General features: G+C 58.8%; 9 protein-coding genes across 21 annotated transcripts in view; 5 read left to right on the top strand and 4 right to left on the bottom strand.

The window, feature by feature from the left end:
- Positions 1-4636: 4636 nt before the first annotated feature.
- Positions 4637-6693, bottom strand: RPS18 (ribosomal protein S18). Its single transcript, XM_006271684.4, has 6 exons — positions 6584-6693; positions 6262-6360; positions 6041-6127; positions 5800-5901; positions 4856-4947; positions 4637-4748 (listed from the first exon to the last, which is right to left on the bottom strand). The coding sequence occupies exons 1-6, from the start codon at positions 6584-6586 to the stop codon at positions 4673-4675; spliced, it is 459 nt and encodes a 152-aa protein (XP_006271746.1). The 5' UTR covers positions 6587-6693; the 3' UTR covers positions 4637-4672.
- Positions 6694-6798: 105 nt separating this feature from the next.
- On the top strand, positions 6799-14148 carry VPS52 (VPS52 subunit of GARP complex). 4 transcript variants are annotated; one of them, XR_002091859.2, is made up of 21 exons: positions 6799-7051; positions 7136-7220; positions 7300-7352; positions 7432-7507; positions 7797-7864; positions 8277-8452; positions 8536-8686; positions 8905-9005; positions 9113-9245; positions 9473-9530; positions 9631-9764; positions 9868-10023; positions 10138-10256; positions 10651-10774; positions 10954-11049; positions 11231-11338; positions 11509-11574; positions 11696-11807; positions 12172-12290; positions 12422-12620; positions 13683-14148. XR_002091859.2 is itself a non-coding variant. In XM_014597672.3 (20 exons), the coding sequence occupies exons 1-20, from the start codon at positions 6983-6985 to the stop codon at positions 12566-12568; spliced, it is 2145 nt and encodes a 714-aa protein (XP_014453158.2). In that variant the 5' UTR covers positions 6799-6982; the 3' UTR covers positions 12569-12767. The 4 variants fall into 4 exon arrangements, 3 of the variants coding, with proteins under 3 accessions (XP_014453158.2, XP_014453152.2, XP_059571306.1); XM_014597672.3 differs by lacking the exon at positions 13683-14148 and having other exon boundaries at positions 9631-9758; positions 12422-12767; XM_014597666.3 differs by lacking the exon at positions 13683-14148 and having other exon boundaries at positions 12422-12767.
- A 5626-nt stretch (positions 14149-19774) lies between these two features.
- Positions 19775-25025, bottom strand: RING1 (ring finger protein 1). The gene is made up of 7 exons (XM_059715324.1): positions 24920-25025; positions 24706-24807; positions 24437-24597; positions 23939-24154; positions 22967-23272; positions 22490-22658; positions 19775-22350 (listed from the first exon to the last, which is right to left on the bottom strand). Exons 2-7 carry the CDS (start codon positions 24781-24783, stop codon positions 22249-22251), a joined length of 1032 nt encoding a protein of 343 aa, XP_059571307.1. The 5' UTR covers positions 24784-24807; positions 24920-25025; the 3' UTR covers positions 19775-22248.
- A 4225-nt stretch (positions 25026-29250) lies between these two features.
- Positions 29251-32432, bottom strand: HSD17B8 (hydroxysteroid 17-beta dehydrogenase 8). 3 transcript variants are annotated; one of them, XM_059715320.1, is made up of 9 exons: positions 32198-32432; positions 31885-32087; positions 30578-30740; positions 30409-30504; positions 30145-30230; positions 29973-30057; positions 29835-29877; positions 29576-29650; positions 29251-29498 (listed from the first exon to the last, which is right to left on the bottom strand). In XM_059715320.1, the coding sequence occupies exons 1-9, from the start codon at positions 32417-32419 to the stop codon at positions 29482-29484; spliced, it is 990 nt and encodes a 329-aa protein (XP_059571303.1). In that variant the 5' UTR covers positions 32420-32432; the 3' UTR covers positions 29251-29481. The 3 variants fall into 3 exon arrangements, with proteins under 3 accessions (XP_059571303.1, XP_059571305.1, XP_059571304.1); XM_059715322.1 differs by having other exon boundaries at positions 30578-30694; positions 32198-32313; XM_059715321.1 differs by lacking the exon at positions 29835-29877.
- SLC39A7 (solute carrier family 39 member 7) lies at positions 32401-37140 on the bottom strand. The gene is made up of 8 exons (XM_006271714.4): positions 37032-37140; positions 35652-36261; positions 35388-35556; positions 35227-35304; positions 34988-35125; positions 34530-34679; positions 34224-34420; positions 32401-33330 (listed from the first exon to the last, which is right to left on the bottom strand). Exons 2-8 carry the CDS (start codon positions 36246-36248, stop codon positions 33079-33081), a joined length of 1581 nt encoding a protein of 526 aa, XP_006271776.3. The 5' UTR covers positions 36249-36261; positions 37032-37140; the 3' UTR covers positions 32401-33078.
- Positions 37141-37378: 238 nt separating this feature from the next.
- RXRB (retinoid X receptor beta) lies at positions 37379-43301 on the top strand. Of its 2 annotated transcripts, none has more exons than XM_059715319.1 (10): positions 37379-37519; positions 37920-38143; positions 38800-38953; positions 39536-39715; positions 40288-40451; positions 40637-40766; positions 41008-41140; positions 41270-41361; positions 42123-42228; positions 42384-43301. In XM_059715319.1, the coding sequence occupies exons 1-10, from the start codon at positions 37480-37482 to the stop codon at positions 42529-42531; spliced, it is 1371 nt and encodes a 456-aa protein (XP_059571302.1). In that variant the 5' UTR covers positions 37379-37479; the 3' UTR covers positions 42532-43301. The 2 variants fall into 2 exon arrangements, with proteins under 2 accessions (XP_059571302.1, XP_059571301.1); XM_059715318.1 differs by lacking the exon at positions 37379-37519 and adding an exon at positions 37689-37798.
- Positions 43302-44645: 1344 nt separating this feature from the next.
- COL11A2 (collagen type XI alpha 2 chain) lies at positions 44646-81234 on the top strand. 7 transcript variants are annotated; one of them, XM_059715314.1, is made up of 68 exons: positions 44646-44790; positions 49051-49218; positions 49990-50200; positions 50931-51093; positions 52187-52327; positions 52999-53103; positions 53845-54195; positions 55511-55663; positions 56546-56737; positions 58230-58289; positions 59189-59230; positions 59351-59413; positions 59685-59759; positions 60536-60622; positions 61097-61153; positions 61274-61327; positions 61598-61651; positions 61753-61806; positions 61926-61979; positions 62400-62453; positions 62562-62606; positions 62911-62964; positions 63063-63107; positions 63240-63293; positions 63653-63697; positions 63813-63866; positions 64778-64822; positions 65032-65085; positions 65525-65569; positions 65756-65809; positions 66281-66388; positions 66556-66609; positions 66702-66755; positions 67359-67403; positions 67707-67760; positions 68572-68616; positions 68831-68884; positions 68968-69021; positions 70076-70129; positions 70233-70340; positions 70720-70809; positions 70904-70957; positions 71037-71144; positions 71651-71758; positions 71836-71889; positions 71983-72036; positions 72198-72305; positions 72685-72738; positions 72817-72870; positions 72966-73019; positions 73117-73170; positions 73451-73558; positions 73810-73863; positions 73951-74004; positions 75461-75514; positions 75605-75658; positions 75931-76038; positions 76465-76518; positions 76610-76663; positions 76756-76863; positions 77055-77108; positions 77186-77221; positions 77335-77388; positions 77465-77753; positions 78469-78581; positions 78765-78833; positions 79116-79349; positions 80158-81234. In XM_059715314.1, exons 1-68 carry the CDS (start codon positions 44718-44720, stop codon positions 80302-80304), a joined length of 5772 nt encoding a protein of 1923 aa, XP_059571297.1. In that variant the 5' UTR covers positions 44646-44717; the 3' UTR covers positions 80305-81234. The 7 variants fall into 7 exon arrangements, with proteins under 7 accessions (XP_059571297.1, XP_019353910.2, XP_014459985.2 ...); XM_019498365.2 differs by lacking the exon at positions 52999-53103; XM_014604499.3 differs by lacking the exon at positions 53845-54195.
- Positions 81235-84272: 3038 nt separating this feature from the next.
- Positions 84273-86750, top strand: LOC132243766 (antigen-presenting glycoprotein CD1d2-like). Its single transcript, XM_059714156.1, has 5 exons — positions 84273-84276; positions 84537-84845; positions 85199-85480; positions 85707-86012; positions 86344-86750. Exons 1-5 carry the CDS (start codon positions 84273-84275, stop codon positions 86463-86465), a joined length of 1023 nt encoding a protein of 340 aa, XP_059570139.1. The 3' UTR covers positions 86466-86750.
- A 31341-nt stretch (positions 86751-118091) lies between these two features.
- Positions 118092-118852, top strand: part of LOC132243912 (antigen-presenting glycoprotein CD1d-like) — a 2271-nt gene continuing 1510 nt past the window's right edge. The window contains exons 1-2 of the mRNA XM_059714403.1: positions 118092-118149; positions 118270-118575. Coding sequence (XP_059570386.1) covers positions 118092-118149; positions 118270-118575 — 364 coding nt within the window. The remainder of the gene's footprint in view (positions 118150-118269; positions 118576-118852) is intronic.

The following is a 118852-nucleotide window of genomic DNA, read 5'->3' as shown; positions in this document are numbered from 1 at the left end:
GGGGTTGGGAGGGCACAGCATCATTGACTTTGCTGCTGGCAGTGCAGCAGCTTTTATTTTTTCACTTCCTGCCCCAGGGGTCCCAGTCCTTCATTCTGTTGCTGCACTGCCAAATTTCTGGACCAGTGGGAGCCCCACAGCATGGATGAGGTGGCTCTGCAGGCCAGACCTGGCCCATGGGGTTCAGAGTTGAGCACCCCTGAGTCTATAAGGGGCATCTCTACCCTGCCTTCTGCCTGACTTCAGACTGACACAGCTAGCTACTTCTCTCAGTCCAGATCAGTGGTGATCAAGATGCCTTCTCAAGGGTTTTTAAACCTGAAAGCTTGCTAAGAGAGTTTTTTCCAACTATTTGAGTTGGCCTAATAAAAGATATCAGATTTACCTGAAGGACCTTGTCTGCCTATGAGACTCAAGGCATTTTAGCATCCCCAGACTAAACACGTAACTAAAATGCCCCCATCTTTCCCCTACCTGAAACACAGATGTGTCCTGTCCCTGCAGCCTTTCCCCCTCACTCACCCCGACACAGCAGAGCAGACAGCTCCCTGCCCCAGGGCTTCTCTGGCCTGCTGGCATCTCAGGCAGCTCTGGGCTGCTCTTCTCCCTGCTCCCCAGCACTGAGCTTCCTACTTCAGGCCCCAGGGCTGTCACTGGGATCCAGGAATAGTTCTATGCTCAAGGGGAAAGTAGACAAGGTTTTCCTGGCCAGACCAGCACTGACAGCGCTGCCCCAATTTTCTGTGGGGAAACTCTCCTTCCCCTCTTGTGTGTATTTGGTCCCAGGGTCACACTGCCCAGGCCTGTAGCTCCCATCAGGCAGACCACCTCCCTGCACCATGGAAGGTCTGCCAGGGGGTGAGTAACTCTAGACAGGCTCCCTTTACTGCACCTGCTGCTTGCCACTGTGGGAGACAGAAGCCTGACCACTGATCTGACCTGCGATGGTCCAGCTTATGTCCTGGTGTCCAGGGCTATATTCCAACCAGAGGTGCAAAGGGCAGAGCCCAGAACCTGACAGTGCCAGCCCTGGGATACATGGGCTTGTACAGAGCTCCCCGCAGCCCCCGTGGGAACAGAACAGGTTTGCAGTGCGTGTCCCGAGGCACCAGCATCACCTGGCTGAGCTGGATCGCCTGACCCTGCTCAGCACAGTGAAGTGCCCAGGTCCCAAAGAGGAGGACAGTGGCTGAGAAGGTGACGATGAGGGCAGCCTCACTCACAGCATCAGACTGTCACCTGCCCCCTCATAGCCAAGGCAAACCTCACCACAGCCAGGGCTGGCACACAGCAGCAGGTGGGGCAGCAGGAGGAGGAAGTCCAGTGCTGGCCCAAGCAGCGCTGCATAACCCACATCCTTCCTCTGCATGAAGCTGAGCTCCCCATACCTCCTCACTGACTCCTGCTCCTCCCATGGCCAAGCCCAGCCTCCCGACCTCCGCCTCTCAGCAGCGTTCTTCCAAAATCTCCCACACTCCCTGCCACTTTCTACTGACAGAGAAAGCTAGTTTTGGAATAAGAAACACTCGCAGGACTGGCGTGATAGCAGAGCAGTTCAGCCAGGCCCAGTCCTTCTCTGGGTAGGGCATGGATAGGCCGATCTATGAGTGTCACAAAGCTGGTGTCAAGTCTTTCATGAAAAGTGAGGATGTCACAGCTGCCCAGGGGAGTTGGGCACAGCTTTCCTCCTCACATGCACGGGGCCTCCCACTCACTTTGGGAGTTGTGAAAGCCCCAGTCCTCCCAAAGCCTCTCCCTGCAGGATGTTGCCATTCCCTTCACCAGCTTCTCCCTGTCCTGGATCAGCAGCACCCAGTAGCTCCTGGCTGTGCAATCCTCACAGCTCTAGTGTTTTGGTTTTGCAGAGACTTACCCAGTAGCACTTGTCCCCACATAGCAACCAGTCCATGGGGCAGAGTCTGAAGCCAGAGCCCTCTGCAGAGAGATGGATATGATCGGTGGTAACAATGCAGTGGCCTGATTCCCCTTCCCTGCCTCCTGCTTTGAGGACACTGGGTTGGCTGGAGCTATTTTTAAGTCCCCTTGGGTTTTCCTGGATTTTAAGGAGGTGCATGGCTCTCCATAGCTCACTGCATAAAGTAGACCATCTTCAGAGCCCCTTGGGAAGCAGAGCTTGCTTCCAGCACAGTGGTCTTGCCATGCCCCTGGCACACTCCCTACAGTGGTGAAGGGAGGTGCAAGGAGCAGGGCTAATGCAGGGCCACACACTAGCTGGAATAGCCCCTGACACAGACAGAGGATTCACTCATTGCAAGGCCCCTTTACATGGTCACAGCAGCCTAGACAGGGCTGGAGCAACAGCAGGCAGGAGCTCAGCGTGAATGCAACAATTGGGAGAAGCGGGGAGCAGCTGAACAGAAAGGAACACGGGGACTCGAGAGCAATGTAGGGAGAGCCATGGGATGGATGTAGTGAGCTAAGATCCCGACAGCTGGGAAAAATAAGGGGGACCTGTGTGACAGTATTATCAAGGTATGCCTGTCATTCCCCCCACCCACCCCCACGGCCAGGAGAGGTCAGCCAGCGCTGGTCAGGCCCAGCTGGAGCACAGCTCTGTGCACTGCAGTGCAGGAAGGTTGGGGAGATGTTGGGAGGATCCAGAGGTGAGCGACAAAGATGTGGAAGGGGCCGGAAAGGAGCAGGAGGTGGGCGTAGTTGGGAAAAGGAGACTAAGGGATATGGGCTGGGGGGCGTGTGTGAATGTGCTGGCAGCAAGCCTCAACTCCTGGAGAGGCTGCCCTAAAGAAGAGGGAGAGCTCCAGTTCACCCTGATGCAGAGGCCAGGACAGGGAGCTGCTGGGTAGATGGCAGCAAGTCAGAGTCAAACTAAACATCAGGAGAATCGCCCTGCTCTCAGTCCATAGAAGGTGGGACGAGCTGCCAGGGAAGTCATGTTTCCTTCCTTGGGGGTTGCAAGAGGAGGCCTCAAGGGTGTCTGGCTGGAACAGCTTAGGAACTGCCCAGCCTGCATCTGTGCAGGGCTTGGAGAAGACAACCTGTGAGACCCGTCCCAGCCCCAGGACACCCCCAAAGTGTGCCCCACAGGCAGCCCCAGCAGAGGTGCAGCCATTTCTTGACTGGCACCCACAGACTGGAGGCCAGACAGGATGGGGCGGTGCATCCACATGGCTTAAGGTAACTGGGTTCCCCCAACAGGGACTCGAGAAGCAGGAGCAGCAGGTACCTGCTGAGGGCACTGGTGCTGGGTCAGGTCAGGTGGGAACCACTCCAGGCACTCGCTACACTCAGGAGTCGACATATTTTTGGTCCCAAATCTGTTGCAGTCCAGGGCTCCTGGGGTCCCTCCATTACCATGGTTGGTCTGAACTAAAGCAGAGCACAGACTAGGGGGCCCAGGCACCAGGCCCTGCTGGGACCTCAGCTGAGTCACTTTGCTCCCCACTCACCCTTGTGCCTGTTTCCCCAGAACAGACCTGATGACAGCTCCTGGCTGTAGAGGACTCTTGGTGCAAGGCCTGGGGCTGCCACCACGCACCAGACAGGACTATCCAACTCCTGACTCTGAGCAGGAGCTTGGAGAGGTTTGTTGGGGACAGTGTCCTGCAGAAACCCTAGTTCTGGTGCAGATCCCACTGATCCAGCTGCTGTCAACTCCTACAGCCTTTGGATGAGCCTTGAAAGGCCAGAGAGCATAGAAGTATTTGGGGCTAGAGCCCCTGGGAACCAGGTTAGAAGGGGGCCTTGAGCCCATCCCCAACACACAAGCCATTGTTTCAGAAAGGTATAGTAGGGCCGCGTTTTGCAGCATCTGGGCACCTAACTGAAGCAGAGATGCTCACTTCATCACTACTATGAAAGGACTAGAATGGACCAGAAGATCAAATGCAGAGTGATTTCAATACAAAAGACGGAACAGAGGAAGAGGGGGCAGGGGGCAACATTGAGAGGGGCACACAAAATAAGTGATAAACCCATGGGGGCTGCAGGGATCCGTAAATGAAGGATGAGAATTTGGAGATGGTCCTTCTAGTGGGCAATGCTACGAGCGTAGGGATTCAGAAATGATCTTGGTGTGGGGCGCAGGGCAGCAGTAGAGGCCAGGTTGAAACAGCTCCTGCAACAGGGAGACCGTAGCCCTGCCCCAGTCCCTGCCCACCCTCTACCCTGAGGGACGGGCTGTGACAGGGATTCCCTCAGGGCTGGGACCAGGTGCAGGATCAGGGGAGCCACATTGGTGTCTTCATGCAAGATCCCAGAAGTGTGTCGGTGAAAATGAAAAAATGGGACCCGTCAGTCACATTGTAAAGTGAGACCTTGCCCGCCTCCTAGTCCCGGAAAATACTCACCTGCCTGGGCCATACAGCCACCCCGTATCCATTGACAAGTGTCAGTGTAACCTTCCCCTTCTTGCACACCGAGTCCCTGCACACACCCCTGCCCCACCTCAACCTCACATAAGCACCTCCTGCCCGTGAACCCCTCAGAGCCCAGGAGACAGGGACAAAGATCAACTCTTTGGGTTGTCAGGTAGCTGCTATCATTTGTCTCACACACTTCCCTGCCCAGGATAGAAGAGAACAGCAGCCCCACGTCCTGCTTCTCCCACCAGCCCTGCCCCAGACTCATCCCTCCAGAGAGAGAAGGGAGGCAGGTCTGAGAACAGCACTTTATTACATACACAGGGAACAGGTTACTTCTTCTTTGAGACACCCACAGTGCGGCCGCGGCGGCCTGTCGTCTTTGTGTGCTGGCCTCGCACACGTAGCCTGCAGTGGAAGGAAAGAGATAACGGTCAGAGCTGAGATATCACCCGCTCTGCCCTCCACCCTGCCTCTGTGGGCAGCGCCACGCCCCATCCCCCAGCCCCACTTACCCCCAGAAGTGACGCAGACCACGATGCGCCCGGATCTTCTTCAGCCGCTCCAGGTCCTCACGCAGCTTGTTGTCAAGCCCGTTGGCCAGCACCTGTGGCAAAGAGGCAGCAGGTCAGAGATGCAGCCTAGCTGGGGCTGAGGTCAGCCAGCCCAGGCCCCACCATGTGGGAGAAGCTGAACTACACACATGTGGGCTGCTGGCAGGGGAGCACCAAGGACAGGCCCCACAGCTCCCAGAACCACAACCACGTGGGAGCTCACCTGTGTCTGGGATACCTCAGACCCTTGGTGCTCTCCCCTTGTTGGAGAGTCCTGAACCTTGCCCCCCTCCCACCCCATTTTGCGGTGCTGGGTAGGTCGCTACATCCCTCCGCACAGATCCTTAGGGCCCAGAAGCAGTTCAGTATGAATCTCAGCCGTTAGCACGCAAAAGAAGGCAGCTGTTAAGCGACAGTTTCGAGAGCAGAGATGTGGAGACCAGGGTCACACCCTGTGCGGATAAGGCGACCCCAGGAAAGAACGAGTGGCAGGCCATAACTCAGTTTCCCTGCTCCTTCAGTCAAAAGCTCAATCTCCGACAGCAATGAGCAAGACCACAGACCTGAACCGTATCCAACTCCCCCATGCCAAGCCACAGGAGTGAGAGTCTGGAACTTGCCCCCAGCCGTTAGGAGGGGATCGTGGAAGCCCGAGACCTTATCTCCCCCTGCAGCAAGTGTCTACATGTTGTCTGACACGTGTAACTGCTCTTAGCCACATTGATAACATCCCTATCAAACAACTGTTAATCAGAGGAGCTAGCTATGGCTTCTGTTGTTCTTCTCCAGATAAAATAAAAGCCCCACGAGCCATCCTGAGTGTAACGGTCCCTTCCCCTGCCAGGCTCAGCCCCCGGTCACGAGCCCTGGGGGATGGCAGGCCTGGAAGGAGCCCCGCCACTCACCTGGCTGTATTTGCCATCCTTGATGTCCTTCTGCCTGTTGAGGAACCAGTCGGGGATCTTGTACTGCCGGGGGTTCTGCATGATAGTGATAACGCGCTCCACCTGCAAGCGGGGAAAGGGGGTTTCTGTAAGCTAAGGTCAGCCGGGGCTCCCCACCCCCCACAGCAGACCTCCCCAGCACCACTCCCTGCAGCCAAACCCCACAGCACCCTGCACCGCACCCTCACCCCGGCCTCCTCACCTCATCCTCCGTCAGCTCCCCGGCCCTCTTGGTCAGGTCAATGTCTGCTTTCCTGAGCACCACATGGGCATAGCGCCGGCCCACGCCCTGCAGGCGAGTGGAGAGCGTAAATACAGGCCTCAGCTCTGGAGAGGGGGTCTGCCCCAGCCCTGCCAGGATCCTGCAGGACGAGCCCCTACCCCAGGGACGGACCCGCAGCCCCCCCGCCGGGTGACCCGCACCTTGATGGCGGTGATGGCGAAGGCGATCTTGCGCCGCCCGTCGATGTTGGTGTTGAGCACGCGGAGAATGTGCTGGAACTTCTCGGGGATCACGAGCGACTGCGCGGGGCAGGAGCAGGTCAAGGGCGATCTTGCGGCCTTCTGCCCCCCGGCTCTCCACCACCCCGGCCCCCTGCGCCCTCCCCGGGGGCCCCGCCGAAAAATGGGACGCGGGGCGCGAAGCCCCAGCCCCGTCCCCCCCAAGGGCCGCCCCGCAGCCGCAGTGCCCCGCGCCCCAGCACGGATGGGCCCCGATGCGCCGCGCGCCCCCGCCCGGCCGTACCATGGTGCCCGCTCCGCTCCGCTCCAGCCCCGTCCGGAAAAGAAAGGGGAAGTGACGCAGTGCCCGGTATTCACCCCCCCAAGGGGCTCCGCGGCTTCCGGTCGGGGCTGTTCCCCTTCCGGCTGGGTGTGAATATCCGGAAGTGACTTCCTGCGGGGGTAGCAGTAAAAGGCATCCGGGTGGGAAACCTGACCCCACAGGGATCCGGAGGCTGTAAACCGTCGTTAGGGCTCCTTTCCCCCGGGTGCCGGATTCCGGCCGCCGGCCGCACTCCAGCTCGGAAAGGGCTTGAATAGTGCACTTCCGGTCAGCTCCCCGGTGCTGTCTGGGAGATGTAGTTCGGTGGAGAACCAGGCCGGAAGTGCTCCCGTGGCCGGCGCGGGGCGGGGCGGAGCAGCGATGGCGGCGCTGCGGCCAGCGGAGGAGCTGGGGCTGCGGGCGGGCGACACGGAGGAGGAGGAGGGCACGGTGAGGCCTCGGGCTGCCTGCCCCTCGCCCTGCGCCCCAGCCCCGGCCCAGGCTGAGCTGTACCCCCCCTTCCCCCCTGTGCAGCCCCCGGGGCGCGGAGAGGAGCAGCCGCTGAACCTGGGGGACCTGGACCTCACCTCGGACGAGTTCATCCTGGACGAAGTGGACAGTGCGTGGGGGCGCGGGGGGGCGCTGGGAGCGAGGGGGGTGGGGTGGGGCCAGCGCTGACTCCCGCTCCTCACCCCCAGTTCACATCCAAGCCAACCTTGAGGACGCCCTGGTGCAGGAGGCGCTGAAGACGGTAAGCTGCCACCTCCTCCCTTGCTGTTCCCTGGTTGCGGCCAGCCCCCCCGGCCTGTGTGACCCCCTCCCCTGCGCAGGGCGTGGACCTCCGGCAGTACTCCAAGCAGGTGGAGCTGGAACTGCAGCAGAATGAGCATGCCTCCATCCGGGACTGTATCCTTGGAGGAGGCGCACAGATGCCCTCAACCACCCTCTGCTGAGCCTAGCGTGAAGCGGGGAGGGGGGAGGATTCAGTTACCCCCGCCCGGGGGAGTTTGGGATGGGGTCTTCTGTGCCCCTGCCCAATCCCCAGCACTGCAGACAGGGGGCTCCACCTGGAGGGAGGGGTGTGCTCCGCTATGTCTCTGGTACCCCGCCCCCCTCCCTGTATCTTGGGGCTGGCTTTCCAGTCCCCCCCCCAACTTCCTTGTTGGTTTCCTGAACGACCCTGGTCATCCCACAGACATCAAAGAGAGCAAGAACATTGCCTCCCTGCACAACCAGATCACTGCCTGTGACACCATCTTGGAGGTGAGACACACCCCCCCCCACATACACATACAGCCCTCCATCCAGCAGACCCCCTTCAGTTCCCATCACTCTCTGCAACCCCACCCGGAAAGGGGCCTACTGCACCCACTCCTGACAGCTTCATAGGCACTGGCAGCACTGCTTCTACAGGGGTGAAACACCCCCTTTCTCTTTTTCCTCTCACAAATTGAACATTAGAGGGGGTGGCTGCAGGGGTGGGATGGGCAGGGAAGTGAGAACAGCTTACCTTCCCTTTGCTCCTGGTTGTTTTGTGCTGGGGTTGGAGACTGGCAGGACATCCGGGGTGTGTGTGTGTGTCTGCTGCGGGGAGATGGTTTCTGCCCCAGTGTGGATGGGTGGGTCACAAGGGTCTGGCCTCTCTGACACTTGCTCTTCCGACGCCCTGGCCCAGCGCATGGAGCAAATGCTGAGCACCTTCCAGTGCGACCTGAGTAGCATCAGCTCGGAGATCCAGACATTGCAGGAGCAGTCAGTGGCCATGAACCTGCGCCTCAAGAACCGCCAGGCTGTGCGCAGCCAGCTCAGCCAGCTGGTCGATGAGCTTGTTGTGCCCGCCAACATGATCAGGTGTGGGGGCCTGGGGCAATCCAGGGGCTGGGGGAGGGAAGTGTCTTCTGGGCTGCCCTTTCATGACTCTATCCCACCTCCAGTACCATCCTGGAGGCGCCGGTAACGGAGCAGGAGTTCCTAGAGCAGCTGCACGAGCTCAACAACAAGATTAACTACGTGAAGGAGCAGGCCTTCCGTGAGACAATGGCCTGTGCCGATGTGCAGCACGTGTTGGAGAAGCTCAAGGTCAAGGTGAGGGTCCATCCGCCCTCTCCCATGTGACCTAGGCTTAAAGGCCAGGGGGAACCATTCCCTGAAGGTCATGGGTCAGGGGTCTTCCCCATCCTTTTCTTGTTCATTTTTGCCTGGAGGAGATGTGGACTTTCCTCTCCTCCCTGCTTATGCAGGGGGCTCCAGCAGCCTCATGGTGCCCAATGACTCCCATGACATCTCTCTGCTTCCCTGAGCAGGCAGTGACCAAGATCCGGGAGTTCATCCTGCAGAAGATCTACTCCTTCCGCAAGCCCATGACCAACTACCAGATTCCCCAGAATGCTCTGCTCAAGTACAGGTGAGCTGGGGGTAGGGGGACCTTCCAGCATCCTCCTCAGCTTGGGGCAGCAGCTGGGCAGGCTCCTGGAGACTCACAGACACCACCCCTCGCCTCATGTCCTCCAGGTTCTTCTACCAGTTCTTGCTAGGGAACGAGCGGGCGGTGGCACAGGAGTTGCGGGAGCAGTACGTGGAGACCATGAGCAAGATCTATCTGTCCTACTTCAAGTCCTACACCAGCCGCCTCATGAAGATCCAGGTTGGGACACGATGCTGCTGGGGAGTGCAGGGCCCCCAGCCCAAGCAGGAACATGGCTGGGGGGTATGGTGGGAACTCAGTGGGATGACTGGGCCAGACTCCCCCATATTACAAGCAAGGGGCAACGGTGCAGCCCTGTGGTGGTGAACCTCCCTGGCTGCCTGTCTGTCCTGTGGGATGCGGGATGGGGCTGGGGTCCTGGTGCTGACTGTTCATCTGTGCTGCAGTATGAAGAGGTGGCTGACAAAGATGACCTGATGGGCGTGGAGGACACGGCGAAAAAGGATATCCTGCTGCCCCAGGGCACGGGGCAGGAGGCAGGGAGGTGTCGGGTGGGGGGAGGAGCAGCATCTCCCTGGTGTTCCCCTTGACTCGTGAGTCCCACGCTTCTTCTCCAAGCCATCGCTGAAGAATCGCAACACCATCTTCACACTGGGCAATCGGGGCAGTGTCATCGGGGCGGCCGAGCTGGAGGGGCCCATCATCGTGCCACACACGGCCCAGAAGAGTGATGTCCGTGTGAGCAGGGGTGGGGGAGGGCAGGGGTCACCACCAGGGGGTCCCCCAGACCCTTGGCAGGGAGGGTTCAGGGTTCACTTCCCCTGCTTCCCCCACATTGCAGTACCCCTTCGAGTCGCTGTTCCGCAGCCAGCACTACGCTCTGCTGGACAACAGCTGCCGCGAGTACCTCTTCCTCTGCGACTTCTTCATGGTGACGGGGCCCAGCGCCCAAGACCTCTTCAACACTGTCATGGGCAAGACCCTTGCCATGTTCCTGGTGTGTGTGTGGGGGGGGGGGTGTTGCAACAGGCTGGAGCTGTGGCTGGGGTCTGTTACTGGGGCAGGGGGCACGGTGCAGGGGGGCCGCATCCTCACCTGCTGCCTTCCCCAGAAACACATGGATGCCTACGTGTGCGACTGCTATGACAGCATCGCTGTCTTCCTGTGCATCCACATCGTCCTGCGCTTCAAGGCCATCATGGCCAAGCGCAACATCCCGGCTGTTGACAAGTAAGTACCTGGGGACATGTCCCACATTGCGAGCCCGCTGCTCCCAGCCCTTATTCCACCCCCTTCTCCCAGCTGCATCAGGGCACAGACACCTGGCACTGGAAGGTGCCAGCATGTATGAGCAGCAGAAAGCTCTCTCTTGCACAGCGCCTCTGCCGCACCAGGAGCGCCATCAGTAGGGATCAGAGTGAACAGGCCATGTCAAATCCTGACTTGAGGAGTCTTGGTTTCCCTTGCTCTAAACCACTAGACACTGTTCCTATTTCCAAATGAAGATGGACCCCAGTAGTCCTGGGTCCCAACCCCCCGCTGCTTTGCTTTAACTGACTGGGACCCCACCCTCATCCCTGAGCTGAGCTGGCATCTGGTGTCTGACCACCTCCCCCGCCGGTAGGTACTGGGACACGCTGCTGGAGATCCTGTGGCCGCGCTTTGAGTACATCCTGGAGCTGAACATCCAGAGCATCCAGAACATGGACCCCCAGAAGCTGGGCTTCCTTGACACACGCCCCCTCTATGTAAGGGCCTCGGGGTAGGGGCTGGGGTCCGTGCAGCCTGTGGGGTGGAAGAGGGAGGCTTTGCCTGTGGTGTATTGGGTGCACTCCCGCTGTGTAGGTGTGAGGGTCTTGAGGCTTTGCCAGGGGTGTTTGGAGGGTGCAGGGAACCCTGCAGTACTCTGACCCTGTTGCCCCTCTAGATCACGCGGCGCTACGCAGAGTTCTCCTCTGCCATCGTCAGCATCAACCAGACCTTCCCCAATGAGCGGACCCACGCCCTGCTGGGGCAGCTGCAGGTATGGGGCGGGCAGGGAGGGGTGGCAAGTACAGCACTGAGCAGAGCCTTGCAGCGGGCAGGGGAGCTGGTGGCAGGTCCCTCCTCTGCAGACAGGCTGGGCATGCCAGTGGAGGGGACTCTGGTATCTGGGGGAGGCGGGTCCTGTCCCGCTGATGCCCATGCACCTGTTCCCTACCCAGGTGGAGGTGGAGAACTTCGTGCTGCGGGTGGCGGCAGAGTTCTCGTCACGCAAGGAGCAGCTTATCTTCCTCATCAACAACTATGACATGATGCTGAGTGTCCTTATGGTAACACCCCCCACATGCTCTCGTGGGAGTGACCCCCAACCCCCTGCTCCCCATCCAAATAGACCCCTTGTCTATACAGTGCATCAGGGCTGTTCCCCTGCCTGTCCCTCCCACCCCCAGCCGGTGCCCTAGGGGTCTCAGGTCGCAGTGGATCCCTGTTCTCTTTGCAGGAGCGGGCAGTGGAGGAAAGCAAGGAGGTAGAGGGCTTTCAGCAGCTACTCTCAGCCCGGACTCAGGTGAGTCACCCTGTAGCCTGCCCCTCCCTGGGGGCATTGTGGGGCTGGGGCAACCGGGCTGTCTGTCCTCTCTGTGGGCCTCCTCAGTTCAGTGTCTCGGCACCCTGCGCCCCCCCCGCAGGAGTTCATCGAGGAGATCCTGTCACCCCCTTTTGGCGGGATGATCGCCTTCGTCAAGGAGTCAGAAGCTCTCATCGAGAAGGGGCAGCTGGACCGGCTCCGCGGGGAGGAGGGTATGGAGAAGGGACCCTGCTCCAGCCCCTCCCCGCAGCCCAACGCTCACCCCCTGCCCCTGGCATACGATGAGCCTAGAACCCCCCCACACCCCCCTGACACAGCTACACCAGCAGGTGTGGGATTTGCTGGGCTCCCTTGAGCCCTGATGCCCCCATACCTTGCATCCTGTTACTGCACAGCAAGGACAAGGGGGAGGTTAGGTGAGACCTACTCCTCCGTCAACTCACTTCCAGCCACAGCACAGTGGGCCAGGTCAGTCTGGCCTGCCCCTACCCTGGCTGTGTCTCCCGTGCAGGGGCTGTGGGGGAATCTCAGGGTGCCCCGACCTGGGCCCTGACCCCAGGTGCCATCTGCCCCCAGCCCGTGTAACCCAGCTGGTGCGGGGCTTCGCTAGCACGTGGAAGACCTCTGTGGAGTCTCTGAGCCAGGACGTCATGAGATCTTTCAGCAACTTCAAGAACGGCACTAGCATTATTCAGGTGGGGCATGAGGCAGCCTGCCTTCCCTAGTTGGAGGGCACCAGCTGCCTCTGGGTCTGGGGAGAGACTCGGAGGAAGTGGTGCGAGCCCTGTGCTGCCCTGACCCCTGTGCCTGACTTGTCTCCTTGCAGGGGGCACTCACGCAGCTGATCCAGTACTACCACCGCTTCCACAAGGTGCTGTCACAGCCTCCCCTGCGTGCCCTGCCTGCCCGTGCCGACCTCATCAACATCCACCACCTCATGGTTGAGCTGAAGAAACACAAGCCCAACTTCTAGGGCCCCTGCCCAACGCAGCACATGGAGGGTAGAGCAGCTGTTCCCAGCACAGGTGGGACCAGCTCTCTGGCAGCCCACCCCATGGCGGGGGTGGGGAGGTGCTGCAGGGATGGACTCTGTGTTGTTCCCCCACCCCATACCCTGGTGTTTGTACGTGACAGTCTGGTTTTGTCAGGTAACAATAAACTCCCTCATAGTATCAGCAACCTCCGGTGCTCTGTCTGGGGTCCGTGGGGGGCAGTGGGGCACTGAGTACAAGTGGGGGTTGGGATAGTGGTGCTGTGGACCCACCTGCTGTAGAATGAATCACTGTGGCCCCAGTTCAAACCAGGAGGGCCCCTCTCCCCTTCCCTATGCACCTGATACCCTTTCCTCCCCAAAGCTGGGGAGCCAGGACTCCAGCGTTCTTTCTCAGCTCAGAGGGGAGTGGGGGGCCAGTGCCTGCATCATGCTTTCGATTTCAGCCCTAATCCCGGCTGGGTGGGCAGTGGATACACAGGACATTAGTTCTAGGTCCACTTGAAAAGGAGCGGAAGAGTCAGATGACTTCAGCTGGGGAGAGGTGAGGGGCTTGCTCAGAGCCCCAAACCATGTCACTCGGATGTGCTGAGGCATTGCCTGGGTGCTAGGAGAAGAACTGACTATAGCAATGAGCTGTGGGGCACTGGCCTTAAGTCTGGGGGCCAGTGTGGCTGACTTGTGTTTCTGTTGAAGAACAGTCCATGCCACAAGGGAGGCAGCTGGAGTTTGACCCAACCAAAGCCAGCTCCTCCTGCCTAGGTCTCTCCCATGTTTCTTTTTTGGTTTTTGAGGCTGCTGTGGTCCCAGATAAATGGGGTCTCAGAGCAGTACTCGCACCTCTGTCTACTGCATATACCCATCCCATCCACCCTAAGATGCTGTTAGCCTGTTCCCTAGACGCGTCACTCAGGCATTTCAGCCTCATTCTGCAATCAGCCGATGTCCCAGCTCCCTCTCCTGTGCTGTCTCTAGTTTACATGTCCCCATCACTGTTGTGTAGCTGACCTCCTGTTACTGGTTCCTCAGTGCATCTGCTGTTACATCTCCCACTGTTTCCAATGCTCCATCCAACATGATCTCCATTTTTCCATAGAATGGTCCAGCCCTTTCTTATTGGCAAACCACCCCATGTAGCATCACCCATGAATCTCATGGAGGACACGTTTCATCCCAGTACCAAGGCCACCAATGAAAGTGTTAATCAGGATATGGTCCTATGATGGATCCCCAAGGAACACCAGCTCTCCAGGCTGACAGAATCAGAAAAACAGGACTGACAGGGATCACAGGTAGCCCAAGGCAGGAACAGCCCTGTCTACACTATCCCAGCTGAGGGACTGTCTAACCTGTTGTTAAAAACCTCCCACGATGGACACTGTGCAACCTAATACATCTGTGCCAACACTGAGCCACCCTTGGAGTCAGGTCTTCCCTAATACCCAGCCTAGATCACCCTTGTTGCCAGTTCAAACCATTACTTCCTGGGTCCATAGAGAACACCTCCATGCTCTTTGTTTGCAAATATCTAGTTGGTCTAATAAAAAAGATATAATTTCTTCCACCAGTTTTGATTACAAATTCTTTATGTATCTGCAGTGTTATCAAACCACCTTCAGTCTCTTCTTCTCCCAGGCTCACCATTGTAGTTCTTTCGGCCTTCCTGTGCAAGTCATGTTTTTCAGTCATTGTCGCTCTCCTGTACTCGCCCCAGTTTCCCCATGTCTCTTGTAGTGCAGTGCCCAGAACTGGACCCAATACTCCAGGTGAGGCCTCACCCATGCTGAACAGGGTGGAAGAATCAATGCAAACAACCCTCTTGTGAATACAGGCCAGGAAGCTATTGGCTTTTCTTGCAACAGGAGTATGCTACTGGCTCATGTTTAGCTTGTGGTTCACTCTACTGCCCAGATCTTTTCCTGCGGTACTGTCATTTAGCTGCTTATTCTCTTGTCTGCTCATGCACGAGGTTGTTCTGTCCTGAGTGTAGGTCTGTGTCCTTACTGATCACCTAGAGAGCCTCTTGGCCCATAGAAACAGATTCTTTTCTGATATGCTCTAGGGCCCTCCAGATGTTGGGATGAGGCTGACTGCTCTGTAATTCCCTGGTTTCTCATTATTTCCCTTTTAAAAGTTGGGCCCTTTTCCAGGCATCTGGGACCACACCCGGCCTCTGTGAATCCCCAAAAAGAATAGGCAGTGGCTCTGCAGTTATTTCAGCACACCTGTTGGGTACCCTAGGATGCATCATGTCCAGCCCTGCTGACTTGAAAATGCCCAGCTTTCAAACAACTTCCACACCTGGCCCAACTCATCAGAGGCAAATTCCTTGCTGATCAACAGACTCCAACTCACTAATAAACGCACCTCCACTGCCACCACAGTCAACACCCATCTCATCCCCCAAACCAGTCATAGGTGTAATCAGAATCCAGAAATCCCACGCGTCTATCCCAGAGCAGGGCCTCTCTCACCCAACACACCAAATGCCCTCGTGGAAGCAAAATGGAGGCAGCTAATGAAAGACTATGCCTCAAAATTAGCTCACAAAAAATAGAGGCCAGTCGCATGCACACAGGCAGGAGAACACCTTCCACAGGACACATGCCCCTTTCCTACCCTCTCGTCCTCATGCTTAAGTCACAGCATTATAACAACCAAATCTCAGCTACTCTCTCTGCGCTCCACAAGTAATAAGGACTCTTTTTCCCTCTTGGCTGCTCTTCCGTTAATTAGGTTCTCTATTCCACTGCTCTTTGATTTTGTAACTGCTCCCGATACCTCTTTGCTCCTATTTTGCAGCCACTCCTGAAGCAGACTGTTTGCATTTACATATGGACTGAAATACATGCTACCGTTCTATCTGCTGTTCAGCTCTAGCTGTGTCTGCTTCTTTCCCAGACTTGAAGGAGGGCAATCTGTGCCTGAAAGCTACCATCTCTTCCATCAAGATAGTTGGGTTCAATTAAAGGTATCACCAAAAAAAACCCTTGCCTCTCCTATGTCTTTAAACAGCTTGTTCTGAACTTCTCAGGTTTTGAAAATGCACTGCCAGGGCACTGCATAGTCTGTAACAGAGCAAACCCTATGTTCTTCCTGTTTTCACCGCAGCACCGTAATTCAAACAAACATCCATTTCCCTGGCTGCACTTTCTTCCCTGGGGGCAAGCACCAGTAGTTCAATGCCTGAGGCGGCAGCAGACCAGTCCTTAGGGAAGGCTGGAAGGATGCTTGCAGGGGGAAAAAAAGACTCCTAGCTTGTAATCCTAGATTCCCTGCCTGAGCTGAGGCCAGGCACCTCATGCCCTGGTGCCTGTTTCCCGCTTGGTCCAAAGTGGGGCTCCGCCTGTTCAGGGGTGATAGCCTGCCAGGAACAGGGAAAGGCCAAGGTCACACTGTGAGCTCAGCCCAGGGCACCTAGCAACCCACCCAAAACAGCACTGAGCCCAGAATGAACCAGGTGGTGCATTTAAGTGCTACATTCTGGGGGGGAAGGGGAGGGAAATCACTGCATAAACCCCATGGTGTAAGGCTTTTCACAAAGGCTGTAGCTGGTATCTTCCAATCCTTGTGAGTGATATTCCCCACCTTTGGTCTGTTAACAGCTAATAGCAAACAACTTTCTTTTGTAGCATTTATAGATTTGTAAACTCGATTCCTGTTTTGTGTTTTAGTCTGTATAATTCAGAAGCTGCCTGCAGGTTCATTGTTAAGTGTAGCCATCAGGTCTGGCTACAGCGCAGAGCCACCAAGTGAGCAGAGACCCCATGTGCCCAGGGAGCCCCTCTGTGGGCAGGTGCTGGGCAGCTCAGTAGATCCACACTGTGGGCTAGAGGGATCACAGCAGTTAGGGGTTTGGGAGACAGAAGACATGCAAGAGGGGAACAGGAGGCAGGCGGTAGGTCCTTAAGATCACGTTACATCCAGGTGGCTTCCCCTTCCTCCCCTAGACTGTTTCCCACCTGCTTCTGGAATGGAGGGTGCAGCATTCACCTTTTCTTACCCACAGCCTCACCTTCCCTGGTCAGCCTCTCCTTGCCCAGACCAAGAATTCAGTGGGCAGCAGGCCCCTGGTCCAGGGAGCAGTTCTCCTGTCCTGTGCCCACCTGCCCCAACAAGAGCATTTCCCAATGCAGGAGGAGGACACATCTTTCCCACAAAATAAGAGGCCTAGCCCCACTCCAGCAGGTTGGTTTGCTCCGTGACAGGGTTTTACACAAATGGGATCAAGGTCAAGTGGTTGAAGAATGGGCAGGAGCAGATGGCCGAAGTGGTGTCCACGGAGCTGATGCAGAACGGAGACTGGACCTGCCAGATCCTGGTGTTGCTGGAAATGACCCCCCAAGTGGGGACATCTACACGTGCCAGGTGGAGCACAGCAGCCTGCTGGACCCCTTTGCTGTGAGCTGGGGCAAGAGTTGGGAAGTCTAGGGCAGCCCTTGAGCCCCTCGGGAACATGGCCTGCTCCATGCAGCACGTCAAGGGCTGGCTTGGGGCAGAGGGCAGGGGTGGGAGCAAAGGACAGGGAAAATGCAGGGAGATCGGGGGGGTGCAGGGACTGTAGGGCCAGATGCCCTTGGTGGTTGGGAGGCAATGAGTGACCAACAGAGAAGGGGACCCCATCTTCAAGGGGTGCCCTTACATGCAGGCTGGGCCCATCTGTGTGCTGTAGGGGACGTTCAGGGCTTCCAGCTGGTGACCCAGTTGTTCCCTCTTTACTGTACAAGGCAGAAGTGTCAAAAAGACTGAAATGGGGCCCGCCCTGCCTGGCAACAGATGCTGCCGCCCAGCCCCGAGAGCGACAGGCCCCTCGGCTAGGGCTGCCCACTGCCCAGGGCAATGCCCTCAAGGAAGACTGCCAAGGGGTCTGGAGCTGCACCCCTCCTTTCTGTCACAGCCCTTCTTGCTGGCTCCACAAATGCCCCCGGGAGCCCTCACCCACAGCACCCCTCCCCACAGACAGCTCTTGTTTCCTTGCTGCCTGCACCGCTCTGGCCCGGGCCCGGGCTGCTGGACTTTTCCCTGTAGAAGAAGCCGTGTTTTCCCAGCAAAAAGCAGCTCCACTCACTTCCTTCTATTTTGCCCACGCCGCATTGATACGGCTCCTCATGTCCCGCTGTCCCTCTCCGCTTTCTGGCACGATGGCCCCCGAATGCTCGGACTTGCGCACACATGGCACGTGCGGGTGCCTGATGCCAGGCATTGTGCGCAAGAGCCAGGGAAAATGAGGCAGGCCGTGCTCATGTTGCCCCACGTGGAACAAGGCCTCGGGCAGGAGCCCTGCTCCTGGGGCAGGTCGGGCCAGCCTGAGCCGGCGGGGAGAACTGCACCGAGACGAGGTCGGGGGAATAGCCCACCAAGCCCGGCATCGGCGGGGCACGAGGGAGGAGGGGCGGAGAGGACCAGAGCCTGCATCGGGAGGGAGGCGGAGCGGCGGGGGCCCGGGGGACGGGGACTGCCCCTCCGGCAAGGAGAGCTGGAGCTCGCCCCAAGGCCGGGCTCCGTCGGCACGGTTTCTTCGGAGGCGGCTCTCGGGAGCGCGCGCCGGCGGAGCGGAGACGAGCTTTGTGCCAAAGCAGCCACCCAGCACCGAGCGGGGGCTCGCCCCGCTGCAGCACGGCCGCCCCCCGCCGCTGACGTCATCGGCGGGACACTGACGGGGGCACAGGCCGAGGCGGGGGGCCCCCCTCCCCGCCTGGCCCGCGGCCTTGCTCTTCTCTCGCACCTCGTGCATGTCTGCTTCGCCGCCCTCTGCCCCCTGCGGCGAGCGCGCGTCCTCCTTCCCGAGCGCTGGACACGCGAGTTCTCTCATCCCCTTCACCCCTCCGCAACCACACTCGTTGCAAAGTTGCCACCTCCTACAAGCCATGGGCACAAAGAGCCCCCCGCCCCCCGGTCTCTCTCTCCACCTAGAACAAAAAAAGTTCAGAAAATGGTGCCATCAAGCCTGCTCTGTATAGAGGGGATTTGTATCAGCTGGGCTGCACAGCGCAGGTGAAACAACGACCACCCCTCGGTCAAATGCTGCGCTTCACCAACACCCGTGCTGTTGGCACCAGTCTGCAGCGGGTTGCCCCCCCTACAGCAACCCCTGGCCCAGCACACTTGCATCCACAGACCCAGCCCCCAAGCAGACGTGATCTCTAACCAGGCCCTCAGATGCCACCACAGCACCTGCGCTGAGGAGCGTGCGCATGCTACCTCGCCAACCTGAAACCTGCCTTCATATTATAACCTGCCTAAGACCTGTCACCTCTCTATTTACCAGCCATATCTTATCACCAGGTCTGCATTCCCTCTTCCCACCTGTTTCTCACCCATTGACTGCCTCAATTTGCATTTTCACTGACTGGCATTCTCTCTCTCTGGTTTCTATGATCTCCCATCTAGGAAGAGCACAGACCAACTGCAGGCTTCCCCAGCCTGTCAAATGGTGTTTGTACCCAAAACGCTCGCAAAAAAAGAATTTGTCCAACTATTTTAGTTGTTCTAATAAAAGATAACAAAGAACCTTGCTTGCCTCTACCCAACAAAGACTCCAGCAGAGAAGCAGATTGCACCTTTGAGTGAGCTGCACAAATCCCCCTTTGGCAATAGAGACAGCCACCCCCACCCCACCAAATTGCACTGCCTTGGTTGTTACATACTGGAACCCGTGAGAAGGATCATTAGACAATTAAAACCCTTAATGGAAAAAAGATCAGACCCTGAGAGAAATATTCCCAACTCCCCGCCTTCAAGAAACCCCCAACCCTCGCCCAACTCATCCTCAGAAGCAAACTCCCCTCCATCCAACAGCCCCCAAATGCAACAGTAAATGCAAAGGCCCTGCCAGTCCATCTCCAGCACAACAGTCAGCACCTCTCCTAACAAAGCTATCAGCATCCAGGGATCCTATGCATCCCAGAACGCGCTCTCTCTCATTCAGTGTACCAGCTGCCCTCACGGAAACTATGTGGGTGTAGATAAATAGGAAGGATGCACCAGAATGAACTCCGTGCATAAAAAACCCCCAAAATAGAAAGGACAGAGATGCACAAACAGCAGTAGGAGCGCATTTTCTATTCCCTCTCTAGCCTTACAATCCTCATGCTCAAAGGGAATTTACAGATCACTCCCAGAAAATGGGCCTGGGAACAGAAATTCATCACCCTACTGGGCTGTGAAAAAAGAAAAAAGAATCAGGACTCAATACATGGTTTTATGGCCCGTGGCAGGGTAGACATACCTTATAGACACCCTAGGTAAGAAACATATGGAGCACAAGCTTTCATTAGCTCAAGTTCACTTCATCAGATGCTGATGACACTCACAAAAGCTTGCTGATTCAATGAGCTGTTCTACTGCACCTATTTTGTCTTGATAACTGCTCCAACTCCTAGCTCCCAGTCCTCCTCCATCTCTCCCTCCAAGCAGAGCATGTGGATTTGCAGGGAAGTTCCCCACCGATACAGAAAGGCAGTCGGTTGAGCTGTGTTTCTCAGACTACTTGATACCTGATGGCTCGGTCAACAGCTCCCCCAAGTACACAGCTGGCCCAGTAAGAGAGCACTAAAAATCCATGCATTGCCCAGACCAACACAGTGACATGGTATTAAAAATCCAACTCAGTGTTCATGGCACCCCTGCTGTGACAAGCCCTGGTGATCACGGACCTCTGGGCAATATGGGGAGACTGTACGATGGCATAGGCCCTTTGGCTCACAGGGACACAAAACAAACCAGTATGCACTTACTTTTTGGCTGGGATGATCTAGTTGGGGTGGACTAGATGACCTCCAGAGGTTCCTTCTAACCCTAACTTTCTATGACTTTACCTTGCAGGCACAGACAACCATCCTGCTGTGAGCTGGGGTTTTTGCAGGCCCCTGGTTCCCCTACTCCAGCACCCAAAAGCTGAAGCACAAGCCTGTGTTTGTGTGGTGGGGGACGAGCATCAGTCCCATGAGACCCATGGCACCAGCCCCTACCCATCATGCCTGTGGGATGCGGTGGGAAGCCCCAACCCTGACCTGGGGCATCTGTTCCCGTGCCCTGATGTGTCAGGGCAGAGGTCCTTCTCCAAGGGCAGCATTGGGCGAGGCGGGGGTGGGTCTGGGGTTCCTGCTAGGGCTTCCTAGCAGCACCCAGGTGCTTGGGGGGCCTCCTCCATGACACAAAGCAACCCACTACCTCTGTTCTTGCTCCCCCACAATGCATGTCCTGCCTCAGGAATGGGACTAGGGTGAGTTGTGAGTGCATGGGGGGGAAGGAGCTTGGGCTCTGCTGGGTCATGATGGGGAAGGGCTATGGGGAGATGCCCGTGTGTTGGGGCAGGGGAACACCACCTCATAGCCCCTAGGGAGTGATCCCCCCCAAGCCCTGGGGTCACAATGGGGGGGCGGGGTCCATTTCCAGCCCCTCCCCACAACTGCCATCCCTGCCTTGCAGCCACTCCCAGGACTCTGCCCCTCCCCGACTCATGATGCCACACCTGCTCTCCCCCTGTTGATTGGTTGCCTTTTCACCCCCTCGTGCCCATCCCCCTCCCTGTCTCTCTCATTCATGCCCATGCACACGCAGCCCTGCGTAGCAATTGGTGCATCCAGGGGCATCCCCCCATCAAGGGCAGGGCCCATCCCCATGGACCGCATCACCCATGTGCTGCGGTTGCCCCTGATGCCCCTGACAAACGGACCCCTAGGGTCTCAGTCAGACGCCCCCCGGTGAGAACAGCCAGGGAAGCAGGGCAGGCAGTCATGGGCCTACCCACAGAACCTGGTGCTTGTGCTGGGCAACCCCAGATGCTCTCTCTCTCCGTGCCTGGGGCTCTGCTGGTGATGCCAACAGAGATGTAGAAGCTGCAGCAGGGACTGAGGGACCTCCTAGGGTCATGGCAGGTCAGGCCAGATCCACCTGAGGCCTGGTCCAGGCTTGCGGTCAGACTGATGGCAGAGTGGTACGTGCCAGCTTGCCAGGAAAGGTGGCAGGTTCTGCTGGACACCTCGCTCTCCTCGGAGGGCAAGCTACACCTCCAGCACCGAGGAGAGGGCACAGCTGCAGTGGTGTTTAATAGACTAATGCTTTGGGGAGCAAGGGAGTGAGGACGTCCCCTTTGAGGGTGGCAGGGGTGACAGTCAGGACACCGGGGTTCTACCCCAGATGCCCCCTCTCCCCATCCCCCAACGCCCCTCTGCTTAGGGGCTCTGCTCCACACTTCCTCCAAGCAAGAAGCTCAAACTCTGCTGCTTCAAAGAGACCAAAATGCCTTAATGAATCCCACACTGTGAACAGCAAAACCACTTAGAAAAAGCCCACCCCTCTCCCTTGGTCCCTGGCAGCAGGGACCCTCTCCCAGTGCTAAGATGGGGAGGATAAAGCAGTGGGTGGCACCCGTCTGGGATGTGCTTGGGGGGGAGGGGGCGGGGTCTGTGCTCAAGTCACTGGGAGCCGAAGGCAAAGAGGGGCATCCCCTGCATGGCCCCAGTGAGGGCGGGACAGAAGTCTGTGTCCAGGGGGCAGCACCCCCTGCCCTGGGTGGGTGTTGGAGGAGGGGAGGGCTCCCCATCTCATGGGGGACCCTGCCTCTGCTCTCCCCAGCAGCTCCAGCATCTGTAGAAAAGGAGATGCAGCAGTGGGGCAGAAGCAGGACCCCCTTGCCATCCAGACTGAAGGAAACCCCCCTACTTCTGTTCCTTGGTGGGGGCATAGTACAGCTCCAGGGGCTTGCTGACCTTCCAGTACTTCTCATTCACCAGCTCCAGGGTGAGAGAGCCGTTCAGGGTCTGGGCATGAGAGAAAGTGAGGAAAGGGATGTGAGACAGGCTGGGAGGGGGTAGGGGCAGCCCCCAGTGAACACCCCTGCAGCTCAGCACCCTGTTGTGCGACACACGGCCCGGACACCCCCCAGCCATAGCTTCGTACCGTGAAGGCCCCCCCCGGGGTGGTGATGTAGATCGTGTACTGCTTCTCGCTCACGTCCTCCAGGCCAGGGGCCTCAGGCCCCGGCGCCGGTGTCTCCTCCAGCGCAATGCGCAGGGCCAGGTACTTGGAGAGGTGGTCAACAGTGGCATTGGCTGTTGTCTTCACGTACCTGCCAGGCACAGGGGTGGGCTGTCAACCACGGGCTCTCATGGGGGTAAAGCTTATAGAGGGGCTTCAGGCAGAGGATTGGGTAGAGCTGGTGGGTGAGTGTAACAGCCCCTTGCCTCCAGCATGGGGGATGAGGGCAGAGTGTGAGGGCTCTATTTCAGGGGGTGCTGCACCCTGCTCACCAGGGCTGGGAGCCAGGACGCCTGGGGTCCCCCTTCCCACACCAGCAGAGATGGGCACACTTTAGGGGAAGAGGAAGGCATATTGAAGGCCCAATTTGGGGGGCTGGGGGTGTGTCTCCCCCCTCACCTGGTCTGGGAGTATTCACCCTTCTCCACCAGCAATGGGTGGGGCCGGAAGACCAGCTCAATCTCACTGCTGCCTGGTTCAGCACCTGGCTCAGGGCTGCCGCGGCCCCCGCCCTCATGGGATGTCTCAGGGTCGGGGTCTGGCCCGGAGTCGTCAGAAGCGCGGGAGCGCTTGCGGCTGGGCCCTGCCTCCGGGTGGCTGGGGGCCGAGGCGTTGCTCAGGTGTGAGCGGCTGTCGCAGTTGTCCTCCCCGCCGCTGAATGTGGTGTTGTCTGACTCCTGGTGTAGCTTCCGCACCCGCTGGGCCCTGCGGGGTGCAATGGAGGAGGTCATGCCCAGGGCAGGGTGGAGACGGTGCCCAGGGAAGCTGCCAACCTTCCCAGGCAGGTGGGTGGGGGGGTGCAGAGAGACTCGCTGGCCAGGGGGAGCCAACCTTGAGGATCCCTCATGCCAACCTTTGCTGTGAAGGCAACGTAGAAACATCATGGCCCCAAACCAGCAGCTCTGAAAGTCTAGGGCAAGACCCCAGGAGGGGAACAGGTGGTGGGGAGGGCAGGGCACCCCAGGGACAGCCAGGTATGAAACCCTGTGAGCTGCACCCCCAGTGGTGCACAGACGACCATCCCTGCTGTCTCACAACAAGAGGGGTCCCTCATTAGCTCCTCCACTATTGCTGTCCTGCCTGCTCCCTGTCCTGCCCATGGGACCAGCTGCTCCTGTCCCTGGGACCCCAGCTGAGGCAGGGTTTGTCCCCTTGCAGGACACAGCCCTCTCTGGTGTAATGCTATGGGCACCCCCAAATCTTCCAGAGCTGTCAATAGATCCCAGGGTCGACATCTGGAAGCTTCAGCTCCATCAGGGACAGGTGAAAACTCCAGCCCTTTTAGGACAGAAAGGAGAGAACAGCAGAGGAGAAAGCTGGGCCATCCCAGGCCTGGGAAGTGTGGTGCCAGGATCACCCCCACCCCTGCACCTGTGCATGGCTTGCATCTTGAGGCCCTCCTCGATGCTGCTGCTGAGAGCCTGCTGGTTGTGCAGGCGGCTGAGCTTGGCCAGCACCCGGTCCTGATGGGCCTCGTACTCGTCCCGGCTTGGGTAGATCTTGGAAATGAGGGCGTCAAAGTTGGGGTCTGGCCGCAGCGAGCGCTTCGACACCAGCTTCTTTCGGCACGTCGGGCACTCCTTGTTCCTGCCGGGGTGGGGATCCACCGCTGGGCGGGATGCCTTACCACGCAGCCCTCCGACTGCCCCTGCCCGGGGCACTCCCCACTCCCCCCATGCTCTGCCCTGCCCCGCCCCGCCCCTCCCGCAGTGCCCCCCGTGGGGTGGACATCAACCACCGGGCAGGATGCCTCGCTCTGCACCCAGCCAACCCTTCCTGGGCAGCGGGCCTGGACCCCGCCGATGCCCCACCTGCCCCAGCGCGCCCCCCGCCCCGCCCCGCCCCGCCCCGGCCCGGGGGCCGCGGTACCCGCTGCGCAGGGCGGTGACGATGCAGTCGGAGCAGAAGCGGTGCAGACACTCCTTGGTGGTCATGGTGTTCTTCAGCATGTCCAGGCAGATGGGGCACATCAGCTCGCTGTGCAGGCTGCGCGGGGACACCGCGATCTCCGTCCCGTCCATGATCGCCTCCTGCCGGCACCGGCCGCGTCAGGGGGCCCGGCCCGGCCCGGCCCCGCCCGCTCGCCCGGCCCCGCGCCCCTCCCCGCCCGGCCCGGCCCGGCCCGGCCCGGCTCCCACCTGCGGCGTGCGGTGCAGCTCGTACAGGCTCAGCTCCCACGTCTTGCTGGCGCTCTGCGCGTTGGCCGGCGTGGCCATGGCGGGGCCGGGGCCGGGGCCGGGCTGCACGGGGCGAGGCGCGGGGGTGAGACCGGCTGCACGCGGCGCCCCCCACACCCAGGCTCCCGCCCGGCCCGGCCCGGCCCGGCCCTGGCCCCAGCCCCGGCCCGCTCACCGCGGGGCGCGCACACAGCGTGTCTCTGTTTTTTCCTCCCTTCCACTTTCTTAGTGGGGTGGGGGCAGGGAAAGGGGCAGGGCCTGCCAGCGACCGTAACGTCACTTCCTTCCCCGCCCGCCCTATGACGTCAGGCGCGGCCCCCGCCAACCCGCCGGTGACGTCACACCCAGGCCAAGCCCCCTGCACCCTTTTCTCCTCGCTGCCAGAGCGGGGCCGGGGAAGGGGGAACCCCCCCGCCATGCGTACACGTCACCCCCCTACGTCACCCCCACGTGGGATTCCCCGCCCTGAGCTGGGGCTGGGGCTGGCGCCGCGGGCCCCCAGCGGGGGCAGGGCCGGGGCTCAGGGAGCCAGGGGCCGGGGAGGGTGTCGGGCCGTGGGTCCCGGTGCGGGTGCTGGGCTGGGCCTTGGGCTGTGCCTCACGCTGGGGCATTGCCCTGGGTATTGCGGGCTGCGAGTCACAGTGCGGGCACTGCTGGGGGCTGTGGGTCATTGTTCCGGGTACTGGGGGCCGCGGGTCATGGTGGGGCATTGGGTTGGGTGCCAGGGGCTGTGAGGCACGGTGACCCCGGGGTGCTGGGTGGCGTGTCGGGCTGTGCATCACAGCAGGGCGTAGTGCTGGGTATGGGGGTGTCACAGTGTGGGCACTGGGCTGGGTACTGAAGGGCCGTAGCTCACAGTGGGCATTGCGCTGGGGAATGGGCTGTGAGTCACAGTGGGGGGCAGCGGGCTGGGCATTGGGGGTGGTGGGTGGGTGTGTGGGGGCCACCCTGGGCTAGGTATTAGAGGTTGTGGGAGCCCTGGGCTGGTTGTTGGGGGCTGAGGGAGGCACTGGATGTGGGGGAGCCCAGGCTCGGTGTTGGGGTGCCATGGGGCACAGTGGGGGGCACTAGGGGACTGTGGGTCCCCATGGGGGGCACTGGATGGCAAGGCTCAGAGCTGGATAGTGAGGGGCTTTGGGTCATGGGAGGTGACCCCACCGACCCACACCAACCATGGGTGTGGGGGCCGTGGGGTCCCAGCAGGGCAGGGGGGCTTGTGCCCGCTTCTCAACGCACCCTCCCCCCCAGTTCCTTTGCTGCTTCTCTGTGTGTGTGTAGGGGCGGGGGGGAGGGGGGGGCTGCTGCCCGGCTGCCACCGGGCCTCTGAATGGGGCCAGACCACACAGGCTGCCCCCTCCTGCCCCATTGTGCTCCCTGAAAGGGCCCAGGGGATTGTGGGGCAGGGAGGGGGGCAGCAGGGTGGGGGAGGGGCACTGTCTCGGCCTTGGCTTCCCCACCCCGCATCCGCCCCGACCCCCACTCCACGCTCGCACCTGTCATCCAATGGGGGGGGGGGGCTCTCTGCACTTGTGCCCCATCCCCAGCAGCCGGTCAGCTTTTGGGGGTACACCCCGTTACTTATGGGGAATCAGAGACCTGGGTGCCCCCCCAGCCGTCTGTCAGGGCCTATGGAGAAGAGGGGGTCAGAGGGCAGAGGTCAAGGGGGGCTGATAGTGGTAGGGTGCAGGGGTCTCCGCCGGGCGTCGGTGGGGAACGGCGGCTCCCGACGTCCACACTCAATTCTTGGGGCAGACACAAGAATTGCGTTTGGACAATCAGGACCCGGCGCTCACATATGAGGAGGCGTGCATGCACACAAGCACATGCTGCTGTCAGGCCATGCGTGTCGCACAGCATGGGTCCAGGCGGCAGTCTTGCCCACAGAGGGCAAACCCACATGGACACGGCCTGCACATGAGAGAGGAAATGCCGCTAGGCAATGAAACACATGACCCATGCATACACACACATGGCATGGGGAACCACTGCAGGTACACAGGCAAGCCCTGGCATATGCACGTGGATTCACAAATAAGTGAAGTCTTTGCACCGAGTTCAGCCATCCATTGGCTACGTGTGGGGATTGACACGTGTGAACTGGACAACACACATGACCCTGAGTCTGTGGAGTCACGTGTGTGCAGTGCACTCTCCAAAAACATGGCAACTAGTACTAATTTGCGCACACGTAACCTGGCCTGAAGCTCCAGGCATGCACAGGATGGCACGTGCAGAGGACCAAATGATACATGTGAACTTACATGCACTCTCTTTCAGGAAGCATGAACTCACAGCTGCACATGTGGATCCTGAGGCAGGACACACATGGTCACACAGACGTCAATGCCTCCCCCCACTTGCACTCACCTCACTTGTGCACAGATGCTGACTGGAGCCCATGTGAACTCACTGTCCTTGTGAGCTCACACTTGTGACACCTGATGAATGCTCGTGAGAACAAGTGGAAACAAACCAGGACATGTGTGCACATACATATACGCACACATGTGAACTTACAGGTGCATGGGGCCTTGCCACACAGCTCATGTGCACCCAAGTATGTGCATCTTGGAGGACACACTCCCCAACTCACCTGTGGCTTCCGCGCGCACGCACGCATGCATGCACACACGCACACACATATGTCTGCTAGGGACTTGGGACATGAGCTGGGAACAGCACAGAAGAGCTGGGGGCAGGGGTCCTCCGCCTGTCTGCTTCCCCCCCTCCACAACAACCCCCAGGGCAGGGGTTCCCCCCTCCCCATAGAGCAACAGGCTAGATCTGACACACAAACACATGCTAGAACACAGCAGCATGTGGCAACACCTAGGACACCTGACAACACACGCACCCATGCAAAAGAGCAGGCTAAATCGTGTGTGGTAACTCACAGACACATGTGAACACATGCTGACACATGGGATGCCCAACAATGCTAATACATCTGCAAATACTAACATACAGGTACCCACCACCCTGCCACGTGCTCCCTCGCAAGTACCCTACCCCCCACATGCTAACACAGACACCTGCAAACACATATGACACCCCCAACCTCCAGTACGGTGACACATCAGGTGCCCCAACACACCCTACTTCCTGCACACTAACACACAGGATGCCAGCATGACAGCCTAACACACACCCACACGTACGCACCTCCAACACACACCTCCAGTGTTACACACCTGGCACATGCATGAAACTGCAGCCCCCACCTCACAGGCTGACACAGACTGAGCACACAGACGTGCACAGACACATTCAGGGACACGCGTGTGCTGAACCCGCCCCCACCCCCATGCAGCCCATGCCAGCATTGCACCTCCCCCCACACACACAGAGGCAATCGCCTATGGGTTACCCCCAAGAAATGGGGGGGCACAGACATCGGGAGCCGTGGGCAGCGTAGGGCACAAAGAGCTGAGGCCTTGCAGGCATTCTGGTCTGTCTGTCCATCCAAGGCAGATGTGGGGGACAGTTTGACCCCCAGCCCCAAATCACCCCTAAATGCCTTCCTCTGAGGTAAATGGGGGTCTTTCCTGCCCCCTCCAGCCCCCTCACTCATTTCCCACCCCCCAGGCCCCATTTGCCCCCCGTTGAACCTGAGCCCCCCACCCCCAGATCAACCCCTACAGCTCTGTGGCCCCCAGCCCCACTCCCTGACATCCCCAGCGCCCCATCTCCAAAGCCAGATGGAGGGGTGCAGCCCCGGTGGGGGGCCGGGACCCCCGTCTCCAGTCGCTGGGGCCTCCGCGCTCCCTCTGTCCCAGGCGTGTGTGCAGACGGACGGATAGATGGACGGGGGACGTGTCCCGGCCACCCCCACCCTGAGGGGCCGGGCCGCTGGGCCACAATAGCATGGAGGGGGAGGGGCGGGGACCCTCCGCCGGCCTGAATAGGCCTGGGGGCCGCCCCCTCCCCCCCGTGGGGCACCGTGTGTGTCCTTCCCCTCCTCCCTGCCCCACCATGGCTGGGGGGGCCACCCAGGGAGAGGAGGGGGGCTGGGAGGAGAGTGGGGTCCCCTGGACCCTAGAAGCCGGCCCCGATCCTGGCACACGCAAGCACACACGTGTGCGGGGGCCTGCTTGGTTCCAAGGCAGCCAGCGGTGGGTGGGGGGGGGGTGGGTCCCAGTGCCCCCGGCCCCTTTGTGCGCAGCATTGCCCGTTGCCCCGAGAGATGGGGCTGTGAATGGCAGGCATCCCCCCGGCCCCCGCCCCTCTCCCGCTCCCATTATCCTGGCCCCTAATCCCCGGCCCCCCATGAACCCCCCCCTTCCCCAGCTGCCCCTCGCTGCTCATTAATGCGGCCACACGGCTGGGATTTGTCGCTGGGTGACAGCGGGGGCGGGGGGGGTGGGGAAACTGAGGCATGAAGCAGGTTGTGGGGGTGCAAAGGACCAAGACGTCTGAGTTCCCAGTGCTGGAGAAAGAACCCAGGCGTCCAGGGTGGGGGTGGGTCGATGGCGGGGAAGAGAGAGAAAAATTCAGCCTGACGCTGTCTTTCCAGGTGCGATGACCGATTTATTGTAGTGTGATGAGCCAGCAGGGCCCCCAGTGTCCCCTGCCCAGGCTGGGCTTGCGGGGGCAGGGAAGGCGGCTGCAGAGGCACTTGGGAAATGCTGGATGCGCCCCCTCAGCTCCACCGGGGGGGTGGGGGTGGAGGCAGGAGCTCAGAGCAAAGGCTTCTGGGAACTGCTGGACCTCCCAGCAGCAGGACAGGGGGCAGGTCCATCAGAGAAAGAGCCCCCCTGAAACAAGAGAGGGAGTGTGAAGCCCTGGGATGGGGCAGATAGGCCCTGCCCCCCTTTACTGGCTCCCCCCATACCTGTCACCTCCACGCTGGCCCCTGTGATGTAACGACTCTCCTCTGAGGCCAGGAAGGCGCAGACGTCAGCCACCTCTGGGCGGGGAGCAGGGTGGGGGGGTTAGAGGCAGCATCCATACACCAAGGCTGCGCTCACAGTCCCCCCAGTCTGGGTGCACAGCCCCCAGCCCTCACTCACAACCACACATGCCTCTGGCCCAAGCCACAGCCCCTCCCCCCATCCAATATTCCCCAGTGCCCGGCTCCAGGTGCCTCTGACCTTCAGGGTCTCCGAGCCGTCCCATAGGCACCAGCGCTAATAACTGAGGATGGAAAGATGGGAGTCAAAGATATGGGTGCCCCCTTCCCCCCTCCAGGGCACTGCTCACGGCAAAAGAGGGAGGGGGCCTGGGGGTACCTTCTCCATCACTTTGGGGGGCACCTGATCCGTCATGGGGGTGCGGATGAAGCCAGGCAGCACTACGTTGCAGCGGATCCCATACCTGCGCGGTGGGGGGGTATAGTGATGTGGTGGGTCTCACCCCAAGCCTCTCCCCCCACAGCCTAGCTGGGCCATCTGGCCCCCACACCTGGCCAGCTCCTTGGCAGCAGTCTTGGTCAGCCCCTCCACGCCTGCCTTGGACGCCACGTAGTTCACCTGCCCCAGGTTTCCTACCTGCCGGAGAGAGTGGGGTGGAGGGGAGGGAATAGGGTTTGAACCAAGGAACTGCTCAGAGGAAGGTTGCAGCACTGGACATCCATCCTCTCCAGGGCACTGCTGCCAGGAAGCTTGCAGCCCTGCTCTCCCCCCTCACAGCCCAGGGCACTGTCCCAGGGAAGCTCATGGCCCTCACCTTGCCCACGATGCTGCCCAGGTTGATGATGGAGCCACCAAGGGCACCGCTCTGCACCAGTGCCTGCGCCACAGCCTGCATGACCAGGAAGGTGCCCTGGGAAGAGGCGGGGGGGGCATCACTTTGGGATCCCAGCTCCCGTCTCAGCCCCCCGCACAACCATCTGTACCTTGAGGTTGACAGCAATGACTTCATCGAATGCGGCCTCTGTCTGCTTGAGTAGGAACTCGTCCCGGGTGATCCCAGCACAGTTCACGCACACATGGGGCGCGGCCGAGAACCGGGCCTGCCGGATGCCTGGGTCAGGACACCTGGGTTCCCACCAGGCGCTGCTGGGGGTGGGGGGCAGGACAGCCCGAGTCTCTCCCCAGCTCACTATGGGGGAGCTGTAGAGCAGGGAGATGCCTGGGGTCGTTCCCAGGCTAGGGGGAGGAGGCTGGCTAGGCTAGAGGCAGGGAATTAGGATCCTGGACGCCCCAGTTCCTTCCTGGCTCTGAGATGTGAGTGGGGTCTAGTGGTTCCAACGGGAGCCTGAATGCCTAGGTCCCCTGGCTCGGGAAGGGCATTGGGGTGGGTGGGTTAGTGCACGGGGCTGGCAGCCTGGACCCTGCAACTCTGAGGGCATTGGGGTGGGTGGGGTGGGAGCAGAAACCTGGCTCCCTGGCTCCGAGGGCAGCGGGGCAGGTGGGTTGGGAGCAGACGCCTGGTCCCCTGGCTCCGAGGGCAGCGGGGCAGGTGGGTTGGGAGTGTGGATGCCTGGTCCCCTGGCTCCGAGGGCAGCGGGGCGGGTGGGTTGGGAGTGCAGATGCTTGGTCCCCCAGCTCCAAGGGCAGCGGGGTGGGTGGGTTGGGAGCGCGGATGCCTGGTCCTCTGGCTCCAAGGGCAGCGGGGCAGGTGGGTTGGGAGTGCGGATGCCTGGTCCCCCAGCTCCAAGGCCAGCGGGGTGGGTGGGTTGGGAGCACAGATGCCTGGTCCCCCAGCTCCAAGGCCAGCGGGGTGGGTGGGTTGGGAGCACAGATGCTTGGTCCCCCGGCTCCGAGGGCAGCGGGGTGGGTGGGTTGGGAGCGCGGATGCCTGGTCCCCCAGCTCTAAGGGCAGCGGGGCGGGTGGGTTGGGAGCAGACGCCTGGTCCCTTTGCTCCGAGGGCAGGGGAGCAGGTGGGTTGGGAGCACAGATGCTTGGTCCCCCAGCTCCAAGGGCAGCGGGGTGGGTGGGTTGGGAGTGCGGATGCCTGGTCCCCCGGCTCTAAGGGCAGCGGGGTGGGTGGGTTGGGAGCAGACACCTGGGCCCCGGCTCCGAGGGCAGCGGGGTGGGTGGGTTGGGAGCGCGGGTGCCTGGTCCCCCGGCTCCGAGGGCAGCGGGGCGGGTGGTTAGTGCATGGGGCCGGGAGCCCGGACGCGTGGCCCCCCCCGCAGCTCTGGAAAGGCAGTGGGGTGGGCGGGCTGGCGCAGGGACGCCGGGCCCCGGCAGGGTTACCTGGACCTGGGCCAGGAGCTGGCTGACGCTGCGGGCGCAGGCGACGTCGACGCCGAAGGCCTCGTGCTCCTGGCCCGGCTCGGCCCGCGGCAGCCCCCGCGCCGTGTGCGCCGCCGCCGCCTCGTCCCGGTCCGCCACCGCCACGCGCGCGCCCTCGCGGGCCAGGCGGGCGCACACCGACGCGCCGATGCCGCCGCCCCCCCCTGCGCGGACCGGACCGGGCCGGGTCACGGGCTGCGCACAGGGGCGCGCCCCCCCCGCGGCCCTGCCCTCCGCCCGTCGCCCCCCCTCGCCCCGCCCGCCCCGCCGGCACCTGTGACGAGCGCCAGGGCGGCGCGGAGGCGCTGCGGGGCGGCCATGGCGGGGTCGGGCCCGGAAGTGCGGGGCAGCGAGACGGGGCGCCCCGCGCCGGGTCGCTCTGGCTGCCGCTCGCTGCTCGGTCCTCCGCGCTGGCGTGCGGAGCCGCGGGCAGGTCCCCCCGCCCCCCCGCGCCGGACTGGGAGCAGAGCCGGAGCGGATCCTTTAATTCGTTCATTGCTTGATTCGCACAGCGGCCACAGACCCCCCCCTTACAAAAGACGCAATCACGTACAAAACGCGCCCCCACAGCCCCCCCCCGCACACACACCGGGGGGGGGGGTACGGACCCGGGCGCCTGGGTCCACTTGTCCCCTCCCCCACAACCCCCGCCCCCTGGTCCCGAGAGGAAGGCCCCTCCACCCCCAACCCGCTCCGTGGGGGGCAAAGGAGCCTGGCATCACCCCCCCCCCAAGTGCAGTCCTGCTGCCCCCACAGCCCAGCCTAGAAGGGGGCCCCGCTGCCCCCAGGAAGCGCCTGGAGCGTGAGCTGCTTCCTGCCCCGCTAGACAAGGACCCAGGCGAGGTGGGCGCACACACCCTAACCCATGCCGCGCCTGGGTCCACCCCGGCCACAACGGCAGGGCTCTGAGTCATGCAATGCCCCCAGAGCCGCCCCAGCCTGCCCACGGCTCCAGGGCCGCGGGGGTGCACAGCACCTGCTCCGGGTGCCTGGGTCCCTGCCATGCCTCGGTGGGGGAGGGGGGGAGGTGCCCTGTGCCTGGCCCTGCCCCAAGGTCTCTAGCAGACCCCCAATACAGACACCAGTCCTCTACCCTGGGAGGCTTCAGGACAGCTGGGTCCCCTGCCTCACCCTCACTCCCCCCCAGCGCCCCGGCTACTCGTAGTGGGCGATGAGGACCATCATGGCTACACCAGCCACCAGGCCGAGGACCTGCAGCAGGGACTGGAGTGGGGCGGTGTCACGCAGCAGCTCAGGGATGACGGAGACAGTGCCCACGTAGATGAACCCGCCAGCCGTGAAGGGCAGGATCCAGGCCGTGGCTGCCTCCCCGATGCCTTCGGCCAGCAGTGAGCAGGCTGTGCCTGCCAGTGCCCCCAGTGCTGTCACCAGCTGCAGCCTCATGGCCTGTGGGACAGGAGAGTGCTCAGAGATGATGGGGGGGGGGTCTGATAAGGGACCAGGGGGCTGGGGGCAGCCCAGGACATCCCAGGGGGATAGTGGCACATGAGGGGGCAGCAGAGGAGAATGGCAGGGATCCATTGGGAGGGTGGAGGGTTACAGGGGAGAAAGGAACAGGTGGATAGGAATGGAGGGTCCTGGGGATGACCCCTGGGAAATGGGAAGGTCCTCAGGGCATGACCCGTGGGGCTGGGGGTCCTAGGGTTGGAAATGGTGTTAGGGATGTCCCCTAGGGAATTGGGGGTGTTGGGGTTGGGAGGGGTGCTGGGGAAAGTCCTGGGAGAATTCAGAGGGCACGGGGGGATGATGCCCAGGAAGTGGGGAGGGCATGGGGGATGCCCCGTTGGGGATAGGTGATCCTGGAAGCATGAGGAGGCACTGGGAAGTAACCCTTGGGGGGTACCACAGGTGTTGGGGGTGTGACTCTTGGGAACTTCGGAGGTGTTGTGAGATGAGAGAGGTGCTGGGGGTGATGCCTGGGAGATGCGGGAGGGCCTTCAGAGCATGTGGGGAGCACTGGGGAGTGACCCCTAGGGGAACTGGGTGGTTTTAGAGCTGGGAGGAGTGCTGGTGGGTGACCCTTGGGAAATGGGGGGGATCCTGGGGGCATGGAGAAGGTGGCCTTGGAAATGGGGGGGCCTCCTGGGGGATATGGGAGGTTGGGAGAAGTACTGGGAGGTAAATTCTGGGGGATTAAAGGGGTCCTGGGGTGGGGGGGGTACCCCAGGGAAACTGGGGGGTTCCAGACATGGCTGGACATCAGGATGCCCCCTAAGGGACGGAGGTCCTGGAGGGTGACTCCCAGGGGAGGGGGTGGGAAGGGAGTGGGTCCATGTTACCTTGCGCTTGCTGCAGCCAGACTGAACGAGGATGGCGAAGTCCCCGACCTCATGGGGCACCTCGTGCAGCAGAACAGTGAGCGTGGTCACAGCCCCCACGCCGGTGCCCGCCAGAAAGGAGGCCCCGATGGCCAGCCCGTCTGTGAAGTTGTGTGCCAGGTCGGCTGCCAGGTTCAGGTAGCCTGACACCCGCATCGCTGCAGTGGGGGACAGGGGTGGGGGCCAGTGAGAGCGAAGGACTCCCTATCCTGTGCCTCCCCCCTCTAGCCCCGACCTAAATCCCAGCCCCCTTGCCCCCTCTCTCACTGGACTCCAGGGTCCCCGGCTCGCGCTCCTGGCCTCTCTTCCTCTGCACTGCCATGTCGGGGACACCACTCCGGCCGGCCTTCCTCTCCCGCAGCCCTTCGACCCGGGGCCCCTCATCCTCCTCTCCGGAGCTGCTCTTTGCCTTGGGGGCTATGGAGAGACAATGGGGCATGAGATCATGTACACAAGGTTACAGGGACCCCCGCACCACCCCCCGGCCCCATCCCCTCAGGAGCCCCCTCCCCCTCCTCAGGGATTATGTATGACCCCTCTGAGAGCTACCTGCTGGGGACAGGAGCTCCCCAGCCCTTGCTAGCAGGGAGATGAAGGCTCTGCCTCACAGGCTGCGATGGCGGGTCCTAATGAAATTCCCTGAGCCCCAGCAGGGACCAGGAATGTGGCTGGAGGGAGACTGTAGGGGCCCAGGAAGAAGAGGGGTGTTCCTAGACTGCACGTACCGTGGCTTTGCCCATTGTGGCTGTGCCCATGTCCGTGTCCCCCCTTCACGTGTCGCACAAATTTCTCCACCACCAGGAAGGCAACAATCCCGGCCAGCACCCAGATCCCCACTGACATCATCTGCTCATGCTCTGGCCCTGGGGGTGGCAGGACCAGCGCAGGGGGTCAGGGTGTGGCTGCAGCTTAGCCACCCTGTACCCAACATGCTCCCCCCTCCCCTGCTCACCCCCACCTTTACCTTGGTGGGAATGTCCGTGTCCAGGCACCTGTGGGTGGGAGTGGGTGTGGCTGCCCTCTGCGTGGTGGGAATGGGGCACTGGGGAGGGAAGAGGCCAGAGAGATCAGGGATGAAGGCAGGGGCACAGCCCCTGCCCCCTCCCAAGCCAGCCTGGGACTCACCCAGGGCGTGGGGGATGAGGTGCAGGAAGGCATCTCCCAGGAGCCCTCCTGAGGCAAAGCTGAGCAGCAGCTTGAGCAGGGCCTGGTGCTGGGACGTGTTGGACTCCACAGGAATGAGGAAGAGAATGAAGTAAGGGGCAGCGCTGATCAGCAGCGTGGCACCCACGGCCTGGAGAGTGAAAGAGAGGAGAGACGTAGTCAGGCAGCCACTGGAGCCCTGGTGTGCAGCTCATGACGCCTCCATCATGCTATGCAGGAACTTACATGGGTCCACAACTGGACTGGGTCCAGCCGCTCCTGTGGCAGCTGCTGGCTGGGGGAGTCCTCTGCAGGGTGCCTAGCATCAGCCTGCCCAGGGCCATGGAGACCCTCGTGGGCATGACCCAGGTGGATGTCAACGTGCAAGTGATCATGGCCATGGTGCAGGTCATTGTGCGAATGGCCATGGTGAGCATGGCTATGGCCATGGAAGTCCTCGTGCACGTGGCCATGGCCGTGGAAGTCCTCGTGCACGTGGCCATGGCCGTGGAAGTCCTCGTGCACGTGGCCATGGTCATGGAAGTCCTCGTGCACGTGGCTATGGTGAGCGTGGCTGTGCCCGTGGGAGAAGTCTTCATGCGAGTGGCCGTGGTCGGCGTGGCTGTGGCCATGGTCCGGGTGCTTGTGCGAGTGGCCATGGCCATGGTCCTCATGCGAGTGGCCGTGGGCAGCATGGCTGTGCCCGTGGTGCAAGCCCTCGTGCGAGTGGCCATGGAAGTCCTCATGCTGGGAGGCGGTCGGTATCAACACCACGCAGGCCACCATGACTGCGAGTGGGCTGCAGAGTCCTGTTCGGCTCCGCGCTAGGCGAGGGGCTGCCATTGTACTGCCGCTGCTGGGAAGAGGGAGGGGAAATATGCCCCTCGCTGTCAGGCCCATGCTGCCCCCTGCACGTCCCGAGGAGGGAGGGGGTCAGTGCAGGGCCACAGGCTGGGGACGAAGGGATGGGGAAAGATCTGAGGGGAGGTAGAGCAAGATCATAGGGGCAAGGGAGGGGGTCCAGACACCCCCAGCCCAGCTCCAGGGAGGCAAGGGAGACACAACCCTACAGACTCATGGGGGGGGGGGGGCGGGGCGGCAGGATGCAACATAGAGTAGGAAGGAGGGGCCTAGAGTGGTGCCTGCGGAGGCGTTCGCTGAGGGTCACGTGGTTCTGCGCGTCCCAGGGAAAGCGCCACCATGGACTGGGTCATAGAGACGGACGGGAGAGCAGCTAGAGCGTCGCTGGGGGCGCCCGTCTCCTCTTGCCCACGTCCTCACATCCGGCTGGCCCTTCCGGCCCTCGCCACCCAGAGGTTTCTATGGTCCCCGCACCCAGGGCCCTTCTAGCCTCGCGGTCCACGCGCCGCCCCTCGTCTCTGTGGCCACGGGGAAGGAGGCCATGAGCTGCCGCTCCGGCCAGCCTTCGCTCTGTCCCTATGGCCCACAGAAGGGCTCCGCGGCGCTCCTCCGGCGCCGGGCGGCCCCTCTAGCTCCCGCTTGTCTCTATGGGCCCGGCCGTCCACCGCCGCGTGCCCCTGTGGGGCGCCACCCGTGCCGCTCTACGCCCCGGGGGGACCTGGCCCCTCTGCCCCTGCCCGTCTTTGTGCCCTGGGGGTTGCTCACCGTGCCTGGGATCCGCTACCTCAGGCTCGCCCTTACGTGGCACTCAGGCTCCGCCCCGCAGCATCTCGCGGGACCAGCCCTCAGCGTCGGCCCCTCCGACGCGGAAGGCGCTGCCCCTCACAAACATGGCGGCCGCCACAGGCCCGGGAAGCACCCTGTCAAGGCGGGCTTGCCCCTCACAAAAATGGCGGCCGCGCATGACCTAATCTTGCCCTCACCGACATGGCAGCCCTGCAGTGTCCGGGAGCCATCTTTGTGAGGGGCAGGGGAAGGCCGGACTAGCGACCGCCATCTTTGTTGCGGGATGATGAAGTTTCTAACCCCCCTCCCAGCCCAAGAGCGGACAGTCTGGGACGTGCCCGCCCCGGTGACTCACAAGGGGTGTGCACAGGTGCGGGACACCGCGTCCCCACGGTCACGGGAGGACTGTTTGGAATGAACTGTCTCTATGGTGCAGGGGGAGCGGGCGTGGGAGCCTCGTCTCTATGGTGCGTGTGAAGGCGGTTTGGCGGGTCGCGCGCGGGGACCGAGCGGGACGCGCCGTCTCTATGGTGACAGCGAGGGACAGCGGGCCGCGGCGCGGTGCAGGCCGGGACGACGGCGGCCGTGCAGGCGCGCGCGGGGCATGCCGGGCCGGGCCGGGGCGGGCGGCGGCGCGGTGCAGTGTGGGAGTGCGGGTCCCGCGGCGGCGGAGCAGGCCGGAGCCCGGGGGTGCGCGGCCCGGAGCCCCCGGGCGGGGCGGGGCGGGATGGGAGACAGCGACCGCGGTGAGCGCGGGGCTGTTGCCATGGCGACGGGGGGGGGTCACGTGCGGCGGGCGTGGGCGCGAGGGCGGGGTGGGGCGGGGTCGCGGGGTCAGAGGTCACAGCCCCGTGACCCCTCCCCCAGACTGCCGCAGCCCGGACAGCTCGTCGCTCAGCTCGTCGCCGCCGCCCCCGCCGGAGCCCCCGGCCCCGCTGCCGCCCTCCATGATCGGTGCGGCCATGACCTCCGCCCTGGGCTCGCCCGGCGCCAGCCTCGGCTCCCCCTTCCCCGTCATCAGCTCCTCCATGGGCTCCCCCGGCCTGCCCGCCACGCCCGCCGTCGGCTACGGGCCCGTCAGCAGCCCGCAGGTAGGGCCGCGCCGCGCCGCGCCGCCATCACGCGGGTCACCCAGGGGTCGCGGGGGGGTCACGGGGTCACCCAGGGGTGGCCGGACCTCCAAGGGGGCAGGGGGGGGGGGTCGCGGGTCACCCAGGGGTGGCTGGGCCACCAAGGGGTCGCGGGGGAGGGGGGTGGTCTTGGTTGTAGTGAGGGTATGGAGGGGATTTCGGGTGGCCTGAGGGGGTCACCAGGGGGCATCGCAGGTGACCCGAGGGGGTCCTGGTGGCCCGAGGGGGCGCAAAGGCTTTGCGGGGAGTGGGCAGGGCAGGGGCTCCCCCCAGCCTTGGCGGGTGGGCAGGGGATTAGGGGCAGGTGCTCCCCCAGTGCAGCTGGGTGGGGGCGTGTGGCTCGCTCCCCGCACTGATCCCTTCTCCCCTCCCCATAAGCAACTGGTAGACGGGGCACGTTGGGGGGGGCTGAGATTGGCCGCTGCTGGCTTGTGCGGGTGGTCGCCGCTTACCGCGTGCACCTGCCTCGCTGTCGCCAGTGGTGTCTGGATGGGCCCCGCTCGCTGCTTGCCCCCCTCCCCCACTGACGCTGCCATTTACAAATGGTGGTGCCGCCCCCCCCCCCCCAGTCTCAGGAGGCACCAGTTGTTCATGCCTCTCTGCTCTTCCCGGCACAGATCAACTCCACGGTGAACCTGTCAGGGCTGCACTCGGTGAGCAGCTCAGATGACGTGAAGCCGCCGTTGGGCATGCGGGGGGTTCCCTGCCACCCCCACGGTGGCATGATGCCTGGGAAGCGCCTCTGCGCCATCTGTGGGGACAGGTCATCAGGTACAGGGGGTGCAGAGCAGGGCAAGACACCTGGGCCTTACCTTGGGCTCCTGTCTCCTGCTGGGTTACAGTGCTAGGGGGGAGCCTGGATCCCTGGGTTCCTACCTGCTCTGGGGCGCAGCAGGGTCTGGTGGGTTAAAGCAGGGAGAGGCTGCCAGCTTGGATGTCTGGTTCTCCTGTCTCATCTCTGTCACTTAGGGGGATCTGGTGAGTTAAAGTGGGTGAGGGCTGACAGCTAGGATGCCTGGGTTTTGCTCTTCCACCTCTGGGGAGCAGTGGGGTTTGGGGCCGTGAAGAGCCCAGGCACTTGGGTTCTGTCCCAGCTTTGGGGAGAGGGGAGCAGGGGTCTGGGAGCCAGGATGCCTGGGTTTGATCACAGCTCTGAGGAGTGGTGCAGTCTTGGTGGTTGGCCAGACACCAGAAACCTGGGTTCTTCCCTAGCTCTGCTGCATCTGGTGGGTTGTAGGAAGGTGGCACCGGGCCCCAAATGCTGAGTGCTGAATCCCAGGTGCTGAGTTTTCACGCTTGGAGGTCAGGCCCTGGACACCAGGGTCCTTGCTGAGCCCCGCATCTTCTATGCAGGTAAGCACTATGGCGTGTACAGCTGTGAGGGCTGCAAGGGTTTCTTCAAACGGACGATCCGCAAGGACCTGACCTATACGTGCCGGGACAACAAGGACTGCGTGGTGGACAAGCGCCAGCGCAACCGCTGCCAGTACTGCCGCTACCAGAAGTGCTTGGCCACCGGCATGAAGCGCGAAGGTACCTGCCTGGGTACGGGGCTAGGGTCTGGGGCTGGAGCTAGCACTGCTGGGCTACTAGTATGAGGTATGAAGGGTAAAGGTATTATTCTGAGAGCAGGGTTAGCACGTAGGGAGCAGGAAGCATGTGCTACCTTGATTGGGGGTAGGGCTAGAGCCTGGGGGTGGGGCTTGCACTGTGGGACCACTAGCTTGAAGTATGAAGGTACTTGTCTTGGGGCAGGGCTATGGGCTAGGGGGTGTGGCTAGCACTGCCAGACTACTGGCAGGAAGGGTGAAGTCATTTCACCTGTGGTTAAGGCTAGGAGTGCTAGGGGTGTAGCCAACCCTGCTGGGATGGGGCCAGGGCTGATGGGAGCAGAGCAAATGTGCTGGGTGGGTGGGTGGGGCTAGGTCCCAGGGGGTGGGGCCAATGTGCTCCTCCCAGGAGGGCCTGGCTGCTGGAAGAAGGAAGATTCCCATACCCTGGGGCGGGGCTGGGGGCAAAGGGGCAGGGTTAGTGCTGCCAGAGGGGGATGGACCATGGGGTTTGGAGGGCTGTGGCTGACCTGGAGACCGCCCCCCACCCCCCAGCGGTGCAGGAGGAGCGGCAGCGGGGCAAGGAGAAGGAGGGGGACAATGAGCTGGGGGCCAGCGCCAACGAGGAAATGCCAGTGGAGAAGATCCTGGACGCTGAGCTGGCTGTGGAGCAGAAGTCGGACCAAAGCGTGGACGGGTCGGCCAGTGGCGGCAGCTCGGTCAGCAGGGGGAAGGGGCGGGTGAGGAGGGGAGAGGAGGTGTCCTGTGGGGACTGGGAAAGAGTCCTGGGGGGAGAAGAAGGCTGCAGCTCCGTGCTGGGGACGTGGGGGGAGCACGGTGGGGATCCCAGCAGCACCAGCCTCTGATTTTCCCCCCTACCCCGCTCCCCATCCCGATCCTGCAGCCCAATGACCCGGTAACCAACATCTGCCAAGCAGCCGACAAGCAGCTGTTCACGCTGGTGGAATGGGCCAAGCGCATCCCCCACTTCTCTGAGCTGCCCCTGGACGACCAGGTCATCCTGCTGCGGGCCGGTGAGTGTGGGGGGGTGGGGGGGAGGAGGAGGAGGAGTTAGACCTGCTGGCTTGGGGGAAGGGGCGGGGGGCAAGTATAGGGAGGTCAGGGGAGCCAGGATGTCTACCCCTGCCCTGCTGGTTTGGGCTCTGTTTTTTTACTGTGGGAGGGTCTGGAGATGGAAATGATGGAGGGTAGAGGGGGTTGGAGATTGCGGGGGGGCTGGCCCAGTAGTGACCAAGTTCCCCTGGCTTCTGGCAGGCTGGAACGAGCTGCTGATCGCGTCATTCTCGCACCGCTCCATCTCGGTGAAGGACGGCATCCTCCTGGCCACAGGGCTGCACGTGCATCGCAACAGTGCCCACAGCGCCGGTGTCGGTGCCATCTTTGACAGGTGGGGGGCGGGGGGGGCCGAGGGGGCTGGGGAGCCAGCACTGAGCTCCCCTCCCCTCCCCTCCCCCGGCTGGGGCAGGGTGGGGGTTCCAGCCCCCCAGCTGACGGGTTCCCCCCACCCTGTCTCCAGGGTGCTGACGGAGCTGGTGTCCAAAATGCGGGACATGCGCATGGACAAGACGGAGCTGGGCTGTCTGCGCGCCATCATCCTCTTCAACCCAGGTGCGTGGGCAGGGACCAGGCTCAGGCAGGAAAGCAGAGCTGAGCCCTGAGTTAGTGACTCAGAACCGGGGAGCGCCTGGGACCGGCATTGTCCCTGGCACTGCCATTGTCAGGGCTGCACTGTGGCTGCTGGGCGTAGCTGAGGGAGCTGGGGTTTCCTAGGCTGGGAGGCTCTGCCAGAGGGGATTTTCTTTCTCCGGCTGCTATAGGGGTCCAGCAGCGCTGGGTGGTGGCTACAGTTCAGACTGGGGCCAGTGACAGGACTGTCCCAATGCTGCTGGCGGTCACCCCCAAGGGGTCCTGCCTGGAGGGTATTGCACCTTAGCTCAGGGTCAACCTGATGCTGCCTTGGGGTCAGGAGGGAGCTTCCCCTTGCGTTGGGGAGGGGGGCAGAGGTGTTTCTTCCTTTCTGCAGCAGGGTCTGGACTCTGCTTGGCATCTCTGCCTGTGCCTTAACCTCAGGGCCTTGGGCTGAGGTTTGAGGATGCAGCCAGACCAGGACATCTGAGGGGTTGGGCTGGGGCTCGCACACTGCCTCAAGCAAGTGTTTGGTGAGCTGTGACCCCCAGAGCGCCTGGCTTGCTCTGCTTTGAGTCTAACCCAGGGAGACGTTCCCACACGCCCGTCTTCCATCCCAGCCCCTGTGACAGGCTGAGATGTCACAGGCAGGCCCAATTCCGTCCCAGGGACTCTGGCTGGGGGAGAGGGGAGCCAAGGGCCAGGTCGCGGGGCATGCTGTGACCCCCAATATTCTCCTGCAGACGCCAAGGGGCTGTCAAACCCGGGGGAGGTAGAGCTGCTGCGGGAGAAGGTGTATGCATCGCTGGAGTCCTACTGCAAGCAGAAGTACCCGGAACAGCAGGGCAGGTACGGGAGGGTGGGGGGGGGCCTGGGGGTGATGGGGGGGTGGGGGTCGGGGTTGCAGCCCTGGGGGGGTGGGGGCTTGGGACAGGGGAGCTTGGGTGGCTGTCTCATGCCACCCCCGCCCCCCTTGACCCTCCCTGCCCATGGTGCCCCCCAAGGTTTGCCAAGCTGCTGCTGCGGCTGCCAGCCCTGCGCTCCATTGGGCTGAAGTGCCTGGAGCACCTCTTCTTCTTCAAGCTCATCGGGGACACCCCCATCGACACCTTCCTTATGGAGATGCTCGAGGCCCCCCACCAGCTCTCCTGAGCCCCCGCCACCACCACTGGACTCGGAGGGGGGGCCGGAGAGGGTGCTGCACCCCGTCTTCACCCTTCTCCCTATATTGGGGGGGTTGGTATAATAGGGGACCCCCTATGGCTGGTCCTGATGCCCCCCCTCAGCCCCAGGACAGGGGTGTCTCCAGCACAGCAGCCCCCAGGAAGCGGGGGGGGGGTTGGGAGGCCCCCCCCCAGGTCAGAGTGGACCCCTGTGGGGGGGATTTGTCTGGATTTTAACTATATGGGAGGGGAAGGGGGGGGGCGGTTCCTGCCCGTTCCCACCCCCCCCAGCTCCTATCACTGGCCCATGATGGGGGGGAACACCCCTGCCTCCCCAAACCCCGATTCTCAGGCACCTGGTTCGCACTTTGCTCCAGCCCCGGCCCCTCCGCTGACTATGCAGCAGGTACCAGCCCCTCCTCCCCTCTCAACCTACAGGCTCCTCCTAAGGGGGGGCAGCACCCTGGCTTGGCCCCTGCTCCCCCCCCAGCCCCCCTGTCTATGGGGTGGGGCCTTTTTCTGGTTATGGGGTTGGGGGTAGACTTGGGGGGTCACCTCCCTGGAGACGTGGCAGCCTGCCTCCCACTCCTGACGGTTTGTACTGAGTTGCTGCGGGGGGAAAGGGGGGTATCTGGGCCCCACCCCCCTCCCCCAGGTTTTATTTGGGGTTTTATTTTATTTTATTTTATTGGCTTTTATGGACCCCCTACATCCCCCTAGCTTTGGATTTCAGTGATTAAAGTTGCTGCTTCTCAGTCAGCTCTAATGCCTCCCTCTTTGTCTCTCCTAGGCTTGGGGGGGGGCAGGGGATTGGGGGGGATGATGTGGGGGTTTGGATTATGGGGGGGTAGGGATACAGAACATATAGGATATGGGGGGGTTGGGGTGCAGGGGCAGTAGAACATGGGCACTGGGTTATGGGATGTGGGAAACAGGGTTTAGGGGACAGCTTGGGTTATTGGGGTTGTAGGATATGGGATGATAGGAGGTGGGGATTAGGGCACAGGGGCGTATGGGGTGCAGAGGACCTGGGGCCTGGGCGCTATTTGGGGGCTCCTGTGCCTCCCTTCCCGCCCCCCAGAGAGCAGCCCGGGCCTCCAGGCGCGTTCCCCCAGCCGGTGCTGGGCGGAGGGCGGGGCACCGGACCCGCCCCGTGCCCCGAGCTGACCCCGGCGGCGGCGGGGGGGGGGGGGGGGGGGGGGGGCAGGTACAAGGGCCCCTTGTCCACCCCGCGCTCAAAGCCGCCTTGTGCGCACCCGCCGCGCCGGGGCCGCCGCCGAGACCCGCGGGACCAGGATCGGGCCCCGCCGCGGCGCAGCGCCAGGATCGGGGCCGGGCGCGGACACGCGTGGGCGCGGAAACCCGCCGCCCCCCGCTGGGACCCCGACGCGCGGGCCCGCGCCCCCACCGTGCCCCGCATCCTTCCCCCGCGCCCACTCGTGCCCACGGGCGGCCCCGGCCATTACAGCCTGCAATTACCTTCGTCGCCGGGCGGGGCCCACAGTCAGCTAATTACAGAGCCGTAATTGCAGCCCCGCCCCCTCCCCTCCCACGCGTGTCCGGCTCCGCTCCGTGCGGGAGGGGCACATGGGGGCGTCCCCACGCTGCTCCCAGCCTCGCGCACACGCGTGGGAGCCCCGCCCCGCCCCGCCCCGCACGCTTGGTGCCCGCACACGGGAGTGGGGGGAGTTCCTCCCAGACGTGGGCCCACTCGTGCTCTCGAAACCTGGGGCGGGGGGTGTCACATGTGGTGTCTCGGACACGCACCCGCACACCCCCGCGCATGCCCCGCACCCACGCAAGTCCCGCATTTCCACACAGCCACGCACGCACCCCCTACCCTCACGTACACCCCCACATGCACACACCCCGTGCCCCCATAGACACCTCCACACGCACCTCTGCCCCCCCCCACGCACGCACGGGGCCGGGTGCGGTGGCTCCCGCCGGGCAGTGGGTCCGGGGGCGGGGGGCAGAGGTCAGGCTGCCCCCTTCCCCCCAGGGGCGCGGGGGGCGGCCCGGGGGCCGGGTCTGCGGGCCGCAGGGGCGGGAGGGGGCCGGGCCGGGGGGGAGCCAGGCGGGCAGGGGCAGCGGGGCGGGCCGGCCTCCCGCACACCCGCGCCGGCCGCGCCACGCTCTGGACCAGCTGCTCTCGGCTCCGGACCCGGCCCCGCGATGCCGCCGCCGCTGCTGGTCCCGCTGCTGCTGCTGCTCCTGCTCCTGCTCCTGCCCTGCCTCGCCCGGGCCGGTGAGGGGTGCGGGGACGGGCCGGGGGGCCCGGGGCTGGGTGCTGGGGTGCAGCGGGGGGCCCGGGGCTGGCACAACCCCTGCTCTCCAGTGCCCTGGATCAGTGCGGACACACGGTGCTGCCTCGGGATAAGGGGCAACTGGGAGGCTGGTGGGCTATGGACCCCCCCAGCAGCAGCAGGTGTCTGGGACCCCGGAGCTGATGTGGCAGTCGGGAGGGGTCCCTCCTTGCCCTGTCCCCACTCAGGGGTGCTGCACACACAGTGCCCCTTTGTGCACACAGCAGCCCAGTTGTGTGTGCAGGGCGGTGGGGGCAGTCTGTGGCTCCTCCTGCTGCTATTCTTAGCCCCGCGCCCGCCTGGGCTGGGGTGGGGGGGATCCCGCAGGGCTATTTATAACCCAAGGGTGGGGGCTGGGGTGTGGGGGGGGGTGTCCCTGGGGTGCTGGGGCCAGATGGGAGGGTCCCATAGGAAGGGGATGTTGAAGAACATATATGGAACATGCCTGCACATGTGTGCGTACCTGTGACACGTGTGCATGTGTGCATATGCATGTGCCATGGGCATGCCCCAGCCTATACGGGACACATGCATATCTGTGAATACATGTGCATGCCTGCGACACGCAGGTACGTATGGACACGTATTTGTGACAAGTGTGTGTCTACGTGTGTGTACTTGTGACACATGGGTGCATGCGGAGAGATATCTGTGATAAGTGTGCGTGTACCTGTGCGTGCATGTGTGTACAAGTGTCTGTGTGGGTGGTATGGGGGGGCAGACTCTCTGGGGGGCAACGTGAAAAGGGGGGGTCACTGTGTGTATGGCAGGAGGGGATTCCCCCTGGAGGGGGCAGGGGATTCCCCATGACATGGGGGGGATCCCAGAGGGACAGCTGAGGGGGCACAGGGGCAGCCAGGGAGGGCAGCCAGGAGCTGCCCCCCCCAACCCCGGGCAGTGCTGGCGTGGACTCTAATTGCTGCTTGGGTTTCCCGGGGAGCCGCCCTGGGCCTGAAATAGCCTCTGGCCCAGTGGCTCCCAGGGCAGGGAGGGATCTCGGGGGTGGGGATGGCTGCCTAGTGCTCCCCAGGCCCCCTGGGGCTGGGAGGAGACAGTGTCCCTCTGTCTGTCTGTCTGCTGGCTCCATCTGTCTTGTCCCCCCACCCCTCTGCACCTGGGGTCTGTCTGTCTGTCTCCCTTCACCTCCCATCTCTGCCCGCGTCGGTCTGTCTCTCCCAGGTCCCACCTGCTTGGGGAGGGGGCAGGAGGTGCTGGGGGGTCTCCATGCCCAGCCTTGCAGCTTGCAACGCCCAGCCCGGTCCTGTCCGGTCCCAGTCCCCATCTCCAGCTTGGGCCCTGGCAGCCAAGGGCGCTTTCCGCTGCTCCACATTCCTTGGGCTGGGATCAGGGGATCCAGCCTGAGCCACTGCCATCCCATCCCATCCCATCCCATCCCATCCCATCCCCCCAGCGCTCACCTTGGCTGGTGGCCCCTGCCCCTGGATCCTGGGTCTCTGGGCCCTGGGATGAAACCCAGGAGTCCTGAAGGGGGCTGAGGTGGGGGAGTGGGGCTCTCCTGAGAACTCAAGTCAGACAGGAACCCTCCTGCCCACCACATCCCATCTGTCTGTCTGTCTGTCTGTCTGTCCCTCGATTTTGGCTGTCCCTTGTTCCCAGCATCACTCTCTTCTCCTCTCCCTTGATCCTAATGGATCCATCCATTGGTCTGTCCTCCCATCCGCCCATCCATCCATCCGTCCGGCACCTCAGGGCATTCTGGGATAGCATAGTGGGGCAGCGTGACACCCTAGGGCATTCTGGGAAGGTTTGGGGTGTCAGTGCGGCACCCCATGGCCTTCTGGGATAGTATAGGGGGAACAGTGCGGCACCTCAGGACATTCTGGAACAGCTTGGGGGGCCAGTGCGGTGTCCCAGGGCATTCTGGGGCAGCATGGGGGAGTCAGCAGCTCTGGCGCTGGGCAGTGGGGGTACATGCGGGGGACCTGGGGTGTCAGGGCCTGGCAGTGGGGTCCGCCCACATGCCGTCATGCACTGGTGGCACACACACGTGCTGGGTTTTGGTGTGGCCCAGGCGTCTGGGGCAAATATGCTGCATCCTGGCTAAGCTGCCACGGTGCTGGCAGGAGGGGGACCCCCAGCCCCCCAAAACCCCCACTTCTGTCCCCCAGCTCTCTGCCTGCCCAGCTGAGCTGGTGATGAAGGGTGGTGGTGGGGGGCGGGCCTCTCGCGCCTTCCCCAGGGAGTTGAGCTATGCATCCGTAATGGCTTTTCCGCGCGGCTGCCTGGCAGCCAGAAGAAAGGTGTCTCTGTCTGGGCTAGGCCGCCGGCCGCGGGCTGGGCAAGAGCCAGCGCTGGGCGCCATGAGCCTGGCCCAGCCCAGCTTTGGGAGGGGGGAGTGAGGCAGCCAGGAACCGGACTCCTGTGCCCCATGGCCGTGCCCCTGGCTGGGTGCTGTGAGATTCCCCCGTGGCAGTACCCCTGGCTAATGCTGCAAGCTTACTCACAGCAGTGCCCCTGGCTTGCAGGTCTGGGGTTGCAAGCTTCCCCCATGGCAGTACCCCCCACACTCCATGAAGGGGCTGTGAGCTTCCTTGCAGCAGTGCCCCCAGCTAGTACTGTGAGCTTCCCTGCAGCAGTGCCCCCAGCCTGGGCGCTCCCGCCTGCCTCCTGCCCATCCCGTTAATCGATGCCAGATGCTGCTGGCTGCCGGGTGGGGGTGGGGGGGGGACGCGAGCCTGGGCCATCAATGAGGCTGATGAGAAATGCAGGCCGGGGCCCACAGGTTGCGGCGGGAGGGGGGGGGGGGGGCAGACAGACGGGCGGAGGTGCAGACAGATGCATTGGCAGCACCAGCAGCCCCTCCCTCTCTCCTCAGCCCGTGACCCTCTGACCCCAAGGCCACAGGTATCAACTGGGGGGGGGGGGGTCCCTCTCAATTGTCCCCCTTGCTGCAGGGTGGTACATGCATACATGTACATGTGCATTTGTACATGCATGTGGCTGTTGCACATGAACCCCGCCCTGCGCCCAGTTCTTGGCCCCTCATCTCCTATCCTCTGTCTCTCCAGCCCCCCCTCCCCACCAGCCTGGCTGTGAGCAAGGGGGAACCTAGGCCGGCGTCCAGCCCCTGCCTGAACCTGATGGCTTCTGCAGATGTGTTTGTGCCTGGAGCTGGTTGGAACATGCCAAGCACATGGAAAGCGGGAGGGGAGGGGGAACACATGTGTGCCAGGTGGGGGGAGCTGAGGAGTAGAGGGTGCACCAGCCGCCTGTGATAGTGCGTACACGCGTGCAGGACCTGTGTGAGTCAGGCTGGGTGCCATGAGAAGTGTGAGGCAGGCGTGTGCGTGGCTTTCCTCCCTCCTTCGCCCGTGTGCGAGAGAGGTGTGTGTGTGTGTGTGCGTGCGTGTGCGAAGCGTGTGCCGGTCCCTGCCGCTGCCCGCGGGGGAACAAAGACCCTGTTGATGGCTCAGGAGAAAGGCCCTTTTTTCTGCTGCCTCCCAGGAGGGGAGATTGGAATTTGGGATAGCGCCTGCCTGCGGCACCTGGGGCGGCCCCTGCTCCTCTCTGGCCTGGGCACCCCATCTCCTCTTGCCGGGCCCCCCAATCTCCCCTCACTTTCCCTTAGGGTTCCCCGGATCCCCCCCAGGGCTCCCCAGATCCCCCAGGACCCCAGATGACCCCCATGGCCCCCAGATTCCACCCAGAGCCCGCAGACTCTCCCCCAGATCCCCCAGGACTCCCTGGATTCCCCCCCAGGAGTTCCCGGATTTTCCCCCAGGGCCTGAGACTCCTCTTCAACCACCCCAGATACCCACAGGCCCCCCGGATCCCCTCCCCCAGACCCCGCAGGCTCCCCGCAACTGCTTAGATTCCCATCCGGCCTGATGGATTCCCCTCCAGGTTCCCCCAGATACCCCAGGTCTCCCAGATTCCTTCAGGACCCCTTGGATTTCTCCCCCAGATTCCTCCTCAGCCCCTTAGAATGCCTCCAGATTCCCCCAGGTTCCTCTAGGATCCCCCCCAAAATTCCCCCCATGGCCCCCAGGTTCCTCCAGGGCCCTCCAAATTCCCTCCATGGCCTTCAAATTTCCCCAGCCCCCTGCTCCTTGCAATGACTTCCCCAAGTCCTGTGCTGGGGGTGGGGACGGATAGGCCGAATCCCCATTGGTGTTGGGGTGGGGGAGTCTGTGGGGGCCCCGTGCCTGGCTCTCATCCCCCACCCCACTTTGTCCCTCCAGGGGAGCCGGTGGACGTGCTGAAGGTGCTGGAGCTGCAGGCGCTGCCAGCGGGCGTGAAGAGGACGGCTGGCTTCTGCCCGCAGCGGCGTGGGGCCCCAGGGCCCGACCAGGCTTATCGCATTTTGCGGCAGGCCCAGCTCAGCGCCCCCACCCGCCAGCTCTTCTCAGGTACCCCTGGGCCCTGTGGCCTGGCCCGTGTTCCTGTGGGACGCTCCCACGCTGCCCCCCCCAGCCCCACCACGTCGGACATCCCACTCCCCTCCCTGCTGTCACCCCAGTGCTGTCCCAGCCCTGCATGTCCCCAGTGGGATCCCCCCCTCCAACCTCAACCCATGAGAGGTCCCCAGTGGAACAACCCACTCCTCCTCCCATGTCTCCAGTGGACCATCCCACTTCCCCCCACTGTGTTCCCACCCCCCTGGGAATGTCCCCCCATGTTCCTAATGGAATGTCCCCCACGTCCCCTGCGCAATTTCCTGCCCCCCCACGTCCCCAGTGCAATTGTCCCCCTCTCTGCCCCCGTGTCCCCTTTGGCATATCTTCCCCCTGTGTTTTCAGTGGAATATTTCCCCACTTTGTGTCCCCAGTGGGATGTCCCATCTTCCCCCATATCTTGACCCCCACCCCCGTGTTCCTAGTGGAATCCCTCTCCAGTGTTCCCAGTGGAATATCCTGTCCCCTTGATGTCCCTAGTGGGATGCCTCCCCCATCCCCAGTGGAAATTTTTGTCCCTCCTGCCCCCCCCCCCCATGTCCCTAGTGGGCTGGCCCTGCCCCCAGCCCCCACTGAGCTGGGGGTCCATGTCCCTACCTCATGTCCCGAATGGTCCTGCCCCTCCCCCGCCGCCTCCCTGCTGAGGTGGGTGCTTCTCCCCACATTCCCAGTGGACTTGCCGTGCCCCCCCAGGCCCCACTGAGCTGGGCCCCCCCCCACCCCCAGGTCGGTTCCCAGAGGACTTCTCCATCATGGCACTGGTGCGGGCGCCGGCTGGGAGTCAGACCTTCCTGCTGTCTGTGTACGATGCACGCGGCACCCAGCAGCTGGGGCTGGAGCTGGGCCGCTCGCCCGTCTTCCTCTATGAGGACCAGAGTGGCCGGCCTGCACCCGAGGACTACCCACTCTTCCGGGGCATCAACACCGCCGATGGCAAGTGCGTACCTGACCCTTGACCTACCCTGCAGCACCTGGTCCCCCACCCCTCCTCTACCCCGCAGCACGACCCTCACTTCTGGGGTGTTGACATCTGACCCCGACCGACCCTGCAGCAGGACTCCTGCTTCCAGGGCATCGACATCATACCTGATCTCTGCCCCTGCCCCTTGCCTTACCCTTTAGCACAACCCCTGCTTCCAGGGCATTAGCATCATATCTGGCTGCTGGTCCTTGCCCCACCTCGCAGTATGAATGACCCTTGCTTCCAGGGCATTGACATCATACCTGACCTCAACTTCTGACCCCTGACCCACCCCTCAACACAACCCCTGCTTCCAGGGCATTAACATCATACCCAACCCCTGATCTTTGACCCTTTCCTGCTTTCAGGGCATTAGCATCAAGTCTGACCCCTGACCTACTCTGTAACATGCCCCCCTGCTTCCAGGGCATCGTCATACCTGTCCTCTTAACCCCAACCTCTGACCCTGTTGTCTACTTTGCCCTACCCCACAGTACAGCTGCTGCCTCCAGGGCATCACTATCATACCTGCTCTCTGATCCCTGACCCCTGAACCCTGCAGCACTGCCCCTGCTCTCACCAGTGCTCCCAGCTCCCTAGCATTACGGGTCAAATTTGACCTTTCCTCGGCCTCCCCAATCTGTATCCGTCTGTCCCAACTCTCTGCCCCACTGGCACGTCCATGCGTGTATCTATCTGTCTGCAGGTGGCACCGGGTGGCACTAAGTGTGAGCAAGCAGTCGGTGACACTCTTCCTAGACTGCAAGAAGAAGGTGACACGGCCGCTGCCCCGTGGTCCCCGGCCCATCATCGACACGCATGGCATCACCGTCTTTGGCACCCGCATCCTCGATGATGAGGTCTTCCAGGTACTGCCACTGCCCTGCCCATGTCTTCCACTCTGGGGAAGGGGTGGGTGGAGGGGTTGAAGCAGCCAGAGGCTGTGATTTGGGGGTACCAAATGGAGGGGGTCCCCATCTGTCTATCCATCTAGTTGTCCAGCTGCCCATCCATCCCTCTGTCCCTGTGCATGTGGTTCGTTCTTTCTTTCATTCGTTCTTTCATTCATTCTTTCTTTCTTTCCCCAAGCACGTGGTTTGACCTACCTGTGTGTCTGACTGTCTGTCCATCCGTGTCTCCACCGCTGTCTGCACATGCCTCCACCCATCCACCCCAAAGCATGTGCCTCTATCTATCTATCTATCTATCTATCTATCTATCTATCTATCTATCTATCTATCTATCTATCTATCTATCTATCTATCTATCTATCTATCTATCTATCTATCTATCTATCTATCTATCTATCTATCTATCTATCCCTGTATGCATGTCTCTGCTTATATCTATCTATATCTACCCAGCCACCCATCCATCCATCCCATCTGCCTGCCTGCTTGCCTGCTTGCCTGGCTGCTTGTCTGTTTATCCCTAAGCACATGCTTCTATCAACCTACCTACCTACCTACATATCTGTGTGTCTGTCTACCCTGAAGCACATGCATCCCTTCCCCTATCTGCTTGCTCGCTTGCTTACTCGCTTGCTCACTCACTCACTCATGCATCCATCCACTCAACCCCATACACTCCACCCTTTATTCTACCCACCCATTCACCTATTCATCCCTATACACCCTACCCACCTACCCATCCATCCACCTGTCTGCCCTTCCATCCATCCATCCATGTGCATATCCATCTGCCTGTCCATCCATTCATCCATCCACCCCCATGGACATCTCTCCATCTGTCTGTCCACCCATCCCCTGACGTGGACAACTCTCCATCCCTCCATCCCTCTGCCTGTCCTCACACACCCATCTCCATCCCTCCAGCCTTGTACCCGCCTCTTCGCTCATTGCCCCCCTCCCTCCCTCTGGGGGGTGGGGGGTGGTTTCAGGCTGGGACCTGGAGGCGCTGCTGCCCCTAACCCACTTCCCCTCCCCCCCCACCCCAACACAGGGTGACATCCAGCAGCTGCTCATCTCCTCAAACCCACGTGATGCCTATGACTATTGTGAACGCTATAGCCCTGACTGTGGTGCACCCAGCCCTGACACCCCCCAGGCCCAGGAGCCTCAGCGCCGCCCTGACAAGCCTGAGGTGAGTGACCCCCTGGGCTGGGTGGGGGAGGTTGGGGCTGACTGCGGGGAGGGGGGTGGGTGTGGCGATAGCAAAAACATCATCAAAGTACAACCCGCTGCAGGCAACTCACCTAGATGCCGGGGTTTGGACCCGTCCCACGCCAGTGTGGGGCTCTGTTTCCAGCCCAGCATGCTCTGGGTGAGCGTCCTACCTTCTCAGGCTTGTTTTTCTCCCCTGAATTTTGCATCTGTTGCAAAAGGAGGGGGAAAAAACCTGAGCCTTCAAATGCCCCTGGGTTCATCTCAGGGGGGCCTAGGATGCCCAGCTCCCTGTCCCTGGGGATCCTTCCCATCCCAAGCTCCTCTGGGGGCCCTTAACCTCCTTCCCCACCCCTTTTCCTCCTTTCTGGGGCCCCTCACTTCTCTGCCCCCCACCTCTGACCCTGGAGGGGAGATGAACCCAGTGACCCTTGCTTGGAAGCTCTGCTCCGCTCCCCAATTCCTCCTCCTTCCCTAACTTGTCCTCTCCATCCTGGGTGGGGGGCTGGGGTCCCAGGGTGCACAGAGGGGGCCTGGACAGGCTCTTGTGGGGCCCCCCAGCCCATTAGAGGGCTTTTGTTGCTATTGTTTTGCTCTCCTCCTTTTTCCTGCTCCCTCCCTCCCTCTGTCCCCCACCCCCGCTGCACCCAGTACTTTGATGAGGATGTGGAGTATTACGAGTACCCCTACTATTACGAGAATAAAGAGGAGGGCGCCCTGGCCCCTGAGATGCCAACGGGGGGTGCTGTTGAGCAGGTAATGGGGGTGCTGGCCCCCCCCCACCTGGTGTCCATCCGTTTGTCCGTCCGTCCATCCATCCGTTTGTCCTGGCACCCCCTCTTGTCTGAGTCTTGTGCTCGCATGGCAATGTCATCTGTCCGTCAGTTCCATCCATCCATCCATCCATCCATCCATCCATCCATCCATCCTAATACATGCAAACATACATCCACCCACCCCAATGCATGCATACATGCATCCATCCATCCATTGAACCTAATGCATGCATGCATACATCCACCCAACCCAGTGCATCCAGCCAGCCAGCCAGCCAGCCTAATGCATGCATGCATCCATCCATCCATCCAACCAACCCAATCCATCCATCCATCCATCTATCCATCCATCCCAATGCATGCCTGCATCCCTCCATCCCTCCATTCATTCATTCCTCCAGCCATCACCACCATGTTGCACCCAATAGCAGGAGCGTGGAAGGTACCAGGGCAGGGCTGGGGCCTGGCAGGGCCATTGGGAGTTGTGGGGTGATCCTTGGCCACTTGGGGGTGACACCCATGTGGATTGGGGCCCCCCTCTTTCCTCCTCATGCTCTCCTGGCACTCACGCCACATGTGTTGTGTTTTCTCTCTGTATCTGGATACCGGGCACCGTGTGCGCATGCGTGCGTTACTGCCACTCCAATCATCACCCTCTCCATCCTCATCACTGCCCTTCCTCCTCCTCTTCCTCCTCCTTTCACCGGTGCCGTGGTGCCAGAAACCTGCGGGGCCAGGCCACAAAGCGCCTGCCAAGGCCAAGCCGCAGAAACAGCAGCAGCTTATGAGCACCGCGCCGGCCTACGGCAAATCCCCCGGCAACGGGAAGTACACAGGCAACGGCAAATACCCCAGCAACGGGAAGTCCCCTGGCAACGGGAAATACCCTGGCAATGGGAAGTCCCCCAGCACCACCAAGCCCCCCGGCAAGGCCAAGATGGCGGCAGGGGCCAAACACCCAGCCATGAAAAATGCTGTGGGGAAATCCCAGAGCGGGGCCAAGACCCAGAATGGGGGCAGGGCCTACACCGGCACTGGAGCCCCGCGGAAACATGGCAACAGCTATCAGCAGGTAGAGCCAGAGGGAAGGATCCAGATCGGTGCCAGGTGCCTCCCCAGCCTCTCAGTCCCCTGATGGGGCTATGGCATGGGCACGATCTGAGATCTGGGGCAGGGAGCATGCTCCCATGCCCCCATGGCTCCCTTCCCCATCTCCTGTCCATTCCCATCTGTGTGTACCACTCGTGTCTGTCTGTCCATCTGTCTGTATGTATCAGGGCCATTCGGAAAATATCCCAGCAGCATAAACGGAATGACAGGTGGGAAGCATGGGGAAGGGGCCACTCAGTCCTGACTCAGAGCCAGAGCCTCCCAGCTGGGGAGAAGGGGCCTGTTTCCTCATGCCTCTTCTCTGGGTTGGTTTATCCTGCTCCCTTGGTTTTTGGGAATGGCCCTCACCCCTGCAGTGACACGGGGCCATGAGGCTGCCTCAAAGGTGGTGGGTCTCCTCTGTGATCACTTGGCCTCTGAGTGTAACCTACTAATGCATCTCTTCTTCCCTGCCTCTTGCCCCTCCAATCATCCATCTGTCCATCCATCTGCTGCCCACGCAAGTCCCTTTCTCCATGGCTGTGTCCATTCCCCACATTCCCTATATTCATCCATTGCTGAGCATGTATGTCCACCTGGTGATGTGTGTATCTGTCTGTCCATCCATCCATGAATGAGCATATCCATCCACATGTCCATTTCTGGCTATACTTGTCCACCCCCCCACTCCCCTGTTTCCATCCATCCCTGTGCATGTCCATCCATCTATCCATCCAACCATACATCCTTTGATGTGCATGTTTATTCATCCATCTGCCCATCTAATTATCCATCACTGTGCATATCCACCCCTGTGGCTACTGCTTTGTATAGCCATCCCCCTGTATTTCCATCCATCACTGTGCTTGTCTATCCATCCACTGATGGGCATATCCATCCATCCATCCATCCATCCATCCATCCATCCATCCATCGCTGTGTGTACATCCATGTTTCCATTGATGTTCATATGTGTCCGTTCATTCATCCATAAATGTACACATTTATCCATCCACTGATGTGCATGTTTATCCATCCATCCATCCATCCATCCATCCATCTGTCCATTGTTAATGTGTATGTTTGTCCATCTGTCCATTCATCCATCCATGTGTATGTCTGTTCATCCATTAGTCCATGTGCATGTTTAGCCATCCATCCATCTATCCATCCATCAAACCGTATGCATGCCTGTCCATTCATCCATCCATGCATCCATGAATGTGCATGTCCATCTGTCTGTCCATCCATGTCCTTCTCTTCCTGTGCCCATGATCTCTGTTCCCCCTCCCCCCCAGGATGTGGGGCTGTCCCCCACGGAGGAGCCCTGGGGGGCTGGCGAGTACCTGGATTACACCCCATCCCCTGACCAAGATCCTGATGGTGCCTACTGGGAGGAGGAGACGGGGCTGGTGGCGACTTCCTCTGCCCCCTTGCAGTCCTGGGCTGAGGTAACCACCCTGGGATTAGGTCATGGGGGATGGGATCCCCCCACTGCCCTGGTTGCTTCCAGGGCACAACCCAGCTGTCTAGCTCCCCACAGCCCTCCACGCTCCTACACATCATATGGGATCAGTCTCCCCTAGAGCTGCCTCTGTGTTGTTAATAGGGTGGAGGTGATGGGGACCCTGGGAAGAAGGGATCTATGAGGTAGAGATGAGGGCCAGGGTAAAGGGCAGAGAGGAGGGTAGAGACTGTGGGGCTAGATTTAGGGGCTGTGAGGAATAGGTTTCAGGGTTTAGGAGTTTGAGCCAGGATGCCTGAGTTCTATCCCCAGCTCTGGGAGGGGAATGGGTCTAGTAGGGTAGAGCAGCATGCACCAGGGCATCTGGGTCTATCCCAGCTCTGGGACAGGAGAGAAGTTGAGTGAATCAGACCTGGAGGAATGCTGGCAGTTAGGACACCTGGGTTCCGTTTTTAAATCTGGGGGGGGAATGAAACCTGCCATTATATGTAGAACATCTTTAGGGCTGGTTTGCCATTTTATGGCACCTTATCTTGGGTGAACACACACCACTTTGCCATTTATGGCATGATTAAATGGCAAATTGTCCCATAAAAGTGATGTCTTTCAGGGCCCCTCAGTTCTGTTCCTGGACTTGGAAGTAGGATATGATGAAAGGGAATACTTGAAGGGAAAAGGTGGGGTGGGGGCTGGGAACCAAGACTCCTGGGTTCTCATGGTGTATTTCAGGGGTCCAACCCTGGTCTGTCTCCTCTCTCCTGGCTATCAGTAGGTACCATACTGTATATTAACATGTTCCTGGGTTTCTCCACCTCTTCCTCCTCCTCTTCCCCTTCTCCTTGCCCCTGGCCTGTCCCTTGGGGGCCAGGAGGTGGCTGCTCCCAGCTTGCCCCCTGCCGGTCTGGGTGAGGGCGAGGTGCTTCCTGTGGAGTATGAGACGGGCGAGGACGTGGCTGGGCCTGGGCAGGAGTACGAGTACATCTATAAGGACTATCCCGAGGGAGCTGAGCCGTCGGAGCTGGGGCCTGTGCTCTCTGCAGAGACCCCTGAGAGTGGAGGCGTAAGTGGGGCACGGGGCACTTTTGCTGTCCCTTCCACCTGCTGGCACCGTGGCTTGTACTTTTGTGGATGGTCCTTTTTTGTTGGCACTTCCTGCTATATCGTGGTGTCACTTCCTTCTTGTGACCGCTTCCTGTTGTGTTGTGGTGTCACTTCCTGTTTGTCTGGACTGGGTGTCTCATGTTGCTCCCTTTCTTGTCCTTGTGGCATCATTTCTTTGCTTGTGGATGTGTGCCATGGGATTTTGTCATCACTTCCTGTCTTTATGGCGTCACTTCCATGTGCCATGTTTTCTGTTGTGTCGTATCTTTTTTCTTATGATGTCATTGTTTACTTGTTGACTTGTCACTGCTGTTGGCCTTGGTGTCACTTCCTGCGTGTTGTTGTTTGGTTTGTGACTTCTCTTCCTCTGTGTCAGAGTTCACTGCCATGTCGGACGAATTACCTCATGTTCATTGTGATGTCATGTCTTCTGTGTTGACTTGGCCTTTCCTGTTTGTTTTTATGTGATGTCATTTCCTGTTTGTTGCCATGACTTCTTGTCCCTCTGGGTGGTCTCTTCCTCTCTACAGTGGCCCCTTCTCAGACCTCCCTCATCATCATGTCAATTCTCTCAGCCACCAGTACTCTCCCTGTGATGCGTTGTCTTACGTGTGACGTCACTTCCTGCTCACGGGTGACATCATCCCCCTCTTCCTTCTCCCTCTCTCCCCAGCCTCTCCCCACAATGTATGTTCAGAGATGAGCCCACCGTGTCCTGGTGACATCACACCAACCGCCATGACTGCCGGCGCTCACGGGCTCCTCCCATGGCATCCCCTGCTGTCTGATGTCAGCTCACGGCCCTGTGATGTCATCCCCCCGTGCGGCCATCTCTGTAACCACCCCTGCCCTCCCCCTGCCCTCCCCCACAGCCCCCGAGAATGTCAGTGCTGGTGTCAATTACCGATTTGGGGGGCACAGCCCCCAAAAGGGATACGGTAATTCCCCTCCCTTCAATGCCGCCATCTCGGTGAGGGGCCGTGACCCCTGCGCTCTGTCTGGGATTTAAGCCTGGAGGCATCACTCTTTCCTGGTGATGCTGGCCCCTAAATCTCTCCCTTCCCCATCTCTGTCCCTTTCCTCAGTCCCCTTCCCCTCGGGACCTGCCTAACTCAGCGACATAACCATCTCCCTGCCCTGCCCCTTGCTCCAGCCTGGCCCTGGCTGCTGGTCTCCCTCTCCCTCACTCCTCTTCTTTTCGTGGAATCCCCATTCACACAGATGAGCCTGACTCCAGATTCTGCTCTGGGATGGTGTGAACCTGGAAGGCCCTGGCTCCCGCACCAGCAGCAGCCATGAAGGGGCCGGGAGGCTAGGGGGTGGTGATGGAGCTCCCCCCAGCCCCTTCTGCTGTTGAGCCCTGTTGGGTGTGGGGGGAGGTGAGGTATGGGGCTCTGGGTGCCTGGTTTTGACTGGTCCCGTCTTTGTGGTTACATGTGTGTTACCCCCAGGCCGTGCGCGGCGCCCGAGGCTACAAGGGAGAGAAGGGGGAGCCGGCCATCATTGAGCCGGTAGGTGCCTCTGTCCCTGGGGTGAGAGGGTGTATGGGGAAAATGGGTAGTGGGCCAGGGCACATAACCCTCTCTTGTCTCTTCCTCCCCCAGCAGGTGGGTGTCCCAGTGTGTGTGTGTGTGTGTGCGCGTGTGTGCGTCCGCATGTGTTGTAAATGTGCATCTTTGAGTGTGCATGTCTACGTATATGCACATGAACTTCTGACCTTGCATGTTTGAATGCATCCATGTTTACACATGTGTTACCATGTGCAAGTGTGCATGTGTTTGTATGCTTGTGAGTGTACATTCTGAATGTGTGCACATTTGCACACGTGTGTATTACTGCATACATGTGTGTGTGTATATTCACGTGCAATTGTGAGCCTGCATATTTGGATGCATGTTTGCAAGTCTGCATTTATTTCAGTGTGTGTGCAGTTATGAATGCACATGTGTTTGCACATGTGTATTTTAGTGTGCACATGTGTACTGGTAAACGCATGTTTGAGCACATGCGTGTTTACACATGTACATGTGTTACCATGTGCGCAGATGTGTGTTCATGGATGCACATTTTTGTATAGGTGCATGTATTCCTAGGTGCATAGGGGTGTGTGTGTGCACACATTTTTGCACAGCTGGATGTATTTCTCTGTGCACATGTATATGCAGATATGTGCACACACTGAATTGGGGGTGGGAAACCTGTGTCCACCTCTCTGGCCAGCAAGAGGGGGTTGGGAACAGCTCAGGTCCCATAGTGGGGTCAGGAACAGGCTCCTTCAGGCTCTCCTGAGCCCTCTGAGGTGTCCCCCCATGACAGTTGGGGCATCTGCCCCGGGGGCTGCCCCTCCCCTGTGCCTTAGCTGGGATCCCTTGCACGGGGGTAACCTTGCTCTTTGCCTTCTGTCCCACAGGGAATGTTGGTAGAAGGCCCCCCTGGCCCCGAAGGACCAGCGGTAAGAGCCTCCCAATCTGTCCATCAGTCTGTCTAGCCGGAGGGTTCTGGGGCTGGGGGGTGATTCCCTCCTTTCCCTGCTCTGGATTGGCATTGTGGCCTTACTGTGCATCTCCTGCAGGGCATTTCGGGACCTCCGGGCACTCAGGGGCCGCCTGGATCTCCTGGTGACCCTGGCGAGAGGGTGAGTGTGAGTTGGGCTCCTGCCATGGGGCACCTGGGTGGAGGGTGTGGGGAGGGGCTGCTGAGCATGGATGCATGGGTGTGAGGCTGGGCACAGGGGCTGGTGTACATATGCGGGTTTGCACATGCCTGGGTGTACTCTGTACATACATGTGATAGTCAGTGTGTCCCAGAGGAGAGGCTTTGTGTGTGTCCCAGGGTTCTCACCCCATGATTGTGTGTGTGTGCCTCCCAGCCCTGTTCAGTAACTCCAACATCCCTCTGTCACATAGGGCCCCCCTGGCCGCTCAGGTCTGCCTGGCTCAGATGGGACCCCTGGCCCCCCTGGCACCTCTCTGATGCTTCCGGTGAGTTGCGGGGAGGGGGAGGAAAAGGCAGGGGTTTATAACAGGGTTGTTGGAGTCTGGAGAAGAAGGAGTTAATGGAGCTGGACCAGAACCCAGACCACAGGGTGGAAGGTGCTGATAGCATGACTGAGAATCTGGGGTGCTTGGGGACCCACCCAGAGGATGTGGGTGTCTGTGGGGAAGCCAGGGTTCAGGAGAAAGGAATGAACACCTCAGCGGTGATCTAGAACAGAGGACAATACGTAGAACCTGGGCAGCTCCACACAACGCCTGGGACGGATCAGGTGGACTCGAGTGGCATTGCCCAGAAGCAGAGCACAGGCATGAGTCTAAAGTGGAAGAGAAGGTCCCGATAGGGCTGTCCTGGTGTTTAGGATTGTGCAGCAGGGCTGCGGGGTGTCTAGAGCCAGCCTGGAGGGATCTGGCGCAGTTGCTGAGGAATGTGGAATCCATGGTGGGATCCAGAATGGAAGCGAGAGCCCTTCTTGGTGTTCTGAGAACCAGGGAGCAGGAGGAGCCTAGAACAGCTATAACTGCTACTGATAACAGAAGTCCACAAGGGGCTAGAACTGAAGAGAGCTCCCTGGAGGTGTTGCCAGAACTAGGGAGGATGCAGGGAGCACAGGAATGGGTTGGGTTACCTAGAACCAGGGGGCAGCCAAGGAGTCTGGAGGTACCTAGAACAGGAAGGAGGGGGCTAAGTGGCCCCAGGAGAGCACCCCAATTCTGGGCTCTAAAAGGGCCACAATCTCAGTGATGTCTCTGTCCTTCCCCAGTTCCGTTTTGGGAGCAGTGGTGGAGACAAGGGCCCGGTGGTGTCCGCGCAGGAAGCCCAGGCCCAGGCCATTCTCCAGCAGGCTCGGGTGAGTTGGGGGCTGGGGCAGGGTGTGGGGGCATGGGACTGGAGCCCTCGCTGCTTGCCAATGCCCAGGGTCCCCTTCTTGCGCCCCTGGTGCTGTGTCCATGATCCGCAAGGTGGTGGCTGTCCTAGACCCTGCTGTGCTGCCCAGCATTGTTCCAGAACCCCAAGCTAATGCTCCAGAACCTCGATGGAGCGCTTTAGCACCCTGGAGAGCGCTCTAGACTAGAGCTACAATTCCTCCTCCCATGGATGGCTGCGCTGCCAGCCTCTCCTGCAGCCCCAGATCCCCACTGCTGCAGCCGGGGCTCCGTTCCAGCGTAGGATCTGTCTCAGGGTTGTCCCTGCTCCTTCCCCCTGACTCGGAGACCCCCACGGACTCCACCACTGTTCGGGTTTCATGCTCATTCCCTCCCATCTCTTCTGCCTGGCTGGGATGTGACTGCCTTGTCTCTTGTTTTCCTTCTTTTCCCTCCAGCTGGCCCTCCGGGGTCCCCCAGGACCCATGGGATACACCGGCCGCCCAGGACCCATGGTAGGTACCTTCACTGGGGTTTAGGGTTGCAGGGGGAGAAGATGGAGTGCTGGGGTCATGGCGTCACAGGTATTGTGACTCCCTAACCCCAGCGGTCACCACTGCACCGTGTCCTTCCAGGGCCAGCCAGGCGGCAATGGCATGAAAGGAGAATCGGGAGACTTTGGACCTCAGGTAACGGGCTTCACTTTGACCCCAACCCTTGCTCTCTTCCCCTGACTCCCTTGGCTGGGTGGCTGACCCTTGATCCCAGTGAGTGACCCCACTGAGAGGCTTGGGTCACTTGTTAACCCCTGTGCAGCTGGGAAAGGCTTTTTCTTCTGACCCCAGGGGCCCCTTTTCTAACTCTGATCTTAACTCTATGACCCCTGGAGGAGGGAGATCTCCTCCCATTGTCCTGGCTTCCGTTGCGGGAAGGATATTATTAACGCTTTCTCTCCCTAGGGACCTCGAGGGCCACAGGGCCTGTCTGGACCCCCGGGGAAGCCTGGCCGGAGGGTAAGTGCATAGGGGCAGAAGGGGATCCCCCCTTTGCCTTTAGGGCAGGGGACTGGATCCATGCCCCTCTCACCCCATCTCAATTTCTCTCTGGCTTACAGGGCCGTCCGGGAGCTGATGGAGCCCGAGGGATGCCTGGGGAATCTGGCGTGAAGGTAACGTGGTTGGGAGGGTCCAGCCTCCAGGCTGGGGACCCTGTGGGTTCCCCCAGAGGATCCCTGAATCCCACCTTGAGCATGTTGGCTCAGGGGTTGTGCTGTGTTTCTCTCCGCAGGGTGACCGTGGCTTTGATGGGCTTCCAGGGCTGCCAGGAGACAAGGGGCACCGGGTGAGTCCACAGGCTCAGGGTTGAGGTGTCCTGACCCCCTCAGGGGTGGGGGGAGCCTGGAACCTAGGTGTCCTGCCCCCCAGAAACAGCTCAAAACCCAGGGTCTTGGGGAGGTCTGGACTCCAAGCTGCACTTCTCCATGGCCGACACTCTCCGTCATGAAGGGGGAGTTGTGTTTGACCCTGCGTGCACATGACTGCCAAAACCATCATGCTTTTGGCACATGCAATGACACACCTCCCCCATGGGGCCTGGCGTGTCATCATGCAGGCACACACACCTCCTCCAGCCATGCAAGGCTCCCTCATGCACCTGTTCCCTGCCCACATGGGTGCAACACGCCTAGCACACGCCTGCCAGGCCGTGCTTATATTCCCACACAGCTGGGCCATAAGCTGATGCTGATTCTGTCCCCTCCAGGGTGAGTCTGGTTCTCAGGGCCCCCCCGGCCCCCCAGGGGAGGATGGAGAGCGGGTAAGTACTGGGGCGGGGGGGGAGATGTGGGGGTAGGTAAGATGGGGAGATGGAGGCAGTACTCGGAGATGCCCCCCTATGACTAATGCCCTTTCTCTCTTCTGCTAGGGAGATGATGGAGAAGTTGGACCTCGAGGGCTTCCTGGAGAAACGGTGCGTTGTGGACCACCCCCCTCCCCTCCCCTCCTGCCATAGGGCTGCTGGAGTGGAACTTGTCGATGTTCACTCTTAAGCCTACTGATGATAGGAGCAGTGCTGGACTGTAGTATCCCAGCATGCACTGGGGTGGGCCAGGGGTATAGCATAAGTGCCAGGATCCAGGCTGGCATGCCTCTGCTATCCCAGCATGCACCTGTGTAGGCCAGGGGTTCGGCATGGGTATTGGCACACCTCACTGCTATCCCAGGATGCACTGTCTGACTGGCTAAGGCTAATGCCCTCTCTCTCCTCCCCACAGGGCCCCCGAGGTCTCCTCGGCCCCAAGGGGCCCCCTGGCATCCCTGGTCCTCCGGTAAGTGCTGACACCGGGACCCAGATCCCCCTTCCCCACCTCCTCCATGCCCTCCAGCTCCCTCTGCTCACATCCGTCTTTTTGTCTGCTGCCCACAGGGTGTGCGTGGCATGGATGGTCCTCTTGGGCCCAAGGGAAACTTGGTGAGTCCATCTGTCTGTCTGTCTTTCCCCTCTTCCTTGGGGTGCTGCCTCCCAGCTGGGCCTCAGGCCAAGCCCCTAATCCTGTGCCTGAGGTCCGGTCCCAATCCTGACTCTGCCTCTGTCTGTCTGCAGGGGCCACAAGGGGAGCCAGGACCCCCTGGGCAGCAAGGAACTCCTGGCACCCAGGTAAGCCAACCCCACTCCTCCTGGCTTTGGGGGTGTGTCGGGGATGGAAGGCTAGGGTAAGCGGGCCTGGGAGCCCGGACACCTGGATTCTGTCTCTGTTCTGGGAAGGGAGTTGGGTCTGGTTGGGTAGAGTGGAGTTGGGATGGGAGCCTAGACACCTGGGTTCTCTCCCTAGCTCTGGGAGGGCAGTGGGGTGTAGTGAAGGGAAGTAGGCAGACATCCTGGACACCTGGGGTCTCCCTCCAGCTCTGGGAGGGCAGCGGGGTGTAGTGAAGTGGGCAGAGAGCTTGAACGCCTGGGTTCTCCCCCCAGTTTTGGGAGCGGCCAGGTGCAGCTCTCACTGTGCACCTTTGTTTCAGGGGCTGCCAGGCCCGCAAGGTGCCACGGGGCCACCTGGAGAAAAGGTGAGTGCCTGGGTCCCCCTCCTGCCCCTTGTGGCCCATGGCCAGCACCGGCCTGCATCCTTGCACTGGGGCCGACGCGATGCCAGCGCTCAGCCCCGCTCCTCTCTCCCCACAGGGTCCCAGAGGGAAGCCTGGCCTCCCCGGCATGCCTGGCTCTGACGGGCCCCCTGTGAGTACCTGACCCCTGCCCCTACCCTTGCCCTCTGCTGTGTGCTTCAGGCCACTCTGGCCCGAGGGTGACATCGTGGGAGCCATGTTTGACAGGAAGTGAGAGGTTCCATTTCCTGTCGGCTCTCTGCACCTTTGAGGTGTGGCAAGGTGCAGCTGCCATGTTTAACAGGAAGTGAGAGGGATCCATTTCCTGTCAGCTTCCCTCATTGCATCTGCTTTTGATGTGGGCTGAGGTGCGGCAGCCATGTTTAACAGGAAGCGAGATGGATCTGCTTCCTGTTTGCTTTCTGCGTGGCACCCATCCTTGGTATGGAGGGAGTTGTGCTGGCCATGTTTAACAGGAAGTGAGATGGATCCACTTCCTGTTGGCTCTCCTTGCGGCACCCACTGTTGATGTGGAGGGAGGCGTGGGAGCCATGTTTAACAGGAAGTGAGCCTGTTTCATTTCCTGTCGAGGCGTTATCATCCAATGCCGAGCCCCTCTCCTTTGGGGTGATATGTAGCAGCCATGTTAAGCAGGAAGTGAGCTGATGAGTGAGCTACCACTTCCTGTTGGCCCCCTGAATGACTCCCAGGGGCAGGAATTCAGTAGCTATGGTTCACAGAAAGTGCAGCAGTGTAATTTTTCATGGGATCCAGCTGCCACATGGAACAGGAAATGAGCCAGTGCCACTTCCTGCCTGTACGGGTACCTATGCTGCTCAGCTTGGGTGGTCAACCCCATTGAGTCCTGACCCCATCCAATGCACGGGCTGAGTCCCATTGCCCGCTTGCTCATCTCCTCATTTCAGTGCATGCCGAAACCACTTCTATGTCAAGGGCAACAGGGTTGCAGTTGCTTGGGGTTGGGGGGGATATGCGGGGTCTAACACAAGGGGCTTATGGTCTCTCACACATTCTCCCAACCAGGGACACCCAGGGAAGGAAGGTCCTCCTGGCACCAAGGGAAACCAGGTAAGGGGGCAATGGCTACCTCCAGGCCTCAATATCCCCTGCCCTTCCTAGATACCAGGGTCCCCCTCCCTGTGAGCCCCCCCACCCTTGGGGTGGTGGGTGAGGTCTGCCCCATCCTCCAGAGCCCCTCCCCATCCTCCATTCAGAGCCCCTCCCCCTGAAGTAGGTGAAACTAGAGGCAGCGACGACTAATAGTGTCTCTCTTACAGGGCCCGTCCGGCCCCCAAGGTCCAATTGGCTACCCAGGCCCACGTGGTGTGAAGGTAAGTAGCTGATTGGCCAATGGGCATGGCCTGGCTCAGAGGGCCTGGGCAGTTACCCACAATTCTCTGTTTCTGCTTCCAGGGTGCCAAGGGGCCTGTGGCCAATAGGGCTTTGGCCTGGAGGGGATGATTCTGGGTAATTGGGAAAACAAGAGGTCATGGGTACTGGTAACCAGGACGCTTGGGTTCCACCCCTGGCTCTGGGTAGGGAGGGAGGTGCACTGGGCTTGAGTTGTTGGCGAGGGCATCTGTGTTCTCTTCTCAGTCTTGGGCTAGAGTGGAGGTGCTCAGAGCAAGTTCTTTCCCTGGCTCTGGGAGAGGAGTGTTGGATCTGGGGGGTTATTGCTAGTGGGGCTGGGGAGCCCATACACCTGAGTTCCCTAAGTCTTACTCTTCCGCATGGGCTGTATGTGGCTCTGAACTCTCCCTCTCTCCCCAGGGGGTGGAAGGCATCCGAGGGCTGAAGGGGCACAAGGGCGAGAAGGTGAGTGATGCTGGTGGGACTCGTGGTTGCGGGTGGAACCCTGGGGCTGGGACCCCCCAGAACCCTGCTCTGCCTGCACAGCCCCCCAGGGGGCACTGGGCACTGCCAGGACCCACTCCCAGCACTAGCTGGGAGCACTGGGTCCAGCTCTTTGGGTCCTGACTGGGTGTCTCTGTCTCTTCACAGGGTGAGGATGGTTTCCCCGGCTTCAAGGGTGACATGGGGGTGAAAGGAGACCGGGTAAGTCTGTTCCCTGTGGTCCCCGAGCCTGTTTCCATGATGATGCTGATCTGACCCTTGACCTTCTGCACTCCTGTGGTGATGCCCATCTGAATCCCCAACCCACTCCTGGCACTTGATGACCCAGTCTGACACGTGACCCTTGGTGCTTTCTGCTCCCTTCCCAATCTCCTGCTATTCTAGGTTCCCCCATACCCCCTAACCCCCAATAACCTCAGTCTGACTGACTCCCAACCCCTGCTACCCCTCCTATCTGGGATACACCAACTTAACCCCTGCTGCTTTCTGCTGTCCTGATGACCCCAGTTTGAACCCCAGTTGTGCCTATTGCCTGGGATATACCAGTTTGACCCCTGACCCCTGGTGCCCACTCCTCCCCTGTCTATGCCGGGCTGACCCCTGGTGACCCTACTTCCTGTCCCCCCAGCCTGACCTCTGACCCCTGACCTTGTGCTCTTTCTGCCCCTGCAGGGCGAGGTTGGTGTCCCGGGCTCCCGAGGAGAGGATGGACCAGAAGGCCCCAAAGGTCGTACCGGTCCCCCTGGAGACTCTGGCCCCCTTGGCCTGGTGGGAGATAAGGTGAGTAGGCATAGGCGGGGTCCCAGTCCCCCCTGCCCTGGCCCCCAGTTGGGCTGGGCTGGGTTAGCGGGGCTGAGGGCACTTCCTGTCCCATCCCTGCTGGATTGGGCTTAGACTGAGGCCAGTGCCCCTGTAACCCTGTCTGTTTGTCTGTCTTTTTCTCCCAGGGCAAGCTGGGTGTCCCAGGGCTGCCAGGGTACCCTGGACGGCAGGGTCCCAAGGTGAGTGCTGCAGCTGGGGGTGATGCCCTCCCATACCCCAATAAACTCTTTGTACCCCAATAAACCTTGCTTCCTTTCTTCTTCCCCCATAGGGATCCCAGGGCTTCCCGGGCTTTCCAGGCACCAATGGCGAGAAGGGCACACGGGTGAGTATTGGAGCTGTTTCTGAAAGCTCTGCCTAGGACAGGGTGTGTGGAGTGGGATTCACCTGCCTGGAGGATCCTGGGCTCTGTTGCAAGTCTGCTGTGAGGGTGGGGGAAGCTTTGGGGAGGGATGTCTGGGGGATGGGGGGGAGCCTGGGTGTTGGGGTCCCTGCCATACTCCAGGTGGGGTCCTCTAGGTCAGTGTTTCTCAATCCATGGGTCGCAACCCAAAAATGGGTCACAAGAATATATGAAAGGGTCATGGACAAAGTTTAAATATAGCTCAACAAACTTTAAAAATGGATTCTCCTTTAAAGGAGAAAAACGTGGGAAGCCATGGCTTTTCCCTTGCAGGCTGGCGGAGCTCCAGCCTGTGGGGGGCTGGCTGGGGCCCCCCAAGCCCCACACACCCACTCCCTGCCCCACACACTGGGGGGCTGGGGGTGGCGGGCAGCAGGTTGGGAGTGAGAGGCGCTGGGTTGAGACTGGCAATCAATGTTTATGAATAGGTCCTGGTACAAAAAAGTTAAGAACCACTGCTCTAGGGCAGGGTGAGGCCTGGGGGACCCCCTCCCAGCCGCATCTCACTCTCTTTCTGTGTGGCAGGGCCTGTCTGGGAAAGCCGGGCCCCGGGGCGAGCGTGGCCCCACGGTGAGTACTCGTGCATGTGCATGTGCATGTGAGTGGGTGGGGTCAAGTGCTTGGGACTCGCTTCAGCCATCTCCCCTCCTCTCCTGTCTGTCTGTCTGTCTATCCTCTCATTGCTCTGTTCATCCCCCTGGTCCTCTCTTTCCATTCCTCCCTCCACCTGTGTCTCAGCTTCTACGTGGGGCTGGTGGAGTGTCGGGGGGAAGAGGTCCAACCTGTCCCTACCAGGGTCAGGGGGTTCTGCCCCCTCTCCCATGGGGCTGGGCTGGTTCTGGGCACTCACCACCATCCATTTTCTCTCTGCAGGGTCCCAGGGGCCAGCGGGGCCCACGTGGAGCCACAGGAAAGCCAGGGGCCAAGGTCAGTGCTGGGGTGGGGCATGACGGGGGCTGGGGAGGGGCTTGGGGGGGTCAGTCTGTGTGTCTGTCTCAGGGGTGGGCAGAGGGTAGTGGGGTTCAGGTCCGAGTCAGGGTTCAGCATGTTGGTCCCTACCTGCAGACTGTAGGGCATACTGTCCCAGAGGAATGAGTCATTCTGCATGTGTGCATGGGTGAGTGTATATGTGTGTACCCTGTGTGTGTGCTGGCATTCCTGTGGGCACACTTGTGAATCCATGTGTGTGGGCACAGGTAAGCATGCATACCCATGTTGCTGTGCATGCTTGAGTCACAGAGTTGTGTGTGTGTGTGGCACACTTAGGTGTGTGCACATGAATTTCTGCAGGCTTGGCCACCATTGGCATGTATGCGTAAATTCATGTGTCTGCATAGGCATGCATGCACATGTGAATCTCTGTAAGTGTGTGCCAGCATTGGCATGTGTGTGTCTGTATATGCATGTGTGTGTGTAAATCCATGTGTGCACATAGGCATGTGTGCACGAGTGAATCTCTGCAGGCATGTGCCAGCATTGGCATATGTGCACATGTGTGTGTGTGTGTAAATCTATGCACATGCATAGGCATACATGCACATATTACTTTGCAGGTGTGTGCCACCCAAGGTATGTGTGCATGCATGTGTAAATCCATGTGTGTTCATAGGCATGCATGCACACTTCAATCTCTGCAGGTGTGTGCGCACCCTGATGTGTGTGCCTGTACCCCCATGTGCCCCGGTGTGTCAGGAGTGGGGCACGCCTCCTGCTAACACTTCTTTCTCCCCCTGCCTAGGGCACCTCAGGTAGCGACGGCCCCCATGGACCCCCGGGTGAGAGGGTAGGTGTGACCCAGCTCCTGGAACCTCAGCTGCATGAAATGTGTGCTGCCCTCATCATGTCTGCATCACGCCGGCACCCTGCCAGCACGTGGCTCACGGCTTCCTGCTGGCTGGCCTGGGGTGGGGGCAGGGCTCAGCTGGCTACATCTGCCCCTTGCCCACTGCCCTCTGACACCCCCACCCTCTGACACCCTCCCCTCCCTCTCTCCACAGGGGCTCCCTGGCCCCCAAGGGCCCAATGGCTTCCCAGGACCTAAAGGCCCCCCAGTAAGTAGTGATCTTCCCCTCAATGCCCTTTGCCCCAGGCTCCCCTGCCCAGATCCCGCTGACCTCTGCCTGTCTTCCCACAGGGCCCCCCCGGCAAGGACGGGCTCCCGGGACACCCTGGACAGCGTGGAGAAGTGGTGAGTACCCCCAGCACTGGGCTGCAGGTACTCTGCGCGTGTGTGTGTGAGTGTGCATGTGTGTGTGAGTGCACATCCCTGCATTTCCTCTGAGGCACTCAGATGCCCCGTCTCACCCCCCACTGACTTTGAGGTTGCTCCAGGGTTACTTCAAAGTTGCTCCAGGATTACTCTGAGTTTGTCAGATTTACTCCAGGGTTACTCTGAGGTTACTCCAGAGTCAGTCCTGCTACTCTGAGATTACTCCAGGGTTACTCTGAAGTTTTGCTGGGGATACTCAGATTGCTCCAGGGTTACTGTAAACTGCCTTCATTTACTTTGGATTTACTCTGTCATTACACTGTGCTGCCCCTCGTATACCCCAGGCTTATTCCATGGTTACTGTACGCTTCCCTTGCTTCCTCTAGGGTTCCTCCATTGTAGCTCCCTCCTTCCTCTCATACCTGTGTCATGCCCCAAGTGCTCCTCAGTGGCTCCTGCATGGCTCTGGGGGTCACCCCTGCCTTGCACTCGGATCAGTCTCATACTGCTTCTGCATTGCTCCAGAGTCACTCTAGATTCATTCTGAGTTGCTCCTGAGTTGTTCACTTGTCTCTTGCTCCCATGTGATCCCTCTACCCCCCGCCCCACCATGAGTGCCTGGGCCAGTCCTATGCTGCTCCTCGTAGCTTCTGGGTTACACAGTGCCCCTTCCTAGCTCCATCTCCCCCCTGCATGGCTCTCAGGGTCTAGGCACCACCCAGGTTGCACCTTCCTACTGTGCTGTTACTCCTGTGTTACTCTGATAACTTCTGTGTACTTCTGTGTTTCTCTGGTTACTCCCAGGCTGCTCTTCTTACTCACATGTTTGCTCCCGTGTTACTCCTGTCTTGCTCCTGCTTTGCTCTGTTTATTCCTGTGTACTCCCACGTTACTCCCCTGTTACTTTGGTTGCTCCCATGCTGCTCCTCCAGCCTCACCATCTCTCTCTGACAGTGTTAGACTTAGGGGTGCCTAGAGCCCCTGCACCCAGCTGGGCTCGTGCTGACCCCCTTCCTGTCCCCATCTCTTCCAGGGTTTCCAAGGCAAGACAGGCCCTCCTGGTCCCCCAGGTGTTGTGGGCCCTCAGGTAAGGAGACCTCCCTTTGGGAGGATGATGATGAGGGTTGGGGTGGTCAGGTGCCAGGTCCCGTTTGCACACGGTCTCACCTCTGTCTCCCCACTCAATGCAGGGCCCTGCTGGTGAGTCAGGTCCCATGGGGGAACGTGGACACCCAGGGCCCCCCGGTCCTCCCGGTGAGCAGGGGCTGCCAGGCCCCTCTGGCAAGGAAGGAACCAAGGTAAGAGGCTGGAGGGCAGGGAGTGGGGTGGAGGGTCCAGCAGGAGGTGCCTTCACTGCCCCAGGGGGATGCTGTGGCATGGTCAGTGCTGTCTCCACGACATGTACACTGGCTCATATTGTTGCACCAGGCTGGTGCAGGACTCCTGGGGGGCAATGGGGGCACCAGTCTATAAGGGGGGGTCCAGCATGGGGTGCTCTGCCCAACTCAGGCCCTAGGAGGCACTGTGCTATGATCAGTGCTGTCTCCCTAATATTGGGCACTTGCTGGCACTGTCGCAGCCAGCCTGGGGCAGGCCTCAGGGGGGTTTGGGGAGGTGTGGGGAAGAAGGGGTGGAGCAGGGGGAGACTTGTCTAATTCTCTCTGTCCCACATTGCAGGGAGATCCCGGCCCCACTGGCTCCCCAGGCAAAGACGGCCCAGCTGGGCTGCGCGGCTTCCCTGGTGAACGGGGGCTGCCCGGCACTCCGGTAAGTGCCCCCATACCCCAAAAGACTCCCCCGGACCCTTCCCCCGCATCAGTGTTGCTGGCTCATGACATCTGCTTCTTCCCCTCGACAACAGGGCGGAACTGGACTCAAGGGCAATGAGGGGCCAGCCGGACCCCCGGGACCTGCAGTGAGTACAGCCCTCCATGACTCCCTTGACACCTAGCGACCCTGGTGACCCCAGTGACTCACCCTCTCCCCCACTCCAGGGATCCCCTGGCGAGAGAGGCGGCCCAGGGCAAGGCGGCCCCATCGGTCCCCCCGGGAGACCTGGACCCCAGGGGCCCCCAGGCCCTGCTGGAGAGAAGGGCGTTCCTGTGAGTATTGTGGGTGAGGGGCCCAGATGCCTGGGTTCCAGCCCCATTTGGGGCAGGGGTGTGGGATTTTGGTGGGTTAGAGCAGGGCACAGGGACTGGGAGCCCGGATGCCTGGGTTCAATCTCCAGCTTGGGTGGGAAGGGTGGGGTGCCGGGGTGGCTGGGAGGCCTGGGTTCTGTTCCTGGATGCTTAGGTTCTGTCTCCTGTTTGGGGAGGGGAGATGGGGGTGGTCAGGCAGTTGAAACCAGGTGGGGAATTGGGGCCCAGTCATCTGGTTTCCATTCCCAGGTGCCTGGGTTTCATCTTGCATTTTTGGGGAGCAGTAGGGGGCAACAGGGTCCAGATGGTCAAAACCTGTTGGGGTAGGGCTGGGAGCCTGGATGCCTGGGCTCTCCACTCTGTGCTGGGGGCAACATGGAGCCTGCAGGCGGCAGGGGGGCGTGCTGGCAGACTCCTGGATACCTGGGTCCCGTGCCCCTCACTCTCTGCTCCCACCTCCCATACAGGGTGAGAAAGGCCCCATTGGCCCTGCTGGCCGTGATGGCGTCCAGGGCCCTGTGGGTCTGCCTGGCCCTGCAGGGCCCCCAGGGGGTCCTGGTGAAGATGGTGACAAGGTGAGACCCCCCCCCCAACCCTTGACCTCTGACACCCGACCCCCATGACCCCTGCTAATCCTCTTCCTCCTGTGCAGGGCGAGGTTGGGGATCCAGGCCAGAAGGGCTCCAAGGGCAACAAAGGAGAGCACGTGAGTACTGCTGCCAAGGGGTCTTGTCCCCCAACCCCATGTGACCTACTGTAACCCTCAGGCCCTCTCTAACCCCCCTCTGCTTCTTTCCAGGGTCCCCCTGGCCCCCCTGGCCCAATGGGGCCCCTTGGGCAGCCTGGAGCTGCAGTGAGTAGGGGCTACAATGGGGGGTGGAGGGTGATGCTGATGGGGGGGTGGCCTGTGGAAGGGTCCTGACACTGCGGGGGTGGGGGTTCCTGGGGACATTGCTGCAGGGGGAGGGGTTCCTGGTGTTTCCCCCCATGTTGACTTCTTCTCCCCCTTGGCAGGGCGCGGACGGGGAGCCAGGTGCTAGGGGCCCCCAAGGGCACTTCGGGGCTAAGGGTGATGAGGGCACCCGTGGCTTCAATGGCCCACCCGGCCCCATCGGCTTGCAGGTGAGCTGCCCCACCCCCTTGGTTCAGCCTCCCGGGCAGCCCAGGTGTGCCCAGTGGTGAAAGCACCCCCTGCCCCCACACCCAGTTGTGTTCCATGGCCCCAGTCCCGGTCCTGGCCCCTCCTACCCCTGATTCAGCTGTGCTTGTGGCTCCATCCCCTCCCACCCCAGATCCAGTTGTGCCCCATGGCCCCAGCCTCTTGTACACCAGATCCAGCTGTGCTCATGACCCTGACCTGTCTCACCCCATATCTAGCTGTACCCTTTCCCCGTGCTCCCCCAGATCCAGCTGTGCCCTATCCTCTAAGTGGCCAGCCACTCTCCATCCAGATGTGCCTTCAGGCCAGATGTGACTCTTTCTCTTTCTCCCCCCACCCCAGGGCCTTCCTGGCCCAGCTGGTGAGAAAGGGGAGACAGGAGATGTGGGGCCCATGGTAAGTGCGCCCCTTCCCCTCCCAACCCTGCCCAATGTCCCCTGGCACCTCCTTTGACCCTCTGTTTTCTCTCTACAGGGCCCTCCTGGCCCCCCCGGCCCCCGTGGCCCAGCTGGACCCTCCGGAGCTGATGTACGTTCTCCCTCTTCCTCCCCTTTCCCCCGTTGCCCCCCAACCATACTCCCCCTCCTTCAGGGAGGCATAACCAATTCTCTCACCCCACACAGGGACCCCAAGGCCCCCCCGGAGGCATTGGGAACCTGGGACCCCCTGGAGAGAAGGTAGGTGGTGCCCGGAGACCTGGGTTCATGGCAAGGAGGAGAGGGGGTAGGTGGGAGGGGGCTGCTTGGGTGTTGAAACTGTCTCTTTTCCCCCCAGGGTGAGCCTGGAGAGTCAGGGGCCCCCGGGATCCCCGGGGAGCCAGGCATCAAGGTAAGTAACCCCCTATGACCCCTGACCTCTGATCCCCTGGCCCAGCTGAAGGACCCCCTACCCCCCAGGGGACCCTGCAGCCCTGGGGGTGGGTTTGGGTTGACCCCCACCCCAGATATGTATTTCTGGGGGGTGTCTGGGAGCCTGGATACCTTGGTTCCCTCCAGCTCAGTGTCCCCTTGGTGACCCCAGAGCTTCCCCAAACCCACCTGGGGGCATGCCTTGCCCCCATGGCACTGGGAGATACCCCAAGCCTGACCCCCCCATTTCTCACCACCAGGGTCCACGAGGGGAACGAGGTGAGAAAGGAGAAGCTGGAGCCGCTGGTGTGGCTGGACCCCCTGGTGGGAAAGGACCCCTGGGAGATGACGGGCCCAAGGGCAACCCTGTGAGTTGGGGGGGGTGCCCGGATGCCTGAGTTCCTGCTGCTTCTGGGCTGAGTGTGGGGCTGGGGGTGGGGGAGCCCGGATGCCTGGGTTCTCTCCCTGTTCTGGGTGGGGTGTGGGGTCTAGCAGATTAGGCTGGGGTTGGGGGACCCTGGATGCCTGTGTTCTCTCCCCGTGCTTGGTTGGACATGGAGTTGGGGAGCCTGGATGCCTACGTACCCTGGCTGTGCTAATGTGTCTCTGTCTGTCTCAGGGTCCTGTTGGTTTCCCTGGAGATCCGGGCCCCCCTGGTGAGATGGGCCCCCGGGTGAGTATCGCTGCCCCCCTGGGGGGGAGGGGAAGGATGGGTCAGTGCTGGGGGACCCTGCTGACCCTAGTTTCTGTGCTCCTGCAGGGCCAGGATGGTGCCAAGGGCGAACGTGGCGAGGACGGTGAGCCAGGCCAGCCAGTGAGTGTTAGAGCATGTTCCAGATCAGACCCTCCTTCTCCTGGATGTTCCACATCAGCCCTCGCCCTTGTCTCTGGTGTTTCGGTTTGGGTGCCCAACAGACCCCCCAGGAATCTGGATCAGCCCCACTGATGCTCCAGATCTAGACCCATCCTCTCCTTGGTGTTGTAGATTCAGATCACCCCCCCTCTCCTTGGTGTTCTAGATTATGAGCTGTTCCTTCTTGGTGTTCTTGATCCAGAACTGTCCTCCCCTTGGTTCTGTAAATCCAGAGTCCCATGCACCACCATTCCTCAGCTGGTGGCTCCTCCACAGAGCCATGCCACAGAGCACTTTACAGATGCGCTTCATGGATGATGCTGGCAGAGGGAGACCCTGAACATACCTACCTGGAGTGCACCAGGCTGCAGCCCTTGCACTGCTTCCTCCGGAGCCTCATATTGAGATTCTGGCTGCACTTCTCCCTGCACTTTTTTTTTTCTTCACTCCTGTCTGCACTCAAGTTCTGGGACCTCCTGGTCAACCTTCTCCTGGCCCTGGCCAAGCTGGCCATGTACATGACCAGGAAAGAGGCTTTGGCCGGGAAGGCCCCTGAGGACTGCAGGGCCACTTTCCTTTCCCTGATCTGCTCCTGTCTCTGAGCAGAGTACCACTGGGCAGTCTCCGCCAGCACCTTGGATGCATTTGGGGGCCAGTTGGCACTGTCCGGTGCACTCTGCTTGGTGTCCCCGCTCAGTGTACTCCTTCTGAACCTTTGATCTGCACTCCTGCCCCTGTATTTTCATCTATTGTCCCAAGACTTTAGTTGTCTCCTTTGTCTGTAGCCTTTCCACCTAAGGGAGGCTAGCACATAACTTGGTGGGCTGGGCCCACAATTCCAAACGTGGACAAATAGAGCTGTAAATGCAGAACTGTTCTCCCGTTGGTGTTCTGGATCCTGGACTGCCCTCTTGGGGATGTCCTAGGTCACAAACTGCCTTCTTCTTTGTGTTCTGGATCTGGAATCACCGCCTCCTTGGTGTTCTAGATCCAGTTCCACCCTCTCCTGGGTGTTCTGGGTCCATGGCTCCCTTCCTGTTGGTGTTCTGGATTGCACCCCTTTCCCCTGCGAATCTGGCTCAGGTGCCCCACTCACCCGCTGCCAGAGGTTCTAGATCAGAGCCCTTTTCTCTCTGTCATTCTGGATCAGAGCCCTGCTCTCCTTGAAGTTCTGGATCAGGCACCTTGCTCTCCTTCTTGGCATTCTGGATAAGCTCCCCCATCCCTGAGGTTCTGGATCAGCCCCCACACCTTAGGGTTCTCCCTCTATTGCTTTAGATCAGGGCCCCTGGTTCTTACCTGTTGTTTGGGCCCCTGCTACTGATAGACTCTATCCCAGACCCCCCTGTCTCCATCAGTTCTAGATCCCCTCCCACCCCCTGATCCCATTTCTGTCCACTCCTTTCCCTTTCTCCAGGGCTCTCCAGGTCCCACAGGTGAGAACGGCCCCCCTGGCCCTCTGGGAAAGCGGGTAAGTTCTGATGCAGCCCCCACATGAGACTCCCCACCTGGGGCCAGATCAGGGTGAGTGCCCCCCCATGACACAACGTCTCTCCTGTAGGGCCCTGCTGGCTCCCCAGGTCCTGAGGGACGTCAGGGTGAGAAAGGTGCAAAGGTAAGTGGCTCCTTTAGGTCCATAAGACTCAGGACACCTGGATTTTTCCCTCTGATTAGGGAGGGGAATGGGGCTGGGAGCCAAGACTCCTGGGTTCTCTCCAGGCCTGGGAGGAGAGTGGGGGCAGGGAGCTCCTGGTGATGTAGCAGCCAGAGCCCCCACACTCAGTCCAGTGATGCTCTGGGTTCAGCCAGATTGGGGGGTGGGGGCCAGCCCTGCTCTGGTCACCCCACCCCCCTGAACTCTGTGCTGTGTCTGACCCTCCCCCACAGGGTGAACCTGGACTCCTGGGGGCCCCCGGCAAGACAGGCCCTGTGGGGCCACAGGGACCTCCTGGCAAGCAGGGACCTGATGGGCTGCGTGGCCTGCCTGGCTCTGTGGTGAGTGACCCCCACCTCCCACTCTGGATGCCTGGGTCCCCTTGCTGCTCTGAACCCCCTCCTGGATGCCCAGGTCCTGTTTTTGTCCTTCCATGCATGCCTCCAAGATATCTGGGCCCCTTCACTGCCCTCAACCCCACTCCCACACACTGGGGCCCCTCACTGCTTCTTGGTGGTGGAGGGAGGAAAGAGGGACTAGAGCTGTGCAGGAGCTGAGAGCCCGGATGCCTGGGGTTCTCTGAAAGGGGAGCAGAGGTTGGGTGGTGAGATGAGGGGGTGCTGGGAGCTAGGATACCTGGGTTCTTCTCTGTAGTGAGTTGCCCATGGTGCCTAGAGGTTGGGGGGGTGGCTAGGGGGCTCTGGCTGGGGTGTCCTCAAATCCCCTCCCCAAAGCAGTCTAGCATTAACCCTTCCCATCCCTTGCAGGGAGAACAAGGCAAACCTGGTGTGACAGGCCAAGCGGGGCCCCCAGGGCCTGTGGTGAGTGCGGCTCTCCCCGTTTCTTCCCCCAGGGATTTTGACCATGACCATGACCATAACCATGACCATGACCATGTCTTCCCCCCCACAGGGTCCTCCAGGGCTGCCTGGCCTTAAGGGAGACACCGGAGCCAAGGGCGAAAAGGTGAGAGTGAGGGGGGCACAGCCACTATGCGAGGCATATGCATGTGCCTTGGCACGTCTGACATGCATGTTATATGCTGGGTCTCTTTGCAGGGCCACCCAGGACTCATTGGCCTCATTGGGCCCCCAGGAGAGCAGGGAGAGAAGGGAGACCGCGGCCTGCCCGGGCCCCAGGGCACCACGGGACAGAAGGGAGAGACCGTGAGTAGGAGGTGGAAGTGTGTGGTGGAGCGGGGAGGGCATTTCCTGGGTTGGAGCAAGGAGTCTGGGCACTTAGGTTCTCTCCAGCTCTGGGAGGGGTGGGGGGCTAGGAAGGGCTGCTGCAGGGTGCATGTTGGGGAGTCAAAGTGTGTCTCCGGTTGTCCCCATCACCTCTGCTTTCCTTCCCGCAGGGCATCCCTGGAGCCACTGGCCCCCTGGGCCCTGCCGGACCCCCTGGACTTCCCGTGAGTGACCCCTGACCCCCGACCCCTGACCTCTATGTCACCGTCCCAGGTCTGACCCTCCTGTCATTGCTTTGCAGGGACCTGCTGGGCCCAAAGGTGCCAAGGGAGCCATGGTAAGTGCCCACCCCATCCCCTTCCCCACTGGGGCCTCCCTGTGCCCCTGTTATGGCCTAACATTCCAGCTTTGTCCCTGCTGCGGCCTGACATCTCCCTCCTTTCCCTCCAGGGTCCAGCAGGACCCAAGGGTGAGCGTGGTACCCCTGGCCCCCCTGGACACCCGGTGAGTAACTTTCCCTGCCCCCCTCCAGCTGCCCCTGCCCCCCTGCCCCTGCTGACAGGGTTTCTGTCCTCTGCAGGGCCCCCCTGGGGAGGTGATCCAGCCCCTGCCCATCCAGTTGCCCAAGAAGAGCAAGCGCTCCATTGATGCCAGCCGCCTCATGGAAGAGGAGGAGAAGGAGGAGGAGGCTGAGGATGAGGCTGGGCTGGGGAGACGGGCACGGACAGCTGAGGGCATGGAGGAGGTGTTTGGCTCCCTGCATGCCATCAAGCAGGAGATCGAGCAGCTGCGGCGCCCCGATGGCACCCGTGACAGCCCTGCACGCACTTGCCAAGATCTGCAGCTCTGCCGGCCTGGCCTGCCTGACGGTGAGCTCTGCAGTGGAGAAGGGACAGGGGGGAGGGGAGGGAACGCTGTGCTGCATGCAGTGCTTTTCCCCCTGGCACTGAGCACTCCCTGGCACAATTCCTTTCCTGCAGGCAGGAGCCACTAGCGGGCACTGCGCTCTGGGGGTCCTGTGTGGGGCTCTCTGGCCAGGCAGGCAGGCTGAGGTAGGCCCTTAAGGGACGTTGTGCTGTGGTGGTGCTTGCTCCCCAGCACTGAGCACTTGCTCACACCATCCCTCTCTTGCAGGCCAGGGACACTGAGGGGTGCTACATTGCAGGGGGTCCAGCAGAGGGCGCTCTAGCTGAGCAGACAGGGCTGGGGCAGCCCCCAGGAGCACTAGGGTTTTTTGTGCTGCTGGGGGGTCCAGCAGGGACTGCTGTGGTCGAGTAGGTAGTGCTGGGACAACCCCTCCACCCCAGGTGCTGTGCTGGGGGGCACATCCAGGAGGGGGTGCTCTAGCTGAGCAGACAGGGCTGGGGCAGGCCCCCTAGGGGACGCTAGGGGTGGTGCTTGCTTCCCAGCACTGAGCACTTTCTCACATGATTCCTCTTCTGCAGACAGGGGGGCACACGGGGGTCTGTGCTGCAAGAAGGCCAGTGCGGGGGGGGGGCATTCCCTGGCCAGGTTGGGTTGGGCCCAGAGTAGGGTGGGGAGGGGCTGTGCCCTGATGCTGTCCCATTTTCCCTTGCTCCCCAGGCGAGTACTGGATTGACCCCAACCAGGGCTGCGCCCGTGATGCTTTCAAGGTTTTCTGTAACTTCACGGCTGGTGGTGAGACTTGCGTTTTCCCCTCCAAGGAGATAGAAGTGGTGAGTAGGGTCGGATGACTGGGTTCTCTGAGAGGGGAGCAGGGCTGGGGGCGGGGTGAAAGCGGATGGGGGCAGGGAACCTAGATTCTTGGGTTCTCTGGGAAGGGAGGGGATGGAGGGGACCCCCTGGCACCACTGCCCTTGCTGAGGTCATCTGTTTGTCCTTTGGGGTCTCCCCTTCAGGTCCCGATGTCAGCGTGGGAGGATGAGAAGCCTCAGACCTGGTACAGCCAGTTCCAGCAAGGCAGCAAGGTGAATACCCAGCTTGCCTCAGCACATGGTGGGGGCTGGGAGTGTGTAGGGGGCTGTCCTGAGCTCCGTCTGTCCATGCAGGATCTCCCTGTCCACAAGCCCATGTATCTTACCTTGGTTCTGCCTTGGTATGTCTACCCATCTGTTTTGGGTTTGCCCATCCATAGCTCTTCCAGTCTGTCTGGGTGCTCTGTGCTCTAGTCTGTTCGGGGTCTCCTCATCTGTCCAACTCCCAGCTCCTCCCCTGACAGTGTCTTCCCCTTTCTCTCTCCCTGCCCCAAGTTCTCGTACATGGATGCTGAGGGGCAGGCACTGGGTGTGGTGCAGCTCACCTTCCTGCGGCTGCTCAGTGTTGCTGCCCACCAGAACTTCACCTACCACTGCCACCGCTCGGTGGCCTGGCAAGGCCCTGGCACTGCTGGTTATCTCCATGCCCTGCACTTCCGTGGTGCCAATGAAGATGACCTCAGCCACGACACCAGCCCCTACATCAAAGCCCTCATGGACGGCTGTGCGGTGAGGCTAGGGGCAGGACAGGTGGATGGACAAGAGAGAGGGAGGGAGGGACAGAGGGATGGAGATGTGAGACCCAGTGCTGGGTGAGAAGGGATGGAAGAGTGAAGAGACAAGGGAAGCAGGAAGAATGGGGGGATGACTGGGTTGGTGGGTGGATGGATGTATTGGGTTTGAAGCATTGGATGGGTGGATGGGTGGGTGGATGGATGGAAACATGTATGGACAGATAGACTGACAGTCGGATAGATGTACGCACAGATAGAATGGATGGAATCATGAGTGCATGGATGTACAGACGCATGTAAAGGTATATGGACAGATGGATATATGAATGGACGGATGGATGGATGAAGATGGATGGATGGACGCAAAGACAGATGGATGGATAGGTAGATGGATGGAGAGGCAGAGGATGCAGGATGGGCAGATGATGGATGGATGGATGAGCGGGTGTTTGGGGTGGGTGGGTGGATGGATTGGAGGGTGAGTGAGTACATGGGATGGGAGGGTGGATGGATGGGGGATGATAAAGTGGGTGTGTGATGGATGGGTTGTTGGATGGATGAATGATTGGGGGTGGATTGGTACATGGGATGCATAGATGGATGGAGAGTTTATTGGTGGGTAGATGGTTGGGTGTGTGGGGGGTTGGTAGGTGAATGGTTGTGCTGCTGGATGGGTGGGTAGGTGGGTGGATGCTTACACTAGACTGGAGGGGCACTAAATAGACCACAGGAGGTCCTAGAACCCTCTGCTTCTGGGCAACCCTTCTTCACGACTCCTCACTCTTGCCTCCTCCCCATGGCAGGCACGGAAGGGGCCAGAGCGGACGGTGCTGGAAGTGCACACACCACGGGTGGAGCAGCTGCCACTTGCGGATGTGCGCGTGGTTGACTTCGGGGAGTCTGGCCAGCGCTTTGGCTTCACGCTGGGGCCTGTCTGTTTCCTCGGCTAGGACCGAATATGAACCCGACTCCAACCCCGGCCCTGGTCTCCCCTCCTAATCCACCCCCATGCCCTCCTAGAGGGGCCAACGTTACGCTCGCACCCAGAGCCAAGGAACCAAGCTGTCCACGAAGGACCTTGTGATGCAGAGAGCTGCTACTGTGAGACCTATTTCTGTCTGCCAGCCACGGCCCCCCTGCCCCTCGGACTGGGGCCTCAGAGCTGGTTGTCCTGATGCCAGGTCACATCAGCACCATGGACAGAGCCTATGGGGCAGCAGCTGGAGGGCTGGGGTGGCTTCTCCAGGCCTCCTTGCCCTGCCAGTGATCAGGCCTGAGCCCTGCTGGGGGTCGGGTAGAAACCACCCCACCTGCTTTCTCAGCCAGTGCTTCCTCCACCCCCAGCTCCCGGGTGCCACCTGTCTCCATGCCGCCAACTCATTAATGTCAGGTGCCGATCCAGTTCAGGAGCAGCTCCCCATCGCCCACCAATCATGCAAATGAGCATGGCTGCGGGTGTATGATGTCAACGTTGGACCCTCCTTCCCCCCCTGCTCCCATGGATGAAGGAAAGGACATTTGTACTGTGTTTTTTTTAATTGTTTTTAACTTAATTCTATTATTTAATGGAGTCGGTGGCTAGGATCCCTTTGGTGGGGGGTATCACTCTATGCTGGGGAAGGTGGGCAGGGGGGGCCGAGCCTGACACTCAGCGGAGGGGGGGAGGGAAGGGGAGAGGAGAAGAGTTGAAATGAGAGTAAAATAAAATAAAGTCTATTTTCTGGGGGCTGCTGGTGAAGGGGGCGGCTGCCTTGGCTGCTTGGTCTTGGGAGACGGCAGAGGCGGCAGTGCCCCAGGTGCTGGCCCGGTGGCCCGTGTAATGTTTTGTAAGTAATTTTTTAAGGCCTATTGTAATATATAATCTATAATTTTGCTCCTTCCCTTGCGGTGTCTGTTTCCCACTTGTCTTCCTCCCTCCCCAATCCTGTCCAGGATGTCATAGATTCATAGAAGTCATAGATGTCATACCCCATGAACTCCCTACACCTCCCCAGGTCCTCTATATACTTCCTGACCCCACTGCACATCCCCTAGGAACATAGCTCTCATTGCCTTTTCTAGGATGCAGCCAGATATAGCAATGACAGCCATATCTCGGTACAGCTGCTGTGCGCTAACCACTCCCCACCCACATTAATGCAGTTTAAGGAGACATTTGTCCACACCCACAACCACAAGGCGTGCGTGGATGTGGAGTCCTTCTCCACTTTTTGTTAGGCTCAGGGTACCCCCGTTAGGCTCAGGGCACTCCTTGTTAAACTCAGTGCACCCTTGTTAGACTTGAGGCATCTGTTTGTTAGATTCAAGATACCCCCATGTTAGATCAAAACACCTCTTGTTCTGCTCAACACATCCCTGTTAGGCTCAAGGCACCCCCCTGTTAGATGCAGGGCCACCCCACTATTGGGGTCAAGGGAGTCCATGTTAGGTTCAAGTCATCCTCTGATAGCTCAGGGTACCTCGTTATTAGGTTCAGGGCATCCCCATGCTAGGCGTAAGGCACCCCTCAGGAAATGCCAGCACTTAGTTTTCACTCCTTTGTTTTTCATTGTGGAAAAATAAAAGGTGGCTTTGTTCTATGGCAGAGGGCTCTGAAAGTGGCAGCCTGGCAGAGGTCTTGTTGCTCTGAGTTCTTGTTTGAAGCCACTTGGGGTGATCTGGAGAGCTGTATATGTGCACCCAGTGTGTCTACTGGGAGGCATCCCCCCAGAAGGACCCAAGGAATCCCAGCTGAGAATCCCTGCTCTAAATCATCCCCAACCAGTGCCTCTCCAACCCCTTGCCGAGCTCCTCCAGTGATGGGGGGGGTCCGCAGCTTCCCCAGGCACCTAGTCTACTGCCCCCAGCTGTAGCAGGGAAGGCATTTCCCTGATGTCCAACCTAAACCAACTTGGCTTCATCCTCAAGCCATGGGGCTGTGTCCTGCTCTCTGCAGAAAAGCAGAAACAGCGCTTTTGCTATTTTTTCTGGCAGCCCTTCAGACTGCTATCATATCTCCTCTCCAGTGCCTTTTCTGCCAGCTGAATGTGCTCAGCTCCTTGTAGGCCTTGCTTCCCAAGCTCTCCATCATCCTTGTTGCCTCTCAAACATCTCCATGGCCTTGTCAAATGTGGGGCCTAAAACCCCACCTGATGCTCTAGATCAGCGCAAACCAGCATGCAGCAGACAGGTGCTACCACCTCACATCTGGCACCTAAAATGCTTCCATCCATACATACACAAACCTTTACTTCAGTGCAGCTGCATCACACTGCAGGGTCCTAAAGAGACTGGGATTCACCAAGACCCCCAGTTCCATCCCCAACGTGCTGCTGTTCATCCAGGCACTGCCCCCACCCCCCACAACCTTGTGTGGGCATCTGGGATAATCCCCCCCCCAGTGTACATTTGTCAGCACTCATTCAGACAGCTATTCCTGGTGGGAGCAGGGACTGGAAACAGGCATTTCCTGCAGGGAAAAGGGGCATCTCAGGGACCTGTAGTGGAGATCTGGTTTTGGGTGCAGTAAGCATGGTGGGAATGCAGCCCGCACTCATGGACAGGTGGCTGCTGGGGAAGGAAAGAGCAAAACGAGGTCAAGCTGCCCATCAGCAAAACGGGGAGCCCTGAGGGATTAACCCTTTTTTGCTTGCACCCCAGCAGCAGGGAATGGGGTGCAAAGTGGCTTCCCAGGGCAGAGCTATGACCTTGATCTTGAGGTCCTAGGACATGGCTAAGGAGCTAGCTTCTGTCTGCAGAGGCTGTGGGGCATCCAGCCTGGATGTTTCTTTCAGGACAGGGGCCCAGGGCCCAGGCTGGGGGCTGCAACAGAGGAGGAGCAGGGAAGAAGGCATCAGAGGAGTCATACCCTGCTTTATGCCCTTGGGGACCTCCCAGGTCACTCTGTCCAGCACAGGTTGGACACCAGGTGCTGCTGACAAGGCTGAGACCCCACATGACTCATTGTAAGGATTCCCCCCGAGCAGTGGGTTAGCAAAGCCCTGCCAGGCACAGACCCCAGTGCCTCAGCGACTCCATGAGAAGGCAGCGGGAAGGAGTTACTGGAGAGGCACAGTGCCAAGTTCCTCCTCTGTGGGCTCCCACTGGAACTGGAGCTCCCTCCCACTTCCTGGTTTCACTTCCCCGCCTGGTGCCAATACCCTGCTTGTGACCGGGGAACCCAGGCATAGGGGTGGATCTTGTCGCTGTTCAGTGATGGCCTCAGGCTACAGCATCCCCTGGCACCAAGTGCAGAGGCCATGTGGGGCATGTCGTGCTGATCTCCAGGCCAGGCCCTGGCCCTCCCACAGGCTCCTGCCCATCTCCCCCTGCCTCACCCCTCTGCTCCACCCCAGGATCTTGCCTGGGCTGGGGAGCCTGTCCTGGGGGTGGGGGTGGCTCATTCTCCATCACAACCTCCCTGCAGGCCATTGGGGGCTCAGCTCTGCTCCTGTGGTCCAGCAGCCAAGTCCCCAGTCAGCAGGATTGGGGCCCTCTCAGTACAGAGCTAGGTGTGGAGCCGGGGTCCTGGTCTCTCCCTGCACCTGGGGCCTGTGGGGAGCTGTTGCTCTATGGTATAACTGCTGTGCTTCCTCACAGGGCCCAGCCCTAGCGCACCTGCCTGCTGGAGCAGTGATTGGGGGGGGGGGGGGAACAGCTGTGGGGTAAGTAGCATCCCCCAGCAACTTCAGGGCACATAAGCAGTACATTAGGGGGATAGTAGGAAGTGCTGTGCTGCATGGGGGGCAGCTGTGACAATCTCCTAGGCAGCCCTGGTTGCCCCCAGTCCTATACAGACATGGGGCTTAAACATTGGCCCAGCTTGGTGGGAGGCAGTAGGCCTGGGCAGCCAGGGCAGGGTGGGGACCCCTCCCCTCCCCTCCCCCGGACCGCTCCACTCCCCCAGCAGATGATTGGCCCAGCACAAGGGGTGACCTCCATGGGTAGGAAGCAAAAGGAGAAGTTGGTGTCAGTGGCTGAGAGAGCTAGCACAGATCCACTCTTGGCAACCCTGAAATTATGCTGTGGTTTCCTCTCCTCCTCCTTGGGCTCTCCATGGCATGGGAGGTCCTGCTCGGTGCGTGGAGGGCCCTGATCCTGTAGCTAGTGCCCGGGAGGGTTTGAGGGGCTGCACGTGTGGTGGAGTTCTTGTGCACAGGCGGGGTGGGCATTGCCCCACCACTCACCCTTCCTTTCTCAACAGCCTTCCCCTTGCCAACCCCCTTGTCCTCCTTGCCACCCCCCACGGAGCCCCACACCTTTCGAATGCTGGTGACCATGCACTTCCATGACACCGGCACCAGGACATCTGATACCCAGGGCACTGCACTGCTGAGCGATATTCCCACCCATGCCATGGACTGTGGCACTTGCCCCATTCACTTCCACCAGCCCTGGGCCCACCAGGGGCTATCCCCCAAGCAGTGGGGAGACCTGGAGCAAGAAATACATCTCTACCTTGCGCTCATCAGCCAGAGGATTACTGTGTTAGTGCAGGAGGCAGGCGTGGGCTGTGAGTATGAGGAGTTTGGGGTGGGGACTGAGTACTGATGTGCTCGTTGCAGGTATCCCCCACCTGGCAGGATTGGGGCCACTGGGGTTCTTGTGCCTGGCCCTAGACAACACTCTGGTGGGTGGGTGCAGGGGTCACCCCATCTTGACTGGGGAGGCCCTGACACAGCCTGGGTATTTTAACGGCTGTCAGAGAAGATTTCAGGAGGATCTTGCAAAGCTGAAGTGGTCGTCCAGCCGTGAAGATGGGATGGGGTGGCCCTGGCACCATGCCACTATCTTGTAGCCTTCCTGGTAGCCCCATGCCTCTTCCCTTGGGCCTGACAGTGCCTGTTAACACCACTCCTCTTCCAGTCACCTTTGTGATCCAGATCCTCTTGGGCTGTGAGATCCTCCCCAATGGCACCTTCCACACCTTTTGCCAGACTGCCCGGGACAGGCAGGACTTTGTGAGCTATGACCTGGCCACAGGCGAGTGGACAGTCATGCCAGGGGATGAACTGGCCCAGCGAGTTTATGAGTACTACAGCCAGGACCAGGGCATAGCAAGCCATCTGCGGTTCCTGCTCCAGGACCTCTGTGTCTCTGAGGCCCAGAGCTTTGCCTACTATGGGAAGGAAGTGCTGAAGAGGCAGGGTGAGTCCAGACCCACACTGGGATCAGTCCCTCCACCCCCCAGGCTGATGTGCAGCTGCCTTTGGGGGAAAAAGCACTGGCTGCTTGCATGTCGAGGCCCTGCCTGGACTGAGATGCAGCTGCTTCTGTGGTGAGCCACCTCCATTAGTAACCCTCATGCAGCTGGAGATGCAGGTGCCTCTGGGACCATGGATACCTTGATCTGGCCTTTCTCTGCCCTCCCCAGAACTCCTGGTGGCCGTGGTGTTTGCCCAGCAGCCTCCTGTTGCCCCAGAACTCCCACTGATGTTGGTTTGCTGGGTCACTGGCTTCTACCCGCAACCCATCCATGTGGCCTGGTTGCAGGATGGTGAGGAGGTGCCTCCAGGCCCGGGGCTCAGTTCCAGTGGCCTCCTGCCCAACGCTGACCTGACCTATCAGCTGCGCATTGTCCTGGCCATTGACCCATCTGCTGGGCACCACTACGCCTGCCATGTGGAGCACAGCAGTCTGGGAGGCCACAGCCTCATCATGCCTTGGGCTTGGTGCAGGGGTAGATGGGTGTGAGGGGATGCTCTTAGTGATGGGGAAGGGTCAGACCTCCTGGAACCAGCAGCTGCCACCTGTGGCTGGCTTCAGCTCCCTACCCCATCCTTCTGCCTTGGGTGTTGCCAGGGCTTCAGTGTGGAGCTCTGAATGGCATGGGGGCTGCAGGGGTGGAATCGGTAGACTAGGGGGTTTGGTGGAGCAGGGTAGGCAGCTTGGACACCTGAGCTCTGTCCAAGCTTTGCACAGGGGTTGAGTGGGGAGCAGAGGAGGCAGCGGGTCTTGGGAGGCAGGTGATGGGTTGCTGTGGTTCTACCACTGTTCCCCACCTCTTTTAGGGCTCAGCAGGCACTGGGATGTGGGCCTGATTTTGGGTATTTCCATCTCCTTGCTGGCTACAGCTGGCCTGGCAGCCATCCTGTTGTGGAGGAGACACTGTGAGTCCCTCTCCCTACCCTAGGGGACAAAAGGATGGTGAACCTAGCTCCCCGAGCTCACCATCCTCTTTCTCTTCCTGCAGGATCTGTGCACCCAGAGAAGAGGAGCAGCCCAGGGCTGCAGCTGCTACCCACTGCCCTTGGTCTTCAGTGGCTGGGGGTCTCTGACTAAGCAAGACCAGCCAGGCCCAACACCTGTGGGTCAGCAAGAAGGGGTTGGTCAGGCTAGGAGCCTGGACACCTGGGTACCATGCCAGCTCTGGGAGGAGAATGAGGCTGGGGTGCAGTTAGAGAGAGGCTGGCATGGGAGCCAGGGCACCTGGGTTCTGTACCAGGTTGGGGAGGGGAGTGGGGGCAAAGGGGGTTGGGAGCCGGGATACCTGGGCTCCCTCCGAGCTGAGGTATCTAAAATAAAACCCTTGGGATTAATTCTGGCTGCTCCTTATTATGTCTTTTCTAATTCTGCCCCTAATGGCCCCAGAGGCAGCTGCATCTTGGCCCAGGCAAGGTGCTGATACAAGCAGTGATCGCGCTCTCCACCAGAGGGTGTGGGGCTCCATGGGGAGTGGAACAGGGGATGCGGGAGATGGCATGAGGAAGGCTTGGGGAAAGCAAAGGTCAGTGGTAGGGCAATGCCCACCTCTGCCCTTGCACAAGCCCCCATGCATGCGCCAGCTTGGACCCTCCGTGTATATAGCTGGGCTGCCAACACCAGGGAGAGTCAAGGGAGGAGGAAAGAAAGCTGAGACATTGTTGCAGCCAGGAGCAGGGATGGGACTGCTCTCATACCCGCCCACTCCAACCTCTCCCTTTATCTTCCTGCCCACAGGAAGTTGCCTGCCAGCACAGGGAAGGGTTCCCTGGCTGCTCCAGCTGTTCCAGCCTTGCTGCCTCCCCCTGGGCTAGAGCAACATTGTTTAACATAGGACCTAGGGCAACAGGGGCTGCCTAGGAGAGGGCCCCTTCTGCCCCCTTGAGACACAGCAGTTCCTACTGACCCCTAGTGTACTTCAGGGACTTCTTGTGCCCCCAGGCTGCTGTGGGGTGCTGCCCACACCCATCTTGGCACCCGTGGCTCAGGCAGGCAGGTGTGCCAAGGCCTGGGCCCATCAGGAAGTGCAGCAGTTACACCGCAGAGCTGCAGCTCCCCACAAGGCCCAGGTGCAGAGAAGAGGCTGGGACCTGGCTCCACCCCTGGCTCTGCACTGAGATGGCCCCAGTCCTGCTACTGGGGAAATCGGCTGCCAGGCTGGGGCAGCAAGGCAGACCCCCCATGGCCTGCAGGGAGGAGTGATGGGGAATGAGCCACCCTTGCTCCCAGGTCAGGCTCCCCCAGGCTGGGCACAATCCTGGGGGAGGGAGTGGACCTGGGTAGGAGCCTGTAGGTAGGTGAGGGCCTGGCTCTGGAGATCAACAGGGCTTGCCCTTCATGGTGTTTGATCCTGATGCCAGGTGAGGCTGTGGCTTGAGGTCATTACTGCAGGAGGGCAAGACTTGATCTGAGGTGTGGGTCTATAGGTCATGGGCCAGCCATTGGCATTGGGCGGGGGAAGCAGGACCAGGCAGGGGGAGGGAGCTCTGGTTCTAGTGAAAGCCCACAGAGGAGGAGCTTGGTGCTGCATCCTCCCCAGCATTTCCTTTCTGCTGTCTTGTCAGGGAGAGGCCAGAGTACTGGGGTCTGTGCCTGGCACAGCTTTTCTCCTGTCCTTGCGTGGGGGAAATATGTGCAATGAGCTGTTTGGGCCTAAGCCCCGCTGGTGGCAACAATGACTGACCTGCTCAGGAGGAGCGAGCTGGGAGACTAGATGCCCAGGGAAGCTCTGTGTTGTTGGAGCGGTTTGAGAAGGGTGGGGATGATTTAGGGCAGGGATTCTCAACTGTGGTGCCTTGAGATTACTTTTTGTTTCCCTGTTGAATGCTCTAAACAGGAGCTGCTTGTATAATGGATTAGCATCCCTCAGATCTTTCCTCTCATAGTTTCATAGTGCTTTGGTTCGGAAGGGACCTAAACAGATCATCAGGCCTGACCCCCTGCCCTGGGCAGGAATGGGTGCCGGGATCATATCACCCCAGCCAAATAGCTGTCCAGCCTCCTCTTGAAGACCCCCAAGGTAGGAGAGAGCACCACCTCCCTTGGGAGCCCGTTCCAGAGCCTGGCAGCCCTAACTGTAAAGTAATGTCTCCTGATGTCCAGCCTGAACCTGCTCTCTAACAATTTGTGGCCATTATTCCTAGTAACCCTGGGTGGTGCCCTGGGGAACAGAGCCTCCCTCAATTCCTGCTGGTCCCCCCTGGTGAGTTTATAGATGGCCACCAGTTCCCCTCTCATGGAGGAGGTCCTTCTCTTGTGGAGGCTGAATAGATTCAGGCCCTTTAGCTTCTCTTCGTAGGGCCTGACCCGCTGTCCCTTGACCATGCGAGTGCCCCTCCTCTGGACCCTCTCCATGCTGTCCACATCCCTCTTGAAGTGCGGCGCCCAGAACTGGACACAGCACTCCAACTGTGGCCTGACCAGCACTGCACAGAGGGGAAGGATCACCTCCCTGGACCTGCTTGTGATGCATCTGTAGATGCACAGCAAGGTGTGGTTGGCCTTACATTGGCAGCTCATGTTCATCCTGGAGTCAACAATGAATCCAAGATCCCTTTCTGCCACTGTTTGACACGAGGAGTGTTCCCCAGCCTATAGGCGTGTTGCTGGTTCCTTCTCCCTAGATGCAGCACCTGGCACTTGTCTGCATCGAACTCCATCCTATTCTCACTTGCCCACCTCTGTAACCTGTCTAGATCTAGCTGGATTCTGGCCCCCCTGGCTCCCCCGCTCAGCGTGCCCACCTCGCCCCACAACTTGGTGTTATCAGCGAATTTCCACAGCGTGCCTTCCACACCCACATCCAGATCACTGATAAAGATGTTGAACAGTGCAGGCCCCAGGACCGAGCCCTGGGGGACCCCACTGCCCACAAACAACCTGTCTACCACCACTCTCTGGGTGCAACCATCTAGCCAATTTGCCACCCATCTGACTGTGTAGGCACAGTTGCCTAGTTTTTTTAAGAGAATGTGGTGGAAAACCGAGTCAAAGGCCTTCTTAAAGTCCAGGTAGACGACATCCACCTCGATGTCCTCGTCCAGGGACTTTGTGACCTGATCATAAAAGGAAACCATGTTAGGCAGGCAGGATATGCCCTCAGTGAACCCATGTTGGTTGCCCCTGAGCATTACCTCCCCTGCTGGGCCCTTGCAGATATGCTCCTTGATGATTTTCTCAAAGGTCTTCCTAAGGACCAAGGTAAGGCTGACTGGTTTATAGTTGCTGGGGTCCTCCTTTCTCCCCTTCTGGTAAATAGGGACCACATTGGCCCTTTTCCACATTGGCCCTTTTCCCACATTGGCCCGCTGGTATCTGGCCAGAGCCCCACAAGCACTCATAGACTTGTGCCAGGGGTCCTGCTATGACCCCCGCCAATTCCCTCAGCACCTTTGGGTGAAGAGCCTCTGGACCTACTGATTTAAACATGTCCAGCCCCTCCAGAAGTTCCCTAAATAGTATGTCCCTGACCCTAGGCATGGCGGTGCCTCCCCTGGATCTGTTCGTAATCCTAGTGGGGGAGATGTCTTGGACCCTGTCCAGGAATATGGAGGCTAAGAATTCATTAAAGAGGTCAGCTTTTTCATTTGCTGCAATCACCAGATTGCCAAGCCTGTCCTGTAGGGGCTCCACATTACCCAATGCCTTCTTCTTACTCCCTATGTATTTGAAAAAGGACTTTTTGTTATCCCTAATTCTGGTCACTAGCCCTGTCTCCATCTTGGCCTTGGCCTTCCTAACAGCTTCCCTGCAGTCCTGAGCAATGGAGGTGTAATCCTCCTTGGTGATCGCCCCTTGCTTCCACTGTTTGTACGTCTCCTTTTTTGCCCTCAGGCATTCTTAGATGTCTTTGCCAAGCCATGGGGTTTTTTTTTAGCACTCCTGCCCGCCTTGGTGCTCATTGGGACTGACTCCCTTTGAGCTCGGAGGATCGTCTCCTTGAGGAACAAGCACCTGTCTTGGACTCCCTTCTCACCAAAGCTCCGAGACCCCAATGCCTCTTCTACTAACCTTCTTAGTTCGTTGCAGTCGGCCCTCCTGAAGTTGAGGACTTTTGCCTTGCTGCTTGCTTTCACCACCCTGCACGGGATAGTAAATTCCAGCAGGCGATGATCACTAACACACACGTGGTCGAGTACTCGCAGACCCCTCACCAGGTCGTCGCCTGTGACAAGGACCAAGTCCAGCAAGTCATTTCCCCTGGTGGGGCTGTGCACCTCCTGGGTATGTGGAGGTCCTGTATCCTGGCTAGGAAACTATGTGAGTAGTCAGACCTGGCTGACTGCTCCTCCCAGCAGGTGCCTGGGTAGTTTAGGTCACCCATGGCCACCACATCCCTTGTTCTTACAGCCTCCGTGAGCTGACCTGAGAACTTCAGGTCCAGCTTGTCCCCCTGGTGAGGCAGGCTGGAGTAGATGCCCACTATCAAGTCCCTTTCACCATGACCCCCTTGCATTCTCACCCAGAGCACCTCAGTTTGCCCCTCTTCTGACCCCATCCTGACCATTGAGGACGTGTATTGCTCTTTGATGTAGAGCACTACATCCCCACCCCACCTTTCCCTGCTTTATACAGCCTATAGCCCCTGATGTCCACTGTCCAGTTGTGGGTAAAATCTCACCAGGTTTCTGTAAGCCCCACTAGATCTGGGTTTTTGCTAGCTAGCAGGAGGGTGAGTTCCTCCTGCTTATTCCTCATGCTTTGAGCATTTGTGTAGAGGCATTTGAGGCCTCCTGTAGGTGCATGTACCGCCCCCTTGTTCTTAAACCTACCCTGGCCCCTGTCACTTATCTGGGTACTACTTGCACACATCCCCTGGCTTGATGACGAAGTGTCCTCATGTTGCTCTGCTTCCCCGTCCCCCAGCTAACCTATTTTAAAGCTTGCCATATGAGATCAGCCAGCCTGGAAGAGAAAACACACTTAACTTTCAGGGAGAGATGAAACCTGTCCCACCTGAGCATGTCCTCTGTATGGAAATGTGGGTCATGGTCCAAGTATCCAAGGCCCGCCTGGTAACACCAGCTCCGAAGCTGCTGGTTGACCTCACCGATGCATGCCTTGTGGCGCCATCCGCATCTGCTGACTGGAAGAATAGAACAGGTCTCCTGAGACCTGTTTACTTGACTGCCATCTAGAAGGCCAGCCACATCTTATTTACAAATATTTGCTCATCCTCACCTTGTTCTTGCACATGCCTGGCCACCATGGACAGTGTCCTGTCATTTTCCACAAACACCCTTGCAACGTCTCTCAAGATGGCCAGTAGATTTGTTTCTTGGCCTGATAAACATTTTTATGGTAAACCTGGTATGATAAACCTTTAGATGGTAAGGAACTATTTTCTCCCCAGGCTGCCTTTACAATTTTTACCATAACTCCCGCTGTCAGCTTGTCTGACTTTTGTACCTGGTTTAGGGAATAGAGCCAAGCCCATAAATTATTCCTGTAAGGGTCCCATGTTTTTAGCAGTGATAACTGCCTCCTGTGCAGATAGGAACTGACTAGTGTGGGTGGTCGTTTGCCTATTTTTCCCCCCACCATGCTTGCATGACAAGTGTACCTTTTAACAATAGGAGCCATAGGTGCCTGACAAGCATTGTTTAACCCTTGCAACTCGCTCCTAAAGGGAGAATACACAGATGGTTGACAGGGAGCTGCACCCCAATGATCATCTTCATAATCATAATAGAGAGGATCTAGGTTTGGCCTGTCATCATCCCAGTCTTCTAACTAATTTTTGGTAGACCCCTCCCCCCATACATTCTTGCTGTACAGCTGCCATAATTCCTCATGACTCTTTAAATAAGCTTCAATTTCCTTCATTTTCTGGCGGCACCGATTGATCAGACCCAGTTCTACCTTGAGAATCTTTTCAAATGGCCCACACTGTGCTTTTTTCATCCGGTGCCTTCTGTTTCCACAGTGCTATTTCTTTATCTGCTTTCTCCTTTTAGTTCTGGAGAATTTACACATGATTTTCTAATTTTGCAATTTCCAGTGTGTCTTTTAAAGACATCCCTTGCACTGCATTCATTCGTGCCTGTGTGATGGCTGCTGCTTCCCATAGTTTCTCTGTCTCACTTTTTGCAGTCTTAAACTACTATTCATTTTGTTGTACCTCTTTAGTTAAAGCTTTGTATGTCAATAACAACCCTTCCAGAGTGACTCATTTCCTTCCCTTTTTCCTTGTGCAGGATTTATGCCCAGAGACTATCCAAGAAGACCACTGATCACGTAACTGCAGAAATGCATCTGGTACACAGAACACATCTTTATCCAAAGAACCCAGAGTAGTTTGCCTGCCACCCATTTCTCTAGTTTTGATAGCTCTTTTCTCACTGAGCCTGCTATCGGGTTAATCCAAGGGGTGTGTGTATGTGTGTGTGTGGGGGGGGGGGGATGCTCCTGATCCTAACTGAGTCTGAGCACCCTGCCTCAGAAAACAAGTTTTGCAACCCTTAAATGCAGTGCTTAATAAAACCTCTCATTCCAAGCGACTTCAGTAGGACCCACCTGGGGACACACAATCTGTTCCTGGGCCTTAGTGTTAGAATTTAGGTGGTGGTATTGTGGTCATGAAAATGGGTTGAACAAGAACAGTCTGTTCTCTGAAGAAAGCCTTTATTGTGGACAGCAATTCACAATGTTAAGCATAAGACAAAAAAACCCAGAAAACTTTGCCTAAGCGAGGACCAAAAAACTATGATACCAAAACAACCCAAACTGCTGAAGTTAAGATGCAACAAAAGAAGATAAAGAAACAGGAGAAAACCTTGCTCCCCTGTTACTCTCATTGCCCCCATGTCCCTCCCGTTACTCCCATGTTATCTGCTCTGGCTTCTCTTTCGTACTTCTGTGTTGCTCTGGTTACTCCCCTGTTGCTGGTGTTACTCCAATGTTGCTCCTATATTATTCTCATCACTTCTGTGTTGCTCTTGTTACTCTCATGTTGCTTGCATGTTGCTGTGGTTACCTCCCCACCTTTATTTGACAGTGGCAGGCCTGGGGGTGCCCAGGGCCCCTGCACCCAGCTTGGCTCATGCTGACCTCTCCTCCTGTCTCTTGCTGGGTTTCCAAGGCAAGACAGGCCCTTCTGGTCCCCTGTGCATCGTGGGCACTCAGGTAAGAAGACCTCCCTTTGGGAGGGCGGTGATGGGAGTGGGGGGGGCGGTCAGGTGCTGGGTCTTGTTTGTACATGGTTTCACGTCTCCCTCCTGCACCCTGCTGGTGAGTCAGGTCTCATAAGGGAGCGTGGACACCCAGGGCCCCCACCCCCTGGACCTCCTGGTAAGCAGGGGATGCCAGGCCCCTCTGGCAAGGAGGGAACCAAGGTAAGAGGCTGGGGGGCAAGTAGTGGGGGGTGGGGGGTCTAACAGAAGGTGCCCTCAGCATCCCAGGGGAATGTTGTGCTATAAGGGGTGGAGTCCAGCAGGGGGTGCTCTGCCCAGCTCCGGCACTTGGGGCTTTGTGCTCTGATCAGCTGTGTCTTTTGGACACCGCACACTTGCTCGCACTGTCACAGCCAGGCTGGGGCAGGCCTCAGGGGGGTTCTGGGAGGCGTGTGCATGTGTGTGTTGTGGGGGGGAGCAGGAACACTTGTCTAATTTTCTCTGACCTGCATTGCGGGGAGGGCCCCCACTCCACCGACTCCCCTGGCAAGGACAGCAAAGCCAAGCTACGCAGCTTCTCCGGTGAACGGGGGCTGTCCAGCACCCCAGTAAGTGCCCCCACCCATGCACTGGTGCTGCTGGGTTGTGACATCTGCTTCCCCCACAAGAGGGTGGAATTGACCTCAAGGGCACCAAGGGGCTGACCGGACTCCCAGGACCCGCAGTGAGTACAACTCCCTCTGGCTCACTTGATCCACAGTGACCTTGGTGACCCCAGAGACTCACCCTAATCCCTCCCAGGGGATTCCCCAGTGAGAGAGGTGGCTCTGGGCAAGAGAGCCCTGTTGGCCTCCCTGGGAGACCAGGACCCCACCCCAGCCCTGCTGGAGGAAAGGGTGTTCCCATGAGTACTGTGCGTGAGGGGACTGGATACCTGGGTTACATCCCTATTTGGGGTGGGAACTTGGTGGATTAAAGCAGGGCAGGGGGCTGGGAGCCTGGACAGTTGGGTTCTCCAGTATGGGGAGGGCAGGGGTATCAGGTGGTTAAAACTGGTTGGGGTTGGGGGGAGCTGGGAGCTCTGGACACCATTCCCAGATGTTTGGTTTCTGTCTCCTGTTTTGGGAGAGGACATGGGGGTGGTCAGGGAGTGGGTGGCGGGGGGAGGTGCTGATGGGTTCATGGATGTCTGGGTCCTGTGCCCCTCACTCTCTGCCCCCACCTCCCACACAGTGCAAGAAAGGCCAGCATTGGGCCTGCTGGTGGTGATGTCATCCAGGGTGCTGTGGAGCTGCTTGGCCCCACAGGGCCCCCAGGGGGTCCTGGCAAAGAAGGTGCAAAGGTGAGACCCCACCCAACCCCCAACCCCTAACCCTTGATCCCCATGACCCCAGCTGTTCTAGATCGTGAGCTGTTCCTTCTTGGTGTTCTTGATCCAGAACCGTCCTCCCCTTGGTGCTGTAAATCCAGAACTGTTCTCACCCTGGTGTTCTGGATCTGGATTCACATCCTCCTTGGTGTTCTAGATCCAGCCCCACTCTCTCCTGGATGTTCTGGGCCCACATCCCCTTTCCTGTTGGTGTTCTGGATCACTCCCCTTTCCTCTGTCGTTCTGGCACAGGTGCCCCACCCACGCACTCCCTGAGGTTCTAGATCAGAGCCCCCTTCTCCATCATTCTGGATCAGAGCGCTGCTCTCCTTGCAGTTCCAGATCAGGCACCTTGCCCTCCTCGCTGGCATTCTGGAAAAGCAGCCCCCCCCCCCAATCCCGGAGGTTCTGGATCAGCCCCTGCCCCTAAGGGTTCCCCCTCTCACATTCTAGATCAGGACCCCCTGGTTCTCACCTGTTATTTGGGCCCCTGCTACCATCTTCTCTGGATTCCTGCGTCACCCAGGGACTCCAGCCAAGACTCCCACAGCTCCATCCATTCTAGATCATGTTCTAGATCCCCTCCCACCCCCTGATGCCATGTCTGTCCCCTCCTTCTTTTTCCCCATGGCTCTCTAGGGTGAGAATGCCTCCCTGCAGCCCTCTGGGGAAGTGGATATGTCCTGATGCAGACCCCCCATGAGACCCAGCCCCCTGAGGCCAGATCAGGGTGAGTGCCCCCCCATGACACAGTGTCCCCCCTGCAGGGTCCTGCTGGCTCCCCAGGTCTGAGGGGCATCAGAGCAAAATGGGCATGAAGGTAAGTGGCTCCTACAGACCCAGAAGCCTTAGGATCCCTAGGTTTTTCCCTGTGATTGGAGAGGGGAATGGGGCTGGGAGCCTGGATGCCTGGGTTCTCTTTAGCTTTGGGTGGAAGTGGGGCCTGGGGGCTGGGTGCCTGGAGTTTTGGGTTCTCTGCAGTTCTGGGAGGGGAATGGGGGCTGGGAGCTCTTGGTGTTGCAGCTACCAGGGTCCCCACACCTGGTCCCATGATGCTCTGGGCTCAGTCGGGCCTGGGGAAGGCCAAGCCCTGAACTGACCCCCCTCCACCCCCTGTGCTGTGTCTGACCCTCCCCTACAGGATAAACTGTGAGTCATGGGGGCCCCTGGTGAGAGTGAGGGAGGACCAGCCAGTGTGCGAGGCACATGCGTGTGCCTTGGCATATCTGACACACCTGTTACATGTTGGGTCTGTTTGCTTGGCCACCCAGAACTCATCAGCCTCATTGGCCCTCAAGGAGAGCAGGGAGAGAAGGGAGACCACAGCCTGCCAAGCCCCCAGGGCACAACAGGAGAGAAGGAGACGGTGAGTAGGAGGTGGAAGTATGTTGCAGGGTGGGGAGGGCATTTCCTGGGTTGGAGAAAGGAGCCCAGGCACCTCGGTTCTCTCCAGCTCTGGGAGGGAGTGGGGGGCTAGTAAGGGCTGCTTCGGGGTGCATTTTGGGGGGTTTAGGGGTGTCTCCAGTTTTCCCTGTCATTTCTCTTTTCCTCCTCGCAGAGCATCCCTGGAATCACTGGCCCCCAGGGCCCTACCAGACCCTCTGGACTTCCTGTGAGTGATGCCTGACCCCCAACAACTGACCTCCCCTGACCTCAGTGCTGTGTCTGACCCTCCCCTATAGAGCAAACCACGAATCATGAGGGACCCAGGCAAGATGGGCCCCATGGGCCCACAGGGGCTGCCCAGCAAGCAGGGCCCCAGTGAGCTATGTGGCCTGCCTGGCTCTGCGGTGAGTGACCCTGCCCTTCCCCAAATACCCTCACTGCCCTGAACACCATCCTGGATGCCTGGATCTCCTCCTCGCCTTGCCACTTCAGTGCCCTCAGCCTCACTCTTGCACACTGGGGCCCCTCACTGCTTCTGATGGGGAGGGAAGGATGGGGAGGCTGGAGAGGTGTTGGGGCTGGGATCCTGGATGCCTGGGTTCTCTGGAAGGGAAGCAGAGGCTGGGTGGTGAGACCACGGGTTGCTGGGACCCCAGATGCCTGGGTTCTTCTCTATAGTGAGCTGTCCATGGTGTCTGGGGGCTGGGGAAGTGCTGAGGGGACTCTGGCTGGGGTGTCCTTAACTCCACCTCCCTGAAGTGGTATAGTATTAATCCTTCTCATCCCTTGCAGGGAGAACAAGGCAAACCTGATTTGACAGGCCAAGCGGGCCCACCAGGCCCATGGTGAATGCGGCATTCCACGCCCTCTCCCTACCCACAGGGATCTTGACCGTGACCTTGACTGTGACTGTGTCTTCCCCCCACAGGGCCCTCCAAGGCTGCCTGGTCTCAAAGGAGACACTGAAGACAAGAGGGGAAAGGTGAGAGTGAGGGGGGACTGCCAGCGTGTGAGGTACACCCATGTCTGACACACCTGTTACGTGCTGGATTTCTTTGCAGGGCCACCCAGGACTCATTGGCCTCATTGGTCCCTCAGAGAGCAGGGAGAGAAGGGAGATCGTGGTCTGGCTGGCCCCCAGGACACCACAAGGCAGAAGGGGGAGGAGGAAGTTTGTGGCAGGGTGGGGAGGGCATTTCCTGGGTTGGAGCAAGGGGCACCTCGGTTCTCTCTAGCTCTGGGGAGAGTGGGGGGCTAGTAAGGGCTGCTGCAGGGTGCATGTTGGGAGGTTGAGGGGTGTCTCCAGTTTTCCCTGTCACTTCTATTTTCCTCTTCGCAGAGCATCCCTGGAACCACTGGCCCCCAGGGCCCTACCAGAACCCCTGGACTTCCTGTGAGTGACGCCTGACCCCCAAAACTGACCTCTGTGCCACCCTCTTGGCTCTGACAATCCTGTCATTGCTTTGCAGGAACCCACTTGGCATAATGGTGCCAAGGGAACCATGGTAAGTGCCTTCCCCATCCCCTTCCTCCCCAGGGTCTCCCTGTGCCCCTGCCATGGCCTGACATCCTCCCCTGTGCCCATGCTGTGCCCTGACATCTCCCTCCTCTACCCCCAGGGCCCAGTGGCTTCAAGGGTGAGTGTGGTTCCCCTGCCCCTGTCCCCCAGACACCCAATGAATAACTGCCCCTGCCCCACTCCAACTGCCCCCTGCTCCCACTGACATGGTGCTGTCCCCTGCAGGGGCCCCCTGGGGAGGTGATCCAGCACCTGCCCATCCAGCTGCCCAAGAAGAGGAAGTGGTCCATCGATGCCAACCACCTCATGGAGGAGGAGGAGAAGGAGGAGGAGGCTGAGGCTGGGCTGGGGAGGTGGGTATTGGTGACCAAAGACATGGAGGAGGTCTTTGGCTCCCTGCACACCATCAAGCAGGAGACTGAGCAGCTGCAGCACTGTGAATACACCTGTGACATCTATGCCTGCACCTGGCAAGACCTGCAGCTCTGCTGGTCTGGCTTTCCTGATTGTGAGCCCCATGGTTGGGAAGGGGTTGGGTGGTGGGGTGCTGTGCTTTGTCCCCAGCACTTTTTCCCTGGCACTGAGCACTTGCTTATACAATGCTTCTCCTGTAGGCAGGAGCCACTAGGGGGCTGTGTGTTTTGGGGGTCTAGTAGAGGATGCTCTGGCCAGTCAGGCAGGCTGGGGTAGGCCCCTAGGGGGTGTTATGCTATGGTGGTGCTTTCTCCCCAGCACTGAGCACTTGCTCACACCATCCCTCTCCTGTAGGCCAGGGTCACTGAGGGGTGCTGTGTTGCAGAGGCTTAACCCAGCAGGGGTGCTCTAGCTGAGCAGGTAGGGCTAGGGTAGCCCCTAGGGACACTAGGGTGTTCTGTGCTGCCAGGGGAGTCCAGCAGGGAGCTCTGTGGCCAGATAGGTAGTGCTGGGACAGACATGGCAGGCAAGGGATGGGGCAGCCCCCCTGGAGGACACTAGCGGGTGTTTTGCTGTGCTCTGGGTGGTTCTTTCTTCCTAGCTCTCAGCACTTGATCCGCTGGCTGGGAAACTGGCTCTGAGGTTGGGCCCAGAGATTGGTAATAAATGGAAGTCAATTATCATGGCGCACTGTGACCAGTGGGGTCCCCCAAGGATCTGTCCTTGGGCCTATACTCTTTAACATCTTTATTAATGCTGTGGATATTGGTATCAGAAGCAGACTGGCCAAGTTCACAGATGATGCGACACTTTGGAGTAAAGTGTCCACACCTGAGATCAGGATGGTGATCCAGGCTGACCTAGAAAGGCTCAGAAAATGTGCAGATGACAACCTGATTGAGGTCAACACTGAAAAATGCAATGTACTACACCAGGGAGGGTGGGGGGTGTGGCAGAAATGCCACCGTGGGTGCCCCTCTCCAGAGACCTGTCTCAGCCAGCCTGGGAGGCTGGTGTTTCATTCCTCAGGGCGGGGATCTCCCACCTGGTCTACATGACAAAAGCCTGGAGCCTGGGAGGCGGATGCTCTGGTCACCTGGGCAGGGGGGAAAGACCCGGCCCTGCGCGGGCCCAGGTAGCCAGGGATGCTGGGGAGATTGGTCGGCTTGTGGCCAGTATTGGCAGCTTCGATTGGACCGGGCTGCTGAGGTCAGAGAGGTTATTTAAGGGCTCGGTCCAAGAAGAAGGGGAGTCAGCCATTAGCCATGCGGTCATCCAGGTGAAGCTGAGCCTGGCTCTCTCCTCATCACCGCATGCTCCAAGAGTGCCCTGCCTCCAGAGGAAACTCCAACCACCTCTGGACGATGAGAGTGAGTAAGCTACTAAAGATCCGATTAGACATTTAGTTTCAGTAACTCAGATGCGTTTAAACGGCTACCTCAGCCACCCTGGTTTGCTCAATGGGATTCCTCTGATATTCCTGTAAGATTTCTATGATACTGCTCTACCTTTTACCCTGTTTTCACCCTACCCCCTGTAATCAATAAAGTTCTCCTTTGTGACCGGTGTGGGAGACTTATTGAGGGGTGGGTCTAAATTATGCCAAGGAGGCCCCTTAGGTCGGTGGACTAAGGGAGACTTTCCTAATAAGCCCCTGACTTGGGGAAGTGCCCCAAGTGCTTGTATTGGATCTAGTACCCATTGGACAATCAGGCCTGCGTTCTCCAAGGCGCGCAGAGCCAGAAGTGAGTCCAGAGCCTTGGATGGTGGCAGCGGGACCCCAGGCTAGCGGGTGTGCTCCAGGGAAGGGGTCGGCCGGACGGGAGGCACCCTAAGGGAGGCACTCGGAGCCTGGAAGGTGGTTGGGCGCAGGGAGGTGGGCGGCTCAACTCAGGAGCGCCCCCTACTGGCCCGCCACACGTGGTGGCAGTGGTGGGATCCGAATACCCTGCTGTATTTGAGGCATAATTTGGGAAAGGAATAGAGTCACTGAAATCCCTTGAGCAAACAATTTCTAATTTGACATCGGGTCGACTGGATAGGGTAGAGAGTCAGGATGGAGGACGAGTATGTCCGGATGACGGTGCCTGAACTGAAGGAACTGGCAAAAGAGAGAGGCCTTCACGTGAAGAAAGGGCTAAAGAAGGAAGAGCTGATTAAACTTTTGTGCACCAGCGAGTCAGAACCAGCGTCAGCTTCACGCTCATCAAGAACTGGGCCTGACTCAGGACCACCCTCCCGCTCGTCAAGCCCGGAGGCTGCCAGGAGATCACTCTCCGAGAGGGAGCAACAGAGACTCCATGAGAGAGAAATGAAAAGGATGGAGCTGGAGGAGAAACAGCTGGAAGACAAGAAGGAACAACGACAGCTGGAGGCCCAGCGCCAGCGCGAGAAGGAGCAGATAGAATTGAAAAGGCTGGAGCTGGAGGCCCAGCGCCAGCGCGAGAAGGAGCAGATAGAATTGAAAAGGATGGAGATGGAAGAGAGGAGGTTGGAAAGGGAAGCCCGGTTGGAGGCACAAAAGCTGGAAGCTCAGCTCCAATTGCAGACCATTGGGGGAAACGCGAACCCTCCGCAAGCGTCCGGGGAACAGCCCAAACTGGACGTCTCCGCCTTCGCTCGCTACCGAGAGGGAGACGATCCTGCAGTGTTCCTAAGCAACTTCGAAAGACAAGCCCAGCGGTGCAAGGTGCCGGAGGAAAAGATCATGATGTACTTGTCTGCTCTGGTAGAAGGTGACATGGCAGTGATCCTGAACAGCCTGCCCCCCAGATGCAGCCGATGACTATAATGCCTTCAAAGCTGCTGTGTCCAAACGGTTCAAGTTAGGACCGGATTATTTTCGGAAAAAATTCCGGAATACGCGCCCACAACCCGAAAAGTCATTGAATGATTTTGCGGTCATGTTGTACGACACATACTTTAAATGGTTGGCTGAAGCCAAGGTTGACAATTTAGATAAGGCAAGCCATCTCCTGGTGCTGGAACAATTCTATTTTTGGTGTCCGAGAGAGATTAAGACCCTGGTCAGGGACAGGGACCCCAAAGATGCTTACGAGGCCGCAGAAATTGCAGACCGACTGTTGCTAAATCATGAGAAGCCTCCCTACTCTGGGAAGGAGCAAAAAGGGTTCCAAAGAGGGGGGAAGGGAGGTCCAGGTCAAAAAGGGGAAAAAGGGCCACCTCCTGCCGAGCGCAAGGCGGCCCCAGATTCGGACAAACCACCCAATTCGGAAAAGAGGGGGTGCTATAACTGCGGGGAGCAGGGCCACATCAAGCCCAACTGCCCAAAGCTAAGCACTAGACCCAGGCCCGTCAGGCGTGCAACAGCCGTGAGCAGCGAGGGGGAGGGCCAGAGCCCCTCTGAGGAGAGTGTCTGTTGCTACAGGATCACAAACTCAGAGGAGGTGATGGCCCCCCACCGGACCATGATCACAGTGAAGGAGAGGACCCTTGTGGGGGAACTGGACACGGGGGCCAGTGTGACACTGATTAGTTCCAACCTGGTCTCACCTGCAGACATAATCCCGGGGAAGACCCTCACTATTCACGGAGTGGGGTCCGCACCCCAGAAGGTACCGGTATTCTGTGCCCCCGTCGTGTGGAACGACTGTGCAACGTATCTGGAAATGGGGGTACTGGAAGAGGCTCCGGCCCCCATCCTGGTGGGACGGGATCTTATAGAGCAGGAAGCCCAGCTCCGGAGGTGGGAACAGATCCAAGAGCCAAAGCCCTGCTCTGTTCATGCGGTGACTTGCCTGCAGAGCAGGAAGGCTAAAGAAGGGGGGTTAGGAAATCCCCGGGAGAAAGTCACACCATTGGCCGCAGGGGAAGGGACCCCTGCAGACGGCGATTGCACCCTGGTCCCAGAGGGAACTGGTAACCCCGAGGGAGGGTTAAATGACAGTCCCGGGGAGGCGTGCATTCCGTCAGTGGCAGAGGGAGGTGAGACTATCAGGGAGGAGACCCAGGAAGTCCCTGTGGGGGAGTGTGCACTCCCTGCTGATTGCCTAGTTGGGCAAGTGGAGTTCAGGCAGGAGGTTTGGGAGGACCCCAGCTTGGAGGGACTCCGGCAGATGGCTCAGGAGCAAGAGACTGAGTTCACTCCGGACAAGAGGGAACAGGTGGTCTGGGATAAGGGGCTTCTCTATCGGTTGTGGGTGCCGAAGAACCACGCCGAGACCAGGGAGCCCCAGCGCCAGCTCATAGTACCCCGGAAATACAGACAGCAATTGCTTGCCCTGGCTCATGATCTACCGTGTGCTGGTCACATGGGCAGGGAACGGACACGCCAGCGGTTGCAGGTGAACTTTTTTTGGCCCAGAATTGCCCAGAATGTGACGGACTATTGCAAATCTTGTGAGACATGCCAGCGGACGGGCAAAAGCGGGGACAAGAGAAGGGCTCCCCTGCAGCCCCTCCCGATCATAGACCAACCCTTCCACAGGGTGGCCGTGGACATTGTGGGACCGCTGAAGCATAGGACTCGTAGGGGAAAGAAATACATACTGACTCTGGTGGATTACGCAACGCGGTACCCGGAGGCAGTTGCCTTGACCTCCATCGAGGCCCCCGTGGTGGCTGATGCCCTCATCAAGGTCTTCTGCCAGCTGGGTTTTCCCTCCGAGATCCTGACGGACCGGGGTGGGAACTTCCTGGCGGAGGTAATGGAGTGCCTGTGGGACTGCTGTGGGGTGCAACACCTTAAGACCACAGCCTACCACCCTCAGACAAATGGGCTGGTGGCAAGGTTCAACGGGACATTGAAAGGGATGCTCAAGGCCTATGTGGACTCCAACCCCAATGACTGGGATGAGAAACTGCCGCATCTGCTCTTTGCCTACCGGGAGGTGCCCCAGGAGTCCACTGGGTTCTCGCCCTTCGAGCTGATGTTCGGGAGGCGAGTGCGAGGTCCTCTCGATTTGGTGAGAGAGGAGTGGGAAGGGAAGATCGCTTCCACAAAGACCTCCGTGGTGGAGTATGTGCTTGACTTCCGTCAGAAACTGACTGACATGATGAAGGTGGCACGGGACTCCCTGGGACAGGCCCAGGAGAAGCAAAGGTCCTGGTATGATGAGAAGGCCTGCTTACGTACCTTTGAGCAGGGTGAGAATGTGATGGTTTTCCTGCCACTAAAAACGGACAAGCTGCAAGCTGCTTGGGAAGGTCCCCATGCTGTCCTGGACAGACTGGATGATGTGACCTATGTAGTGGGTATTAAGGGTAGGAAACCTAAGACAATTCACGTGAACATGCTTAAACCCTACTACGACAGAAAGGAGATGGTATTCTGGGTCCCCTCCGTTGAGGGAACTCCGGAGGACCCCGAGGAGCTGGTCATGTATGGAGACTGGGATGGCGAGGCAGGGATCGAGGAACTCCGCCTGCCGGACCATCTGCCCTCCCAGGACAAGGACCAGCTGCTCGCAGCGCTCAAGGACTTTGAGACTGTGTTCTCTAACAAACCAGGTAGAACGGACCTGGCGGTACACTCGATAGAGACGGGCAGCCATCGCCCTATATACTCCCGACATTACCCAGTCAATGAGAAGGTGAGGCAAGAAATAGAACGGGAGATCGCAGAGATGGAGGAGTTGGGGGTAATCCGGCCTTCGACGAGTCCCTGGGCCAGTCCGGTGGTGCTCGTCCGGAAGCAGGACGGGACCATCCGGTTCTGTGTGGACTACCGGAAACTGAATGCCATCACCACCCCTGTTGCGTACCCTATGCCCAGGATGGACACGTTGCTGGATCGCCTGGGCCCAGCCAAGGTGATCTCAACTCTCGATCTGTCCAAAGGATTTTGGCAGATGGCCCTGGACCCGGATGCCATAGCCAAGTCTGCCTTTACCACACCTACGGGGCTATACGAGTTCACAGTTTTACCTTTCGGTTTGCGCAACTCGCCCGCCTCTTTCCAGAGACTGATCAATAATCTGCTGCAAGGATGTGAGCAGTTTGCCATGGCTTACATCGATGACATCGCCATCTTCAGTCCAGATTTCGAGTCGCACCTGACTCACCTGACCACCGTGCTAGGTAAGATCAAGCAAGCTGGTCTTACGGTGAAAGCCAAGAAGTGCCAGTGGGCACTATCGGAGGTAGTGTACTTGGGTCATCGTGTGGGTGGAGGTCAGATTGCTCCCTTGTGGGACAAGATTGAGGCCATCAAAGACTGGCCGCCTCCACAGACCAAGAAGCAAGTCAGAGCCTTCCTTGGCCTGGCGGGTTACTACCGAAGATTTGTCCCATGGTTTGGAGCAACCGCAGCCCCGCTGCACGAGCTGACCAAGAAGGGCAGCCCGGACCCGGTGGTCTGGAAGCAGGGGTGCCAGGAAGCGTTCGACACCCTCAAGGCGGCCCTGGTCAAACAACCGATCCTGAAGGCACCGCTCCAGGATAAACCCTTCTACGTGGCAACGGATGCCTCCGACGTGGGACTGGGAGCTGTACTCTTACAGGAGCATCAGGAGACACGGCACCCTGTGGCGTACCTCAGCCGGAAGCTAATCCCTCGGGAGCGAAACCTGTCCTCCATCGAGAAGGAGTGCTTTGCCATCGTCTGGGCCCTGAACAAGCTGAAGCCTTACTTGTGGGGACAACAGTTCACCGTCCTGTCGGACCATGCCCCACTGCAATGGTTGCAGACCATGCACAACACCAATGCCAAGCTGCAACGTTGGTCCTGGCAGCTGCAGGAATTTAATTTTACTGTCCAACACATAAAAGGAAGCCAGAACGTGATAGCGGACGCCTTGTCACGAAAGGACTCTGGGTAGTGAGTCCTTGGGACTTGGGACTAGTGAGGAGATCACTAGTATAAGACTGCCATCAGGTTTTATGGTTTCTATCTGTTATTGTCTTAACTTGTTCCATGTTCCAGGTTTTTCCCTTTTCCTTCTTCTGGCATCCTGTGGGAACTCCCTGACCCGACACGCCCGGACCCACGGCCCTGAGAGGCCCCGTGTCCGAGCTTGTAAAGGAGGGGGGGGAAGTGTGGCAGAAATGCCACCGTGGGTGCCCCTCTCCAGAGACCTGTCTCAGCCAGCCTGGGAGGCTGGTGTTGAATCCCTCAGGGTGGGGATCTCCCACCTGGTCTACATGACAAAAGCCTGGTGCCTGGGAGGCGGATGCTCTGGTCACCTGGGCAGGGAGGAAAGACCCGGCCCTGCGCGGGCCCAGGTAGCCCGGGATGCTGGGGAGATTGGTCGGCTTGTGGCCAGTATTGGCAGCTTCAATTGGACCGGGCTGCTGAGGTCAGAGAGGTTATTTAAGGGCTCGGTCCAAGAAGAAGGGGCAGTCAGCCATTAGCCATGCGGTCATCCAGGTGAATCTGAGCCTGGCTCTCTCCTCATCACCGCATGCTCCAAGAGTGCCCTGCCTCCAGAGGAAACAACAACCACCTCCGGACGATGAGAGTGAGTAAGCTACTAAAGATCCGATTAGACATTTAGTTTCAGTAACTCAGATGCGTTTAAACGGCTACCTCAGCCACCCTGGTTTGCTTAATGGGATTCCTTTGATATTCCTGTAAGATTTCTATGATACTGCTCTACCTTTTACCCTGTTTTCACCCTACCCCCTGTAATCAATAAAGTTCTCCTTGTGACCGGTGTGGGAGACTTATTGAGGGGTGGGTCTAAATTATGCCAAGGAGGCCCCTTAGGTCGGTGGACTAAGGGAGACTTTCCTAATAAGCCCCTGACTTGGGGAAGTGCCCCAAGTGCTTGTATTGGATCTAGTACCCATTGGACAATCAGGCCTGCGTTCTCCAAGGCGCGCAGAGCCAGAAGTGAGTCCAGAGCCTTGGATGGTGGCAGCGGGACCCCAGGCTAGCGGGTGTGCTCCAGGGAAGGGGTCGGCCGGACGGGAGGCACCCTAAGGGAGGCACTCGGAGCCTGGAAGGTGGTTGGGCGCAGGGAGGTAGGCGGCTCAACGCAGGAGCGCCCCCTACTGGCCCGCCACAGGGGGAACCTGTAGCACACTTATAGGCTTGGCAGTGCTACATTTCCTAGCACCATGGCCGGAATGGACTTAAGGGTGATTGACCACAAGATGAATATAAAGTGAGCAAAACTCTGGTTTGCATCCATAGATGCTTCTCAAGCAAATCCCAGGATGTCATCCTCCCACAGCACTCGACCTTGGTGAGGCTGCAGCTGGAGTACTGCATCAAATTCTGGGCTCCACAATTTAGAAAGGATGTGGAGAAACTTGAGAGTCCAGAGGACAGCCCCACACATGATCAGAGGTCAGGAAAACAGACCTTATGATGAGAGGCTGAGAGCCACGGGACTCTTCAGCTTGGAAAAGCGCGGGCTCAGGGGGGACCTGGTGGCTGCCTATAAGTACATCAGCGGTGCACATGAGGATCTGGGGGAACGCCACTTCACCAGAGCGCCCCAAGGGATGACAAGGTCAAATGGTCACAAACTCCTCCAAGACCGTTTCAGGCTGAACATAAGGAAGAACTTTACTGTATGAGCCCCCAAGATCTGGAACAGACTGCCTCCAGAGGTGGTGCAAGCACCTACTGTGGGCTCCTTTAAGAGAGATTTGGACATTTATCTTGCTGGAATCCTTTGACCCTAGCTTATTTCCTGCCCTGGAGGCAGGGGGCTGGACTTGATGATCTTCCGAGGTCCCTTCCATCCCTAATATCTATGAAATCTATGACCCTGCCACACTTTCAAGGTCTTTTATATCTTCACAGCTAGTGGCAAGGCCTGTGTTTTTCTCTCCAAGGAGATAGAGGTGGTGAGTGCGGTCGGATGCTTGGGTTCTCTAAAAAGGGTGTGGGGCTGGGAGGTGAGAATGGGTTGGGACTGGGAACCCAGACTCCTGGATTCTGAGTGGGGAGTGGAGGAGAGACCCTGGCACCCCCCCCCCCCCCCAGCTGAGGTCCATCCATCTGTCCCTTGGGATTTAGCCTCCAGGTCCCAATGTCAGCATAGGAGGATGCGAAGCCACAGACCTGGTACAGCCAGTTTTAGGCTCCAGCACATGGAGGGGACTGGGGGTTGGTGTGGAGCTATTCTGAACTCTGTCTGTCCACCCAGGATTTCCCTGTCCACAAGCCCATGTGTCTGCCCCTGGTTCTGCCTTGGTAGGTCTGTCCATCTGTTCTGGGCTTGCCCATCCATAGCTCTACCAGTCTGTCTGGGTGCCCTGTGCTCTAGTCTGTTCGGGGTCTCCTCATATGTCCAGCTCCTGGCTTCTCCCCTGGCAGTGTCTCCCCCTTTCTCTCTCCCTGCTCCAAGTTTTCGTACATGGATGTTGAGGGGAAGACACTGGGCATAGTGCAGCTCACCTTCCTGCAGCTGCGCAGCATCACTGCCCACCAGAACTTCACTTACCACTGTCACTGCTCGGTGGCCTGGTGCAGCCCCAGCATAGCTGGCTACCCCCATGCTCTGCACTTCCATGGCACCAATGATGATGACCTCAGCCATGACACCAGCCCCTATATCAAAGCACTCAGTCATGGCTGCATGGTGAGGCCAGGGGCAGACCAGAGGCATGGACAAGAGGGAGGGACAGAGGGATGGAGACGTGAGGCCCAGGGCTGGTTGAGAAGGGATGGAAGAGGGAAGACACAAGTGAAACAGGAAGGATGGAGGGATGTCTGGCTTGGAGGGTGGATGGATGTATTGGGTTTGAAGCATTGGGCGGGTGGGTGGGTGGGTGGGTGGATGGATGGATGGAAACATGTATGCACAGATAGACTAACAGTCAGATAGATGTATGCACATATAGAATGGATGGAATCATGAGTAAATGGATGTACAGATGGATATAAACATGCATGGACATATGGACAGATGGGTATATGCATGGAGGGATGGGTGGATGAAAATGGACGGAAAGACAGATGGATGGCTTGGTGGATGGATGGAGAGGCAGAGGGATGCAGGATGGGCAGATGGTGAATGGATAGATGGATGGATAGATACACTGTAGGTGGATGGATGGGTGATTAGATGGAATGGTGCATTGGGATGGGGGAATGATTGCATGGATGGATGGATGGATGGATGGATGGATGAAAGAGGGAGTTTGTTTGGGATGGGTGGATGGATGGATAGGAGGGTGAGTGAGTGTGTGGGATGGGAGTGGGGATGGATGGGTGGATGATAATGTAGGTGTCTGATGGATGGGTTGTTGGATGGATGGATGATTGGGGGTGGATTGGTACGTGGGATGGACAGATGTATTGGTGGGTGGATGGCTGCGTGTATTAGGGGTTTGTAGATGAATGGTTGCGCTCCTGGATTGGTGGGCCAATGTCACATCTGAAACCCAGAGGCGAGGAGCCAATGCCTCTGGGAAGGTCCTTGTCATACAGGGGGCTGCTACAGAGAGACCTGTCCCTGTCTGCCATCCACAGTGTCCCCTACCCCTAGGACTGAGGCTGCAGAATTGGCTGACCCCCCACATCAGCACCATGGACAGATTGTATGGGGCAGCAGCCGGAGGGTGGGGGTGGCTTCTCCAGGCCTCTCTGCCCTCCTAATGATCAGGCCTGAGTCCTGCTGGGGGGTGGGGGTGGAAGACACCTGCTCCTTTCTCAGGCAGTGCCCCCGGGGTCCATTTATCTCCCTTCCCCCAACTCACTCATGTCAGGTGCCAGTCCAGTTAATGAACAGCTCTTCCTGCCCACCAATCACATGCAAATGAGCCTGACTCTGAGTGTATGATGTCATCATTGGACCCCCACACCCAGTGGATGAAGGAAAGGACATTTGTACTGCACTTTTTAAAAATAATTTAAAAATTAATTCTATTACTTAATGGAGTCAGTGGCTAGGATCCCTTTGTGGTGGGGGTGGGGGGATGTCACCCCTTGCTGGGGGAGCAGACAGGGAGGCCCAGCTCGAGACTCAGCGGGTAGGCAGCAGAGGAAAAGAGATGAAATGAGGATACAGTAAAGCAAAGTGCATTTTCTGGAGCGTGATGGGGAAAGGGGCAGCCGCCTCAGCCCTTTGGCCTTGACAAGTGGCAGAGGTGGTGACGCCCTAGGTGCTGGCGTGGTGGCCTGTGTAATGTTTTGTAAGTAATTTTTAATGGCCTATTGTAATATATAATCTATAATTTTGCCACTTTTCTTGCGGGGTCTGTTTCCTGCTTGTCTTCTCTCCTTCCTGCCCCCAACTATCCTTTCTGGGATGTCACACCCTTTAACCCCCCTGCACACACCCAGACCTCCTTATACACTCCCAGATGCCCCAACACATCCCAGAGCCCCCTATACACTTCCTGACCCCACTACACACCCCCTGGGACCATAGCCTTCATTGCCTTGTCTAGTGTGCTGCCAGACATAGCAATGGCAGGCCTATCCCCGGGGTGGAGCTGCTGTGAGCTAACCACCTTTGCTCCACCTGTACCGCTGTTTAAAGAGACATCTCTCCACACCCAGAACCACAGGGCGCACATGGATGAGGGATTCTACATTGATGGGTCTTCACTTTTTTTAGGATTAGGGCATGCCCTGCTAGCATCAAGACACCCCCTGTAAAACTCAGTGCACCCTTGTTAGACTTGAGGCATCTGCCCATTAGATTCAAGATGCCACCACATTAGACCGAGACACCCCCTGCCAGGCTCAGCACATCCTTGTTAGGCTTAAGGCACCACCCCCCCAGGTTACCCGGCTGGTAGACTCAGGTTACCCGTCCCGTTAGGCTCATGGGCGCCCATGTTAGGTTCAAGGCATCCTCTTGATAGTTTAAGGTACCCCGCTATTAGGTTCAGGGCATTCCCATGTGAGGCTCAAGGCCCCCCGCCTCAGGAAATCCCAGCTCTTAGTTTTCACTCCTTTGTTTCTCATTGTGGAAAAATAACACAGAGGTTTTTGTTCTATGGCAAAGGGCTCTGAAAGTATCAGCTTGGCAGAGATCTCATAGCATGGTGGGTTCTTGTATGAAACTACTTAGGTTGATCCGGTGACTTGTATATGTGCACCCAGTCCGGCTACTGTGGTGGCACCCTGCAAGGAGCCCAAGGCACCCCAGCTGAGAATCCCCGCTCAAAATCATCCCCACCCAGAGAATCTTCAACCCCTTCTTGAACCCCTCCAGTGATGGATGGTCCATAGCTTCCCCAGGCATCTAGTTTACTGCCCCCGGCTCTAGCACAGAAGATATTTCCCCTGATCTCCAACCTAAACCAACTTGGCTGCAACCTCAAGCTATGGGGCCACATCTTGGTCTCCATAGCAAAGCAGAAACAGTGCTTTCTCTCTTCTTTCTGGCAGCCCTTCCGACTGCTATCGTGTCTCCTCTCCTGTGCCTTTTCTGCCAGCTGAAAGTGCCCAGTTCCTTCAGCTCCTTGTAGGCCTTGCTTCCCAAGCCCTCCATCATCCTTGTTGCCCTCTCAAACATCTCCATGGCCTTGTTAAATGTGGGGCCCAATACCTCACCTGATGCTATAGATCAGAGCAAATCAGCATGCAGCAGACAGGTGCTATCACCTCACATCTGGCACCTAAAACGCTTCCATCCACACACCCACAAACCTTTTCTTCAGCCCAGGGTCATCACAATGCAGGGACCTATAGAGTCTGGGATCCACCAAGACCCCCAGCTCCATCCCCAAGGTGCTGCCATCCAGCCAGACATCTCCCCACAAACCTTGCATGGGCACCGGGGATAATCCCCCCCTGAAAGGGGGTGTGCATTTGCCAGCACTGGTCTCCTCCTCCTTCAGCCAGCAGTTGCCAGTGGGAGCGGGGCCTGGGGGGCAGGCACTGTCTGCAAGGGAAGGGGGCATCTCAGTGTAGACACTGAGGGGATCTTAGGGGGGCTGTGGTACACACCCTGCATTGAGGGTTGGGGGCAGGAGGGTGGGAGCATAGCCCCCAGGGGGTGGGCAGCTGGACTCTGGGAAGGGAGGGAGAAAACCCATGTTCAGCTGCCCCAGGGCAAAACAGGGAGCCCTAGGGCATTAACCTTTTCCCAGTCATGGGAATTAACTAGTTAATTTACTAGTTACAAAGTTAAAGAAATGGCTAACTTTTAACTTTAACCACTTACATTTTTCAGCTGTCAACTTTTAACTTAACCTAGTTAAAAAAAAAGGTTATCTTTAACGTTTAAAAAAAAGTTAAACCCAGCTTTCCCAGAGTTTTTCCTGACATAGCCACTGTGTAGGACTTACATGGAACAATATTTCCTTATTGAAACTCTAGGATTTCTTGTTAGAGAGACAGAGAGTAGTGTGCCTTCCTATGAGATATGGCCTCTTACGAACTACAAGTCCTCAAAACTACCAAGTCCCTTAGTTCATGCTGGCATTTTCTGTGCATTTGCAGAGGTCAACGGGGCAGCCTGGCGGCTGCAGGAGAGGGAACAAGCACAAGCAAGCAGAGACATTGATCCCAGTAAGAGTGGGAGCAAGTAATGAGGGTGAAGAAGATGCTGACTTTTAAAAATGTTAATGAAGATCAGAACCAGCAGCCCAGGGCCCAGGAAGTTGAGCTTCCCATCTGTGAGAAACTTATCTGAGATGTCATCTACTATGAAAAAACTATTCATGCATTATAACACAGGCATTCCCTCGTCTGCTCATGTAGAGTGACTGTTCAGTAGCGGGGGCTTAGTTTTGCAAGACGGAAGAGGAAAATTCTCAGATGTAAATTTGGAAATGCAGCTTTTGCTGAAGTTCACTAAGCATATTTAAACAGTTTCTGCTATGCAACCGACATTCCTTTTCTCATTTAAACTGATTTTCTCATTTCAGTCTAATTTTGATTTTCAGACACTTCCATTCTTTCTCATTCAGATGTATTTCATACCCTTTTGTTACCTTTTGAGCAATAAAAATTGTAGCAATAGAGGTTTTTTTGTGGAAACAGCTTTCATTTGTCACCTGGCTATGAATATCTCCTTTCTGTTATTCTGGTATACCTATGTGATGCATTGACTTTTACAAAGTCACTTGGACAGGGTGAGAAGGATCTACAGTACATAGGTATTGGTAACTTGTTATTCGGAAAACTGTATGACAAGTATAACATTATTTCCAGGTAAAGCAGGGTGAGTTCTGGGTAAATCAGTGTGTTTCTGTGAGCTTATGGAAAAGAAAACCACTCATTGCATTTGAAAATGAAAAATGGTGCTAAGAGGCAATTCACTGTGTTTCACACATTCCTCACAAATCAACTTAACTTTTAACTAGTTGTTCTCTTTCTTAGCTTATCTTATAACTAGTTGAAAGTGAAAATATTTAGCTTAACTTCACTCAAGTTAATTTTAAAGGCTGCAAACTTTTAACTTTAACTAGTTACATGCTTCATAATCTTTTCCCATGACTGCCCTTTCCTGCTTGCACCCCAGCAGTGGAGAAGGGGATGCACAGTGGCTTCCAGGGCAGAGCTGTGACTTAGCTCCTTGGGGGTCTTAGGACATGGCTAAGGGAGGGTGAGAGCAGGCTTCTGGCTGCAGCGGAAGACTGTGGCCATTTCAGGACCACTACAGGGTCCTATTGAGTCTGGGATCCACCAAGACCATCCCCAAGGTGCTGCCATTCAGGCAGGCATTCCCCCACAAACTGTGCATGGGCATCTGAAATAATCTCCCCCTGGAGGGGTCACTTGTCAGTACTGGGTTTCCTCCTCCTTCAGCCAGCAGTTTCCTGTTTGGTTTTTTTGCAAAAATATTATTTCTATAAATATAAATGTGTGTGTATATATCTATATCTATATCTATATCTCTCCACCTCCAACACTGCTAAATGGCCCCTGTGGTTCACTCGGCAGATCAAAGCACATTCAAAACCCATTACACAGTGCCTGTGCACCCATCTCCATTCCTGTACCCCCACCTGCTGCCAACCTCAGAGGGCTTGTCCCTAGATAAGTCTATGCCAGACCCCTCTCCACCAGGTGAGGTCGGCCATTCCTTTCCCATCATCCTCTTCTGTCTTCCTGTAGTACCAGTACATTTCACTCAGCTCCATTTTAATACAGTTCTCGACTATGGGGTCTGACCGTCTGTTTATGAGCAGGTTCCTGGCTTTCCACAGTGCAGACCTGAAGCAGGAGATGAACTGGTTGAAGTGAGCTGCCGGGGTCCCTTGCTGTCTGGTCAAGTGCCCAGAGAGGACTACTTCCTTGGCAACTAACACCAGGTAGTAAGTCTATGGGCAATATGGTGCCTCTTTCCCTTACCACCTCCCCTACCCCTTGGTGGTTCACCAGGGTCGCTAGGGCATGGGAGCAGGACCTGGGGGCAGGCATTGTCTGTAGGGGAAGGGGGCATCTCAGGGGGCTGTGGTGCAGACCCTGCCTTGGCGGGTGCGGGGAGCAGGGTGGGAATGCAGCCCTCAGGGCTGGGTAGGTGGCTTCCAGGGAGGGAGGGGCAAACCCCATTCCAGCTGCCCCTGGGCTGAATGCAGAGCCCTAGGGTAATAACCCTTTCCTGCTTGCACTCCAGTAGCATGGAAGAGGCCACACAGTGGCTCCCAGAGCAGATATATGACCTTGCTCCCAGGGTCCTAGGACATGGCTAAGGGTGGGTGGGAGCTGGCTTGTGGTTGCAGAGGAAAGACAGTGGTTGTGGGGCATCCAGGCTGGGTGGGTGTGTCAGGGCAGGGGGCCAGGGCCTGGGCTGGGGGCTGCAAGGCAGGAGGAGCAGGGAGGAAGTTCTCAGGGAAGGGGTTGCACCTGCTTCCTCCCTTGGGGGACCTTCCAGCTTGCTCTCTCCTGTTGGACACTTGGTGCTGTTCACAAGTCTGAGACCCCACATGGCTCATTGCATGGATTCTCTCCCATATGGGGTGGGAGGGGTGGAGTAAAAGCCCTGCCAGGAGCAGACTCCAGCCCTCTGGCCTCTCCCTGAGACAGCAGCAGGAAGCAGATGTGGGGGCGACACAGCACCAAGTTCTCCCTTTGTGGGCTTTCACTGGAACCAGAGCTCTCTCCTTCTACCTGGTCCCATTTCCCCTGCCTGGTGTAAGTGCCCGGCTTGTGAGCTGTGCACCCAGGCATCTGGGTGAGTCTTCTCTCCTTGCAGTGATGGCCTAAGGCCAGAGCCTCTCCTGGCACCAGGTGCAGAGGCTGTGTGGGGCAGGCTCTGTTGATCTTGAAGCCAAGGCCCTCATCCTTCCACAGGCTGCTGCCCATCTCTACCAGCCCCCGGCAGGATCTTGCCCAGCCTGGGGGAGCCTGTCCCAGAGGGGGAGGGTGACTCATTTCCCATCACCACTTCCCTGCAGGCTATGGAGGCTCAGCCCTGCTCCCCTGGCCCAGCAGCCAGCTCCCCTGACAGCAGGATTGGGGTCATCTCAGTGCAGAGGCAGGGGTGGAGCTGGGTCTTGGTGTCTCCCTGCACCTGGTGTTACCCAAAAATTAGGCTAGTGACAAAAGTTGGTTTCTTTTCAGTGGGGTAGTTTATTGCTAAGGGTACTGGAGAGTTATAGACTTATTAGAGACCATTCACTTATTAGAAATTGTGTTACCCTACCATACGCACACTCACACATACATACATACATACATTCTCGCAGATGACACACTTACATAATCTATCTCAAAGGTGTTGCAGATAGGGATGGCCAGTCCCTATCAGTTGATGGAGCAGAGTATCCGACCTGGCACACATAGGCCCGGGCTCCAGTGGTGAGGCAGGTTCTTCCCCGCATCATCCTTTCTCTTGCTCGCTTTTATACAGTTTATGTTGCTGGGCATGATTTCTGGATGCTTCTTCTTCAGGCATGTGCTGCTTGGTCAGCAAGTAACCAGCCCTCTCTTATCTCACCAGCTGGAACTGGTCTTCTTGTCATGGATGTTGCGCGGGCATTTGGCCTTCAATGGTCTGCTTTTAACTGCTGACATTACAACTTCTCCCTTCTTAGCTGTTTTGTTTTTTCATATCATCTGATTCTCCTTTATTGCTCACACATACAGTAGTCATACCCTCTATTGCTTACTAGACCTATTAGTGATAAATTTTCTAACATACTGGCTATATTCCCTGCTTTGAGGCTTGGGGTATATTTTATCCCCAAAACTCACAAAATTAATTCAATCATACCCACATATATATTTAACAGATTAAATGTGATCCTAAACAAAAAATATATATAGATTACATGAATTAATAAAAACATAGCATTCATTCAAAATAATCTAGTTTGCTAATATAAGGAAATAAGCTGTTGATACTATGATAACAAATACCTTAAAGTACATTTATTAATATAATAAAAAGGCATCTTACTATAAATGGGAATTTGAAACTTGGAAATGTGCTTATTAGGTAAGCAGAACCACAGGCAGCATAGGCAGCAACTGATGATACTAATCCTGTTTAAACCATAAATGTAAATAGCATGCAACTCAACGAATGACACCTAACAGTTCCCCCACAAAACTGGGACTTGATGAATGAGACAACATTTCCACACCAGAACTGAGACTTAGGCCTCCCTGCTCTCTGAGGCCTTGTTGCTGTGGTTGCTTATCTCGTGTTATGGTACAGTATGGAACATACTTCTTTATTTCTCAGGCAGTTTCCTAGACTATGTGTCCTTGTTGGCCTTGTTGTGCTAGAGAGCCCGTGTACCTCCAGGGCCGTGAGAAGCTGTGTGTATGTCTCTTAAGCTCTTCAAAAATCCATTTAACCACTGTGGCTCCACGTGGTGGGCCAGTAGGGGGAGCTGTTGCGTTGAGCCTCCCACCTCACTATACCCATCCACCTTCCAGACTCCATGTGTCTCTCCAGGAGCACCTAAGCCCTGGCAGACCCCCTTTTGAGCCCCACCACTGAGTCTGGGGGTAGCGTGTGCTGCCACCACCCCGAGAAGGGACTGTCTGGGGGCTGTGTCCTCGGGAAAACACAGGCCTAGTAGTCCTATGGGTACTCGACCCAATACAAGAATGCGGGGCACTTCCCCAAGTCAGGGGCCAAAAAGGATAGACTCCCTTAGTCCACAGACCCAAGGGGCCTCCTAGGTATAAATAAACCCACCCCTCAATAAGTCTCCTGCACCAGTCACAAAGGAGAACATTATTGGTTACAGAGGGTAGGGTTAGAATAGGGTACAGGGTAGAGCAATATCAGAGAAATCCCATAGAGCAAACTCCTGTGGCTGGGGTAGCCTTTGATCTCTCATCTGAGTTACTGCAAGCTATATATCTAGTTGGATCTCAGTTAGCTTACTCACAAGTATCATCCAGAGGCAGGTGGAGATTCCCTCTGGAGGCAGGCAGTTCCTTGATCATGAGTTTTGAGAGAGAGAGCCAGTTTCAGTTGGTACAGCTCTTCTTTTTTCCTGAGTATCCCTCATGGCTGCTGCCCCCTTCCTCCCGGGCAGTCTTTAACTTATATAGCCCTTGTGACCTCATTTACCTGGTCCAATGGTTGGCTGTTGCTGGGCAGACTCTAGCCCACCAGGAAGGAATCCCCTCACCCAGGTATGTGATACTAGTCACATAGGTAGAGGGAGCAGGTTTCCCCCGTCCCTCAGGAATATATCCAGCTCAGGTTACCTAGAGAGAGAGGGTAAGGATGTGTCTGTCTGCTGGGTCCATCCTTATCTAATTGTCACAGTGCAGGGACTTTGAGGAGAGACAAAGGTGGCTTTCTGCCACAGCCTTCGTGAGCTAGAACGCCCGTCTACCTCCAGGGCTGTGAGAAGCTGTGTGTGTGTCTCTTAAGCTCTTCAGATATCTATTTAACCACTGCTGCTCATCCTGACCCCTTATAATGAACATATCTATACATATAAGCCAATTTCTAAAAAACAGGCCTTTAAATACCATGTCTAAGCCAATATGTCCCCTCCTTGAAGATGTATATTTACACTATACTGGAGTATAATCACTGGTATCACCTGGAATGTCTATGAGATTTGTGGGGAGGGCCTCCACCAGTCATCTTGGGAAAAGCATGACAGTATTCATGGTCAGGGGGCTCCTACAGGCTGGATGCTGTGATGAACCCTGAACCATTGCTCAAATGTTGCCCATACCCACTCTGATTTGGTCTCTTGCCTCAGCGTGCCCTAGCCTGACAACCGAGTTTTAGCCAAGTAGGCTTAAATAAGCCTCCCATACTGGGACCAGGGAATGTAGGAGATGCTTCCCAAACTTTACTACAAATTTTTGCTAACCCCTTTAAAATGCCTCCTAACAGTTAGTCAGATGGAGGAACAGAGTTTAGTAGCTTCCCATAAAAACCACAGCAAACCGGATACCTGCTTAGCCTCCAAAGGGCCGGAAAATGATAAAAAATTTCATTTCATTTGCTTCTTCTTTCTTAGTCATAAATATCACATTCATACCCTCTATTGCTTCCTAGATCTATTACTGATACATTTTCTAACCTACTGGCTACACTGGGTCCTGTGGGAAGCTGTGGCCCCAAGCCTGGCAAACCTGCCTGCCAAAGCCAGGGAAGTGGAGGCCAAGCTCGGGGTGGGCAGTACCCGCCAGCAGCCTCAGGGCACAGGAGCAGTAATCCGTGGAGTGGGGGGCAGGGAAGTAGTATGTGCTGTGCTGCAGAGGGGCCACAGGGACACTCTCCTAGGCAGCCCCAGTAGCCCCCAGTCCTAGAGAGGGGCTTAAACATTGCCCCAGCCTGGGGGAAGGCGGCAGGGTGGGGACACCCAGGGCAGGGTGGGAGGGGGCCTTCCCTCCTGCAGCAGATGATTGGCCAGGCACAGGTGTTGGCTTCTGTGGGCAGGAAGACAAAAGGAGAATTTGACATGGGCAGGTGTGAGAGCTACCAGGGCCCCACCCCCAGTTCCCCTGCAATGATGCAGCAGCTTCCTCTTCTCTTCCCTGGCCTTTTTGTGGCACGTGGGTCCCTGCTTGGTGTGTGGAGGGCTCTGATTCTGTAGCTGGGGCTGGGGAGGGTGTGAGTGGCTGCATTTATGCTGGGGTGCTTGTGCAAGGTGGGCCTTGCCCCACTACTGACCCTTGCTTTCTTTGCAGCCTTCCCCATGTCATCCTCCATGCCCTCCTTGCCGCCCCCCATGGAACCCCAGATCCTTCGGCTGCTGGTGACCATGGTCTTCCATGACACCACCAGAGCAGCTGACACCCAGGGCACCGCGCTGCTGGGCGATGTCCCCACCCATGCCATGGACTGTGGTACTTGCCCCATTCGCTTCCACCAGCCCTGGGCCCGTCAGGGGCTGTCCTCCAAGCAGTGGGGTGACCTGGAGAAAGCTATTCATCTCTACCTGGTGCTTATCACACAGACAATTGCCACCGCGGTGCAAGGGCCTGTCGTGAACTGTGAGTATAAAGAGCTTGGGGTGGGGGCTGAGCACTGACATGCTCGTTGCAGCTGTCTCCCACCTGGCAGGGTTGGGGCCACAAGAGTCCTTGTGGTGCCTGGAACTGGACAATGCCCCCTCTAATGGGTGCAGGGGGGACCCCAGCTTGCTTGGGGAGGCACTGACACAGCCTGGGTATTTTAATGGCTGTCAGATGAAGTACCAGGAGGATCTTGCAAAGCTGAAATGGTCATCCAGTCACAAAGAAAGGATGGGGTATCCCTGGCACCATAGCC

Source organism: Alligator mississippiensis, chromosome 11 (assembly GCF_030867095.1).
Source record: "Alligator mississippiensis isolate rAllMis1 chromosome 11, rAllMis1, whole genome shotgun sequence".
Taxonomy (NCBI): domain Eukaryota; kingdom Metazoa; phylum Chordata; order Crocodylia; family Alligatoridae; genus Alligator; species Alligator mississippiensis.
Note: the sequence above shows the minus strand (reverse complement) of the source record. Positions and strands in the feature narration are given on the sequence as shown.

Coding starts and splice junctions, on each gene's coding strand:
- SLC39A7 (XM_006271714.4), bottom strand. CDS start 36,248: ATGGCAGCCCCTCGCCTAGCGCGGAGCCGAACAGGACTCTGCAGCCCA. Junction 35,305..35,387: donor CCTCATCCCCCACGCCCTGG/GTGAGTCCCAGG, acceptor TTCCCTCCCCAG/TGCCCCATTCCCACCACGCA. Junction 35,126..35,226: donor ACACGGACATTCCCACCAAG/GTAAAGGTGGGG, acceptor TGCCACCCCCAG/GGCCAGAGCATGAGCAGATG.
- LOC132243766 (XM_059714156.1), top strand. Junction 85,481..85,706: donor GGAAGTGCTGAAGAGGCAGG/GTGAGTCCAGAC, acceptor TGCCCTCCCCAG/AACTCCTGGTGGCCGTGGTG. Junction 86,013..86,343: donor GCCTTGGGCTTGGTGCAGGG/GTAGATGGGTGT, acceptor CACCTCTTTTAG/GGCTCAGCAGGCACTGGGAT.
- HSD17B8 (XM_059715320.1), bottom strand. CDS start 32,419: ATGAACGAATTAAAGGATCCGCTCCGGCTCTGCTCCCAGTCCGGCGCG. Junction 30,231..30,408: donor TGGGCAGCATCGTGGGCAAG/GTGAGGGCCATG, acceptor TCTCTCCGGCAG/GTAGGAAACCTGGGGCAGGT. Junction 29,651..29,834: donor ACGGCTCGGAGACCCTGAAG/GTCAGAGGCACC, acceptor CTCCCCGCCCAG/AGGTGGCTGACGTCTGCGCC.
- RING1 (XM_059715324.1), bottom strand. CDS start 24,783: ATGGCCACGCCGGCCAACGCGCAGAGCGCCAGCAAGACGTGGGAGCTG. Junction 22,659..22,966: donor GGTGAATACTCCCAGACCAG/GTGAGGGGGGAG, acceptor TGTGCCTGGCAG/GTACGTGAAGACAACAGCCA. Junction 22,351..22,489: donor CCCCGGGGGGGGCCTTCACG/GTACGAAGCTAT, acceptor TCTCATGCCCAG/ACCCTGAACGGCTCTCTCAC.
- RPS18 (XM_006271684.4), bottom strand. Junction 5,902..6,040: donor GGGAGCTGACGGAGGATGAG/GTGAGGAGGCCG, acceptor CCCCGCTTGCAG/GTGGAGCGCGTTATCACTAT. Junction 4,749..4,855: donor GGTCTGCGTCACTTCTGGGG/GTAAGTGGGGCT, acceptor CTTCCACTGCAG/GCTACGTGTGCGAGGCCAGC.
- RXRB (XM_059715319.1), top strand. CDS start 37,480: ATGGTGCAGGGGGAGCGGGCGTGGGAGCCTCGTCTCTATG. Junction 39,716..40,287: donor CACCGGCATGAAGCGCGAAG/GTACCTGCCTGG, acceptor CCCACCCCCCAG/CGGTGCAGGAGGAGCGGCAG. Junction 41,141..41,269: donor GTCGGTGCCATCTTTGACAG/GTGGGGGGCGGG, acceptor CCCTGTCTCCAG/GGTGCTGACGGAGCTGGTGT.
- VPS52 (XM_014597666.3), top strand. CDS start 6,983: ATGGCGGCGCTGCGGCCAGCGGAGGAGCTGGGGCTGCGGGCGGGCGAC. Junction 7,221..7,299: donor CATCCTGGACGAAGTGGACA/GTGCGTGGGGGC, acceptor CCTCACCCCCAG/TTCACATCCAAGCCAACCTT. Junction 11,575..11,695: donor TACTCTCAGCCCGGACTCAG/GTGAGTCACCCT, acceptor CCCCCCCCGCAG/GAGTTCATCGAGGAGATCCT.
- COL11A2 (XM_059715314.1), top strand. CDS start 44,718: ATGCCGCCGCCGCTGCTGGTCCCGCTGCTGCTGCTGCTCCTGCTCCTG. Junction 61,652..61,752: donor CGGGGAAGCCTGGCCGGAGG/GTAAGTGCATAG, acceptor TCTGGCTTACAG/GGCCGTCCGGGAGCTGATGG. Junction 62,454..62,561: donor CAGGGGAGGATGGAGAGCGG/GTAAGTACTGGG, acceptor CTCTTCTGCTAG/GGAGATGATGGAGAAGTTGG.